The 144,179-nt window shown below is 42.3% G+C and overlaps 2 protein-coding genes across 6 annotated transcripts; one reads left to right on the forward strand and one right to left on the reverse strand.

Moving 5' to 3' along the window:
• The first annotated feature begins 2,738 nt into the window (after positions 1-2,738).
• On the forward strand, positions 2,739-24,621 carry robo4 (roundabout, axon guidance receptor, homolog 4 (Drosophila)). Of its 2 annotated transcripts, none has more exons than XM_035179208.2 (19): positions 2,739-3,182; positions 8,675-9,001; positions 10,295-10,452; positions 12,642-12,762; positions 12,925-13,063; positions 13,404-13,531; positions 13,877-13,992; positions 14,078-14,309; positions 14,443-14,564; positions 14,733-14,904; positions 15,019-15,210; positions 15,311-15,353; positions 15,805-15,917; positions 16,606-16,932; positions 17,144-17,248; positions 17,416-17,563; positions 19,397-19,624; positions 19,753-20,102; positions 22,796-24,621. In XM_035179208.2, the coding sequence occupies exons 1-19, from the start codon at positions 2,984-2,986 to the stop codon at positions 22,981-22,983; spliced, it is 3,408 nt and encodes a 1,135-aa protein (XP_035035099.2). In that variant the 5' UTR covers positions 2,739-2,983; the 3' UTR covers positions 22,984-24,621. The 2 variants fall into 2 exon arrangements, with proteins under 2 accessions (XP_035035099.2, XP_035035101.2); XM_035179210.2 differs by lacking the exon at positions 2,739-3,182 and adding an exon at positions 6,533-6,764.
• An 11,004-nt stretch (positions 24,622-35,625) lies between these two features.
• robo3 (roundabout, axon guidance receptor, homolog 3 (Drosophila)) lies at positions 35,626-120,938 on the reverse strand. Of its 4 annotated transcripts, none has more exons than XM_035179251.2 (28): positions 120,326-120,938; positions 105,420-105,746; positions 81,086-81,243; positions 78,906-79,026; positions 77,202-77,340; positions 76,064-76,191; positions 74,490-74,501; positions 65,431-65,555; positions 63,380-63,551; positions 59,630-59,835; positions 51,825-51,906; positions 50,706-50,874; positions 48,091-48,257; positions 47,858-47,979; positions 47,496-47,712; positions 46,877-47,001; positions 46,174-46,357; positions 44,956-45,204; positions 44,688-44,727; positions 44,368-44,507; positions 43,851-44,132; positions 42,666-42,813; positions 41,928-42,146; positions 40,891-41,090; positions 40,587-40,688; positions 39,612-39,779; positions 39,209-39,351; positions 35,626-36,522 (listed from the first exon to the last, which is right to left on the reverse strand). In XM_035179251.2, the coding sequence occupies exons 1-28, from the start codon at positions 120,381-120,383 to the stop codon at positions 36,511-36,513; spliced, it is 4,215 nt and encodes a 1,404-aa protein (XP_035035142.1). In that variant the 5' UTR covers positions 120,384-120,938; the 3' UTR covers positions 35,626-36,510. The 4 variants fall into 4 exon arrangements, with proteins under 4 accessions (XP_035035142.1, XP_035035143.1, XP_035035144.1 ...); XM_035179252.2 differs by having other exon boundaries at positions 40,891-41,087; positions 120,326-120,937; XM_035179253.2 differs by lacking the exon at positions 74,490-74,501.
• Positions 120,939-144,179: the final 23,241 nt, after the last annotated feature.

Raw genomic sequence — 144,179 nt, forward strand, 5'->3', positions numbered from 1 at the left:
GCCGCTTGGACATGACGCCCCATCGCGGGCCGAAGCTCGGCCCTATGGGGGTTCCATTTTGACAGTGGTGAGGACATGATTGAGTATTGGGCAGGCTTAGAAAGGCAATGGCTACACCGATCAAAGGCCTCGGTCACAATAGTTGAACTTGGGTGGCCACAGCACTGCTCTGGTCAGACTCACTTGCATTGGCTTTGACTGTGTACATAATAATACTGCTATATTTGTCATTCACTGTTTATGTTGACCGATTAAGGAATAGGCTACAGTTTCACACAGGAAGAGCAGCAGTAACAAAAGTGTAATTATCATAACTGAAAGAGGAAATATTGTAGTGAAAACACTTGAGAAAGCTAAATTAATATAAAATGGTGGAAGGGCTTGATCAAAGAAGGTTATGAATTCAGCAGTGCAGTTGCTCCTGGTTGCTCTTGTTTTGCAAAGAACGAGGACAATGGATTTTGTCTGCATTATTTACAATGTGGTAGCTTGGATAAGGGCTCTCATTGTGGTCCATGTATACTCAAAAACACTTTGAGTGTAGATATATACATATATAGTACAAAACGTTTGAACATTTAACGTTTTAGTTTACTGTCTTTGCAGCCCCAAATATTTAGTGAAATTAACTCTTAACTTATAACATCCCAGAGGGTCATGACACAGTTATTTACATAAGACATTTGGCATACACCTTTCTGACAGGAGACATTTGGATTCACTAAGAACAGATGTGATTAATAATATGCATGAATTCATTTTATTGGTGTTATTAACACCAATGTTATTTCAGTCCAAATGTCTGCAGCAATTAAGGCTTCAACTAGGTTGTGTCACTCCCTCATCCACCCATTCACGTTTCTCTATGCATTAGACAGTTAACTCAATAAAAAGCAATAATTTCAGATTTCTTACACTGTTGTGTAAGCATGAAGTAGTGAGCATACAAGGATGACTATACTCTTTTTGTTCCATTGTGAGGGTTGATGAGAGCACCAAATTTCACATTTTAAAATATAGACATTCCAATTAAACAGTAAATAAAGTGAACTACAGTATATAGTAGAACGCCGACAGCTGGCCTGGCTTCCTACTCCTACATGGAACAGTGCCAACATTATTGATTTTTAGTTACACCGGCAATCATAGGTCAAATAGCCTGCTGTGTGAAAGGTCTGCTGCAGATAGACTGCGGTGATAAGCTGTCCCTCACAACATCCAATTGAACTGAAGCCATAACCTTGTACTAATGTCTTAATAATTTTTTGGGGAAATTGTTCAACCGCGAAACGCTTTGTGTTTGTAATTTAGTTTCATCTAAACAGTCAGCTGGGTCAACACGGCAGCGTATTGGTCACGGTAGCATTCGGTGGTAGAGTTCGTAAAGATGCTGCTACGTTACACGGATACAGCTCTGCTAAAGATAAACAGCATTGCTACAGTCTATAGGCTCTGGTAATATGGGGTGGTTGTGGCTCAGGAGGTAGAGAAGGTTGTCCACTAACCAGAAGTCTCCCCCTTTCCACATACTGTACCAAAGTGTCCTTGGGCAAGATACTGAACCCCCATATTGCCCCTTTCGGCTGTGTCGGCAGTGTGTGATTGATGTGATAGAGAAAGTTCTGCACTTAGATGCACTGTATGAATATGTGTGTGAATGGTTGAATTACCAAAACTGGACTGTGAAGTGCTTTGAGTGGTTATTAAGACTAGAAAAGTGCTTTATAAATACAGACCATTTAACGAACTTGGCTGCAGGGATCAGAACTCTTCAGAACATATATATATGGTGCCGTTGTTTATTTTCAGCATCAAAATAGTATAAATATTCTTAATTTAGTTCATCAGTTGTGAAATAGAAAGTTGTTTTTGGCCACTCGATCTTGTTGTGAACGAATGATTAGAGAAACAGCTTTGACACAGGTAGAGGGATGGCTGCAAGATAAAAAAAATGGCTCAAGCCTCAAACTATCTACAGTAATTTGTGTGTTTTGTTTACAGCAGCTACAGCACATCAGCAGTGTAATCTGTGCACACTCCGGGAGTCCACTCAAACCAGGCAAAACGACTGTGTCAGAAATTAAAGCAGAACATTTTGACAAGGTTGACTTGGTACTTTTGTTTTCCTCTTTAGTGGCGAGCCAAGATGATGTATGAGACTCATACTGTGCAGACAGACAGCTACAAATTTGCTTGGCTAGTTGACTGGTGGGAGGTTGGGTCATGGTTGAGTGAGGGGGGGTTAGCTTGAGTTGTCACATTAAAGGAACCAAGTGAAAGAAAGAGAAGCTTTTGTCTTGTTTGAAACGTTTTTATAAAAGACATTTTTTTCTGCTCTGATCATTTACATCTGAAATTGAGCATAACACAAAATGAAAATTAAAATATGAGCTTGTGCAGCAGAAATAAATGCTCTTCTGACATTTCACACATGGTGCGTTTTGTTCAGAAATAATAGATGATAATATAATTTGTTACAAAAATGAAAACAGACAGTTCATTATTCAGTTTATGCATAAAAACGGTTCTGGTGCATTTGTTTAGTCACATTTGATTAATGAAACTGATGTGACTTGTGGAAACAAGCCTCGCTGTGTTTCCGCCCCCACCCCCTTGTCCCATGCTGAATGAATAGCGCAGACAAGACAGTACCCCTTGGTCCCCTTCCCCTCACTATTCGCTCAGCATGTGGTCTGAAACTTGTTTTCTGATCATTGCCCCCCCAACTTCTCCCTCCTCTGGAGAAAAAAAGGACCCTAAGAGGAGGGAGATGAGGAGACCAAATTAAAGAGGGAGGGAAGAGGAGCTCACAGCCATGTTTGAGGAATATGAGGAAAACATATTGTTGAACTATCACAAAATAACAGGTGGTGCTTAGGAAAGGTCAGGAGCTGAGGGTTTCTCTGAGGGTATGGATGGTATAGCGGAGCTGCGGTGAGGGCTCTGGTCTTGCATCCGGGAAGTGCTGACTTGTGGATTGAAGATGCGGGTCAGTGCCTGGCTTGTCTGTGTGTCCTGGCTCTTCACCTGGGCAGCGTATTCGGCAAGGTGCAAGTGCCAAGACATGTGTCCATCAGAGCAGGGACTGGAGAAGAGGTCAAAGACCCGGGTCAAGGAGCACGTTCGTCACAGCGTTGGACATCAGCACACGCTCCACAGGAAGAGGCCACTCCGCAGAAAAGGTCCGTTCTTATCCCACACAACTTTCCGACTGCATGCTCAGATTACTGTATGCTCGGACTCACTAAGATCTGCTGTTAAACTGAGTCATTTGTCCAAATAGGACATTATTTTGAATGACATAATTGAATCTGATTGAGTGTTAACATTGGCATTACTTCCTTATTGCTTTGTATCCCACACACCTCACAGCTTATTGTGTAAAAATTATAATAGTAATTGGAAAATTAACATTTGGAACTAACTAATCAACTCTTTTTATACTTTAGAATACTTTGTTTCCTCTGATTTTATTAAATTCAGAGTTGTTATAAAGTTAAATATTGTAATTGCACCAAAACAGATACTGGACATGTTAGTCTTGATTTACATGTTTGATTAGCTATGTATGAATTTTTCCACCATAAACCTATATTAACAGACAAAGAAATTTACAGTATCTTATTTTGTTATTTGGGCAGCAAGATGACGAAGAGATTTAACGGGAAGAGGTGCTGTCAGCATTTGAGGTCTCACAGACACCTAGAAAATGCCAAACACTACATTTGGGAGAAATTGTCACTGAGTAAAGACGTTTTTTCAAGACAACTGACAAATGTATTGTGTTGGGATTTCACAGTTGTTAAAATGTTCAATTGTCCTTTCACTGCTGTGGAGAAACAATCTGCCTAAAGCTACTGTGAGAATCATTATCATGCTCCAACTTAAATTAAATTAAAGACTAAAATGAGTTTTAACACAACATGACACGGACCAGCTCCCTTCTAAAAGGTTTATTGGTAAAAGAGACAATGTAATGTAGAAGCTCTGTAAAACCGATGCAGTTTTGTGTCTATTCTTTAGAGACAGATTATATAACAAGTGGATGAGAATTGTAACAATGTAAATGTGATGGAATGTGATGATTGAAAAAGATTGTTGCAGATTCACAGAAAAGGTTTTGCTGTGATTATTTGAATTAAGTCAAGTCACTAACTAATAAGCCACTAAAATGGAGGTGCATTACATTAGAACACACAATGCCTTTTTGTCTAAACTAGCTTTAAAGCAGTCTTTCATGTTCACATGATTGTTTATCCATTTACCAAACACAGTTGAATTACACTTAGAATTTACTCTGAAGTCACTTTTTATCACATTCTTCACTACCACTGACACATTCTGTCTTTTTCTCACTCCATCCCGCCCTCTTTGCGCGCTCCGACACTTCCCCTGACCTTTGGTCCAGCGCCTCAAAGAGGTTCCTTCCCTCGCCACATCGCAGCCCAGCGCCATTCCCATGACTTGTGTTTAGCCGAGACTCATCCTTCATCCTCTCTAAAGCTTTTGTTGCCGTCTGAAAGCTGGCCGATGCCGGGGCCATCAAGCCCGAGTTGTTGGATCAATATAAACATCCATCACTTAGCCCCGGGTCTTTCTGAGCCTCACAATGAACAGTTCACTAAACAATGCTTTATTTATGTGAGCCATTGGAGGGAATGAACTACTGGTAGTCCACTTATTTCCTGGCTGCTTTTCCTTTGCTGTGATGGGACTTGGAAGTAGCTCTGCCTACTTCTTTTGCTTCATACCATCACATCTTAGAAAATACACAGAAGACCTGTGCTGCTCTTTAAATTGTTTTTGCAGTTAGCAAACAAAAGATCAACATTAACATTTTATAGAGGTATACAAGGTGAGGTATCAGTGCAAGTTCTTCATTAGAAAAGCCCCTAATTAAACGTCAGTGGAGGATAATACACATTTTTCTAGTGAGAGATGTAAAAACACCACATTTAACATTCTCATTGGCTTTTGATATGGCTATTTCCAGTGTGAACACAGTACATACTTACCTGCTTTGAATGTTGTGTGGTAAGTTGTTTGCTATGTTGTGCGGAACCAAGTTGACATTTCTATTTACAATGTTAAAGTAATATTATATGCATTATTTCAGATGAATATAATAAACCAACTCATAAAGTGCCTTATGCATCTTTCACTTAAAATATACTAAACCATTAGACAGACGGAACCTAAATAGCAGCTTACTAACAGTTGAGCTACTTTGTGAAGTGATTGTATGTGTGAGAGACATATCATTTCCTTCCATTGTTTAGAAACACGGGAGATTCTGAACTTCCTGCCACATGAAAGCATTGAAAGCTCTGCTGCCAGAAATCGTCAAAAACAATCTCCAAGTTGGGCCAGCATATTTAGAAGGCAACAAAATTATACACCCACCTCAACTATTTATATTTAATTTGATTAGACAAAAACTGGGAATTCTTCTCATTCACCGGGAGCAGAGTTTAATGGTATGTGACAATGTTGAAAAAAATGCTTATATATTTAAAGGTTCAGTGTGTAGGATTTAGTGACATCTAGTGGTGAAGTTGCATATTTCAGCTGAATAACCCTCACCTCACCCTCCCCTTCCAAACATGAAAGAGAATATTTGGAAGCATTCAATTTTCCTAAAAACTCAAAAGGTGTTTAGTTTGTCCAGTTTGGACGAGTGTAAAAACAAATGGCGGCCTCCGTAGACAGAGGACACGCTCCTGATGTAAATATAAAGAATTTAAATATAAGTGTAAAAACAACAATTCGTACAATTTAGATGATTACACAGTAGTAAAATCTTGACTAGGATTATTTTGATGTATAGATGTTCAATTATAGATGTTCAATGTCTGCCAATATATCCCTTTCACCTAAATCTTACACACTGGACCTTTAAACTCTTATGGTCTTTTCTAGTGTTTTTATCAAAACAATGGATACAGATTAAAGTGAGCAGAGAGCTCAGCAGCTGGAACGTTAAATGTTACTTCTCTCTAGCTTAAAAAAAAGCAGAAAACATATTGCAATAGTGTTGTATTGATAAATCATCCTGTTCATCCCATTGGAATCATTAATTATTTATTAATTAATTTCAGTCTACACTTTCCTTATTAACTTTCCCAGTGTAATCTAATACACTGTGATAGTATATGTGTTTTGTATGTACAGTGTATGTGTATATGTGTATAAGAGTCTTTATGAACTTTAAAGTTGTTCCACACTGACTTGTGACATCAACCCCAGACAGGTTCAGGTTGTCAAGCTTTTGTCAGACAGCTGGAAAAATACAGGAAGCTTGTGGTACTGCCTTCAAATTAAAAGTCTAAAATTATTTTTTTGTAAATAAAAGAGTTAAATAAAAAAATGAAACAGTGCAAAAAACATACAAATACTGGTTCAAAAAATATTATTGAGTTTATAGTGTTATATGTGTAAAGTGCAGTAAAGTGGATTTATTTTTGCTCAGGATGTGTCTTATTTTGAAAAAGGTGTCCGTCTGTCACTACGCCAGCTGTGTTCACGGGACAGAACAGAAACACCGAGTCACATTATGGGACAGAAATACGTGTTGTCCGTAAATTTAGAGAAACATGTTGTTGGATCTTAAAAACAGTTTGACGGAGGAAGAAAAATAAACTACGTAATTTACATCTAGCTTCATAGTTAGTCTGGTAGAAGTTATTCATCACGTTAGCTTGGAAAGTTTGTGTTCATGTTAACGATGAGAATATGGTGGTCGGTGTTGGGGGTCTTTCTGTCCGGTGAGTACATTTGAGTATTCATGTGTTGACTCATTTTAAAATATAATATTATAAATAGAGTAAATATACACTGTAAGTGTAATATTAAGTATCATGTTTGTTTAATCAAGCTGGAAGGACATTTCCCTGCTCTTCCTCTTTACTTCAGGTATAACAAACAGTGCATATTGTATATTGTTTATATACAGTGTTTGACCACAAAGGTTACTCATCAGACTTCAGATTCAAAAGACATTTTTCGTCATGCAAAGAACCAGACAATTTCACATTTGAACGATATTTCGCTGCATCTGACCCACAATACAGGAGACAGATAAATAATCAAAAATTACTTAAACAATAGAATAATATTAAAGGCAGCATTAAGTGTAAATTGCTCACAAAACCCAGTAAATCTAAGAGTATTGCTCATGACATAATTGTGAGTATATTGTACACGTTCATATTACAACACGGTAGATTGCACACAAGAAAAAATATGAAGTGTAAAACTATACATATCAGTATATTGCTCAGTAAAACAACTGAGTGTGTTGCAGTTTGTCTCCTGAATGTCCACTTACAATATTGTGATCATTCATTTTTCTCTTTCGGTTAAATCTGACTTCACTTTCCCTGCATCGATTTTCCAGAATCTCCGACTTGTGAATTCAAAGTTCTTTTATTTAATATCTATTGCCAATTCATTTTCTGTTGATCTAAATCAACTACAGCAATCCTTTCAAGAGGTGTGGCCCTTTCCAATAAGTGGGGCAGGAGATGTTGAGGTGTGTGGTTTGGATGCGGCCCACCTCGCATTCTCGTACTTCTTTTTGTTTTAAATACATTGTGTACCTAAATCCTTTGGAACCCATTGATTAATTGTTTTTCCATGAGGTCTGGAGAGTGAGAAGCATCCTTATCCTCCCTCCTGAGAACATATGTTGACCATGACGCACCGATGTTTTGCCTGCATCCTCTTTTTTCTTCCTCAGAATGTGAAGAGACAAAGTGACAATGAGGTTAAACAGGCTATTGTCAGCTCTAATTTGAAGGCATTTCCAGCTATAGTGAATCAATGACCAGCCAAGCCTCTTTCTCTGTCCCTGCCAATTCAAGGCAGCCAAAACTATTTGGCCAGATTACAATGATATTCAATTCAAATGTGAAATAACACAGCATTTTGTTTCACACGATTCTTAATGTTTGTAGCCCATGGACATCTCCAGACTATTGATATTCTGGCACTCTTTTGGCTGTGTCTTTTCTCTCCTTTTGGCACTGTTTTATTTTGAATGAACCAGGCAGCATGCAACACTTGTAAAGAAAGTGTGAATGAGAAAGGAAGCAGCAATTAAAAGTTAATCTTGTTAAACTTAACTGCTTTTTGACACAATATTTTCGGAACGTAATCAGTTTTGGAAATATTTTACTTTGTAAACATTTCGGAGTAAACTTCTTCTTGAAGGGGGTCTTTTGTTCTATGCGGATATACTGTACATGGGGAAGTTCCAGTTCGCCTTTGTTGTGGTTGATGTCCCTGAGACCTTGGAGCCTCCTCCCCTCTCAGGAAGCTGATCACATTCTCCCTGTTTCCTTCAGCCTGGGCATCCAACTCCATGGGAAGTTTAAACAATGGCATTCCACTGCTGCTGGCTGCAAATAGACATTGTTTGTTGGTGGCAGGGTTTAAACGTGTTTGTAGTGGGTGTTCTGTTGCCAGTTAAATAAACTCTGGGGTGGTTTTATGAGATACATGCATTCATAATACGTGTTTTGATCTGGAAATAATCATACTCTTATGGCAAAGTGTAAGGATCAAATACATTTCCAGACAGCTTACTGAGCAGCTGTAGCTCTTTCTGCTTTTCTACATCTGATTAAATAGAACCACAACATACAGTAGCTCACTCCATCTCAATCCTCCTCAGGTTCCAGAGTTCATATGGAAGAGACCCCGCCCCGTATCGTCCTCAACCCCTCTGACGTGGTAGTGAAAGTTGGGAATCCCGCTTCCCTCTCCTGCCGCGCCGATGGCAGCCCCAAGCCAACCATCGAGTGGCTGTACAACGGTCAACCCCTGGAGACAGTGAATGGAGATGGGTACTGGCAGTCCATGGTTCTGTCAGAGGGCAGCCTCTTCTTCCTGAGTGTCGGAGGGGGCAGGCGAGGTCAGGCACAGGAAGGTGTCTACACCTGCGTGGCCAGGAACAGTGCAGGGAAGGCCACCAGTCGAAATGCGTCACTGTATATCGCAGGTAAGATCAGGCACTGCTGAAGTGTCTTTGAACATATATATATATTTGAACAATCAACTATCAAACTACACATTTACAGATTTTTTACACGTTTACAAATCCGATTTCACTAATGCATAATTTAAATACACATTTGTAAATTCCTGTACGTATTCGCAAATCTGAGCACACATTTACAGATTCTTTTAGATAGACACAACTGATTATGCACACCCACACAGATTGACATGGAGTTACACAACTCTCCACTCTCAGACACACACACACACACACACACACACACACACACACACACACACACACACACACACACACACACCCCAGAGGGCTGATGAAGATGTATGTTGTGACAGTGACAGAGGTCTACAATGTCACTGTTTGCTGGACAGGGAGTCGCAATGTGCTGCTAATTGACCTCGGGCCCTCTCTGTGGACTTATCTGTATGACAGGCAGCTTCTGCGGCTGCTTGTCTTTGACTCTTACAGGACACAGATGAAAGCTGCAGTGGAAAAGGACAGTTTACATAAACTATTTGAGCTTTGGCACAGAAAGAGACCAAAACAGCAGAAATTCAGTTTCTGTCACTGATGATGACTTGAAACATTTTATATCATATGAATGTTTTGTGAGGATGATTTTAAGTTGAAGTGAAACAATTGATTGATCTATTGTTGATGGACGGAATGGACGTGATGTTATCTTCGGCTCTGGAAACATAATGACACACTAACAATTTATAGACAAAACAGTTGATTACTATAAAAAAAGGATAGGATACTAAAAATAATCATTAGTTGCAGCTCTAAGTTAAAACATGATTTGCTGTGAGCTTTAGTAGGAAAAAGCTTTGTCACATTAATGATAAAAAGAGATGACTTTAATGGTTAATAGTTTTTAAAGGCTGGTTTATTGCCTGACTTTGTAGCTGGTAATGAGGTGAGCCCACAAAATCACAGTGATGTTTGGTTGGGAATGATACAGTTGGTGCTGCTGGTTGCATGATTGCGAGTGTGTTGTTAGAATTGTGCACACCACTGTGCAAAGTGGGATTTCTACTGTTGTGTTGAGGAAAAAAGAGTTATTGATTTGACTTGGGGCAGCACAGTGACAGTAAACCGTTGTTATTGTTTTATCTGTGTTGGATAAACATTGAAACTCATCTATTTCATTTCACTTCATCTAGCTGATCATGATACAGACAACTAATCAGAAATGTTTTCAGAGTATTCATGGCTCTGGATGTGACGGAGGCCTGTAATTCTGACCCAGCTGAGACAACTGTGTTGTTCCAGTGTTGCAGGAGGAGTTCAGCGTGGAGCCTAGTGATGTGGAGGTGGCAGAGGGGGATGTGGCTGTCTTAAACTGTGGCCCCCCAGCGGGACACCCTCAACCTAACGTCGTCTGGAAGAAGGATGGCTCGCCGATAAACAGCAGTGACCACCACTACACTGTAAGGCGTCTCTCTCTCTCTCTCTCTCTCTTCTCTCTCTTTCACTCATGAAACTTAGCAAACACCTTTTAGACATGCACCAAGTTTGCAAGCATTTTTGTTAAGGTGATGATGGTGAATTTAAAAAGGGACAACAGCCCTGATTAAAACCAATGTCCCAGAATGCATTTTAACAGAAAACAATCTGTAATAGACATGGACATCAAGCAGGACAAAGCCAAAAGAAAATGTCTCCACATTTGAAAGGAAGGCCAAGATACTCTTTGAGGTGTATTAGAGTCAGAAGTTGTATTTCAGATTTTTAACTCATTCATGTGTGAAATTTGTTTAGATTCAATGTGACTTTCTGATCCTGAGTATATCATTAGGATGACCATCGCAAATAAACATCCTTTAATCTACATACAAATATTCGAGGAAAGACGCACAACTGAAAATCATTACAGTTAAATTTTTAAAAGGTCCCTTGTTTTTTTTGGTTATTTTTTTTAACATTCTTTTCATTGGTATTTAACAACTACAACAGAAAAATTCCCATCCAACACACAACCAACCCTCCCAACATCCTAACATGGTTACAAAGAAAAAAGAGAAAGAAAAAAACAATCAATAAGTAGATAAATACAAAATGAAAGACAATTAAATAAGAAATAAATCATAAGTGCACCTTATGACACCATAATTACACTCACAGTAACAATCCTAATGTAGACAGAGAAGACTGGACTGATCCACAGGTGTAATCTATTCTCTCATGTCCTTCAAGTTGTAAAAATATTGTCACCATTACATTACATATCATTTAACTGGCGCTTTTATCCAAAGTTTCTTACTTCCCTGCAAGGTGTATTTTATTTTAACTTACTTAAATGAAACAGTATCTATCAGCCATCTGACGTGAAATGGAGGTCTTGATCATTTCAACTTTAACAGAATGAGGTGGCGTGCCAAATATGTTGTGAACACAATCACATTATGTATGTTAGATGACCATTATGCATTGACACCAAACAGGGCAGTAACGGGCTGTGCATCAATGGTGACACTGTATGCTTTACTTAGAGATCCAAACACTGCCTCGCAGAGAGAGCGACGGCTGAGACAGACCCAGAAAATGTCAAACTGAGTTGCTGAAGCACCCTTGTGGAACAAAGTGAGATGTCTGTTTCCACTTATAGATCAGGTCTATATAATATAATATAATATAGTTTACCTTTTTTGCAGTTGTGTTGTAGCAGTATTATTCTGGATGTGTGTGTGTGTGTGTGTGTGTGTGTGTGTGTGTGTGTGTGTGTGTGTGTGTGTGTGTGTGTGTGTTGTGTGTGTGTGTGTGTGTGTGCGTGGACTGCTAACTTGCTTACTCACAATAATGCATGAAGTCCACCACCTGGACACAGAGCTTTGAAAAAAGCTTCTTGACATCTTTGTGTCCGTGGCTGCTGCCCGAGCAAGACAAACATATTTTGTACATGCAGTCTTCCACTCTTGCTGGCCCAGCTGCCCAGTCCCCCACCTCCCTGATGATCTCTAATTCTGTGGTCACGTGCGCACTCCCCTGGCTGGCTTTGACACACACAGGTACTGTGTACTGCAGTGGGCTGACCACTCAGGCATTGGACCTGGAAGTTGCAGCTCCACGGACAGTGAAACCTGCTTTATGATCCAGGGGTTTGCACTGAAACCAGACCCAAAGCTCCGGTGTTTAGCTCCACACCAAATCCACCATTTAAGTCTGAATTTGATTCTCTGTTTGCCATATTTTAGTGATGAATGACCATCATCTATTGCACCTTTCTAACCTGATGGCTTCAAATATGCTGTCTTCAGTGTACAAAACAGGCTTATACATTAGTTGTTGCATGTTGAAAAAGAAAAAAAGTAACTCATCCTGCGGAGAAAAAAAAAAAGAGATTTACTTTAAAAGACAAAGATGTTGCTCATGATTTAAATGACAGAGGAGCAGCCAAAATGGCGGAGTGATGGAGCTTAATAAATATTTCCACTCATTAAACAGTGTTCCTGGTTAAGTGACATCTACTGATAAAGACATAATAAATAGACTCTTTAAAATCCATCAACTGTATAGTAATATTTAATTGTAAATCTTATCTTACACTGACCAAACACATGACATGTGAAGCTGACGCATTGTGACAGTGACCTGTGTGTTTTCTGCTCCTGTGCTGTAGGAGCTGAGTGGAAAGCTCATCATCGCTCCTGCAGAGAAGAAACACTCTGGTGCTTATGTGTGTGTGGCCAGTAACACTGTGGGAGTGAGAGAGAGCAGAGCGGCTCGGCTCTCTGTGATGGGTGAGACACTTTATTACCACTTCACCATTACCAGTTCTCTACCAGTGTATTTTCAATGCTTTTCTTTTTATTGTGATAAGAAAAGATCTCCGTCTACAAACAAATCACTCAGGCACCGTACGGTAAAGGCAAGTACTGACTTCCTCTTCTCTTCTACTGCAGCCAAGCCTGTTCTGATGCTGAAGCCAGAAAATGTGTCGGTGAAGATGGGGGAGTCTGCCCAGTTCTACTGCCAAGCCAAAGGTGACCCTCCACCCACTGTGCTCTGGAGCAGAGAGCAGGGGCCACTTCCTAACGGCAGGTACATGTGACAAAACAAACAAATACAGTCTCTTAATACCTGATCATTGCTTATTTGTGACACAAGACATATTGATTTAAGAATGTTGCCTCAATCTTTTTCTCAAATAAATGACATTTTATCTTTTGGTATGACCAATTTTAACTGCTTGAACACACACTTCAATAAGTCCTTGAAAATCACCATGTCATGTTGCCATATGTATATTATTTTAGCTTGCCACTGAGCTGACAGAGAGTTTCCTCACGGCTTATTTCTTTCCTGACATCTAAATTTCAGTTTTTTTCACAGATGTCAGGGGCACTAAATTTGATACTAACTGTCCTATATGCAAATACAGGTACCTTGTAAACCCAGACCAGACTCTCCAGATCCATTATGTGACAGCCCAGGATGCTGGGAAGTACATCTGCACTGCTGTAAATGTTGTAGGTGTGGTCACTGCCAGCGCACAGCTACAAGTTGAAGGTAAGAAGAAGTCTGAAGCTTTAAAATAAAATATAAGCACAAAAAAAATGCAGTTTTTCATTGTAAATACTTTGTGAATACTAGCCAGACATTTCACTAACGCTCAGATTGAACTGATGAGGGCTGCAATGACAGACTGGTTAATGTTTTTAGTTTATTTTTAATGGGAACTGAAGCTCAAGGGATGCTCAAGATAAGAAAGTGTAGATCAGTACATTGTTGTTGGTAGCGTTAGAAGGAGTGATGACGCAGAACAGACCGACTCAAGGTGATTAGAGCAAAAATAGTGTTTAAATTTGAAATAGATTCTAAAAGATGAATTGAAATAAAACTCTTTTTTTCCAGAGGTTGCCAGCACTATACAGAAAGACCTTCACAAAGAGCTGTCCACCCTGCGAGTGGCTCTGGAAAATGTCACCATCATGGCCCCTGGGTCCAACATATCCCAAGTACAATGGAAGGTATGGAAAAGCTTTTGCACAGGGTTTCAGAGAAAGCATGAATATTTCAGCTGTGCGAGCCACACTGTTCCCTCTCCCTGACCAGCTCCAGTTCCTCCCGGCACAGCCACATTACCTTGATGGCTTCGAGGTTCTCTATCGCTGCCTGCTGCCTGCCAGCTCGGACTGGGCAGCAAAGAAGGTGACACTGCCCAGCTTCCAGACTCAGGTGGGCCCTTTAAAGAGAGGCTACAAGTACGAGTTCAAAGTTCGTCCCTATGGAAGTAGCTTGTATGGAAGGGAGAGCAACACCCGGCACTTCAGAGTTCCAGAGACGGGTGAGAAATGGTTTGATTTGAGAATATTCATGTCCTGTCTTTTTTTTTTCTAAAACATACACGAGTACGAGTGCATACGAGTGCATATTACAGCCATGGTGAGATAATAGTAAAGTCTGACTTAATTACACAGTTCCCAGTGCCTCTCCGCTGGCTGTGTCCATCACAGTGAACCATGAGCTGAATAACACCATCCACCTGAGCTGGGAGCCTCCTCCTCATGAAACCCACAACGGTGTCATCCAGGGATACCAGGTAATAACCTGAGACACTCAGAAGTTTCAGCTCCTGAATTCCTAATAACTTCCTCAATATCTGTGTGATTTGTATTTCAAACCATGAATACAGACAGTTTAAATATTAGATTAAAAACATGAATGATTGGAGGATCATGTTAAGGATACAAACTGTCTCTGTGCTCAGGTGTGGTGTGTGGAGTCTGAGGAGCAGCAGTATCAGAACTGGACAGTGGACAGTGGAGAACACAGCCTCGATATCTCTACTATCAAAGCAGGGAAACGATACTGGCTCACCATGGCAGCTGTCAATGGAGCCGGAGTTGGAACACCGTGTGACCCCCATGGATTTGTCATCAGTGAGCAAAAGAGAACTGTTAATCTCCATATCCGGATAGTGCGCTGATAAAGTGGAGTCTGTGTCCTCAGTGTGACGCCAAACTGATTTCATCTGTTTCCTGTTTGCTTCTCAGACACACAGATAGGGGGCCCCCCTGAGTCAGACATCCAAAGACGACATCTGTCTCAGATCCTGTTTCAGGACCCAGTGTTCATCGGCATTATTGGCGCCCTCCTGTGGTGTGTTCTGATGGTTGCAGTTGTCTACCTCTTCAGACGCCACAGCAGGACAGGCCACCTCATACCAGGACATGGCAAAGTGAAAGGTGCATATTTTATCATTTCAAAACATGCTCATTCTAAAAAATAACAAAAAAAAGTGGTTGGACATGCTTTAATTGGCTGTTGTATTTTTTTTCTCCTTAGGTTTACGCAGACTGGCCAGTGACGATCTCATTATTAAACACAGGTACAGTGTAGACAAAAGCGTGGTGTTAATACATGAGGTGTAATGTAAAAAGCCAAGATATTTAAGTTGTAATATTGTGTCTTCTTAGGTACTGTATTGTATTCTGTTGTTTGTCATACACCAGTAAAAGATACATTGTCAGTCATACCTGCATTATTGGACAAGTAAAAAGTTTTGATTCTTATCTGAATCTGAATCACGGTAGTTTTTTTATAATATGTTAAAACTAACCCTGAGATCAGATATATTTTGAAATGTTATTTTTGTCTTGTGTTAACCTAAGATTCTCTTAAACCAAGGTGATGAAGAACCCACCGTCTTTGTAGTTTGAATTCAGATTGAATAATTCATAGATTATAAAATCCACACTTCACTTCAGTGAGTATTACACTGTACAAAGAAGAGTGCCTTATGGTTCATTTTGGTTCAATGTGTGCATCCTCTCTTAAAGCATGGCGGCTCCAGACTCCCCATGGATCTCTGGAGGCTGGAGACCTGCCTTCAGCCAGAAGTATCAGGACTTATGGGCCCAAGGCCAAAAACATCCAGGAATCAGGAGCACTAGTAAGTTACAATGACAGATGTTTGACTAAGCTGGTGTTGTAATGCTTGACATACGTGCTAAACTTTAATTCTAATCTATGTAACTGATTGTGAGTCATTAGTAAGAGGCTCTTTGGGGGTTTTCACACTTAACCTGTTCAGCTGTTTCATTCAGTGTGTTCAGGCTGGTGTGAAAGCTGTCAATCAAACTTATTTTCAGGTGGTCTTGGTCTGCTGCCATGGCGATGTGGTTGGTTTGTGGTGTGAAAGCAAACAGACGAACCAAACTCCCTCTCACCTGATGTGGATAATATGAAATACTGTGGTCTATATTTACGCAACGTTTTTGGTAACCATGGTAACATATTTTCCTAGTCTAATAAGAATTGAGTTAAATCTGGGACCACAGAACAAAAATCTCTGTAATATTACACTACAAAAATCTTTAAGATTTTTGATTTTGGAGTCGCTCATGCAGGATGACATCTCCAAAACTGTCCAATCACCTGTCAATCAAATAACTTTACTCACAGCTCTCGGTTTATTTGGAATAAGTCAATGTGAACGTGAAGAGAACTGAAAGGGAAAAGCCACTGTTGCTTGTTCTGAACATCATAGTGTATTTACAACTTGAATATGAGAACAGAATGACCATAAATATGTGCTGGGACTGCACAGTGTCTGTACTAACTCCTCTGTGTTCCATTAGGTCTCCCAGTCTCATCCAAGAAGGACCCCGGCCGTCTGGACTCAGTTGTCCCCATTGCGACCGACAGCTGCGGAGTTTATGGCACTTTTTACGTGGACCTGATGGGAAACGGCCTCAAGACCTTCAACAGTCCTGGGCCTCGCACTAAAATGCCTCACGGCCTGCAACATCAGCAGGGAGCTGAGACCATCCGGATATTCCCTCAGCCTGTCGCAAAGACCTTGTCCCTTGGCAGCCGTGACGTGCTGCCATGGAAACAAGCCATACGTCCCCAGCCCAAGATGGGTGTGCTGAGAGAGTCATGGGAAAAAAACAACAGCAAGCAAGGTGAATGGTGTTGAGTATGTAATGTCAGTACCACTGTTAGAGTTTGTTAACAATATTTTAATCTTCCTCATTTTTTGCTTGATTCTGCCCGACCATGTTACTTCAACTTGTAAAACATTATTTCAGCTTATAGAGGCTGCAGACTGCTTTTGTTCATTATAAATTCCACATGGAATATTTGACAAATGTGTTCATTTCCTTCCCCCCTCAGAGCTGCATGCAGTAAACAGTGTCCCCATAGTGCCAACCAGAAAGCAGGCTTGTCCCTCCAGTGTCTACAAGCAGAGACTCAGTCACATACCACCAGGTCGACATGGTACGACTGAATCTACACACTGACTTTATGTCCACACACCGACTCCTATCTCACCAGTGGTGTTTTAAACATGTAGTTGAGCTCGAACATGTACAGCGACACAAGTATGAATAAAATAGTAATAATCTATCCTTAGTAAGTGGGATTTTTTTCATTTGTCTCTCCAGGTGGATGTCCAGAGTGTAGTGACGTTGCTGGCTGTCCTCGCCTGCTGCATTACTCTGCGTCAGTCCACCTAGTGGACATGCTGCCCCCACCACCACTGATGCCCATAGACAGCAGCATGGACACACACAGCCTGACCTCTGATGAAGGGTGAGACAAACACACAGACCAGACTGGGGAGAGCAGAAAAGAGACGTCCCGCCTGCACTACTAATTTCTCTGCGACCTCCTTTGGGTCAGATAAAGAAGTAGTATAATGAGAGTGTAGCTCACAGGAACCAGGACAGATAAGATTTAGCAGTGCTGAATTGATTTGGCTCTTTCCTATTCACTTTAGTGGAGAGGGACAATTTGGACTTTCAGATCTGTTTTTAGCTCCTTGCAGACTCTTACTAAGGAGATGAGCGCCTCCTATAGGCCTGCAAGGTGCTTTACATCTCCTACTTGAATGTATGTGGTTAGATCCCAGTCTTCCATCTGCATACCTAAGTGTCCTTGGGCAAGATACTGAACCCTGAATGGCCCTCATAGAAAAGGGCTGCTCACAGATAACAAAGTACTGTAAAGCGCTTTGAGTGGTCGTCAAGACTACTAAAGCTCTATATAAATACAGACTATTTACCATTTATGTACTCCATCTTGTATGTTGTGTTATGTTGCTCTGCAGCTGACTGAATCTTTAATCCAAGGCAGGCCTGCGTAGCATGATTTCCTTTGTTTTGAAAAATATTGAAAGGCATATTTCAAAAATACGATTTGTTAAACCAGGCTGTCCTGCGGTACATCCTCTCATGCAGTCTTCCTCATGTGAGGATGTTTTTGTCCTGTTGAAAGACCCAGGTGGAAACACACAAGACGGAAAAAACATATATGTGAGTGTGGCAATGTCCGATGCCACCGGGGTCTCCCACACACAGCCAGAGACAAAACAGTTGCTTTTCAGAGTACTTTATTACCTCAAACATAAATACAAAAACTCTTAACTTGATTTGCCAGCACTTTCTGCTGGCGTCCAGCTTTTCAGCTCAGTCTTTCGTGTGCGTCTCCTCTATGCAACATGTTCACATTCTGATCCATGAATGCTCAGTAGTCATTACTGCGTCACTGTTAGGGCCACACCCACTGACCAACTCAGCCTTCATTTGGATCTCATCTGATCTTCATTGAGATGTTGATGAAGCTGAAGGGCTTTGGTTGAAACTAATGATCCTCATGAATTACACCAACAGCTTCCATGAGATCCTTGCTAACATTTTTACAAACACAATGTGTAACTCATGATCTCTGTTGAAACCTGCAGAGCAAACATGTACACATCTGAGCTATAGCTATAGAACTCAATACTGCCTGCTATGTGTTGGTACTTCACAACTGTTCACACTTGTGTTATTCATGTCCTAATTAAGCTTTAGTAAATTAAGATTTCATTCCACATAGAACTGCAACAAATTACACAAATGTATTTGAATTCTCTTTGCTAAGAGAGAAGACACATGCAGTGTTGTTGTATGAATCTTCTAATGAAGAAACAAGACACATCACACCTAAAGTGAAACTAACATGGTCATTGCTTAAGGCCAGAAAAAACAAACAAAGTAACAAAAGTTACAATAAGACAGATTAGTTACAAAGTGGCAGGAGCACTTTGACCGTTATGCAGAACAGACTTAATTCCACAAAGCTGACGTTTTGTCTTTGGTCGTCCATCAACAAAGCCTAAGGTAAACTCACTGTGTCCAGCCAAGAGGAAGTCTGCCATCATGTGACTGGAGGGTGTTTCCTTTGTACAGAGCCAGGCTACCTGTGTTTCTCATTTCCAGTCTGTATGCTATGATAAGCTAAACTGCTGCTGGCTTGAGCTTTACATTAAAATCTACCTCTGGATAATATTGACCTGTTTGATATCACCAGTCGTTACTGATTGTCATTGTTTAGAAGAAAGTTGGCCAAAAGGACGACATGTGTCTCTTGCATCTTCCTCAGCTCCAGTCGTTCCACAAAGCTTACAGTGGACATGGGCTCTCTCCAGTCAGTGTGTGAGGAATCAGGCCAGCATGGGCACCCAGGACTCACCGCCAACAGCTGCCCCTCCCACAGCCACCTGTCTACTGCATCCTACACTATGTCACTGGATGATGACCATGGAGGCACACTGACAGCTCAGGAAGCCACCCAGTACCTAGAGCTCAGTCCTAAACCAGAGAGATGCAGGTGACACAACTTTGTAGAAATGGTCTTGTGTTTTAGAAGAAGTAGTCAATGTTGACAGCTACACGTTTGTATAGTTCAGTTTAGAACACATCCAATAAGCTGACCATGTCATCACTCTCTGTAAACAGTGCTCTGCCTGAACAGCGTTCCCTCCTGTCCCACACCTTCTCCCCGAACCTGAGCTACATGTGTGGGCCAGTACGCGACACTCAGCTGGAGGATAACTTTTCCACTGATGAGCTTGAAGCGCCACCAATCGGCCTGCGACGTGCCCGCCTCCAGAGCACGCCTTCCTCCTGCTACAGCGAGTGGGACAGCTCCCTGTGGAACACCTGGAGCTCAGTCATGGACAGCGACATGGCCAGCACCCGCACCAGCCTCATCAGCTCCGTGGATAGCTGTTACACCTCTGACAGTGCACACTTTGCCCACCTGCTGGCTGTGGCAGCAGACTCTATGAGTGGAGCCTCTTTGTCAGGTGAGCACAGGAGGAATATCTGTTGGAATATCAAATCAGAGGAATGGGAGTGATAAGTGTCACATCTTTATAAATTAGGAAATGGAATCAAAAACTTGAAAAATGCTGTTTGGATCCGATTTGCTGTTTTTGAATGATGAGAATTTTATTTTTGTAATCCGTCTTAGAGCTGACATCTACTTAGATGATCTCATTAAGAAAAGTGATGAAAAATTGCCGCCTAGCTTGCCAACCCCAGCACATGGTAAAAAATAAACATTGTGGTCACCAGTGGACACAAATTTGCAGATCTGCCACAGCAGAAGTGGAGATTTTCCTAACGCTAACTTAAACCTAATTCTAACCCTAACCCTAAAACCAAGTGTTAACCCTCAAACAGCCCTTTGTGAGAACTAGCCAAAATGTCCTCACAACGTCAAAATGTCCTCGCAATGATGGTATTGAGCCAGAATTTGCCCTCATAACTATAGATAGACATTCTCACACACACACAATTATTATTATTAACATACAATATTGGCCCCGTACTAAAGTCTTGCCCTAAATCTCATCTGAAATCTCAGGATGACTGATCGTAAAGTATCTTTCAAAATCACAAATTCAAATTTGCATTCTCTCTCCTGATCTAAACTAGGAAATTTACAAACAACTCCCACAAAGAAACTGGATAATTATTATAAAAATAAAGTACAAACATATAATATTAATTAGAGATTGTTTAATAAGAGAGAGACAGAAGAGAGGAGTGGAGGAGAGTATTATTTTTGGTATTTGAGATGGTCTACTGATTAAAATTACAAATTGGTGGTCCTAGAGATAGTGTGGCTAATTGGACATGACACACACACACACACACACACACGCGCACACACACACACACACACACACACACACACACACACACACACACACACACACACACACACACACACACACATTATTAGTAGGATACATTCATTGTTGGTCTAAACGTGGGATATTTTAACAAGAAAGAAGAAAACTAAACTTCTCATTTAAGGCAGTAAAGTAAAGGAGCTCTTGTCACCAGTTATGACTCATTCAATTAATGATTTTAAAATTTTTTTTCTCATTTCATCAAAACCTTTTCGGAGGTAAGATGTTTAAATCACAGGATAAAAACAAAGAATAGAGGAACATCTAAAAAAACAAACATTAATGTTTATTTGTTTTGTGCTGCTTCTCTTCTGTTCATGAATTTGTTTGATTTAGTGTCAAATGACCGGTACATATTTTAGAGTGAGGCTACGCAGATAAGAGGATCCTGTCCTGTTGTGTTTAAAGCTTTCTTCCACCAGATGGAGCTCTCTGTCAAAGAAGACTGGTAACACTCAGCCTTGAAGACAGACCGACAACAGTAAACCTGTCAAACACAACCATAAAATTCAAAACACAGGTTCCTGATATGTGTTCTTGTCACGTTCAAGATTATAAAGAAAATAGAACTAGTTTGGAGGCTGCATATTTCTTTCCAGCTTGTGTGTTTGTGTGTGTGTGTGTTCACCTAAGAGTGTGTGTATGTCAGTGGTTGTTCATTTGTCTGTTGCTTCAAGAAACACAGGCATTCAATCTAATATCTTAGGTGGAACCAGGCAATTACTTTGGGCCTTTCAGTAAATTGAACCTCCAGATGAGTCATCCTTCCCCCTGTGTCACTTCATCAGTCACTCTGTTCTCCCTGAGGGCACCATTCAGCTTTTTCCATTTGCCAAACTTTCACTTTTGTCTGTTGTCTGCCTCTGCAATTTTTCACCCATACAGCAAAGCACCGTTACAAAAAAAATCCCCTGTGTGTTTCCTTTATAGCTTCTAATTCAGTCTAAAGGTCTTTACAGGGTGGGGACATTTTTCTTGTGATTAGTTCACAGGTCATAATAGTCGCAAGTGCCAGTATGAATAGTTTTGGTGTGAAATGGGTATAAAGTCGTCCACAAGGCCTGACAGTAGAGTTTGAGTCCCAAACCTTGGATCACTACACTGACCTCCTTATCTGGTAAATGACATCTTGCTGATCCGGAGCTGTGACGAGTTTTCATCTCTAAAATTGGGAGAATCACATGTATTTCAAAAGGAATTAGGTCACTTGGTCATAAGAGTACATGTTAAATGTGACTTGTGAATTTTTTTTTCTTGATCGACTATACAAAATACTGTCTGCCTATATTCTTATTGAGCTAGGCTAAGAAAATATTCAGCTCTATAATTCACCAAATGTTCATGAACTCTCCACATTAAGGTGAAGAGTTCACCTTAAAGCTGATTTGAAGGACAAAAACAGCAGACTAGCTTGTTTCAGACTGGGCCTCAGTGTAGTTCTCTGCCAGGGCCACTGTAGAGAACAGACTATTCTTATGTTAGTGCACAGCTACGTTCTCTGAGGTCTTTGAAATGTGCCAGTACCTTCATAATCCAGAGAGGGGCTGATGTGAGATGGCACTGTTAGTTCTGCTGCCTCGAGGATATTAGAATAGTTTTATTTTCAGAGACAGACAGCTGCTTCAAAGCTGCTTCTAAATTAGCTTTTCCTCAGAGAATCAGCGTGAAAGGTGCTCCTCAGAGCTCTGGAAGTGTTTACTCATTCTGCTTCTCCAAAGGCAAAAAGGTTCTTGTTTTAATATAATTATGCTCCTCGATATTGGAATGCAGGCCAACATGTCATCCTCTTCTGTGTTTAGACTTTTCTCCGCCGGCTTCCCCCCTCAGCGCCTTGTACCCGTCGTTTCATGCAGAGGGCGACTCGTTCGGAGAGCCGGAGCCGGAGCCTGTTCCTGCGTGGGACTGGAGCATGGCCTGGGTGGAGGAAATGGAGGCGAGGTACAGAGCCCGCTATCCCAGCAGAAGCATCAAACCCTTTAACGCTTAGGGACCCTGCGTCGTGGAAACGTCACCAGTGAGTCCTGAGAACTTCAGAAACACCCCACAGCAACGGCAGAAGTGCAGGACGAGGACAGGGCTCAGACATGATGCTGCAACATTCATTGATTTACGTTAATGGAAATGAAGTAGGAATGGAAGTGCAGGAAACATCATTGAAGTCTGAGTCAGTCAGGCGTGTAGTGGTTTCTCACACACAAAGAAAGAATTGAAGTATAATTGCAGCTCACTCCTTGATGTTTGGAACACCTGTGCCAGGAGATGCACATCTGCTGTTGTTTGCCTGTAAAACCCTTCCCAGTTTACCTCAGGACAGTCCGCCTACTATTTTGCATCCTTTAAATGACTTTCACTGAGTTGCTTGTGTTTTCCTCTCATTAGAGGAGCGGATAATGAGACACTTCCCTCAGGACGCTCTCAGCCAGTGTATTTTGAAAAGGCCAGACAGACACAAAGACAGGATGCAAGACAGGGAGACAGCAGTCATTAGGCAAAAAAAAAAAATACAGCACTACACACTTTTTTTTATTCTGTTCCAAACACATTGCAGCTCAGTGATTCTGTACAGATTTGATTTACTGACCAAATGTAAATATGCAGCTTATTCAACAGATGTTATTTAAAGAATTATAAACACTTTCCAAATCATATACTGTCGTTCTGTTTCACATTCTGAGAATTCTTTTTATATTTTTTGTCTTTATGCACCCTGTCCACTGTTTCATGTTTGCAATGTAACGTACTGTAGTTCAGAGTCACTTTGTTCACATTTATTTGAACTGACATAGGTCTAACCTTTAACCAAGTTGAATTTTAGATATATATATTAAATACAAGTTTAGCTTAGTCTTTGCATGCTTGCTGGTTTTTATATTTCTAAAAATATAAATTCACTAATGGTTGTAGCGTCAAAGTTTTACATTTTGTAAGAATTTGTATTTGTTTTTGTACACATTACATTACAGATGTGTTTTATAGTTTTGAATAAAATCGTTGTATCGCTTGAAATCAATTTGCAGGAGCCTTAACGATATGTGGATGTGTCCGAGTTGAGCTGTAAAATAAAAGCTCCTGCTGACACAGTTAGAAACCAAATTCAACTGAAGGCAACATTATTCTATTTTTCCCTCGTGTCATTTAAAGTTTAAAAGAAAAATACCTCTCCACACGGTGACTGCGTTGTAAAAAAAACCTTCAGACTCCCTTCAGATGATTTAAGGAGCTTTGACACGTCCACCTTTCAGGATGTATTCGCAGTTTCTCGCGGGGGGATTTTCCACTTTGCTGCTGGAGGAAGTGAAGTATCTTTAAATTCCACACTGTCCCTCTGCGTCCTGTGGGCTGGGTTTTAATTGACCCTGCTGTTCTAAATGGCTATGTAGAGCATGAAGGTGATGTTTAGACCTCATCTGTTTGGCTTGACTAGCCAAGGCAAACAATGCTGCAGTGCCTGATAATGGATTCTAATTACAAACCCATTGGAGAGAATAATTAAACCTTAATCAATGGTTTGTTATTACAAAAGCGGGATGAGTGTAATTTTAAACTTGCAGTGTAACTAATATTTCTCTAAAGTAAAAACTACGATTTCCTCTGGTTTCTCCCTGATTAAAGCAGATTATTTGTCTACACTTGTTCTGGTGTTATAATCAAACATGGCCTGACTTGTATGAGTATTAAGGGGAAAAGCTACAGCAGCAGCAGCAGCAGCAGATGCTCTTACAGTAAACCTAATGTGATTTCCTCAATGACTTTGTGTCCAGGATGAGTGTTTGTCATGTGCAAAGCACAACATGCTCCTTTTCCAAAGTAATCCATGTCTTGTATCTGGGTTACTCGGGTCAAATGGAGAGTGGGAGTGTCGAGCTAAGAAGTGCTTTGCTGTCTGTTTCATTTATAAGCTGCACGGGAGCAGCCAAGCCAGAATCAGAATTTATGTGTGGAGAAATAAAAACCCCAAAATGGTCCATAATTACTGGAGCTGAAAAAATACATGCAGGAATGTGAGGTGCAGGGGTCATTTATTTTTCCTTTTCAAGAGAAGAGCAGGATTTACTTCAGTTCATGAAAGATGTTGGAGAAGTTTTTCATGTCCATTCCCTTTTTTACACAACATTTTGATGATATACAAATAAAGTTATTATTATTATTATTATTATTATTATTATTAATCAGCCTGTGCGATTTGCAGTTATTGTCAGATAACGTCTAGCAGACCTGTAATTAGGAGTAAACACATGAGGACATCACACAGAACTGACTTTGTAGCACAAGCTTTGAACTGCTGAGCTATCACACTGTGTTTTATTTACAATCTATATGCAGCAGTGCAAATACTGGATTATGTGTGTGTGTGTGTGTGTGTGTGTAGGTGTGTGTGTGTGTGTGTGTGTGTGTGTGTGTGTGTGTGTGTGTGTGTGTGTGTGTGTGTGTGTGTTAAACTGGACTGCCAAAGGGATTATCCTTCATCTGTCTCTTTTCACTAAAGGCCATATGTTTCCACATGAAGAAGCCCCTGGCTCCACTGGAGAGCACACACACACACACACACACACACACACACACACACACACACACACACACACACACACACACACACACACACACACACACACACACTGACCAACCAGACCACACACTATAGAGGCTCACACTAATGAATCAAGCACTACTGTATTTCTGCTTGTCTTATTAGTTAATATACACACACACACACACACACACACGTACACACATATACACACACGCTTGCCCTTGGGATTTGTGCATCACTGATTTTGGTCTTTGCCAAAATAGCTTCTTTATATAGCATGTCAGCAAAACAATGACCCATATTAGACATGGACTGTAACCTCACACACACACACACACACACACACACACAGAAACAGATTTACTGCATGTCTTTTCTAGTCTGTGATTTTACTAAATAGATAATTACTATTCTCAGACCAGACATAAAACTATGGGCAGCATCGTGTGTGTGTGTGTGTGTGATCTAAGCTTCCAGCCTCATTATACCCCAGCCTGTCCAAAATCACAGGCTACGACCCTGCTCATGAAACTTGACCCTCTTTAGCACTTTCTCCGACAGTCAGTGTTTGCAGCGTGTCTATGTGAAACCGTTTAGCAGTTTGTTGGCTGACATTTGAATCCTCCGGTTGTCATGGTTAAAAGACGCAGTCGTTCATTTCAGTCGACTGACTTTACTGGCACCAATATGTGTATATACGATGGCACTTTATTGATCTTTGGGGAAATGAGGTTGGTTTCACAGCCACTAACGTAACAGGATTCTACATGGGATCAAAGCAAATAGAATAGAAGAACACAAATGGATTATAACGTGAGGAGGAAATAGATACTGAGACAATATTGGTTTAACATGTGCACGGTGCATTCACAGCAAATTGATTTGATACCTTGTTAGAAATAGTATATGCTAATAGAAAGCAGTGGCACTCCAGTTAGTGTGATTACAGCAGCTATCTCTCCCTCCGTCACACAGGCAGCAGCTCCCACAGTGACTGACAGCACCGCTAGCTGTGGTGTTGCATGCTAAAGTGGTAATCATTCAATTAACTGGGAATCAATGGCGCCCGTATGGGTGATCTGTTTCATTATTGCCCTGTCACTCACTCAGGACCAGTTGACCGCCTCAACACACACACACACACACACACACACACACACACACACACACACACACACACACACACACACACACACGCGCACACACCGCACGCACACACACACACACACGACTCACACACACACACACAGACATACACACGGACGCACACACACAGACTCACACACACGCACACATACACAGGTGTGCTGCACATTAGCACATTTATTGGAAGACTGGACTCAGGACACCACATTCATCCATGTGTCTGTGTTGGTTTGCATTTCTTTTTAATCCCATTGTTGCCGCCTTGAGAGAAGCACGTCCCTCCAAACAAACTGTCTATCAGCTTTGTGACAGCTGATCCTTCAGATGATGTGATGGGTTTTAAATGTTTCCTTCTCTCTGACTTATTGTTTTATTTTTGTAATCTTGAAAAACACAGGAGACGTTTCTCAACCCCTGAAGAGACAGTCTGTCTGTAAATTCCCAAATCACCAAACCTGGATTGTTTTTCACTTGACAGCAACGATGTGTTGACTGATGGCAGAGTAACAGTGATACTCAAAGTGACAAAGCAACCAGCAGTTTAAATCAGCAAAGCGTCAACTAGCTGGGACTACTTTTCTTTCCACAGGAAGTGGAAGGGATGTGTCACTTCTCAAGTTGAGTTTATGTGATAACTAGAATCGGCAGGTTCAATTGAATTAATCAGTAATGATCAATATGGTGATAGAACAGTGTGTGTGAATATGGTGGCAGAGACGTCTCACACAAACACAACGGAAGTTAATGACAAATGATATTGACAGGGCCGTGGGAAGAAGGGGTGCTGCTTGCTCCCCCTGTTGGAAAAGGCAGACATCACAGAAGATGTATAAAAACAGATGTATACAAAATAACAGTACTTACAGAATAATTTCCCTGATCTTATTTACATAACAAATTATTGCCTAGGGAAGTTTTGTGAAATAATTAAATACTGAATAATTATTAAAGGAATGCAATGCATCATGGTGAACGAAAGTCACATACAGTACCTGGCCAGCAATGCTGCATCAGTTAAAGTAGCTCGCAAACACATTTCGGATTGAGGGACTTTATCTCCGCAACCACTGAGCGCCAAGCCACATTTGGAGTAATATAACTGAAGCACCCAGCTCAAGTGTTTGGTTTATTATCACCGAGCAGTTTAACATTATCATTAACCCGTAATTTCACCCTGATACTTTGTCTGTACAAATGTATTTGGCTGTGTTGCTGTGTGGCGTTTAAATGGGGCGGTTGGAGCAGTTAAAGTATTGTGGGTATTTGGATATGTTCTCGTCCGCTGAGCGCATTGAGCCCATTGACCTGTTCAATATGCTTTATAGTAGCCTGTTGTTTTAGAACGTGACATGAATGGAATTTTCACTAAAAGAGTTTTCACAGAAACTCGTTAAATAAAAATGATGTGTATGGAAATATGAAGATGCTGATAGCCTATTCTTAACCCCAGGCTGAACAAAGCAAAGAATTTCCCCTCCCACTAAAGCACCCCCAATTTAAAGCCTCTTCCCACGGCCCTGGATGTTGACAATAAAAACAGTTGGCAGTGGTTTCTTTCTGGGGTCAAGTCACGGATGTTCGGGTCAAGTGAGCCGTCATTTATATAAACCTGGACTCGCCGGTTGCTGCTTAAAATGTGATGCCAGTCTATTTGAGGTGTTACGGTACAGGAATCACAGAAAGAAAAAGTTCAGAAGTCTGCTCCTTTCGCTAACATCAGTTATCGCTCACTGTTGTGATTGTGTTGACGTTGTGTGGCTCTAGTAGTTGTGCTGTAGCTTTTGCATTCGCATTGTGGCTTTCGCAGTTGTGTTGTGGCTATTACAGTTGCGTAGTCACTTTTGCATTTGTGTTTTCCATTAAAGCGCCTGTGTGAGACATCATCATGTTGAAGTTCAAAACATGGATGTATATACTGAATATAGTGTATAATATACTGTCAGGTGGATTTTTAAAAGTAGGTGTTGATAAAAACAAAAGGGTGAAATACTTGTATAACAATTACAAAACATCACTTAAATGTTGAATGTCTTGTACACACCACTAAATCATGTTCCTTCTACATCCGCCGACCCTGCTGCCGACATAATGGCTTCATTTGAACTTCTTTGTGTATGCATCGCATCCACCAAAAAGTCACACCCATCTATCTCTGCTGTCACGTGGCAAATTAACATGGAAATTGGTGTGTTGCATTTTGAAACGAGGGAACGGGACTTTAAATGATGCCGTCCCCTCCCTCTCACCCTTCCTCTATGTCTCTGCCTCTTCCCTCATGCTCCCAGGCCGCCGGCCCTCTTCCTTCAGCCCCCGGTGGGCGTCTCAGCCCTGACACCGGCTTAATGACTGAGTGCCGTGATTTATAGCTCGTTGAGAGAGAAAGGGAGGGAGGGATGGGGGGAAGCTGAGGGGGGCACGGAAAGGGTAAGAGGTGTCGGGTCACGATGTAGAAGGTCAGTAACGTAAATCTTCTCACTGTCTTATCCGTTGTCCTTTGCTCTTGTTTGTTCTCTTTTAATTGTTGGAATTTGATTATATTCATTTTTTATTCCAAAGACCCATTGGCAGAACTAATGAAATTTAACAACCTGCTTACATTGTATGGATTATAATTTCTTATCTGACTTCCTGTCATAGCAGCGGCTACTTAATCAGGTAACAAAAAAAAGGAGTTTTAAAAATTCTCCAGTGGCGTTGTTTTAACATAAACAGTATGGCGACAACTTTTAAAGATGTCCAGGACAAAATGTTGCTTTCCCCCAGTATTGGGCCCATTGTTGCAGTGGCCCCACACACCCTATTCAGAGGACTTCTGATGAAGCACTCTTTAGTTCTTTGAGAAAATGACATTTCAAATCTGTAATCGTTTTAATAAATATGGTCACATCTCATCTATCAGATAGGATAAGACAAAAGAATTTGGATGGTAACTTTATGGGGAATTCTACTGGGAATTAATTAACATACATTAGGATCCATTATTCTGGATTCTGGGATTTTGTCCTATGTTGTTTGTCTAAATGCTCATGTTGAAAGGCGTTAAACTAAAATGATACACCATATGGTGCTACAGCTTAATACTGATTCATTCACATCCATTCTTTTTTTATGCATTTTCTATACCCACGTATCCTGAGCACGTTGGTGGCGCCTGGAGCCGATCCCAGATCTCATTGTGCAACAGGCCGGGTGCTTTATGTTTGGAGAAACATGGTGAGAAAATCTTAAAATTGACAATCCACTGAGAATGTTATTTCACTTTAATAAACTTATAGCCAGAGGATGTGTAACGTGCTTTGTCTTCAGAGGTGAGAGATAGAAATCCAGTCGTATTGGATCAAATGTTTCTCCATCTGCTGTGATTCTCTGATGCTGCTATGTGAAATCACGCCTGAGCTGCTGATCAGTGAGTCACCTGAAAAAGAAAAGCTGTGCTGTCCTCTCTGTACCTTTTTGACGAGAAACCAGTTGAATCAGATTGTAAATAAATGAAGTAAATGAATAGAATTACTCTCTTCTCCTGTGGTGAAGTGTACAGTAAATGTCACTGATGTATTGGCTACTGTGTTATCTGATGAGAATGGCTGATCTTCTTAGTGTCACTCACAGTGGTGAATACAAGGGTCACATTAAAGAGCCTCGGCTATTTTAACACAGATCTGTGGACAGAGAAGATTCTTGCTTCAGCTCACCAGCCACACAAGTACAGACAGATCTCAGTGTTGAATCCTATGGGAGGGAGCAGATAACAAGTTTATCACTGTCATTATTTTCATTATAGCAACCAGTCTGTTAGAGCTTAAATATGATGCTACCACGACTTTTCCTGCTCTCTCTCTCTTCTCTCTCCAAATCTCCTCTTCACCTCTCCTCTCTTCCCCATTCATCTCGTCACAAGCGGTCGAGGCAGATGGCCGCCCACACAGAGTCTGTTTGCTCGTAGTGGGAACTGTTGGGTTTCTCTATAATATTGTAGGTTCTTGACCTTACTATGTAAAGAGCCTTGAGATAATGTGTAATGTGATTTGACGCTGTACAAATACAAATGAATTGAATTGAAATGCAGGACACTATAAATCATGTCAGGATTGTTATTACCTTCTGGTCGCTGATCGCTGTCTTAAGGCACTTCTTATTCCAATACCATACCGTCATACATGATATTAAAGATATTAAAGATGTATTAGGTAACAAATTCCCTGTTAATATCAGACCTTGGAAACATTAATACATTCAACAGGCTTCCCTCAACATCCTACATGTTTTCTAACATCTTTAAAAGATTTTATGTTTTAAAGGTTCAGTGTGTAAGATTTAGGACTACTAGAAATTGAATAGAAAATAATCCCAGTGATGTTTTCACTAGTATAATCATCTAAATTGTACAAATTGTTGTTTTCTTTACCCTAGAATATGCCCTTTATATTTAAATACTTTATATTTCCATCAGAAGGGTCCTCTCCATGGAGGCTGCCATGTTTTTTTTACAGTTCAGTCAGACAACTCACGTTCAAACATATTACAGCATTAGAACAGTTTTGGTGTTTGGCATCTAGGCTCCAACTTAATCACTCCCCCATATGATTACACAGGAATGATGGGAGTGATGAGCAAATACTTGTAACCCCCCGTCGGAGCCTACAGGTGGATGCTGGGGTGGTGGAGGGGCTGAAGCCACTGGTAGCCATACTGCAGCAGCAGTAGGAGCAAAGGGGATGATGGGAAATTTCTCTCTGCTTAAATAGACCACCTGATAAGGTGGGTGTGTATTATAGATGGTTGTGGAGAGTGAGTTATGTCACATGATGTATGTCACATGATTGGACCAGCGCAGCTCGAGTTGGCTGCCTGAACTAGCTCGCAGGTGTCGCTCCATTTGTCCAAACTAGACAAACTGAAGGCTGCCACAGGTTCTCTTTCACGTTTGGAGGGGGAGGGCGAGTTGAGGGGTATTCAGCTGCAGCATGAAAATTGACCACTAGATGTCACTACATTCTACACACTGAACCTTTAAAGTTTCCCTCTGCAGCCGCCTCCTGCGTCTCTATCCGTGTCCTGCAACAGAGCTGCGATGAAAAACCATGTCCCTTTGGGCTGATCACAGAGAGAGAGCAACAACACCCTAGGCCCTTCATGTATGTGTGTAGCCGGGTGTGCGTCTGAGCCTGCGAGTTAGAGAGCTTGTGTATGCCAAGGCACGGCGAGCATCTGTGGAGCACTGCAGGGTAATGCATGCCTTGTCTCAGGTGGACAGCGGGAGGGAGTGTGCGAGGCACTCTCAGAGTACGGAGCTTGGCAATTTCATGCTCCTCGGTGCGTACAGCACTCACCCAGGCGCAATGCGCTGTGAAGTTGGTGGAGGAATGAAGCATTAGGAGAATGAGAAGCAAACAGAGCTGCAGCAATATTTTTTCTTCTTATTTAGGTCTGACTGGAATTGAAGGCTTTGAGGAGACTGTGAAAGTATTAGGTTTGCTTCAGGAGTTTTTAGAAGTTGGCACTAACCCACAAGTGTACACAGTTTTCAGCCTCCACTTTATGACTCATGTCAACAAGAATCTCAGACATGCACTGCAGAGTGTCCCATTAGAACATATGAGGAGAACATAAAGGGATGGATGAAAGACTAAAAACATTGCAGGCGAATTGGTTTAGTCTGTAACTTCGCTCTTTGCTGAGGTTCACTAGCCAGGGCTAACTCATCTTCAAGCACACTTGGAATTCATCTTTTAACTTGTGAAACAGTATTTGCAGTGTTATACATCACTTGGTGGATCATGGATCGTGATGGTGGATCATGGATTGAGGATGATGGTTGTGGATTATGATTACTAACCAGAATAGATTGCTTAGATACAATATGCCTACAACTTTATTATAGACAAAACCTCTATCATTACAACTGTCATTGCTGCTCTCTTCCTCTCTGTCGGACTTATGTATAAATACTTTAAACATTAATACACCTCTCCATCTTTGTTAGGCATAATCTTTTCTTATGATCGTTGTAAATATTGTTATTTTGTTGATGCTAAATTACATTACATCTCATTTAGCTGACGCTTTTATCTAAAGTGACTTCGAATAAGTGCATTCAACCATGAGGGTACAAACCCAGAACAGCAAGAATCATGTCAATAGATTAGCTTCAAAAAAGCCAAACTACAAAGTGCTTCATGTAAGTGCAACTTGACTTAGACCATCAAGGTGTAGTCAGAAGAGATGTGTCTTTAGTCTGCAGCGGAGGATGTGTAGACTTTCTGCTGTCCTGATGTCAATGGGGAGCTCGTTCCACCATTTAGGAGCCAGGACAGCAAACAGTCGTGATTTTGTTGACTGTCTCTCTCAGTGAGCCGATTGGCCGATGCAGAGCAGAGTGGACGGGCTGTAAGGTTTGACCATGTCCTGGATGTAGACTGGACTCGATCCATTCACAGCACAGTATGCAAGTACTAGTGTTTTGAAACGGATGCGGGCAGCCACTGGTAACCAGTGAATGGAGCGGAGGAGTGGAGTAGTGTTATAGAACTTAGGTAGGTTGAAGACAAGTTGAGCTGCTGCATTCTGGATGAGCTGCAGAGGTCGGATGGCACTAGCAGGTAGACCAGCCAGGAGGGAGTTACAATAGTCTAGGCGTGAGATGACCAGAGCCTGGACCAGAACCTGTGCCGCCTTCTGAGTGAGAAGGGGACGTATTCCCCTGATGTTGTGCAGCATGTATCTACAGGAGCAGGTTGTTGCAGTAATGTCGGCAGTAAGGGAGAGTTGACTGTGGAGTGTCACACCCAGGTTACTTACAGTCTGGGTGGGGGCTACCACGGAGTTGTCGATGGTGACAGTAAGGTCATGGGTGGGAGAGCCTTTCCATGGAAGGAAAAGTAGTTCGGTCTTGTCAAGATTGATTTTCAGGTGGTGTGCGGACATCCACTGAGAGATGTCAGTCAGACAGGCAGAGATTTTTGCTGCTACCTGTGTTTCAGACTGGGGAGAAAAGAGGATTAGTTGGGTGTCATCAGTGTAGCTGTGGTAGGAAAAGCCATGGGAGTGAATAACCGAGAGAGTTGGTGTACAGAGAAAAGAGGAGGGGACCCAGGACATAACCTTAAGGAGCCCCAGTAGTGAGTGGACATGCTCTGTTGCACGCAGCATCTATTTGACTTCTGCTCGTCCTGGTGAGATCCTCCACATGCTCCTTCTGAGGTTTCTACTTTTTTTCTGTGTAGAAACCTCAGTTCCTTTTGGGTATTTTTTATGGGCAGATGATAAAAATTGTAAATTGTGAATATGGGCTATACAAATAAATGTTGATTGATTGATATTTGATTTTCTAAAGCCCATGTATAAATACAATGATTTAGCATTTCAATCAGCTGATTACAAAGAGAATTGTGAATGATTGAGACATATTTTACCTGACTGTACTACGCTAAGCTATGGTTATGTTTTCGATGTGCCTCACATGTGCCATATCATCAGCTTGCGTTTGTTTTAAAGGACAGATTCAAAACGACACTCACATGCCCAAACAGTATGTTAGATGAATTGTTTTTGGGTCACTGTAATTCTCAATACTTTGTAGAATCCTTTATAGTGTGATTCTAATGTACGTGGTGGGGCACAAACCCACTGTTCTCCTTCTGTGCTTTGCATCCTAAAGTTCAGCTGAAGGTAACATGAGGCTTCAGCAGTCTGCCAAATCAAATGGGATACAGCCCTTTTTAGCACAACGAGCCCTCTTTGTGCTACTATCCTGTTTCCAGGGAGACAACTACAAACACAGAGCTTCGTCTGAACAAGACTTTGTGTGAATAATGTCCTCGTCTCTACTTCCTCTCTCCCCCCCCCTTCCTCCCTCCCTCTGCGTGTTTGTTTCCTCCCTCCTGTCTGTGTGAGCGTTATGTGCAATCTGTCCCCTTTCCCTGTCTCTGTGGTGGAGAGGAGGCTGTGTGGCTCAGGTCTGTTTGGCAGCGCCTCAACGTTGCTTGACATCACCCAGATCCATACTCCTCCTCCATGTGTAGGCTCTATTTACGGCACAATATTATAATCCTGATTTTCCATATGGTCATTTTGTTGCTTTCTGTACACATTCTTCTTATTAGACTGGCTGTGGCTCCTTCCACGCTTTAAATACATTTTTATTTCAATTTCACTCATAATCTTTATCATTACCCTTAAAGCTGGTGTAGCCGGAAGCCAGGAAGTTTCTGCCCCTGTCTCTGTGTGTGTGTGTGTGTCTACAAAATAACTGTTTACATAATTTAGTGGGATTATTACCTCGGATGGTATCTCCAGATTATTTGCTTTGATTGGTCAAAAAAACATATTTAAGATGTCTCCACAAATAATAGAGACATAATCTGAGGTTTATATTGATCAGGAAACTATTCTCCATTATACATGGTCAGATGACAACTGACACAATGAAGCACTTCCATCTCATGCTGTATCTGACCACATCACTGTCACACCGCCAAATATATCTTATTGCAAGAATTGAAAAATAAATCATTTTGAATTAAGTGGTCCTGACTGAAGTGCAGTTTGCGAGGCCTTCTGCATCTTACATAGACTACAGACCTGCAGCTTATACAGATCAAACAATGAGTAATCATGTGGTAGGAATGACATCATCATGACATCACTATTTAGTCAGAAAGTGACATCATACATTAAAGTAATGCATTAACTTTTGCTGCCAGTAAGAATAGAGACACAATCTACAATTTGACATCATATGGGATAAATAATCTTCTGATGACATCATTATAAAATGGCATAATAACGATATGCTTTTCATCATTACTATAACACTAGAGTGAATATGACACTTTATAGAAATCTCAGATTAGACTCCAGGTCAGTTTGTTGTTAAAGTCAGACTCATAAAACATGGAGTAAACTGACCATAGTACAGTTCCTGAAAGCTGCTCCACAGAAATGCATAAAGGCTCAGATCAGCAAATGTATTTTATTGTACATTTACAAAACGACAAGAGTACAAAAAAAGTCAGCCCACATACATTTTTTTTGTTTGTTTTGGAAGGAGTATTTGCAAATTTCTTCTCACAGCTGCAGCGAACGTTCCCTCAGTTGAACAAGTTCAGGGAGGGGGAGCAGAGAGGAGCGGGAGGGGTTACAATCAAACTTTCATAAAGCCTGTCTGTCTGCTGGCACACCGGAACGGTTTGCTGCTGCTGCTGCTGCAGAGAAACCCAAGGAGACATAGAAAAGTATGACATTCTTAGCGGACTATAGGTGCAGGGATCCCGGCGGGGGAAGCGCTCAGACAGACGCGTCCTTCCAGGAGCGAGAACCCGCTCGTTTAGGCTTTTCCAGCCGCCCCTCTCGACCAGCCGACACACTTTGTGCTTCATATTTTCTGTTGTTTTGCCATCACAACCAGAGAGTGCAACAGTAGTTAATGCTTTTCCAAAAAAAGGATACATCTTGACAAAAAAAGTTGGCACATTCAAGAAGACATGAGCTTTTTTTTTCTTTTATAATAACAGATTTTTTTTGTTTGTTTTACATTTGTTTTTTTTATCCTCATAAATACAATATATACGTCTCTTTCCCTGTATCCCACAAAAGAACAGTACAGACACAGGTATTTACAAATCAACGGAGAAGAAAGAAGTGGTTAGCTTATAAATAATCATGGTAATACCAAACAAACAAGATGTCAAGTCCGTTGGTCTTTCTTTCACAGCAATGACAGAGTCCGGTATCCTGACGGCCTAAACGTTTCCTCTAGTTCAGCTTATTGGGGCCACAGTGGAAAGATGGCGGATGATGGAGGCATCGATGGTACACTGATAAAACTCATCTGTGTCCTTATCTCATTTCCTGGCAAGAGAGAAAAAAAATAAATGACATCATTAAAATTGCAAACAATGACATAAATCAAGGCAGAGGTTGTTTCCACATCACTCTGCTCTGCACAGTGATTGGACAGCTGATTGCCTCGCTCAGCCGCTCACGGACAGTGGTTGCTGAAGGACAGGGAGCATTATCGCTTTCTCTTCTGAGACTTTTACAGCCTCCTCTGATCATAAAGCTACTCCTCCAGCCGTCAGTCCAGCTGATCGGGATTTTGTAGTTGTACTGAGGCAAAATGAAAATGGAGGCGTGGTATCACAATCTGTCCCGTCTCCTAATAATGACTGATATTTTACATTTTTAGACACATTTCCAGAAAGCAGCCGTTCAGAGCTCTTATTCACATCTTGACATCAGCTCTCCATGAGGCTGCCAAGCACTTTCTTCAACGGTGTCACCGTTTTTTCACCAGGAGATTTTTTTCATTTAGAAGCCTCATCAACCTCCCCACTCGCTTGTGGTCTCCCCTGCTGTGTTCACACATCTCCTGGATTCTCCTAGATTCCTACGTACATTACAGTAGGAGGCCAGGCGGAGAAAGTCAGCAGAGACTGCGTCTTACTCAGACATTTGCTTTCACACATTGCCCCTCCTCCAGAGAAAATTCGCAGGAACTGCAGAGATCAGTGCACACGTCTGAAAGCAGCTCAACAGTAACATGTTCTCCTGAATCTAAACTGGATGTCTTTATTTTTTTTACCTGAAAATGATGTAATTTGTCGTCAAGCACAAGTTGTTCAGAGGTGTACATTTGCATGAGCAAGGAGAGGTCAATAGGACAAGTGTGTCATGCATGGCCTATACAAGTAACTGCATATTCTATGTCCCTTATCGGTACAGATGTGCATTGTGAGCCCATCCTCAGGGAGGACACAATGCACATCTGTCCACGACTGACCAGCTGGGTCAAAGGGCAAAGATAACAGGCAGCGACACCACAGGAAAGGGGGTAACCTAATCCAGGCTTCCTGTGGAAACACCACCAGCTTTATCACGAAGGAGCTTGTGCTTTCATGTCCTCGACAAGGCGTGAAAAGGCCAGCGAGGGTCAGTCGAGGGCAGCGAGGGGGGTGAGGAGTTCCTTACTGCCCCACGGGGGGGGGCGACCTGAGAGGCACGAGATACAAGGGACCTCTGTGAACGAGGAAGTGAAGAGAGCAGTTGTGGGTCTGTATGTGCCAATTTTACAAGTTGCTCCCGTGTCAGATGTGTGTTGAGGTCGTGTGGGCTGACCTGTGACAGGGCCGTCCTTTCTCCTTCTCTGGACACAGGCAGCTTTATGAGGCCTCAGGTTACAGCGGTTAACTTAACAACTGCAGCGTGAGAACAGAGCGTCCGAGCTGCTGCACGGCACACGTCTCATGTCTCATAAATCCACGTCTGTGTCGTGTACGCACGTACGCTGACTGACCTTCTACATTGTAATTTCCTCTCAGAGTCAGTTCTGCTGGTTTACTCGTAACCCCGGCCACTTCATGCCTGCGTCACAGGAAATTTAGATCTGAACCTTCAGAGGATCACTTTGCTAAAAAGGACTTAAAGCAGTGGTGGAGAGGAACTAAGTACGTTAACTCAAATACTTCACTACTTATACTTTTCACTTAATTTTAAGAATTTCCATTTTTACTACTTTACTACATAAACTAGAAGTTTTGTAGTCCTTCAACATTTCGTTACCATCTGTAACTATAAGTTACTTTTCAAAAACCTACATTGAAATTGTAATACATTCCATGTGTGGGAATTTGTAATTGAAATATATGACAACTCTTGTGAAATACAAGTTGGAAATGCAAATTGGGAAAAATCCAATAAAAAATGAAAAAGCTTAAATGGGAACGTTTAAATCAAGGTTAGGGTCATTTTCCAGTTTACTTTAGTTTTTTTCACATTTGGTAAAGGCCTGGTTATTCTTTGGAGCACAGGGAAATAATCATGAAATTACATGTTTGGTTTAATTTTCCATTGATCCTTTGCATTTTATATCTGGTTAAACTCTGTAATAAACCATTTTGTTAAACAAACGTTCACAGCGAGTCAGTTATTCACGTTCCATGACACAGTTTAAAGTTTTAAAGTGGTTACAATTCTGACTTTAAGCCACTTTCTGTGTTCCTAACTGTGTGTACCTGTGGTAATGTTGTGTGAGATGTCAAATACTGTAAGTGTTGCCTCTCTAGCATAAAAAAACACAGCTTTCCATTCAGCTGGCACAGCTTGTTCCTCCATAAAAGACAGTGGCTGGTCGAGGGAGTCTGCAGGGGGTGCATTTAAAGAAGCGCTCCCACAGTGAAGTGAGGCCTCAGAAGTGCACTCCAGAGAGAGCAGTGGGCGTGCACGCTTAACACTGTTTCTCCCTGTAAGGTCTACCCTGAGTGGATGGTAATGGTAGATCTGTATGAGAGCATGTTGGTGTGTGTGTGGGTAACAAGCTAATGTATTGCTCTTTTCATGAACCCACACGTACTGTGTAAGATGATGTGTGATTTCTGGAGCGTAGGTAATGGTATGTAGATAAACGTAAACCATGGAAATTAAAGACTTGGTTCCCCAGGCTCAAGAATATCGGAGAGCAGCAATTTGTGAAACCACCTGAAGGGAACAAGAAACACGTTTTCCTGCAGAAAATCACTTAAATAATAAAATCCTCTACCTCGTTGTGTTTGCGGGCAGAGTTGAGCCCCCGGGAGCCTGTGGAGCCTCTGGACGAGGAGCTTCCTGTGGTCGAGCAGTTACTGGATATTTGACTCCTGGAGAGGTAACAGGCCTTCCCGCCATACAGCATCATCTCGTCATCTGAGGAGGGAAGGATGAAGGACAGAGGATGGGGTTAAAGGAAAGGCCTCGAGTCTGTTGTCTAACGGGCAGCACAGTTATTATTGGCCAACACTCTTGTTTTGACTTTATGCAGCCTGCAGCTTTATAGCTGGTTCCACTTCTGGTCACATGGAAATATTTCAGCAGGACCCCAGTCTCTGCCCTAACCTCAAACTGTACACTGGGTCATAAACTGAATTGGGCATGAAATACAACAGAACTGCAGAGCGTTGTCTTACTGTCCGCGTGTCTTTGTGCCGAGCCTTTCCGTTGGTGGCTACCGCTGCTGCATTCACTCCTCTCCAGGGACGACGCCGCGCCGTTCCCCACACTGTTGGCCTCCAAGCATCCCTGGAGACCCTTCAACCTGTCATCTGCTGGGGGTGGCTCCGGAGGGGGGGGCAGATCTAAACGCACAGAGATGGAGGGAAAATTATACACAAAGAATGTCTGAGTTCAGAATAATAATAATAAGAACATGCTTTTTTTCATTTAGGTTTTTTAAATTTCAGTTAGAGAATTTAATAGCCTTATATTTTATTGTATAATTGAGGAAATTGAAGAGACTTGTTTGAGTGCGTTTTATGCTTTTACAAAAAAGAACTGCAGTTTCTGATTGTTCAAATTAGAGTTATGAACATGCGGGTCACATTCAGCCACGCGCTGTTTAATTTGGTTCAAGGTTAATGCATCAACAAAGCAGTGCGACTTTAGATTATCATCTTATCCATCACAGAGCGGTAGTTATCTGCTCAACATATGGTGGGTGGAGAAAATCAGAGTGTGTAAAGTAAGATTACAAATCAGATTTATGTCGATAATCAGGGAGATGAGCGACACATCTTTGAATCAGAATCGTAAATATTCAGTCACAGATGGTGTGGCTGTGTGTGTGTGTGTGTGTGTATGATTAGTAAGCTGCATTTTTCTTCAATCTCTGACATAGAACAATAAATATTAAAAGAAAAATACTGTAGACCGGATTTTCTCTTTTGCAGTAGAGCTGCGTACTCAGCTACTGAGAACATTTGATATACGACTGTCCTCCAGCAGTGTCACTGTCATGGTCATGCAAAATAATATTGTAATTATGGGCTGTTCCCTGTGGGTTTGATAACACACTCTGAATTTGAGAAAATGTCAATACTGAAAAACAGGAATGTCCCCCTGTCCCTGAAGTGAACTTCTTTGAATCCAAACTCAAACCCACTCACCTCCTTGTATGTCTCTTCTGAATGCTGAACTCTTCGACACCTTTTTTTTCACTCGTGATTTCTGACTGGGAGGAGTGTCTGCTGGGGACGAGCGGCTGTGCACTGTGTGACAAAGAGGGAAAGCATCAGGCAGTGTTTGAACAGACGGCAGGTCTTTGATGTGTTTGATGCATGTGGCTTATTGAAATGACAAACTGAATGCATATCTGTATGTTCATACATGACCTTGCTCGCTGTGTCTGTGTGTCGCGTGCAGGCTTGTGTCTGCGTGTGTGTGAGGACAAGGCGCCGCCAGTCACTTTACCGGGTGTAGTGGCGCTGCCGGTGTCTTCATTCAGAGCCGGCCCCTGGCTGTGGAGGCAGCGATGGGCAGGACTTTGGCACTGCAGCGTGCCAACCTCCGATGAGCCGTGATGCTGTTGGCCAGAGAGGTTGGGGTTGGACTGGGTGAATGACGGGCTTGGCGCCTGGGGAACTGGCACTGGACCGCAGGGTAACCTTCTGCTATGGGAAATAAGGGCAACGTGTTACTGGGGAGAGCAAATCAGAAGTGAAATCTTTGCTTCAGAGTGAGGTCGATGTCACAGGAGAAAGTGCAGCATGTTTGTTTGCTGGTGGAAGAGATTTCCTGCCTTCCCCTAAAACGAGTTTCAATGTTTTCTGCTCCATTCTTATTTAAATGGTTATTTAACATCTAGCCCATCTGGCCCTGGAATAGCCATTTTCAGAAAAATGGTACATGTGGATCCATGGATATTATTTATGTAAAAAAGACATAAAATAAACCAATTGGATGCAATGATGTTGTTTTTCCTCAAGAAATGGTTGTGATGGTTGTGAAAATGTGCAGCTACAGTGTTAGACTATGTAAGCCTGTAGCAACAAAACCCCTGAGTGTATTCAAGCGGAGCTAGAGTGCGCTGAACTGTGAATGCCACCGTTCACTTGAGAGTGATTGTGTTACTTTTGTCTCTCAAAAGTTACCCAGTCTCACTTTAGAGTCAAAGGTGAAGCCTCATAGTAACAGAAGCTGTTCTTCATTTTATGAGACGATGCTATGATAAAGATCAGGAGTAGCCGTAGACTGATTATAAACTGTCACAGGAATTTCTCTGTATTAAAAAAATTGATTTGAAATTAATAATAATAACTTCGCTACACACGTCATAATGACCTTCACACTGTCCCTCTATTAACTGACAGTAAACAGTGGATAATACAACTGAATGGGCACAACTGACATTCGTATATTTGCTGAAATTTACCAAAATCTTCATACAATGGATTCATATGCAAGCACAGCCATTAGGTGCCCATCCACGGCCCTGACCATTTACATACCGTGACAGCTGCTGGCCGTCAAGTTGGTTGAGGCGGGGGAGGTCATGGGGGGCCCGGGTCTCCTCATGGGGCGACGGGGTGAGAGTGGCGGTCGACTGGTGACTGTAGGAGGTGGCCGGAGAGCAGGCGTTGTTTCTCTGCGGGGGCGAGGGTCCCTCCTCGCAGCCCTCCACCAGGTAGGTCCTCTCAGGGAGGGGGGGACACCACTCCTCGTCTGATCTACAACCGACAGAGAAGAGGGATACAGCCTGATGATGCAACGGCTTCCTCTCCTCATGGGTTCTTAAGAGATACTGCTGAGGGTAACCTGTTTGCTCACTGTTACATTCAAATGCAGATAGCTATGAGGCTACTGAAAGATTAATGCTGTTCTTTCAGACTCGACTTGAGGTTAGAGGGCCTTGCCGTTGGCAGAACTACAGGAGGCTAAACTTGCACTGGGGTGGGATCACTGCTATGAGTGTGCTACTCAGTAATCGTTTTGCCCTGAGGTTGCAGTTAGCGACCGGTAAAGAGGAACACAGCTAAACGTGTTTTAAGAGACAGAAAAACAGCTCAATCGCTAAAGCAGTTGACCAAGATCGAGATAATTGAGTTGTCAAAGCCAGCGGCAAAAAAACCTAAAGAAGTACGATAGGTCTGATACTTAATGTGCCAGTCAGAAGTGACAGTAAGTCTGAATGATGACATCCTCATTTATAAAGATGTTTCTGTTTGAGACCGAGGAGTCGGACTCACCCTAAGTCCATGTCCTCGTGTTCTGGGAGCTGTTCGTCCTGCTCACTCTGCTCCAGCTCCCCGATGGGGGGCGGTGGGGGCAATGACTCCATCCAGGTCAGAGACGGGGTTTTGACCGCCTTCCCCATCGCCTTCTGTCTGGGCTTACCTACAACACAGACAGAGAGAGGAACACGATGACCCACTTGAAGACGACAATTTGTCACACGAGCGGATTCATCATGGACTTGACTTGACGCGTATCCCAGCATGCCTGTGGCTGAGAGATATTAATATGGCTCCGAGATCAGGCAAACATAATGAGAAGATATAAACAAGCTGTTTTCATTTGACCTTTTAATAAACCTCCTTTATCCTGTGTGCAGCACTGATGCTAAGACAATTCAATCAATTTATTTTCATACCTGAACAATCAGTGATTACTTTCTCAGCTAATCGATTCATTATTTGCTGCTCGCCTCCTGACAGGAAAGAAAAAGAGGGACCATATAACACCTGTGTTGCACTCCCTCCACTGGCTTCCTGTTCGCCAAAGGATCGATTTTAAAATTTGATTGTTAACTTTTAACTCTCTTAATGGATCTCTTCTCTTTGGCCTTCTTTTCAAGTTGAGAACGTTTTTATCCCAGCAGATTTTATTTTGTTCTGTTTTGTTTTATCATATTTTATTTTTTACAATTGGTATTTTGATTCTTTGATGTGTTGCTGTTTTGTTGTTGTACCTTTTACTTTACGAAGCACTTTGGTCAACCAAGTTGTTTTAAATGTGCTATATAAATAACATTGACATTAAAATTGACATTAAAAGTGTCTGGTAAAGAAAATATCCCAATTCACGGTTCATTTGTTTACTCCTATCATCAGTTCAAAACCCTCAAATATTAAGATTCCTATCACAAACTAAAAAGAAAAGCTGGAGGTCCTCACTACTGAGAAACTGGAACATCTCTACTTTTTACTTATATAATGATTTGTTAATCAAAATAGTTGCCTTGTCTATTGATCAACTATTTGACCAATGAGCAGGAATTCCAAAAGATAAAAGCTGAAGAAGAGAGATGGATCTTTTTAAAATAATCTTCATAGTCTTGAGGCAATGCTGGAAAATGCGAAACTACTGGAGTTCACTTAGAAGCTGGTACTAGGGGCAGGGATTGGTCAGTTGAGTCTGCGGTGCCTCCTCACCGTTGCAGCGGTCCGGCTGGGCGTACTGAGCTCCAGAGGTCCCCGGCTGGATTATCCAGTGTCCCTCATCCGGCTGCTCAGTACCCAGGACCGGCGCCTGCGTCTGGTTGGTGAAGGGCATGATGGAGGTGGAGGCGTACGGGGTGGTGGAGGTGTGCTGGGCGTAGGTGAAGTTTTGCAGGTCCTCGTTGGTTGCGTCTATGGTGCTGTAGATGGGACCTTCGGTGGAGCCTCCCATGCTGTACTTCTCTGTCTGATTCAAGTAGTTGGATATTCCAGCTTCTGCACAGGGGTGAAAGTTATATTTAACACATTGTTTTCTTGCTTTCTCAGTGTTTCACCTTATTTTGTCACACTGAATAATTATATTTATCACTATGCCCGATGATGCTTTAATCTCATGAGAAAAGTCGTCATGTGATCACTGCCATAGCAGTGATCACATGACGACAGCAACACAAAAACAGACAATCATGTACTGTATCTACCAGGCAAGTCTCTCTAAGCAGCATCCTACCGTTGTAGTATCTCTCAGCCGTGTCGTGGTTGGTGGTGCAGCAGTTGACGGCCTCTTTACCAGTGTGGACAAGGTTGGTGGTCGGCCAAGAGTCTGCCAACCACGGGTAGTTGCCCATGTTGCCTCCCAGCACGCCGGGTCTACGGAGACATTCAGGCATTAATTTAGGACATGGCGGGAAACAGTGCAACACTAGTGACTGTCCAGATGGAAACAGAAGGAGCAGCAAAGGGAAAGCTGCATGTGGAGACAGTTATCAGGATGCTCTATCGACGATTTTAAAGAGAGAAGGATTTAAATGTGGGATATTTTTTCATTACCTTCCGTTGAGTCCTGAACCATCTCCATGAGGGAAACCAACTGCAAAGAGAAGAAGAGAGTGATGAAGAGAAGTAAAGTCACTCATGCGGTAAAAGAAAAAATTACAGGCTTTAAAAAAGTATGTAAATATAAAATGCCTTTGGCAGCTATTTGAATTCCACTTTGGGTCATTTTCATGACTGGAAAGTGTGAAATATCACTTCAGACAGCGGACAGCCTCAGGTCAGTGACAACAAATCATTCCACATCATGATCATCCTGCCTGACCTGCTGGTGTGTAGGCGAAGGAGGCGGCGTAGTGGCTCAGCTCCTTCCTCTTCTTGCGCCTGCAGTAGATCCAGACACTGAAGCCCATGAGGATGACCCAGCAGGCTCCGCCAATGCCCGCGATGAACGCCGGCTGCTTGACCACGTCGGTAATCTGCTCGGCCAGACTTACGCTGCTCTCCTCGCCGCTGTCGCTGGTGCCACCGCTGCTTCCGCCGCCTGGCATGGAGGGCTGTTCAGCTGGCAGCTCTGGGGGGAAGGAGACAGGAGGGGAGGTGGGGGCGAAACAAGATGAAAAGGAAGAACTGACGAAGAACACAGCAATGCTTTGAGCTTAAGTCACCACTTTATATAAACAAAACTGATGGACAAATTAAAAGTTTGACCTGAGGAAGGATCTGCCTGAAATCTTGGACCAAAAGGCAATGAGAAACTGGACTAATTACAAGTGACTCTTTCATCACTACTAGCCTGAAAGTGTCCGTTCAAAAGTGTCTGAAAGTGTCCTTTCAGGCTAGTAGCCACATTTAGAAAGCTTCTTGTCAGTGGTCAGGAGATCAGTTTAAAAACTAAAACGGCCTGTCTAAAAGTAGCCATCCACAGTTAGTGCTGAAAATGTGCACAAAAGGATGAGTAGTGTGAGAAATACTCCTCTGCAGTGCTGCGTGCATCATTTTCAGTGGAACAGATGGACATCGTGAAGAGTCAAAAGGTCACTACAACACCGAAGACGCTCTTTTTGAATTAGTCCTCAGAGTAATGCCACAAAAATGGAGAAATCTGCAGTTTTCATAACTGAAATTGGACTGAAATCTAACCTTCCTGGACCTTTGACACTGGAAAGTTGTGTACCTCTACAACTTTTATTTGTATTTGATTACATTTGATCTGATGTCATTAAGAGTTATCCTCTGAGAAACAAAATTTGTATCAGATGTCACAGAAATCCATCCAATAGTTGGCAGCCAAGATATTTTACTCAAAACCTAACATGTTAACCTCATGGTTGCACAAAAGGAAAAGTGAGAGGAACACCAAAGCCGATAAGGTTCATCCTCTGGTCACCATGAACATTGTATGTTCATCAATGAAATAGATGATAAGGTGTTTCAGTCTGGACCAAAGTGATGGATCAACAGGCATCGCATAGAGACACGTTGGTCTCTAGTACATCTGCATCTTGATCCACTCTTATTGTCTAACTTATCGTGGACTCACTGATGAGGACAGACACGGGTTGACTGCGAGTGCCGACGCCGGCGCTGGTCACCGCTGCCACCTCCACCTGGTAGAGCACCCCGGGCATCAGGCCGCTCAGCGCGGTGGACAATGTGTGTCCGTCCACCGTCCTGTTGATGTAGTAGCGTGTCTGGTTGTCACCTCCGCTGCCCACACACCAAACCTGTTGGAATACACACAGTTGAAGCTGCTTCCGGTCTCAAATTGTTTTTTGGAACACTTTTGTATATCTATCTATACTCCTCAGCTCAGGGTGTATTTCCATTTTGATTCCCTGATGAAACAGTTTAATATAGACTGCAATAATCTGATCTGTTCAAAAGGACATCAAAGCAGAGTCAGATATTCCCACTGTTAAATATACAATAGTCCTTCAACCTGACCACTAACCAGTGTGATCTGCTCTACGTTTGAAGTTTTAAAAACTTGTACACATTTCTCTTTTTAGGTTTTATTTGTGAATGTACCACAATTGAACGAAACATTCCAGAGGTTGAATCACGTCCACTATCGTCCAACAACGCCCTACTTCCTTGATTCTACATCACTTTTTGTGATTTGTAAGCATGTAATTCATTTCAATATTTTGCACTTTAAGTACAGTGCATATTTTGCTTGAAATGCAGTGTTTTCTATGTGTTACGTGTCTTTGTGAGACTTGACTCAGCCAAGGTGATTTTACCTTGTACTCCTGAATGATGCCGTTCTGCATCTCGCTGGGCGGAGGCTCCCAGGAGACGCTGATGCTGGAGCTGTTGCTTAGCTTCACCGTTGCCACTGTGACAGCTCTGGGCGGGGCACTGGGGACTGTAAGAGGTGTCATGTCATCAGCATACTGGGACATGGTAACAATGAATGGCAAATTTTGGACATATTAACCATGTAAACTGCAAAAATGATAATACTCCAGACAATAAAAGTGACGACATGTAAAATGCAAGTCAGGAAACATGTTTCGTGAGCTGTATCAGTGTTGAATAAAGTTTTAGTGAGTGTGTTAAATAATGATTTTCTTTGGTAGAATAAGCTATTCAGGCAATAAAAAGACATCTGCTCTCTTGTTTTAATCTACATCAACCAATATAAATCCTCTGAGGGCCTCAGGCTGGGTCAGGATGGAGATGAGGATAGAAAATTAACCCTAAAATCAGATAACATTACTGAGACTTATGCGGTGCCATACAGGCTAATGAGCAGCCATTTTTCAAGGCCCCACAATGTCAAAGAAAACCTGGCCGAGCTTATTAAATCAATTTTTGTCAGACCCAGACACATGTTTCAGATTTGATCAGATTTCCTACCTTCTTCCGGGGTTCGGACCAGTAGCGTTCGGCTGTCCTTGCCCTGGAATTCGTCGAAATAGGGACGGATCTTTATCTCGTACTCGGTTCCTTTGAGCAGGCTGGCGAGGACGGTGCTGCGCTCGGAGGGGGAGTTGATGTCCTGGAGGAGCCAGGATCCACCGCTGGGTCTGTAGAAGAGACGGTAGCCTTGGACGTACTGAGACTGACGGTCCACCTTGATGATGGATGGAGTGTGGCAGCCGCCGGGGGAAAATGACAAAGACAGAATGAGATACATGGTTCATTTATCCTTTACCTAACGCTAACTGTGCCCTCTTATGCCCCATCTCCATATACAACAGAGGTTGTGAATAACTCACAGTCCAGGACACTCTGATGGAGGCAGTTGTTAGCGTGACAGGCTCTTGAAGCTGAACAGCCACCTCTCCCAGCTCCCTCTGCACCTGCCTGTGGTCCACTCCCTGACCTGTAGGACTCACATCTGAGAGGAAACACACACATATTCACTGTGCTGCTGAGCAGGTGGGCACACACTGTGGTGATCTTCACAGGTGTGTGTTTTTTGTTTGCTTTGGGAGGCACGCAGACCGACCTTGTGTTCTGACGGGCTCAGAGATGGGGCTCGGGTCACTCAGGCCGTAAGCGTTGACGGCTCGGACAATGAACAGGTAGATGGTGTTGGGGAGAAGACCCGTGATTGTGTGCGTTTCCATCTTGACCATGTCGGCTACGGTCTGCCACGTGCTGCCTGCTGATTGGCTGTGAAAAGGTAGAAAGAAAGAAAAAACTAGTGTTGGTCGATGCACCATGTACAGTACAGAATATCGAAAATGTACCTTTGAGTATTCCACAGAGTTCTAATTGTGTTTACTGAATTTGTTGGATCGTATATAACACAGCATCACATTTTAGAAGCTCCTCATATGTTTTACAGTAACCGATAGCTGCATGTGACAAATCATTGTTAAATGGCTCCCTGTGAAATGCTGTGTAGTGGAAAGAGCCAGGAAAAAAAGAAAATACTCAAGTGAAGTACCTCGTTCTGTGTTCTCAGTTAAAGCTGAGAGAATGGAAATGCATCCCTGCCGCTTGTTGAACAGCAAATACTGGACACATATGCAGTTCATTTACAACTCATTTAAACAACTAAAACTCAACCGCATCTTCTGTGTCTGAGCTGACTTTTCCTTTGCTGTTGTGCTCTGCCTTCATGTATTCCATGTCTTTTATTGTGGTTTAATCAGACTAATTCATATATACATATATATTCTGAAAAATAGTCTCTTGGTTAAGTCACACACTATTGCAGCAATGCTTATTAAAGTGCACTGTCGTTAAAATAAATTAACAATTCAAAAAAGTACAGTGCTCGAGTACTTGGTTAGGCTGTGTGGCTCTGCACCACTTTCATACTGCATTGAGGAGTTGCTTTGCGATGCTCATTTGATGTGCAGCTACACAATTATTAACCAGTGCATGGGGAGATCTCAAGGCGATCTATTTTTGGCTTCCTCTAATATTTCTAATCTGGTAAACAATGGCAGATGTGAGCAAAGCTGCTCGGCCCATAGAAGTTTGTGGTCGCTGGAAGATTTCCTTCAAATGATACAAGATGCTGTCCTGATGAATAACACTGTGATGCTATGAGGGCTCAGCTTTTGGCTTTGTGGCACTCCCCCTGACGCACTGTCCCACCACCCCTCAAACCTGTTCCCCCTTTTTCCTCCCGTCTCCCTTTTTCTCTCCGAATTTATTGTCACCACGAAACAGAGCAGCAGTGACAAAACCCTCCCCAACCATTTGTTCAACACTTTAGATTTTACCCAAGGGTACTGTGGGGGATTGTGGTGCACCAGCTTCAGCAGTGAACCGCACAATTAGACCAAAGATGAGAACGACTCATGAATACTCATTGTGCATGGGTGTCTGTGTGTGTGTGTGTGTACTTGTACAGATATCTTTGTGAGGACCATTCTGCCAGTCTGCAAACTACAAAGTGAGGACATTTAGGCGAGTCCTCCCTTTCTAGCCCACTTTTAATGGGCTGTTTCAGGGTTAGGACTTGGTTGTAGGGTAAGAATTGGGTTTAGGTTAAGGTTAGGGTGGGGGGCTAGGGAAAGCATTATGCCAATAAATGTCCTCACTAAGATAGATGAACAACCGTGTGTGTGTGCAGTCTGCCCTGCACCAGCTCTGCTTTCAAGGTAACTTTGAGGGAGGAGATGCTCAGAGGGAGTTCACACATCCACTCACAAGGCTGTGGCCCCCGAAAGAGAGAAAGTGAAGGCTGTCTTTGTATGTTAAATAAACTAATATACACACTGCTTTTGTAAACACACACACATGCACACAGGCCAACCCTCTCTCTTCCTTGTGTTCCCACAAACAAACCTTCACACCTCAGGCAAGGAAATGTTATTGCAAACATCCCAGTGGTCCCCTCCAGCTGCTTTATAAAGAATCAGTTTGCGTTACTTGGAAACGCTCAGCTGCAGCCACGGGCCACAGTGTGCGTCTGGATCTGATTAGGCTCCGCCGGTGTTCCCCTCTTTATCAAATTGGAAGGACACATTTCCCCATAATGCTGCCTATCTTCATCTGGAGGCCCACTCCCACCCATACAGCCAACTATCCCGCTCTGCTAAATCTGTTTCCCCCCTCCTTGTTCCAAGGTGAACTTCCTCTCAACTGACGGCACATGAAGGTTTCCGCTGAGGTGCATTAAGGTTCAGTGTCTAGAACGGCCATGGAGGACAGGAAAGACAGAGTCCTTCCACATGTATATCACTGGACCAAACTGTTGTGTGCAACAATAACATTCTTTGCACAATTTACTCAATATTTATTCTGTGAATTGCATCTTCTCTCTCTCTCTCTAATAATATTTATTGTGGTAGCTCGGCCAACTTCAAGAGCTGCAAACTGTGAGCGCATTTCATTTTCCTGGACTTTCAGATGCTTTTCTCTCCTGACAAACCCAATACTGTTGAGTAAAATTTCAAGTTTGGACTGAATGTAAGAAGAATACAGCCTTGGCTGTTCAATGAAGAACAGGAATTTGTGGCAAAATCAATCGAAGAAAAACAAGCACACTTGTAGAGAGCACTGAAGGGTCCCTGACTACAAAGTCTCATTTGTCCTTGACAACCATTAACATGTACAGAGATATCATCTGCTTTGGATGTAGCTCAGATCTGCAAAAGTCACCTGAAGGCCTCTATGATGTAGGAGGTGACGGCAGCTCCTCCCTCGTGGGCGTTGGGCTGCCAGGTCAGGGAGACGCTGTTCTTGGACACGTCCGTGACGATGGGTTTGTGTGGAGGACCCGGCAGCTGGAAGGGCTCTGTGGTCTGAGCCGTTGACGAATCTGCGCTCTCTGGGTGGTGGTGGAGAGGACGAGAGAGGAGGAGGGTGCAAATTTGATTACACTGCAACATTCGCCTTTAGCAGTAACACTTCATAATGCACTCTCTCTAATCCCACTAATGTTGACTGAACATTTGCATCACCCTCGCTGCAGGCTGAGCTCCTCACTGCAGCCTTCACAATTTTGCTTTTCACGACAACTATTAGATCTTAACTAACCATTACGAAGCTAATAGTCAAATAACAAACTTAGGTGTCAGAGAGCAGCTTGTTAAGTCATAACTCCTTCATTTAAAGCCACTAATGAAATCTCGTGAAATATGTTATGTGCAAATGGCTGATGTGGAGAGGATAAAAAGGGCAAAGCCTCACAGTGCGCTGTCAGTAGATTGAGGGTGTGCTTGAAGCCGCAGCACTATGTCTTATAGCTACACAGCACATTTTGACCTTTATTTATCTGGAGGAAAGTGTTTGCTTTTTTTCTTTCAACAACATCGTGCTTCACACTCAACCACCCGACAGACACTGGTATTTACAGTCTGCCCGGTAACGGCCTCGGGACCAGCAGGAGTTTAAGTGCTTTCATTAGACTTCCCTATACTTGTTTAATTGGCCATCAATTAAACGGTCACAAAGAGCACTATCTCCTCACTCTGACATTTTTTCGAGTAAAAATCGCACATTAAGAAATCTTCTTATCTGCCGTCACATTTTAATGTGTCACTGATAAGTTCACTGCAGTTAATTAAAACAGTAAAAGTGTTACACAGTGGCTTTACCCAAATTAATTACAGAGCAGAAATAGACAGGGTGATAATAATCGTTACAGCTTTTATACACTTCTGCTTTACAGCTGCCTGAATTTGTTTGTATTAAATTATATATCTCCATGTTGTTATGCATTGCCACTCCATAGAGCTGTCATTTGCATGTATTTAAAATCACACAGAGACAATTTACCTTTGACTGTGAGCACTCCACTCCAACTTGTCTCTCCACTGGAGCTGGAAGCCAGGCAGGTGTAAACCCCAGAGTCCGTTTCCTGGCAACAGTGAAATGCGAATCATTAGTTTAGTGTGTGTGTGTGTGTGTGTGCATGTGTGTGATACTATGTTAATGCATCCATTACCAGTGACTGAGACTAAATGTCATATCTCTGAAAGCAGAATGTTTGTACTCAGAATACTGAGCAGAGGAAAGTAGGTGTGGATGGAAAAGCTGGCAGAACAGAGCTGCAAATTAAACCAAACAGATTGGTTTTCATATCAAATGAGATTTGGCTTTTTAGTATCAGTTTATACCAGGCTGTGGCTCCCATTGGGGCCAATATGTTCAAAAGTGCATCCAAAATGCTTTCAAGAGTCACGATCTTTTATCTTTCTGTCTTCTTAGAGCAGGGTGGGCAACATCTGGCCTCTGGCCCACAAGACAATCTGATCGGACCCACAGGGCAACTCAGAAATACAAAAAAGCAACTCTTTAGTAACTAACTAGCTTTCTTCACCGCTGCACAAGATTCATTCAGACTCTCCTGACTCGTCTCTCTACCTCTCTTTTGCTCGCTCGTGCCAACACACTTAACTAACACAAATGATGTACGTGTTAATTTGCATGTTGAGCGGGGGGTGAGATCCGATCACAAGTGGTCACAGGAGAAACATTCAAGGACCCTTTTAAAGGTGTGAACACTTAACGCTGGCCTCTTGTGATGGGATCTCTCAGGACGAATGTTAATGCCAAGTGTGAACGGGGCCTTTGGTGACTGTTTAGATAAAAAAGAAGTGACTTAGGTTTGAAGTGGAATGCTGTGCTTTCCAAGAGAAATGGACAAAAATGTAATAAAATGATCCCAGGGATGACAAAGTTAAATCTCATCATCATTGCAGCTGGAATAATGCAGCGGATGCGTTACAAGGACAAATGTCCTTGAATTAAGTTAAAACTCTTCAGTGCAGTTTGATGTCCACCAAGCAGCTTTCACATGACATATTCTGACACAGACAATGTTACAGAGAAGCTTTATGATAAGTGAGCTAACAGCTAAGAAGCTGAAACCTCATAGAGAAGTAGAATTAGTGATGGAGCCTTGTTGCTGCTGTTAAACCAGACAAAGTCAAATGTTTCCAAAGTGTCACTTTTTCTTGAAGCACCACTGCAAAGAAGATTACTGATATAGTGTGAAATATACAAAAAAACACTGAAGGACACATCACTACATTTCCAGTTTTGATGCAATTTAAGACCAGAACACCGGCCAACAAGTCTTTTTTGTTTTAGTGTGATAGAACAAAGGAATTACTGACTTTACATGTGCATGACTCTCGCAAATGTGTAAGGAAAAAGGTTTTGCACCCCTGCCTTAGAGCGTCACAGTGGGTTCATGGGAAAAACCTCCCCTCAGTGGGCATGAAACTTATATACCTCCTTATATAAGTATGATTCTAAGATGAAACCTAGGCACGTATTACTTACAATAGGGGCAGAATCACTGATGCATGGACAGATATAATAACATAAAGATGACATTTTTTAGTCCTTAGGCAGGTGCACTAAAGGGATGTGTGGCCTCGTGCCAATACAGATGGAATTGCATTTGCACGGTTTGAATGTGAAGTCATGCATTTTAATTATTTTGATAAATCTCCCTCTTCTACATCAGTAACTTGGAAATAATATTTAATTCTATATCAGTCTCAGGCACAATTGTTAAATAAATTGCAAAACAATGGGTGTATTCAACTAAATCTGTTTGCCATTATTCTTCCTTAATAATATTAAAAACTGCCTCATTTAGGAATCAATTACTTTTTAATTTCATGTCAATAATTGCATTCTCACTGCGTGAGCCTCGACGTACCATCTGATTTAATTAACCGCTCCTACTCTGGACGTTTTGTCAACTGCAGTCGTCTCACTTTTTTCATAAATGATAAATTCTCAGTGGAGTTATTTGAAGTCAAAGCTGAAGTCAAGCTGGTGGCTTTTACGCCGCTCGTCTGATTCCTACACAGCAGAGGAGGAGAGTTAAAGGGAGGATCAAAGGACTGAATATTAATGACCAGCTAGAGGTCTAGAAATGTCTGAGGCACCAGTCTTTATACTCAACAGCTACTTAGCATTCTGGACAGGCTATGAGCAGATGTAATTAAGAGGTGTGTGATAAATGTGCCTGTGCATGTGTGTGTGTGTACATGTGAATGCTGGCAATTAAATTTTTGGGGAGACAAGCCAAAAGTTAGACGGGCTGTGAAATTGCTTACAACAGAAGGAGGTGCTGGGGGTCTCTACACTGGGGGAATCTTTCAATGTGAAATCGAGAAAGTCAGAACTCGCAGCACATGCTTCATCGCTCCTCTTTTTTAATTTTATTTTCTATTTAAATTGATCGATTTATCCTCAATTTTAGGTGCAGAACAGCTCTTTCTGGAACTACGACCCTTTTCAGACCTGCCATTTACATGTGTGGACCCAGCTTACGGCCACAGTGTTTTAGCAGTTTATACCCATATGTCCCCTGGGCCACACCGAATAACCTGCTCCTTAGCTGATGTCCTCTACATATGTACAAACTCATGCAAACCTTTACTTTATATATTTTTCTTCTTCTTTAGATTTCAGGCTGATTAGGAGCAAGTGCATTGCTGCCTTCCGCCAGTTAAAAACAACACTGCACTTGGGAAACAGAAATGACGTTTGTATTTGCATTGAGAGCAGGGAAGGGAGATAAGATCATCTGGAGAAAAATGTGGAGACGCATTCTAATGCCAGGGGTGAACTGACGAACTTGTGGTCACATCACCTGAGACACGTGTTAAGCAGGGCCTATTAATGGACATTGTTGAGTGATTGGCAGTGTGGGCATGCAACTGAAGGAAGCCTGTCGAAAAACGTGGTGTAACCAGGGTGGTCTTGTCCACTGTTGTGTGTATTTGAAGACTAGTGGCACTATGAGACAATGTTTTAATAAGCAGGTGCCTGTTTTGTTTGTAGCTAGTCCACCATATTACATGCATGAGGACGTGTGGGCAACATGATACACAAACACACTGGTGACTCCAGGAGCCAGATGTGTGACAATGTGTTTGTAACCAACAAAACGCAAAGAAGAAAACTAACAACTGATGTGATGGGTTTATGAAACAACCACTAACCTATAAATGCCCATGTTTATTAGATAATAAGAGACTCTGCAGGGTCGTCCTAAAAGCCTTCGGATTTACAGATCTATCAGCCTAACTGAACTTTCTGGATCATATTTTATTATCTCACTGTTGCGTGAAATGGCTGGGGGCTGTGTTTGGTCTGATAAACTTAGCAATACACAAGCAAAATATCAACATATCCCTAAAGCATGGCTCTGTAAATGTTTTATGAAGTGGGGCTCCACAGGGTACCTTTTACCGTATTCAGGGTTTACTTGAAAGCCTTAAATGTACTATAATGAAATTCAGACCACCAGTGGAGTTGTAGAGCAATGTTTAAATAGATGGGTTCCTTATCATTTATTTCAGTTATTCAAGCAACACATGCATGAGCACGCATGAGCTCATACTAACAAATTTCAGCCGAGTTCAAAGGTCATATAATTGATGGCCTTAATGCACCAGGAGAAATATCAGTGATGTTATAAAACAAGCAGCAAAGAAGAAAAAGACCACAGGAGATTGGAACAGTGCAAGTTTACAAACACTCACAAATAAAGACTTCATAATGTGTTTTAGTGAGAAATTAGTTTAAACAGAACCATTTGTTTTTATAGTATAAACTAAACATCGCAGGTTTAAAAGTAGATACATTATAACGAGAGTCACTCAGTAATACAAACACTAACTGTTTAAATTCTGATGATAACTGCACTAAATATAGTTCTGTTGCATACTGTGCAAGTGTGTGTGTGTGTGTGTGTGTGTGTGTGTGTGTGTGTGTGTGTGTGTGTGTGTGTGTGTGTGTGTGTGTGTGTGTGTGTGTGTGTGTGTGTGTGTGTGTGTGTGTGTGTGTGTGGGTGGGTGTTTTTGGGGAATTTTAATTAGTTTTTATGTTTCCCTGCGAGATGTTTCAGTCTGCTGTAGTTCATCAATTTACATGCAGAACCAGTTCGCCACAAACACAATCAGCCTCCTCTTATTCACTTATTCTGCGAGCACATCCCATATTACTCCCATTGAAAACCTTATACATTATGCAGAGGATATGCACGGCAGAGCCTATCATGACTAATGCCTCGCCGAGCGGCGTTGACGCACTCGGCCATTCTGCTCGCCTGCATCTGTGGGCCGGCTCATCAGTAACACTGACAGAGGAATTACTCAAGCCTAAGTGGCTTGTCAGAGTGTCCTGCAGGACTCGGGACAGGTGACTCTCCAGCCTATACAACGCCCTGCGCGGCTCCTCCTCTCTTTCTATAGGCCCTGACCTTGAGTTGACCTGTGGGCCGGCTGATGATGGGTCTGTCTGAGGGGTCCCCAGATGGTACGGTTTGATCGGCGCATGGGGAATCGGCACGGAGGGCGGGTGGGGTAAACAGCCGCGACACCTGACTATTAATCAAGGCCAGCAGCTCTGGGCGCTGTGCGAAACAGATTGCTGAAAAATGGATGAGGCGAACGGAGAAGAGGAGGAGAGGAGGAGAGGCGGGAGAGAGGAGCTCCAAATCTAAAGAGGGAATGTGTGAATATTTATTTATGTATCATAGCTTGATTAAATCTTTGACATTTGTGATATGTCTGCACTGCACTTCCCAGAAATCATCTGCCAATCAAGCAGAGTGACGTGAACTTTGGTTTCTTTTTGCTTTCCTCTGTCTACCAACTTTCTGCACAGGGGCACAGAATGGTGATAATGATGTCAGATGCTTTTTTTGGGTGTGTGCAGGAGGGGGAATGTGATTACCCACCATAGCACGTGTACACTGGGATTTAAAGTCAACACATAAACTCGATTTCCTACCTTAAACTGATTAGTCCAGTAATCTGTTTTCTTTTGTGTGCACGAAGTCTTTCTCACCCTCCTCAGGCTTTGTTTGGGTTCCTCTTGTTTTTTTTTCTACCTTGCCATTACCACACACAGCCCCTGCTTACTACACCCACATCGCCGTTTAGCAGAATGGCAGCCGAGCCTCTCTTTAACCCTCCCACCAACACCACACACACACACACACACACACATACACTTCCCGTCTGTCCAGGACGTCTTGGCATCGGTGAGGGACAGCGGTACTGTGTGTCTGGCAGAGATCCCAGGGTAATGGCATCTCCTCATTGCCAGGGTATGAGGAACAAACAGACCATCTGCCTCCCTCCAGGGGCCCAGATGAGATTGACTTATTTATACTGATTATTTCGGGGTTAAATGTGATTTATGAACGCTGATTTCATTTTTTCCCCTGTCATGCCAAAGGAAAATTGATTGAATGTGTTTCACGCTTTCTTCCGATTTTAATTCAAGAGTTGATTCATAGAATATTAAGAAATGTTTAGAGCTTTTATTAATCTATCCCGTGTGTCACTGACTATTTAGTGTTATTGGTAAGAAAGCAAGCAAAGTGTTTTGTTAAAGACTGACTGATATCACGATAATAAAACCAGTATTATTTGATAAAGGGAGGTAATATTACAGCATGTTGTCCACCTGTAACTGGTTATAATGCTGTGGCTGATCAATGCATATCAAGTCTCGTATTTTAAAGAAGAACTCTGCGTAAAATATACGTTTGTAGACACATATTCACTAAGACTGTAGTCTCCTGTTACACGATTGGTCAATTGGTTGGTTGATATGCTCTCGTCCAACTGAATTCTCATTGCTGTTAGGTTCAGAAACGCCTGTCCTGGTCAAAACCAGCTTAGACGTCTCGTCTGGAGTTGAAAAGTGACCTGAGCTGAAATCTGTGGCCCCTCTTCAGCTGTTACATCAAGACCCTGAGTTGTGGTTCATGGACCTGCACTTTCAAGGCCAGACGCAGCCGCTGGACCAAGTCAAAGGTTATCTTTCAGCTAATTATCATCAGGGGGTCATGTGATGAAAGTGCCCTGTGAATCACTGCTGTCCTCACTAACAGCGGATGATGACATAGTGGTGGTCAAAGTATCAATCTTGCAGCATTTCGTGCCCTCGCCCTCATCTGAGCTTTGTAGCTTTGCCACCTAATTAAATGATAAATTATTTTATATTCTGTTGCTTAATCAGTAAAAAGGTGGGACAGAAATCAAGTGAAGTTTTAAAGTAAACTACCAAAAGTAATATCAGATTATCTTAACCACTTTATCTAAAGGAACTGTAAAAAACTAAATCCAACCAACATTACAGTTTCTTCAGATCCTGTGTGATTGTCTGAGAGCTCTTGTTTTCATCCTGTTCCGGATCCCTCTCAGCCATGTTTCCTGATTTCACTAATTATCTTATCCAAAACTAAGAAAAACTAAGCCATCTTGTTCCCTTCAGTCATTACAGCTAATGGACATGAACAGAGAGAAATGCTCTGCCTGAAATGAAATGCAGTATTTCCCAGTATCTCAATGTAATTGGGAGCCCTGATACTAGCTTTTTGACAGACTGATACCAAAACTACTGGTGCCTCATTTGTGACATCACTGACACGACATGTTCAGAACATATCAAATAAAAACATCTATTTCGAGAAGTACGTTTGTGATCTCAGCTGTAAAAGCCAGAGCAATAAACATTCTGTATTTTGCTCTTTGCTGTAAAACACTGAATTAGTACACACACCCATCAGAAGGGTATGTCAGTTCCCTGTGTGGAATCCACTCACACTGAACCAAAGTCTACAGAGAACTTCCAACATGGTGTTTGACAGCTTCAAATGGGTTCCAAAGCATGAGCACTTCCAAGTTGGTGCTTTCAGCTGTCAACTCATTCCCTTTTTATTCCCACATGACATGAATGCAGCATAAAATGTACTTTAGGCTTCTGACAGCCAACGGTTTCAGCTTCTATCCTCCCCTCTCACTCACCTTCTGCTCCTCCACCTCTCTCTCTCTCTCTCTCTGTCTCTGTCTCTCTCTGTCTCTGTCTCTGTCTCTCTCTCTCTCTCTCTCTCTCTCCCATTCAACCAGTCCACACTGATGTATTGAGGATTTAATTACAAGTCTCAGCGATCGTTAATCATTGAGAACCCACAATCAGTTAATGTGTGAGCCACCTCGAGCCTCTCTGAGGCTGCGGTGACCTCAGGTGCTGCTTTGTAACCAGCAGGGAATTGTGGGCAGAGTGGATTTCATTAGCATTGAGTAAGACTGTGCTAACGACTGCTAATGGCCTCGCACGCTCATTATGATGGGGATCACGTCTCACCAATGCCATTTTGCTACATTCCCCACCTCTCCTCTTCTCATAAAAACTCATTATTTGAGTCAACCGTAAAACTGTCCTCTGTTTAAGTGCCTCGTACTCATCAGTTCGTTAAAACAGCGCTGCTTTATCATGAGGAATATGTTTATCTTGTGTGAACTGCGTCACGTTTGATGTGCAAATAGTGACACATGCATATCGCGAATACATTTTAATGAGTTCGCTGGGAGGAGCGGTGTGGAGTGATGGAATGAAAAGTAGGAATTAAAATGCGCTAAATTAAACTAAGCTGAAGGTCATTGCAGAGAAGATCTGAATTTAAAAGGCAAAGTAACACAGCTGTGAGAAAGTTTTGCATTTCCTGTTCCATTACTGTGGAAAACTCAACAAACGAATAAACAGTTTTGTCCTCGGCGACGAGTTTCCGTTAATTTAACCATCTTTCATTTAAATACCTGGAGGTTGGTGATTTGGAAGGTGCCATTTTCCATCAAGCTGATCCGACCGTCGTTTCCCAGGATCCTCTGGCCGTCTTTCTCCCACTGGATACTGGGGATGGGGTTGCCCATGATGTGACAGTGTAACTGAGCGGTGGATCCTGGGGCTAAAGTGTGATTGGCTGGTCCCTGACGGATGATGGGAGGCATGCGGTCCGACGGTGCTGTATGAAGAACAAAGTCAGGTCACATTGAGCTTTTGAGATAAAATTCATTAAAGACACTCTGATAATTTTGTTTAACATAGAACTTATGATTCTTATATTCTGATAAATTTCTGTCTGTAAAGTTTCCGTGAAGGAGGACATTTAAAAGCACCAAGTAGTACAGTGATACTCACACTGGAATGACACATGCATCCAGTATCTAATTACCTATAGTTGGAAATTGAATGACTATTTAGTGCTAAAGCAAGTACCAAGTATTTTGGAAAAACCCCCCACTAAAAACGTATTTACAAAATAGCTACAAATATCTTCAACACACGCACTGTTGATGAAATCCTTTCAGCGCCTTATTCGTTTTGATTTTGTTGAAAACTATAATGCTGTTCTGACATTGTGGCTTACACAAAATCCACCACATCCTGTCCAGTAGTTTCCAATCTTATTATCCATCACAACAACAAAACACTGCAGGGCTTAAAACAGCTCGCAACACACTTCAGAAATCGGACCATTTATCCAAACAACAATAGGACGAGTGGAAAATGTTACATCTCATTCTGGCTTTAATCCATTACATGTTGCATCGGCACCATTGTCCTGGAGGGCAGACTTAACAGGGAGAGAGACCCCACTGTAAGCAGCCGTTTACAAATCTACATGTTTGCCTGTGAAACCGCAGCGTGTCCTGCCAAGTAAAATGTAAAATGTCACCAGTAGAGAACATCCACTCCCAGAGGCCCCCAGGTCGACGCCTCTCGGCTCCTGCTTTAGTTCAACATGCAAATTGATGACATATATTTTTTCTCAGGCAGCAATATGTTGATGCAGTTACCTGCTGTCAGCAATAGACCACTTGGCAGGATATTTAGTCTTCATTAATACCAAGTATTTTTTATTACACTTAAAAATGTCTTTTCCACAAATAACCATGAATAATGTGCTATGTAGTCCTGGATAACTAATTATTAATATATATTGTTTTTCACAACTCAACCTTCAGGCACTTGAGATCTAGGTTCTTCACTCAACACCATATGGAAGGAACCCGATCAGTTATAGATCAACTCTGCAGCAAATCAAGGGTCATAAATCATGAAGAACTTTCTTCAGAGACCAGAAGAACAAGGAGTCAGAGCGCTAATCAACATCATGAATTCAGTGTAGGATCACATGAAGACACAGTGGTGTGTACCCGGAGCTGGTTTTAAAGATGGGGGTTAAATACTGACTGGAACCAGAAGGGCACTTAACAGTCCCCTCATGAAACCACATTTAAATTCACTAGATCCAGATTTTTATTTGGAGCTCCACCAAATTGCACACACTCATACATATCAGTTTTCATCAAGATCCATGCATTATTCTCAGCGAGGTAAACGGAAATTTGCTAAACGCAATGTTAAAAAATGTGGGGGGAAAAAATCCAGGTTCTTTCCAAACCCACACTGAATCCTTCAATCAAATTTTGTGGCAATCCATCCAACAGTTTTTGTGTAATCCTGCTAACAGACAAACAAGCAAACACAGATGAAAACATCTCCTCTTTGGTCGAGCTAATTAGCTTCTTTGTGTTTACTTCACAACGGGTGTGAAAAAGAAAATTATATAAATTACTCTGGCATTATGTCTGTAAGCATTCTCGTGTATGTGTGGGGACTTAAACCCGTACACTCTATGGAATCACGACCAGACACTGTAATCAGGATATCAATGAGCAGCTAAAGACTTCAATACCCTGTTTATGTGTGTAGGCCAGAATACGAGATCACATACATTTTGTTATCTGATAAATACATTTAGACAAATCCCTGCAACAACACTGGCTGAATCTTGGCTTCACACTGTGCACAAGTAATGACAGTGTTTTAAAATCTTTCATCAGCTCGTGAAAAGGAAAAAAAAGATGAATACATGTTGGGTGCTTTGTTTACATCTGCTGCACCACTGGGCTTCACATCAGAGCGGCGAGGAGACGAGTGAACACTATATACACAGATGCACGTTAGAGGCAGCAGCTGCAGCCTGCAAACGTAGACATGCTCAATAAATAAACGTCCTAAAGAGTTAGCATGCTGTCACTTGACCATCGCCATCACCAAGAAACACATGCACTTATATGGCCGTGCTCTGCAAGTTCAGTCTTCAACGTAAACACCATGGGATGCATGCTGCCAGCTCGCAGAGCTATGCTCAGTTTGGACGAGTCAAATAAATCCCTGCATATTCAGAGAAGGTTGTGGAAAGAGCTGAAGACTGCTCGGAACTTCACCGCCTCACTTCACTGCTTAGTAGTAACCACAGCTTTAAAAGCCCGACACGCCATCTCGGAGCAAAACGGGAGCATTTCACTCACCCCCGCAGTGAGACATTTGCCTCACTTGTATTCTGTGCTGTCGAAAGCAGCGATATCATCACGATAACTAAAGCTAATGGAAAATGTGAAAAGTCAACACGGGAGTGAGTGTCGACAGAGCTGAACAGAATCCGTGTTTACTCCCTGGGCGGGAGGGGTGCAGGGAGGGGAGCATATGCTGCGGCTGGGTTATTTGCATAGAACGATCACCAGTTGTCCCTTTTTATTACATCAGATAAGGACCCCTGCTGTTTGCTCATTTGAAGGGAGGATATTTTAATTTGAGACAGATTTGGAGGGATTTTGAATTTATATGGGCGCACACATTGTGGGGTGGGGAGGGGGATAAATCAGCAGATTGTGGGGAATAATTAATCAAATATGAAGCGGAGGATGTTTTGTCGAAAGACTGGCAAGGAAATCTATGGATTTCAATAAAAGGTGTTGCATTTAATGGGGAATTATATGGGATTTTTACTGTAAACAAATATGTGGCAGAGATTTCATGACTCTTTCTCTCATCAAGTGTTTCTTTTTCGCTTTATTAGCATTTATGATTAAACTCGTGGGTAAAACTAGTTGCATTCTGAGGATACACACTGGTTTCAGTGACAAATGCTAATGATGTACAATCATCTCATAGTTTTCTTCATCATTCATACGTTTTGTTTTACTGATTTAGGTTTCAACACAGAAACATTTTTCACACACATGCCAACAATGCTTCATTTAGTTTATCAGCATCTCTTGAAAATATTCTAACAAGTACAGGTGCATGACACAATACAATTCTTAGACAGACATGGTGCAATCCTTTGAGGATGCTAAAATGGGATTTTGTCCACACTTTTGTCCACACATGACCATTCTGATCATGCACATGCTGTAGCATTGTAAAATGCAGAGTTTAATTGCACAACAGCTGCCAGCAAAGATGATAAGCAACGCTTGAGATTGATTATTTAGGTTGCATTCAACACTGGTAGTTGATGTCATTTGCATGACAAACCAGGGAAGGATACTATGTGACTGGTACGATCCAGTCTAAAAGTAAACGTGATTTAAGTAAAACGATTTCTACTCTCCATGTTGCTGAACAATAAACTTTCAGTCACTCTTTATTTTGTGTCATCAGTTAACTGTAATCATATAATCCCTGTTTGTGTGTGTGTGTGTGTTTACACTCACCACTCTCCACCTCCAGCAGGGCTTTGGTCAGGATGCTGCCGGCCACGTTGATGGCCTGGCAGATGTAGTAGCCAGAGTCTTTGACTTGGACATCGACGATGGTCAGCTCACCGCTCAGCGACACAGAGAAACGACCGGACTCTGACGGCTCCTGGGTCGGGAACAGCAAGATCTGGAAGAGAAAGAAAACATCATGAAGATCTGTCTTTTCATTTAGTGTCTTTATTATTATTGTCATTATTAATCCACGTTGTACATGAACATACATTCATTCATTCATTTGTTCTGTAATCAATATCAGTTTGATGTACACTCGACTATCATGATGCATTAATGTTAACTTGGGGAAATAGTTGTATAATTAGCTTTAGAAATGTGTTCGCGTTTGTGCCTTTACTAAGTGGGGCAGCAATTGAAAGAATGAAGAGTCTAAAAACCTCAAGTTAAACACAAAGGAAGATAAAACCCTGGCTTGAATTATAAGCACCTCTGAATTTCTAGAACATAATAATAATTCAGACTACCTTCAGATATAAAATACAAATGAACCAATTTAACCATATTTAAATTGAATGTCTAAAGTTACCAAACAAAATTAAACTTGCATAACTTTGACATTATTCAATTACAAAATGTATCCTGGACACAATTACTGACAACCTTGTGTCTGTTATTTCATCAAACAAACTGGTGCACTGCATTTCCAAAGAGCTCTACCTTGGTTTCATCCGTCCATAGAAAATGATCACAGAAAGACTGTGGTTCATCTCTGAAAGATTTTGGCTTTTATTGCTTCTCTTTCATATTGATGTCCTCCTTGGACTCAACACATAAAACTATACTGGTTTAGTGAGTGGTGTGTGGTACAGGATGGAACCAGGTCCAGGCCAGGCCAATTTCTATGCAGTGAAACCTTCACTCATCGGTTAATTCAGGTCATCTGAACACTGAAGGTCAAGCACAGGGGAGTCTTCTTTATTTTTATTTTGTTTGAGGAACTAATTCTGATTAATCAGAAAGGGTAACACTCAATCTGTCTGGGTTACATTTTGTGTTTGGTTTTTGATGTTACTGCAAACCAAAAACCTTCAGGCAGCCTGGTCCAACTACCTGTTGAGTTCACTGGAACTAAAAAAGCAGTTTTACCTAAGTGGTTTCTAGCCTGTAAAGACACATTTGTTCATCTACAGCCTGAAAGCAACTCACACTCAAAAAAATATTTTTAATTCTTGATCTCCTCTCTTCTTTGCTTCTTCATTTGTCTGTATATATATATAACAGTACATTTCAAAACAGTACATTCTGAAAGGCAGCCGCTAGTCTTAAAATACTACCCACATATGTCCTCTACTCCTCCATGCTTTCTCCTCTTTATCTCTCTCCTCCACTCTTGTTCTCCCTCTCCCACACATTCTCCAGGCCTCCTCCAATCTCTCTCTTCCCCCTCTAATCTGTACCTGGGAGCCATGCTACAGGCACCCACGCACTCTCGTCAGGCCTTTCAGTGCATTCCAACAGGCTGCAATGCTTATCTTACACTTGCCTTTCTCACACACACACACACACACACACACACACACACACACACACACACACACACACACACACACACACACACACACACACACACACACACACACACACACACACACACACACACACACACACACACACACACACACACACACACACACACTTTTGGAGAATAATATCCTGTGAGGTTGATGGGAAAATATGAGGTGTGTGTGTCTGAGTCACCCTGGCATTAAACTACAGGATGACGATGAAGACCATAACAGTGAGAAGAGATGCAGGCTCTCTTTACTGCACATGGGTGAAAACAAGCTTACACCAGAGTACTGTGTTATAACAAATTGACTTAGATCAATATAATAATTTATCAGTGTTTTTTAATCTATGTTGCATTGCGGATCCTTGAGGTTACCTAACAAACAAATGCAACCATGATTTTTTTCACGTATATTTGTCAAGTATTGCAAGAGGGTGCTCATTACAGAGCTGATTCTAATACATGGCACACGTTTTCTTACCTGGCTGCCTTCTTTTTGCCAGAAGACGGCAGGAGGAGGGTTTCCCTTGGTGCTACAGAGGAAGGTTACAGTGCGACTTGGTGCTGTGATCTGGTCCCGCGGCCGAACCACAATCTGAGGGGACACTGCAAGACAAGAGAGCAAAGAGAGATTGTGAGCATGTCACAGCAGAAATAAATGTTATCCTTAATGTGTGTGTGTGTGTGTGTGTGAGTGTGTCTGCATGTGACACTGAGGGCATAAAGGCATTAAGCCATGACAGGCCAACAGTGATGACAGCGACTCATAAGTGATAACTCTCTCACTCAAGTTGTCTCCGTCTCTTTATCTCTCATGCGCGCACACGCACACGCACACGCACACAGACACACACAGACACAAGGACATAAATGTACTCACACAGAGGAGCACTATCACATGTACACATCACATCACTGCTGCTGTTTCTCACTCAGGCCATGAGGCATCAGTGTTCATCTCACTGCTGTGACCCTTGAAACACATTGAACAAGTTTAAAAAGAAGTATGAATATAAAGATTCTTTTAAATTTCGAGGCAATCGAGCCCGGAGAGGTTCATCTTCCTTCCTCAGTGAATCAACATTTCTCACTTAATGCAGCTAGTGAACACTGAGGAGTTCAATGAGGAGAATGGATGTCAGCAGCCTTGTGGAGGCTGAGAACTTGTTCTGTTAGCAGCTGTCATAGAATGTGCTCTCAACCCTCGGTTACAAGTATTAAGTCAAGGTCGCGAATCAATTAATCTTGATTAAATGATAAGGGGATGTTTTGTCAAAATTGCAACAGGTGACGCAGTGTCAAGGCAAAATAAGAAAAAAATTATGATGAAGACATTCTACTTATCAAGGTGCCTGTCCCTTTTTATTTTTTATTTATATACAAAAGGCGTTAATCAAGTCATTATTATAGGTTACTCAGAGAGAAAAAATGAGTGACAAAATATCATGACTATTATTTGTAAGTTAAACACTTTCAACTTCCCCTTCAGAGTAAAATCCGCATACCTCACCAAATACTGACAAGTGATATTATGTTTAGTAGCATACATTGTTAGATGTAGTTCTATTTAGACCGCTAGTAATCCTCGTAAACGTTAAAGTCTGTATCTGGACGAAGGTGAACCACTCCAATGTAAAACCAGCAGATAGCCAAATGCAGTTCACTCTGATCCAGATTTCACTCTTTGAACAGCTGGACCCAGGGGTTAAATGTATTTCCTCCTTTAGCTGTAGCTTGTGTATCGCTTCATTCACAAAACAAGGAAGTACTGGGCATGAGTAGCACCAATACTGGGACGTGGGCGGAAAGTTAAAAACAATGTTGTCTGCTTCCCTACAAGTTTAAAACAAAGGAGAGAGAAAGTACGAGTTTTGCAGTCTGGCTGAGAAAACGGGGGCGAGGGAGCAGCGATAAGTGAAGCAAGAGAAACAAAGCGGAATTGTCTCACTTGTTTCAGACTCAACAAGTCATCTATTGTGAAGAAAATAGTGTTTTTTCATTCTTCTTTTCCACCTCTTCACATCTCCGCTGTTTCAATTAATGAATCATGTAAATACAACAACGACACTATGGATTTTATTGTTCCCTGTGTGCAGCAATTGTGATTCTATCCCCACAGTCACATTTGAATCCATCAACAGACTCATTTTATCAATGTTAATGTTTACTCAGAAGCAAACTGTGCACAAAGAGCAGCTCTGGCTTCGAGTTTAATTCCAGTAGCTCCTTATTACCTGGAAGCATTTGATTGAATAGAGCACAGGGCTACAAAGTAGATCCGCTGTGTCCTTGGTTTCTTAGGCTGCGACTGATTAAGCCAGTTATAGATGCTTATTGGATAAGCCATGGCCCATGACAATCAATATACTATATTTGGGATGGAGCCAATCAAAAAGGTCAGAGACCAGAACCAAGAGGAGCCTAAATCCAGAATTGCGGGGCACTTTTCTGATCCCAGGTACCAGGCTAATCAGATCGAGACAGTGAACATCAGATGGAGGGCATTAGGGGAAAGGAGCTGAAAATAACTGGAAGGCTATCTCACTTTTTGTCTGCTGTAACATGCCACTCCTTAGCACTGTGTGCGAGTGTGGCAGACACACACACTTCTTTGATTTCTATTGATTCTGTTGTGAGTAACAGGCCTCCCTCCACAGAGAGGGGGTGTGAATGCATAATGATGCCCTCCACCAGTCCTAATTGATTTCTCATCTTCCCACCTGATCTCCTGCCTCCCTTTCATTCTCAGTCTCAATTAGCATTAGCAGGGACTGAGAGAAAGAGGAGAAGCGTCCTTCAGAGAAGAGGGACAAAGAGAAAAACTGAATAAATAGGCACATCTCCAAGCATTTTTTTTCTTTTGAGAAATTTGAATGTGCACAGAGAAAACCCTAACTGAAGGACCCAACATCTCTAAAGTATTACATTATATTGTACCTTGAGATGCAAAAGCGCCAGTGCTTTGTTTAAAGTACTGTTTAATGTAAAAGTGTAAAATGTAAGTTGATGTTATTCAGAAATGCCAGAGATGGTCTTTTCTTTTACAGATTTGCAATGGAAAGATACCTTGTGAGCGAATAAGAAATGTAATAAATAAGCAGCACAACCCCAGTCACAACATGGTGTATTACTCTGACCCACAAATTACTCTGTTGCAGAGGTCAAATACATCACAGTTGTTGTTTCAATTTGTCAGCCGCAAACAATTACGCTTTGGGAAGTGCTTGCTGACATTAGTTACCTCAGAGGAGGCCAGTCTCTTGTACGTTTTAAGAGACTTACAATTCAACTGAGGAGAAAACAGCTCGGAAACCGAGATAAATAAGTTGGAGGGTCAGGTCAGCAAAACATTAAGCAGATGAATGTGAAGTACTGACATTTTCTCTGATATGAAATGTTGGTGCAGGGTCTGGGACTGAGGAGTCTGACTGCCCAAACTCCAGCACTGACTCGCCTGCTTCTTGTAATCGCTCACCTCTGATGTGTGTGCACGCTGAATTTCATGAATTTAAACACCCCCCCCTTTGGGAATTACTCGACCATTTCTTATCCTAAAGACTGCTTTCACCACGAGCCCCTTCAAATCTTCACACAGCAGGAGTGGATCCATGTGTCAGCTGTGGGTTGAGTCCCAGCTAATGGGGGCCTTGTCTGAGATGGGCAGGGTCATTTCCTGGAATCAATGCGGCAGTCCTCCAATAACCCCAAAGGTCAAAGTCGGTTGTCTGGCAAACTGTGAGAATAATGGCACAGTTCAGGAAACATTTTGGTTTCCATGGATATTTTCAGTTTTCAGCCCTTTTCAACAATATTTTCCAACTATTTTGACTGCATCCTGCATTTCAAGAAGGCCAAAACAAAAAAAGTTGATCTAATAAACACCCATTTTTTCCAGGTATCAACACTTTCTCCTTTCTCAGATACCAAATATTTCTGTAAACTGATTCCAGCAGCATTGATGAGTATCTTTAGTTTACATCTGTCAAGCGGAAGCTTACATCCACAATCAATCGCTATTGTAATTAATGTAAAATAGGTGATGCTTCCCTTGTCCACATGTTATGGAGATGCTCTCGCCTGGGAGGATAGTAGATGGGAGTTTTCCAAACCGTATCCAGAATGATAAACTCTGGACTGCAATCAAGTCATCGTGCTGTGTCATTAAGATGGAGGGATGATGCCCTGCCTGCTCCGTGGCTGGAGGACATTGTGTCCTGTGAAAGCCTCAAAAAAGATTCACTCTGAAAGGTTTGGGACTTTTCCAAAAATACATCCAGAAACTTCAATCAAACTCAAGATGTACTTTCTCCCTCACCTTTTAGTCTTCTCAGTCAGTAGAAGTCTTCTAAACCTCTCTTATCTTGTCTCTTTATTTATTTACTTGGTCATTTCTCTTCTCTTTCATCTCTAAAAACAAAACCTTCCAGCACCTCTCAGTAGTACTTCACGAATGAAGTACACCGTTATTTATGGGATTCCAGCTTGGAACAAGGATTGCACATGGTGGGGTTATGCATCAGTGTATATTACGTAAATAAAACTAGTCAAAACATCCACTCTGCATTCCGCATATTTATGTGCACTTTGACCACTTATATAAACATTAAAACAAATTGAATTAAAAAACATAACTGAGCAACATAAAGAGCCCAAGCGTGCACCGATGTTTGGATGTGAACTGTAGAGTAGGATATGGGCCACAGGCACTGAACACCGGCGATCAATCCCTAGCTACCTCAAGGACAGGGTTCCTGTCAAGGCTGATGCAAGGCCTGAAATGTTAAAGAAATGCAGTGTAATACTCTCTTCTTATGTAATACATCTCCAGGCCAGTGCACATACACCTGTAATGAACACACATGAGAAAAGATGCTGTATCACAACATCCTGTGAAACAAGCCATATGACAAAAAATTGTCAGCACTTGAGCGTTTCCCCCTCGCGCCTGATGCAACGTCATAACTTTGACCCAAATACAGTGACAGCTAGAAAGATTCAGGCTATTAAAATGCCACGTCGGGGTGCTGCACAGCCCTGTCGAGAGAATAACAGTGTTCGATTTGAGGAGGCAAGCCGACATGTTGCCCGAGGCTGTAATAAATAATTAGCAATAATAGGTGCACTCGGCGCAACACTGAGCTCTAGATTTAGGGCAGTGAGAAACATTAGCATCTTCACATGGGATGAAAGCAGGGAGATGGATTGTAACAAAACCGCTGAAATATACATGAAAAATCTGCAAACAACGCCTGCTTGAAGCGGCACTATCTGCACAGCATGTCACTTGTACAATCATTCAGTTTTCTGGGATTCTGGTGTTTAGGTCTGAAAACTTTTATTGTTTAAACTGACAATAAAAAAATAAAATGATCTGCCTATCAAGCACAATGGGACATACATTTTCCAGGGTTATGAAATGTGCATCCAGGTCTGTAAAAATGATGGCAGATAAACTGCAGACTTCAGGAGGCAGTGACAGGGAGGTAAATTGGGGAACGTCTAAATAGAGAATGAAACACTTGAGATCGGAATTCAGAAGGAGCCCAGAGACTTCTTTTATGTGCTGGATGTTGCCAGAGCTGGAGAACGCATAGCACGGCCAACATGCCAAGAGGGAGGCAAAAATAGACAAGCACTGTAAGTAAAATTTCCACTGCTTTTATGATAAGAACTGTCAGACTGAAGGGGGAAAGTCTGGTTCGAGTGTGAAGTGCTTGGTCTCTTTAAATATTTGTGTGTGCCTCTGTGATGAGAAACATACACAAATGTGAAGACATTTCAAAGGCCAACAGCTAAATCCTGAGTTTGGTGCGACATTTCTAATAAAGTTTGAGGTGATCAGGGTTAAATTGAGTTCAACATTAAGCTGCAGTCAGGCTGTGACGTTGACATGATGGCTTCCCTTTCTTCTCCTTAGTGATAGGTCCATCTCAGTCATGTTGAGCACTAGCTACACTTCGTGCCCCAAGTTAAAAAGTTTTGGAGGGGCACAACCCACGGAAACGATGCTGCATGCCAGTGGAAATGACATTGTTTCTGGTGGCCCACTATGCATAAGGATATGAATGGCAAGCATAAACCAGGCTTTAGACTACACACGGAATTCTGTGCATAGGTGTTCAGGGAGGAATGGCTAGAGGGAGACACCCAATGGCATCACAGACCACTCTCATTTAAAATCAGATGTTTTTCTCCCAGAACTGGTCCTCCAATAACACAGAACTTTTTGGCACGGATTATCAAATCAGATGCCCCAAGTTTGTTGACAGTGGGTCAGTTTTAATGACCTTATCATGTAGCCTGATCCCTGCCCAGTATCTTAGGATTTGTTTTTATATCTGGTGTTTCTGCACAGAACGATAACGCAGGAAGTAGGGAGCCCTTCAGCGAGGCCAAATATAAGATGTGGAGGTCAGGGTGGAGGATGGATTTGCGGAGAGTTCATGCAGACCATAACCGTTGGCATTGCATTGTAATTACAACATAATCCAGGGTCAGGAAGGGCTGAATACTCCTGACTGGTCACTGTCTGCTGACGCTGCTCTGGTCGGGTTCAGGAAGGAGCATCGTCTTCATAAGCAAATTAAAACAGACAAACATGTCAACCGACTGCAGGCAAACTCACACTGCGCTCCCACTCACACAGATCAGAGTCTGCTGCCGTACGGAACCAGCGTGCTGCTCAATCGCACAGCAGAGGCAGACAAAGTGCTTACAACAAAACAACCGTATCTACCCCCCACCCCCACCCGCACACTTGACATGTGATTTGCACCAACATACTGAAGCTATCACAGACAGGGGAACACAAATACACACACACAGTCCCAGCAGGAGTTCCTCGGGGGCCTGGATGTGACAGGCAGCTGTCACAGTCCCACGCTGATGCAGACAGAGTTTTTCACACACTTGCGCTTGAGTAAACAGACTCTCACTCTGCTGCTGCTGCTGCTCCTCTCATATAAAACCCCCCTCTCTCCTCAACGGTTTCAATTGTAAATGATGATTGAGGAGGTTTTTTTATTTCCTAAGCATGTATTACAGCTGGATCATCATTTATTTATGCTGTTATTTAAGATGGACATTTGGGCTCAGGAATTCAGTCTAATATATTAATTAAAGCTCTGGCACAGCTTTAAATACACTGCAAATAAGTTATAGACTCTATACTGTATACAATGGCAAGCACCTTCAGGTAAGAAAGGCTAACGTTTCCACAGAATAAATGAAAAATAAAATTTAATTCCAGGGTGTCTACCTTTCCTGCTATCTGTACATACAGTATGAAAACAAATACTTGTATTTGTCTTTCTTCTGTGTACTGAATACACATCAAGTCAATTAAGGTTCAGTCAATGTTTAACCATGGTGGTACTTTAAACTTAGTCACTCCAAATTTGTTTATGGATTAATTACTGTCTGATTAGTTTTGCTTTCTTGCTCACCAACTCCAAGAAACAACCAAACAATCTTTTAAAAAGCATGTGCACTTCTATGTCCTAAATCCCTCTGAGCCGACTGCTGTGTCATCAGGGTGTACAGGACATTTGAAAAATGGGACAAGACTTTAAAAGAAAAATATAATAAAGGAGCAATTGGCTTCATTTACAGGAAGTGCAACCTAGATGAGCCGAGTTTTTGGGATCGTCACGTTAGCCCCCCACCCCCCCTGTATTAGAGATTAGTGTGCCCCAGTTTAATTGTCCTCCTTGGGTTCGGCCCTTGTCGACCCCAATTTGTTTGTCTGAACAATGTCAAATGTAAATCACGACTAGTTATAACTGTACGTTCCACAAAAAAGCTGTGTCTGATGAAAAGGAAAGTGTAACGTTTATCATGTTGGTCCTCCTGTATGTACAATGCATTTCTGCCTTTTTTGGGGTCAAAAATATTTTTTTCAACCCACGTTTCGCCCATTAATTACAGTAATTGGCCATTGCACACTTTCAGCTCACACTTATTTGAGATTGTCCAAACCAGGTAAAAATATCCCATTGCTCGTGTCACAGTGACTACACAGTGAAAAACAGTGGTTTGATTTTCCATACTTCTGATTTTATGTTGTGTGAACAAGTGAGAGAATTCTCTAAAACACAGAATTGTTCCTCCAGGAGACACCTGTTGATGTCCTCTATCAGTGTGTGTCATAGCTAAAAGGGGGGTTTTCATTCCTCTTTATTTGTCCTGCCTACTCACACGATAAGTGACTGAGAGGTGAAAAACATGTATTGTTAAATGATGCCAACCTTAGAAGCATCAAGCCAGTTTCAGAGAAATGTTCAATGAAGCCATAAAAACAAAGGCTGTGCTTTCTCAGTTGTTGCGACATCAGAAACAGAAAATGTCTGACCACCCGTTTTTCAGACACCTGTGAAAACTCTTTTTCGCAATGACATATTTGTCTTAGAGGAATGCCAATGAAATGGTCATACGCTTTTCTACAACACATAGCAGAGAAGAAACAATACTTTCATGGTAAGAGGTCTGATTTAGTGGCTTTCTTCTATTTCTCAACAGTCAAAATGAGGATCCTGTGCTGCCTTTTCATCATCATTTAATCACCAGAAGTTGACCAGTACATGAGGAAACCATATCAAGCCCAAGCAGCTTGGCGCTACAACTCAAACAACGTCGCTCTGTTAGCCAAGGGGGGCTCTGCTGGAGAAGAAACACTATAAAACTGTGGCTATTTCTCACAGTAGAGAAGTGGAGAGAAAATTTAATTGTCAGAGCATGTGTGATTAATCAGTGTATGACTGCAGCACTGTTATGTTTTTTTCATTTGTTTTACAGTGTGGGTAATATTTAGAGATTTATTCACTGTATTTCCTTTCCACTAGGTTTTTGTTTTATGTATTCAACTGTGTTTGCCAACTAAATTAAAAGTTCCTTGGTATTAATGGAAGCTTTCTTTTTGTAGTAATGGAAGCTCCACCTAGATGAGTTAAAACATAAATGGAAGGCTGTTATGGAAAATCAAAAGCCTGCTCCCAGCGTTTCCAGAGGCACTTACAAATACTAAATGACAATCCTCTGTTTAAAACAGGCAGTAAAGCAAGTGTGGGAGGGGCGGTTATGCCTCCTACATGGCTAGCATAAAGGTGCTATATGTACGATTTCTCTGTTGCCAAACATGGTTTCTTGGAGGTGATGGTCAGTCGCCAAGAGATTCAGCCATTGTTGCATTTAGAGTGGAGAGGTTATAATATGTCCTTGAAGCAGGACTACTTCTTCCTGATGCTAAAGTGCCTCCCTATCGGAAAGTGACAGGAAGAGCAGACGTTTGGTGGTTAGCATGCTAACTTGAGTCGAGCGAAAGAAATAGAACAAAAACAAGCTTTAACACTGGTGTTGCTGGGTAAAGATATTAAGCTTTATACTGAACTTACAACATCTCTAATAATAGCATAACGTACGTCTAGCACCTTTAAAATCGGTGTCTGTATCTGCATTTTTCTGTCATGTGGATTAAGTCTTTCTCTCTGACACACACACGCTCACACACACGCATGCAAAGATGGGATGAAAAGGAATACTTACTGGATGGGCCGACTGCGACAGAGTGATGCAGAAAAAGGGGTGGAAAAGAAGAAAAGGAACAGAAAGATGAATGAGAATGAGATGAGGAGCTTATGGTGAATGGTGGATATTAGATGAACTATTTGAACAAGACAAGAGAAACACTTCAGCACCACAGCCACCCAGTTCTATATTGAATGAACGATAATTGACCATGAATTGGTTGAATGTGGACAGACCGAAGTGAAATTGGCTGCAACTGACACTGAAGTGGTCTGTAAAGAAAGGAGCAGGGGATGGGAGGGAGGCGTAATGATGAACTGAACATGGATTACAGGTGATAAGAGGTGGTATTTTGATTGATCTGTGGTTTTCCACGATACATGGTCACTTCCTCTGTGTGTGCATTTGCCTCTGTGTGTGTGTGTGTTATTCCTATTAACCCTAATACTGCACCTGCATGCACTAACCCCACAATCAATTTCCATTTGCCTAGCAGCTGCTGCTGGGAATTACTTCTTCAATCTGCTACAAAATTCTATTAGTAAAGTGTCTTACATGTGCAAGTGTGTGCATATGTGTGTGTTTACTCTTGCACCAACAAACACCCTGAGTCTGTTTATCAGTGCCTGCACGCAGATATAGGCTGCGAGCATACATGTACTGTCAGATGTCAGAAAATCTGTACAGGCTGGAGGGCCCGCTCACATAATCAACTGATGCAGAGTAAAACTCTAAATATTCTCTTTTATCATCACAAATGACAGATTTCTCATTTCTCAGTGCCTCTCTTCAAGGGACGGACTTATTCTAATGCAATTTGAATGCTTTTTGATCTCGGCTCTCTCTCTAGAGGGATGACAAGGCAAAGCTTGAAAGGAACTTTAAGTCTATTTTTCACTTTTCTCTCTTATAGTTTGAGCTAACAGCATGTTGCCAGTCTGTCAGTCTTCTAATGGACAACATCTACAAGTCTAAACATTTTGGACATTTCAAGATAACAGGTTCTTAAGGTTCTTGAAGGCCTGTATTTTCAAAGCCTGAGGAAACAGAGGGCATATTCGCTCGATGGAAGATTGTCCACGAAAGCAACCAATTGTAATTCATCACAAAAAAGACAATTAAATGACACTGCATGCTGGCAGGTGAGCTGTGGGCCCTGTGTGATGAATCACAGCAAAACTGTCCATCTGGGCAAATTCACTCAATACAATCTGTGTATAAATCTATTTAATAATCACAAGCAAAAGATACTGCCAGTGCAGCACTCGAATACAGGTCATAGTTCACTTGTTTGATTGTATTTCTAAAAATAAAGCAGGATAAAACTTTTTCTATTTACTTAGTTGCACATTTTTCTATTATAAGACACTTAACATTGAATCACGACTTGTTTTTGTGGTTGACACACTGCCAATCATTCCCTTCTTGTTCATTCTCACATTTTAACATAATGACATAAAGACTTCAGCTGCCATCTCAACAGCCATCACAACCACAGACTGAACTAAACTCAAGCTGGGATTTCAGATGAAATTTGACGATGCATGTATTTGTGTGTATGGAGAGCGAGGTGGAGCGGCCCCGTGTCTCACCGTGCACTTGCAGGGAGCCCGATGCCTCGGCCTTGCCCACACTGTTCTCTGACACACACGTGTAAGTTCCCTCGTCCTCAGCTCGCACCAGCGTCAGACGCAGACTGTTGTCACTGCGGATCTCAAATCTGGAAAGACATTGAAACACAAGATTTAAGACAAGATGCAATATATTGCCGTAGAGCTGTGGGTGAGTTTCACGCATTAAGGACATCTACAAGGTTATCTGTATCATTAAAGCACTGAAGATGCCACTAAGTTAACACAAATTGCAAGATTCTTACAATCTGGAAGGATATTCAATGCCGCTATCATGTGGCTTGGTAAATCTGATCACTGTCATACTGATATCAACAGAACACAGTGAAATATTTCATGCATGTGGAGACAGAGTGCGTTATCCTGTATGGCTTGGGGCCTCCGCCAAAAACTCAGAGTGTCTGTGCAGACCTGAATCATGCAGACACCAAGGGAACATTTTCCCCTGTTTCCCCCGAGGGATCATTAATGTTTCATCCAATCAAATCCAGCGAGCAAGTGAGACTCTCACAGCATCACAGTCGCAGTGTTACTCTGAATGTTGAGTGAGTATCATGGGAGAACTTCTCTCTTGGGCAGCACAGAAACTGTCTTAAAGGCACATGGCAAGTTTGACAGCTGTTAAACAAATATTTTGTTTAACATATGACTGTCTGCACTTCTTCCTGCATGATTCTAGCAATCATTTTGTATCTGTAGTATTTGGAATCTCAGGAATGATACTGCACATATGTATATTAATGGACTTACAGTATTAAAAGCACATTTTTAAAAGAATCATTATACCTCCATGGGAGCAGTGATTTGTTTTAATAAATCCTGAGTGATTAAATCTTATGTAAATCGTAATTATATGAGTTACAGAACAAATCAAGAATTGGATGACTTTATTTCTTGCTTATCAGGGAACTAAGACTAGTTGCGAAGTGAAGACAGTTACTCACTATATGAAGGCTGTTCTACTTGTTACCAAAATGTAATATATTGCTCAATAACATCCCGGCACCAAGCATTTTATTGTTACTGTGATGATACCAAGTTTGGACTGATGCATCATGCAGTACCAACAGGGAGTACATGACTGTTGTTTCCATCATACCTGCCGCGGGGCAACTCTCCCTCCTCTCTCCGCCAGCGTACGTTCGGAGTCGGGTCTCCATGCACCTCGCAGAAGAAGTCCACTGTGTCATCTGCCAACACCACCTGGTTCACCGGCTGTTTGGTGAACATGGGCCTCTCTGGAGTAAGACAGAGACGAAGAGGATCAAAACTTGCTTGTGGTGCTACTTCCTAATTGCTGTTTGATTTCCTGTACTTGTCAGCAATTTAATTAACAATGTCCTTGTGTGGACAAATTTGGAGACACTTGGCTGAATTCAGACACAGCTATTGATGTATTAGATCCCGGACATCTCAAATGAGAGAAAATATAACTGATAGGGGATAAAAGAGAGCTGGTGTGTCTGGGTCCGTTGGAGGTGGGGTTTCTATGCCAATGTGTGTTTACTTTAAACAACGACAACCTAATATGAGTGAATCATGTTGAGGTTGGAGCTGATAAATGTAGAACAGCTTCTTTCACTGAAATGAATGCAACACAGAGAAGAGAGAAGAAGTTGGAGGAGATGATGCATGAGACAATTGAACTGATTGTGAAAGAAGAGGGGTGAGTTCCCTGTGCTTGTCCGACCACTGAGAGACTTGTAGTTCTATTTGTAGGGAGCTACACGCATTAGGTCAAGGTGTAGGCTATAGCATTCATTAATTCAACGCAAAAAAGCATATGCTGGCTTTTAGGCACGGTGTGGAAAACTGCATTGCACCAGAGCCCATTTGAGTCGAAATCTGTGTTCCAAGCCTCATCTAACCCCTTTCTAGGACAACCAAAACACACACAGGAACTGATGATGAACCTCTACTGACTTATTATTATTAGCAGTATTTATCGTAAGAGTGATTAATCAGGTAATTGGATTGTTGAAGCAGCACAGTTACATGGGTGGTAGAATCAATACACCGGTGTCATACAGGCTGTCCAGAGAAACAAATAGGAAATGTAAGCTCTCATCATGACCATAATAAATTGTGATAGCCTAGAAATATTAGTGCAGATGTGCGATGGCTATTATCTTGCAAATTTCACAGATGGCAGTAATATTACATATAAGGGGAAGTGTCAGGGAGTGCATTTTCAACCATAAATTGATTAATTGAGTGTTACACACTGGCTTTAGGTTTACTGTTGCACTGCAGTGTGCAGATGGAACAGCATCTGGGCGGTGGTGGTGAGGGTGAGGGGGTTGGTGGGACTGCTAAGAAAATATCAATTTTCTATCTGTTTCCTGGGATCAATACAAACTTTGAGAGGGCTTATGCTGCTGCTCTGCTGAGAGCAAAGCAGAGATTCAGAGACGAGGAAAGAAGACGAGAGGTCAAGAGAGCAAAGCAAAGGGCAACTGGGAAGGGAACATTCATCTTCTGTTCCAACAGCTGAGAGAAGAAAGAGCAGCCAAGAAGAAATGAATTCAGAAAAGGCGGAAAACAGGATATGTGTGTTTTGAGAAGCTTCTACAAGAGGAATCGTAAATGTCTTTACTATAGATGACAAGAGATTAGTATGATTTATATTATTTCCTATGTACATTTCCTACGTACAGCTACCTGTACATTAACTGGCCATTGTTATCTGAACATATGGAATTTTGCATCTGAAACATGTTTTTGTGTAATCAAAGAGTCAAATAATATATACAATATATGCATGTTGTCCATCATTTAATAAGATACATTAACAACGACTCACCGAAAACCACTAGTTCTGCAGGATCACTGTCTTTCTCTCCAACCATGTTGGTACCAACACACACATACATGCCAGCATCACTTTTCCTGGTGTTGGAAATCATCAGCTTGCCACCGCGGATCTGAAAATGCAGGGCACAGTGATGGAATGAAAAGGGAGGAGGGAAAGGCAGAGGAAGAGAGATAAACAGGTATGAGGAGGAGGAGGATGGGGAGGAGAAGGGAAATTGGTGTTGGTGGAGGGGGAAAGAAAAAAGACAAATGGTGAGAGGTTGGGAAAAGGATATTGAAGCACGTTAGTCAGGAGAGAAGCCACTCCATCATTTTCAGTGTGTGTCATGACAGATGGCTCCGCTTGTTTTTACACTGTTTGACAATGGGTCTAGCTCCAGGCCAATCGCCATAGAAACACCTTCTTCTGCTGTGTGTATACTACAGTAAGTAGCGCCAATGATTCATTGTTTGATGATGACATACACTGTGTGCAGACATCTTTGATTCCAAACTGCAGGTTTACATATTGGTTTTTTTCTAGAAGGTGGGTTAGTTAACCTTAAAGGACTAAATTACAGCAATCAGTGCAGTAGCAAATTATTCAGCAATTTGTTTTTCAAATCATGTGTGATGGAGCTATTTTAATCATAGTCTTCTCATCAATAATCAAAACTCAGTCCCTTCCATTAACGGTAATAGAAATCCTTAGTCAGAGGGCATCCAAAATTTAATTTGGACATTTAACTGAAAAGGGGAAGTGAGCATGACCCAAAAACTGTGATGACAAACACAATACAGTGGCAAGAAAAAGTGGATGAACCATTTGGATTCACCTGCATTTATGCATTAATATATCTTCAAACAAAATCAGATCTTTATCTACATTACAATCAGGAGCAACCTTTATAACCAATAACACAAAGATTGTGGTGTTGTTCCATACTGAATACATAATTAAATATGTGCAGTGTAGTTTGGAAAAAGCATGAGAATCCCTCAGTTAATAACAGAGTAAAAAGCTAACTAGATTCTGGAGACTGCAAGTGTCAATGAAACCTGACTGGTTCAGAGCTACTCCAATTAATTCAATTTAAGTTTGCAATTCACAAGAAGCATCTGCAGATGTGAATCATTTTTAACAAAATAAGATCTCAGAAGAATTACGATCAAGAAGCTATCCTACCTAGAAGTGGGCATTCAGCTAAGATAACTCCAAATTCACAACCCCAAATTATCAGTGAGGAAACAAAACAACCTCAGAGTCATAGCTACACGCTTAGAGGAATAATAATTGGAGCAGGCGGCACCTCTGTTTATGAGTCAACAATCTGTAAATTATGGTGCATGGAGCCTGGTGTCCATGGCAGAATGCCACAGGGGAAGATGCTGCTCTCTAAAACAAACATCACAGTGTGCCTAAAGTTTAGCAGAGAGCACCTTACCTTTCCAAATGTCAATTTAGGGAAAATATTCTGTGGGCTGATGATCTAAGGTTGAATTGTTTGTGAAGAAACACTGCACTACATGTGGCATAAAAGGGCACTGAACGCCACCATGAAAACATAGTTCCAACAGTGAAGGAGGGAGCATCATGATTTGGGGCTTTGCTGCCTCTGGGTCTAGTCATCTTGAAGGGAAAAGTGAATTTATCAGTGTATCTTACAGGATAATGTCAGGGTGTTAGTCTACTGGCTGAAGATCAGTACAAGCTGGGTTATGCAGCAGCACAATGACCCTTAACATTAAAGGTAAATCTACAAGAAAAGGAATTCAAACAAAGAAAATCCTCCTGTTGCAGTCAGAGCTGCACCGATAGAGATGCTGAGGAATGAGCTCAGAAAGTCGTTCACACCAGATGTCCTAAGAATACATGTGAGGTGAAGCTGTTATGTAGAAAAAAATTCTTAAAATTCCTCCTGATCTTGGTACAGCTTGAACTGATTGAGTTCAAGGGTTCACATATTGTGTCTACCAGCAATGTGAATATTTATGTTATGCATGTGTTCAATTAAGACCCAAAAGATAAGAATTGTTATTGGATTTTTAGTTGAAGCACAATTTGTCTGTCTTTACTTGTGACTTGGATGAAGATTAGATAACATTTCATGAACAATTAACAATGAAAACTGTTGCTACAAATGGTTTCTAACTTTCTGCAGTGAATTGCTGAACCACCAGCCAACTTACGGTGATCCTCTCATCTCGATCATTGACCCGGATGTTGTTTCTCTTCCATGAGATGGTGGGCTCAGGGTGGCCTCTGGGTGGGATACACTCCATGACAGCTGGCTCACCAGCTGCCACCACCACATCACTGGGTGTCTGACGGAAGTCATCTCTCAGAACTGGAGAAAAGAGCAAAGATGCAGGGAGATGGTAAGAATAAGTGAAAACCTCTTTGCTGATGGTACCATCTTCTATCTAGCTTTGGATATATGTAGTTCTGCTGACATCCAGCTCACATTTTGCCTACAGATGATCCTTTACTTTACATGACTATGCATACGAGTCATATTAACTCTTTACTGACATTGGGTCCTAAAAAGAAACAACATGAATGGTGCAAACCAAATATCACGATCATCTCTTACTGTGTGAACGGAATAACACAAAGAGTGAAGGGACGTTGACATTATAAGACTGAATTTAACATGATGTGCATGTGTCCCTAAGGATCTTCAGTGACTTAGTGTAATGTGTGCGGCATCACAGCACATCAATAATGGAGGCTCTTGTAGCTGTCACACACAAAGCAGATGAATAATTCAATCTGATCCACAAACAGACACACACCCTTGGCAAATGCACATGCATTAAGGCACTTGGATATGCGATCAAGAAAAAGAAGTGACCATTTAAACAAAGTACATCATAGAAATCTATATAAACTGCCAGACGCCCCTTGGAATACCAATTCCAGGAAATCTCTCTCTCTGTGTTGCTTTCTTGGAGTCTATTCATAAAACATTAGAGATCTTTGAGTCCCCCTCCTCTTTTGCTTCCATATTAATACCTCTGTGCCTGTTACCTGAAGGCATTGGGATTTTTCTATCTCAAGTCTCCAGAGCTCTGTGACCTCTCAGATTACAGGTGTGGTGGATGGTTCTGCAGACTAGAATGATGTACTGACAACAGCAGTCTACCAGGAAGAAGCCAAATGAATGAAGGCCTGCAGGCGAGAAGTCTGGTCTGAGCCACTCTTGGGATTTTTGGAAGGGATAAAACCAATGAGAGGGTTCATGTGGCATTCCTATCTGGCCTGAGCGTCCCCACAAAACCCTCCCTTACTGATCTGAAAAGCATATCCTCACAACATTCCCTTTCTCTTCACAACTTCCAAATAGCACTTGGGGTATCCAATTTCTACCCTGAAATATTCCACAAAGCAAGCTTTGAAGCTATGGGCAGATGTGGGATTTGGACATCAAGGAATTGGTGGATGATTAATTGATGCTTGAGGATAGCATGGCTGACTTGCATGCATTATGGTGATCCAGCTGATGTCAGTCAGTCGTATCAATATTAGGACATTCAACTCATGCCCTGCCTCAATTCTCTCCTGATAATACAGCTATCTGCAGGGCTGTTGAGACTGTCATGAAGGTGAGTGGAGAGAAATCTGTTAGCTCAACAAAGTCATGTCAGTTAAAGCTTATCAAAGAAAGCGGAACATCGCCCAGACAACTCAACTGGCGGTTTAAAAAATGACAATTTAATAACGACTCATCTTGTAATTTAACCAAATGCCTTTGTCATCATTTCTCACCTTTCAGGGTGACAAAAAATGTATTAACAGGAGCAGCATTTACATTCAATACCAAGCTGGTAAATTAATTTATTATGTAAGTACTCAGATTTTTGCAATTCAGCAGCTTTCAGAGTCGGTGTTCTTCTTTTACATAGAGTACTTCTCAAAAGAGGACTCTATCAAATCACTTAAATAATAAGTGTAATTTGGCAAATATGACAAAGTAGCCAGCAGTTACGAGATTGGGTTCCATTCATAAGGTGATTCCTTTAACATTTATTAAGGGTGCCCTCATATTGTAAAGGTGACATTTTGGCACTTTATAAGACACACTTTGAAAATAAATATTCACAACACTAAATAAGAGAACACAACATGCCTGCAGTTCCATGTAAAAGCTGATTTATTAGTCATGCATTTTATTCAATGTGTTTTCCATTGAAACGAAGTCTTGAGTTGTGTAAACTTGTGTTCTGGTTATATCTGCCCTGAGATTTCATTGAATCCAGGAAGGTTTTCAAAGCTCTGTCAGAAAAACTCCCAAGTCTACTCACTGGATATGTTAAGCGTTGAGAGCTAAATAAGCCCACGGAGGAGAATATGTTGTATGTTATTACACTTGAATATGAAAGTATAAAACTTTTGCTGAAAGACATCTCCCAGTAAATCCAGTGGGAAAAAAAATATTTACCCATCCACATGGTTTTATGTCCATGTAAAGTGAGTTGCACATGATACTGTTTGTCGATAATTATCACCTCCAGGCCTGTTGTCATCATCTATCAATACTGATAGATTGTGGAACATGTACAGAACATATGTGTGTGTCTGTGTGTTATGTAGGCATGCGTGTCTTTATACATGATGGGATGCACGAGGGTGTGTGGCCGTGTCAGTGAAGACACAGCACCAATGTCACTATAATGTCACAGGCCAGCAGGGGAGGGTCACTGCCTCATCTGATTAATAGCACACCTCCCCTAATGACAGCACTGGCAGACCAACAATGCCCCAGGATATTAACATTATTATCACCATCTATATATCTATCTGTCCATCCATCCATATGAACTCACTTACACCCAAGACTTCTAAGGACATTTCTTTATCTCAAATACCTGGCCTTGTGTGGAAAATGCATTGTATCTCAGTGTCAGGCTGTACGCCCCAAAGGCTCATTTCTCTTCTTGTCAAGATAGCGTTGCGTCCTTCCTGAATGAGAGTAAGGGGGTGTGTGTGTGTGAGGAGATAAATCTGCCCGTTTTGTTGGTAATCAAGGTCATGGGAGACGGGCACATCCGTGTTTAAGGAGCGAAAAGGATATTTTTCATTTCCTCATTAGCTAACGGAGCCAGTTCTTGCCTCTGCCCTGATAAAATGCAGGTGTACATGATTCATTGTCGGCTCCTGAATCATTATGTTGCTGTCTTTTTTATCTGTGTCTCTTAGAGGGATGAAATTACCGCTTATGGCTACAGTCAGACTCATATCCTGGTGGCCAATTACTTAGCCACCGAGCATTTGGGGCATTCCAAATCCCATTGGCCCATCCACTCCTGAAAGGATATGCTTAACCACACCCCTGACCTTATCGGTACCTGCTGCCGACATTTTCCTCAATCACTATTCGCAGCAGATTCTAAAACCCTGACCAAATTGTTCAGGAACCTGTCCCGTCGTGCAGAGAAGATGGAAATAGGACAGTTTGCTGCACCCCAGGTCTGAATTACCATGCAGCGGGGTTAAAGGGCCGCCGTGATGACCTGTCACACACCATTCTGAGATCACGGCTCCAGGGGCCTGCGATCTTTCCCTTTCTACCCGTCAAACTCATCAGATCTGAACGAAAAGTGGGTCTCTAGAAGTTTATTAGGCACTGGCAATTATCCATGAGGCCCTTGGGGGCCCATATTAAGTGGGTGCACTCTGACCTTTCCTTTAAACCCCTTCAACAAAGCCAGAGTAATCCCCACTACTGGGCCTGAACGGCAAGCTTTAATAAGAGGACAGACACACATCTACACACACAACTGAATAGATTTCTAATATAGATTGGAACTGAAAGCCTGCAAACTGTAATACAAATGTTTCACCTGCTCTGATGTATACAAATAGTAAGCTGATGACAATATGTACCAATCTACAATAAGATATGTCCACTAGGAGACATTTTTTGTATCATCTTGCAATAATCATTCAAATGTATATTCAAGTTGAAATATAGGTTATTTCCTATTTCTATAATTAAATTCAAACGGTTACAAGGTTAGGTTTTCGAACATTAGCTGAAACACAGCCGCAGCAGTGGTGAGGAGGTGTTGGCAGCGTCATACCTCCAATAACAGAAGGTAGGGCATCTGCATGCCGAAGTGTCCTTGGGCAAGATACTGAATTCTGAATTGGCCCTCGTAGAAAAAGTGCTGCCCATAGATGCACTGTATGTGTCTGAATGGTTTAATGGCAATAAACTGTACTGTAAAGCGCTTTGAGTGGTTATCAAGACTAGAAAAAGCTCTATATAAATACAGACCATTTACCATTTTACTAACACAGTGACTGCACAGTACTGACAGTGAAACATTTCGGCGGCATTGTGCTGAAATGAGGCTGCATGAGATGAGATTTGTTTGTATACTGTAGAGCTTCATAAGCTCTTTGATGAAATGTAAAATTAAGAGTTAGCTAATACATAAAATGATATCATGATCATGATATCTGCTTTATATTTGAAAAAGGATGCAGTTTCATTAAATTGATGTAAATTCCATATTGCCTCAACAGTCCACAACTATATAATATTTTCTCAGCATCACAATATAAATGTACACACCACTCAGCTTAAACAAACTCGCGTGAGGCTTTCAGTTCTACTGTCTGTGTCAGATGTTTTTTTAACCTTATGACAACAATCTGCATGTAGCAATCATCAGCTTGGGATGTACACTTATAGCTGTGCCAATTGCAGATTGTACAGAATTGTCACAAAAAAGAGAAGGTTACTTATTGTACCTCAAAGTGTGTTAATGTATGGTGCTGAGGAATTTTTGACCATCCTCACACATTACTGTATATGCCACTATATATTATGTATATTGTATATTACACATTATATTTGTACAGGAGAATAGTGCCTGTCTAATTCCACAGATACTCCCTTCTCTCTCTAAGCAGTACCAAGGTCAGGTTATAGATAAAGGGCCAACCAACAGTACATTGTAGCGTCTACGCTTAGCGACTTTCATATCTAATTCAGATGCGCCAGCATAGAGAGCCACCAACTTCAACTCTCACCAACTTCAGCTCTTTTGCGTATTTTACCAGTGGCAAAACTTAAGGACACAATGTGATTTAGTTATGCATACTTTAGGATTAACTATCCAATAGGATGTGAACACCTACATGTAACATAGAGAGTGACAGTAATTCTAGCCATTTATGGATGTGCTGTTAGAATGGGTGAAGCAAGTAGAGGGAGATAATGGGGATGCTGTGGGAGACATCTTCAGCTTGGGGGTGACAATTGCTCACGTTACTCTGTTAGTGTTTGTATATTGTTTCACCTTCTGGTCTCAATGATGCATCAAGTCTACATTAAAATCTTCTGCTTAAGACATCAGCTGCTGCCTGAGTTCTCCTTTCACCAGCTTCCAGAAAACATCCATAACAAATGGGAGTGTAAACTCTGTGATTTACCACATGTGGAAAGTATATGGGCTCTGCTGTATATCAGGGCATCATTTGAGCATTTAATTGCACATAAAAAAACACCTTTGGGGCGAGCTCAAGCTCACTTTTAATTAAATGGCTTTATCGCTGTTGTTAATGTTCGAAGTGTGTGTGCTTTTATTTGAACCTCTTTGGGACCTTTTTTGGTATAAATAATGGAGGCAAAGTCATTTGAGGTCTTGGTTAAGATTAGGGGCATGGTGTTGAACTGAGGTTAGATTAAAACATGAACTGGTTATGCTTAAGATAAATGCTGGGGTTGGAGTTAGGCTGTCAGCAATGAATGAAAGTCAATGCAATGTCCATACAAGGCTAGCATTGGAAAACTGTGTATGTTTGTGTGTATGTGTGTGAGTGTGTGTGTTTGTGTGTGCCTGTGTCTCATTTCCCTCAAGAATAAATATTCACGGCAGAGAGAGAGTGACAGATAGTCCCTTGAAGAGAGGGAGGGGAATCAAGAGAGGCGTCACAGAGTTCAAGCTCTGTTGTGGGGGATTGAGATGGTCATCTGTCAATCCGTCAGCTTACAACTTGTCCCGACATGAAGCAATCTGCTCTGCTGTGAACACACTCACAAATTTTTTGCTCTTTCTCCTTATCCCTTTATCAAGCGCAATAAGACACAGACATATACATGACTTCTCTATATAAGTGTAGCCAGTTCCCCAAGGCAATATCTGTCTAGGCCCTTCGGCTCAACAGGGGCCCCCATCAGAAGCCATCTTCCAACAGCCACTCTCATTATCCAGAGTGGACCCCCTCCGATCCCTATCAACCATTACACCATGATGAAACGGCCCACACAGGATATTGGTGTGTGTGTGTGTGTGTGTGTGTGTGTGTGTGTGTGTGTGTGTGTGTGTGTGTGTGTGTGTGTGTGTGTGTGTGTGTGTGTGTGTGTGTGTGTGTCTGGAGGGGAGGTGGGTGTCTCACGGTTGGAGACAGATGTCCGTGCTGCCACTAAGCAGCCATTGCCTCCCAACCCCATCCAGTACAAACACAGGCATTCGCACATATACGCTGCACGGCAGCTGCAACAGCAAATACAGAACAACACTGCCTGCATCCAATATGACCAGCTTAGTCCAATATACAGACTGACTGAAGACTGCAACCCCCTGCAGTGCATCAGCACACACCCACACACACCCACACACACCCACCCACACACACACAGTCTTTATTAATCTTTTTTTGACAGGTGATCTGAAATGTCCGCTTTCCTCTTAAAACTGACTTGGTTTGTTGCAGTTCTATTTTTTTCTTATTTCTGTAATTTGGCTCTTTGGCCTGAAAGTCTTTGTGCCCTTCAGTAAATGGTACATGGACAACTGAGCTGGCTCTATAGCTAAATGAATGGGAATTACAGCGACAGGGCATTTCAATTACTGCTTCCATGAGTCCAGAGGGGTCACCTTCTTGGTCTAAGGGACCAACCTTCAGGAACACAATCACACACACACACGCAAGCACACACACACCCACACACACACAAACCTGTTAATCAATGTCTGATGCATTTTTCCTCACAAATTTACTCCCTCTAGTTTCTTTTGTCCCTTAGCGTGTCAGCTGGCGTAGCCACTTAGGCCACCATTGCTGCTGTTTAGCACCATCAGCTGACTCCATTTAGCAGCCACAACAGCTGCCCACACCCCACCCAATCCCCACACAGCCCTCACACTGGTGCTACCACCAAACCTAGCCATGATGACAAGAGCATCAAAAATTGTGCATAGCTGCAAAATAAAACCCCTACAGATTGAGGTGGAGGCTGATAGAAATAGATAGAAATATTTCTCTATCTGTGTGATTCGTGTGGAGATCAGGCATTAGAATGACATGTCTGACAGATCACTGGAGTGTTTGCAAGATTGATCTTGGCCAGAAGTTGACAGAAAATCTCTGCAGCTCAAATTAAAATGATGTGAAAGCATTGGTATTTCTCACAGCAAACCACAGGAAAACCAATTATTAGCCACTGGGCTCAGATAAGACTGAAATGAAACCCACAAGTCACTGTGATGCATTGCAAGCTGATTATAAGCCTGTTATTAGCATAGATAAACCTCTTATAACATAATCATCTGGCAAACCCAAGACAATTACATTCGATTCATTATTCAAGTCCTGCTTTGATACTGTTTACGATGCTTTAAAATGTGTTATCAGCCCCGCTACATGTAAAATCCTGCCCAAATTGAATTAAGTGATAAAATATAAAAAAGCCCCCATCAAACCCGGCCCCGCCTCCCAAGTGATGCAGAGAAAATAAACGAGGTTATCTGTCAAGGTGCAATGTTTCACGGCTTAAGCGCTCATAAATGCCTGGGCCCTCCACAGTGTCTTGTCACACCCAGACATGTTGGAAGGGGGGGGGGATGGGGTAGATGGGGTGGATGAGGAGCAGGTGGGTGGGTGAGGGGGTGTAATACTTGGCAGCGGTGCTGTCTGAAGCCAATATGACCGTGGGCCCCACATGCAGCGGTGGGACGGCACAGGAGGCACTCATTATCAGCCACACAGACACCAGAGGGAAAAGGGTGGTGATCACAGGGAGGGATTGTTCTGTGTGTGTGTGTGTGTGTGTGTGTGTGTGTGTGTGTGTGTGTGAGATTGGGGGGTTTACAGTGATGCACATGGCCAATAAACACACTGAGGGGGCAGGGGTTAAGGATAATCGGGCCAACTTGCGGGCACCTTCTTAGCATGGAGCTGCAATCATGTGACAACAAGATTATGTTTTGAAGCCAGTTCAGGCTTTACATGCCACACCATGCATGTGGTACAAATTATGTAACTATTACAATAATGAGGTTTTGCAACAATGATATGCTACAAATAGTGATTGCATCCAACCAGGGAGAGACGGGGTATAGTTATACGAGACATTCAGTTGCCGTATGTGCGCTTATAGATGCAAAAAGGTTTCTTATTATAAAGAAAGTACCTCCTCTAAAAGTAACTATGTATATCCTATTTACTGATAGGATTCATGGGTAGGATTCACTTCCACTAAACATCAAATTGAATTGTAAATCTGCTCCTGCAGTATCCTACCCATGAAACCATGTCTAAATTTGAATGTTAAACATCAACACTGATATCTTGCATGTCTCATTTCAACCCTGACCTGCTAACGCTAAAGCCAGATTCATTGCTTTGCTTTAAGGGGTTACAGCATATCGACACAGAGCCATTGCAACACAAATGTCTACTCTGTAGCTATCGTGCACATCTTCTTCATACCACATGCCAACTGCAATAACCCTGATAGGTCGTCTTGTGCTAGTTGTCCAAAGCCGGTGGAAATTGTTGAGACTAAATACCACCAGCAAGCAATAATAAAAAAATATTGATTCCCTCTCATTTTTCAATAACAAGTCTAGCAAAGTCATCAGTGCAAACCTTCTGCTCGACACGATCGCCACTACCACAATGAATCAAAGAACGTAAGCTACAAAGAGTAATTCGCTATTTAGAGATGAAGCCTTTCCACTATTGCTAGTATCATAAGGGAATGGAAGAATGTTAATGTAGGGATATGCAGTAATTTAATGCAACATGTGGCTGGATTATGTACAAAACATCCATCTAGTTTTGCAGGGGTGCCTGTGAAATCCAACACTGAACCGCAAATCAAATCATCCACCACAGGTATATGATGGGAGTCCTGTTAACCCCTTGCACCACGCATAAATCCCGCCAGCTTTAAGGCACATTACTGCCTGCATAGGCTGCATGTAATCTGTAATGCATTTCAGGCCCTGAAGAATTGTCCAATAAAAATGGAATTCCAATGGATGCTGCGCTGCACTCTAGATGTTCTCATGCTGGAAGTATTTCACTTCTGGTTGTACAAAAACAATGAGAGCAAGAAAATTCCGTAAAGCTTTCTACTGCACTCAAACGTATAGTCATTGTATTTCACTTATCGTAAGGGATTGTAGTTTTATCAGGTTCAACATGGTAGTCCAATTACAAGAAAGATAAAGAAATGGATTCAAAATTCAGTTCAAAATGGAGCATTAACAGTAATAGATTAATGATCAATGATATGTACAGGATTTTTTTGAGAAATGAGCCTCCAACTGTGCTTTGTGCATATCTCCTTTGTTTGTTGACCCTAAAACTCCTCTGTAGTGCACAGGTCTATTAAAGGCCTTGTCTAACCATCCATCCCTCCCGCTAGATCCCCCACCCTATTTGCCACCCCATCGTTTTGCCATCACACATGCACACACAGTCGCACAATCACACACATTCAAACACTCACTCAAACAGAGCAGAACAGGCCTGAGGCATGCCAAGGCCATTTCAGTGAAATCACCATATTTCAAGTCAAGGGGCGATGGAGGTATTAATTCTCATGTCAGAGCCAACTACCCCTCTCATTAACCTGGCACTACAGAAAATGCTCTAAGTTTGTGCAGAGACACACACATGAAGCCAGTCTGCTGTAAACACAAACATGCTGGTACATCAATACACACACTCTCTGACCAACTTCTCCTTATTTCAGTGCAAATCCTTCCAATCTCCTGGTAGGAGGAGTGCTCACCTACGTGTGGCTCAGCAGCAGGTTCCCATCCCAATTGTGAGCTTGTGCTGCTGCTCCGGCTGTGCTCACCCACCCAGCAACCTTGAGGTTAATCCACCGCAAACCTTCGCTGGCATGCCGCGTTGGCCCCGTGTGTGTGAGTGCGGGTACATGTGTTTTTCTGCCAATTTCTCATCTATGCCTTTAATCTCTGCAAACCCTGATGGGACACACACACATGACTCCCCAGACAACCTGCAGACCAAACTCAGCAGAGTATGGACCCTGTAATTCCCTAGGATTTAAAGTTACAATGTTGGCTTCTAGAAATTCCGTCCCAGAAAGGGTAAGAATCCCACATGGCAGACATCCCTCATTCAGACAACCCAGAAGCATCTACTCTGCCGAAGTGTCCTTGGGCAAGACAGTGATTTGTTTCCTACTCCAGGGTGCTGTCATATGGCTCACCCTGACTTCTGACCTCCTGCAGTGAGGAGCAAGAAAACACAATTGCTGGCATGGATCAATAACAGCAGATTATCAAAAAGCCATATTTAAGAATGATTCCTCTTTGAGTGCGAACGGATGATGAAGAGTGCAGGTTCATGACCTCTGAGGAGGAAAGACATGTTGGATGGAGGACAGTGAAGGTGAATGGCTTAATGAAGCTCCATCTTTATTGGCTCATCTTGGAGGATTTCAATTAAAAAATGTTGGAGTGCTGAGATGCACATGTTATGAACTTGCCTTGTAATGAAACGTCTCTTTAATTGGAAGTGGCATATGTGCTTTAGAGAGCGTGCAGAGATGCACCCTGAGGCAACGCGTATATTTGTCCCAAAAGCAAATGCATGCGTCCATCATGGACACTATGATGTAAATGACAAAGATAGACACATGCCATGTCTCTTCAAATTACCCAGGCTATTCATGAAATATTCAAACTGTTTGACAATACTTACTTCAGCTTGAGTGGCTGCCCACCGCTCCTCTTAAAGCTGAATAAATTATCTGATTGACAGGCTTGCAAAAATAGCTAATGTCCTTGTTTTTTACAAAAGATAAATCTGTTTGGAGTGGATTTTAAAGGAAATGTTTCTTCCTTCAGCTGGAAATGTGCCATGCCTTTAGAAACTGAGGAAACGAGGAGATGAAACAACATTTTGATGGGAGTTGTTTGGCAAAAACAAGCCAGTGGAGAGTTTCAGAGAAAAGAAAATCTGGACCGCATACTACAGAGGGGGGATGAGGAAAAGAGATGGGAGCGAGTGGTGGTGGTAGGGGGGGTGGTGCAAACATGCACAAATCGTAAAAACACATAATCCAATTTTAATTCAAGCAATATGTGCACAAAAATGTGATATGGAATATGAGGTGTGTGTGCATATGCAACTGGGTGTGTTGCACCATAAAAAGGAAGAACCCTCTTCTATAGCGCACAGACTAACACGTCCTGTGTGTGAGGGGTTAAACTAGAAGTAATATATGCATGGCATCGCTAAGGAGAGCCGCCGAAAACAACAACACTCCACCCCTCCCTGCCCACACTTCACGAACAACACCCACCCTACGACCCTGAGGGGCCCCCCACAACAATACCATTACAGAGGTGGTCGAAGCTCATGTGTGTGGTCAGCTAATAAAGCAATTGTCTGGCCCTGAAAAGAGGATTACTTTAATCTAGTAATGGCTGATGTTGTGCGGCCTATAGAAGCGGGGTAAGAGGGTCATAGGGAATTGCTGAGAAGCCCATTGTAAGGCAACTGAAACCCCCACCCCCCCAACCCCACAATGCCCTTAGCTGACCCACCAGCCCAATCAAGACTACTGTAGTTCATCCATCTGGAAAACCACAAACACTCTTTAACTCGACCTCAAGGGGAATGGGGTGGACGGAGCTGCCTATAGACAATGGGTGCCCCCACCCAAAACGTCACAGTCACACACAACCCATTAATTATTGACCACTGCAGTGGAACGGTGGCAACGGGCACTTTTTCAAGAATTCCGCTCGGACAATAAGTAATTCAAGTTAAGTTTTACTACGGTGGTTTGGCCTGTGGTCAGACCAACAATAGCGCTGGGTCACAGAGTGTGGCCTGCTCAGTTCAGTGAGAACACTGCACTGGGATAATAAAATGCAGGGTTGTTGAACCAGGTTTGTAATATGACACAAAGTCAAGTATTTACCAGTTAATTTTAGTATCACAATACTTCATAACATTATGTTTCGCAGTGATCAAGATGGAAGAGAAATGACTGTCACCAAAACAGATTTTAGATGTGGGGATGAATCACTTGAGATCGTTGCACAACACGTCTGCAAGGGTTTTATAAATTTGTGATTCTATTAATAAACGTTAAATTTACAACCTTTTCTGAAATCTTAGGGGGAGAATGTTTTGAAGTCAATGTGAAAACATCATGAGGTGGTATTTAATTTGAACATGCAACATTTATGGACGAAAAATGTGTGACGAGGCTAGACTTCATGGATCATATTTAATCAATCCCCATGCATACCTGTCCAGTAGCAACACACCTACACAACACAGGCTCTGACAGTGCTATTTAGGGGCCGGAATCACAAAGTATGAAGTAGAATGTGCAGTCAGTGTTCATAAAAGCTTGCTCTGGTATTTGTGAATAATATCTACCTGACATGTTTGCTGGGAGATGTGTGGCTACGAGCCAAAATATGCAGCAGGAGCAGAAGAACCCTGACAGTGGCTTTCTTTCTACGCCGTCTCACCATCTTGTAAGTCCTGTCAGTTTTCTCAGCAGCGTGTCTTGTTGTGTGAACACAAGCACTACACACATATCCCTGTCACTCTTTGCATGTGTCTGGCTTCACTGATGGCTTGCTGATTCTGAAACTGTCCACTTTCCCTGGCTCACAGCGGTGCCTGGGAGGTGAAGGAGGTGAGTCGTCTGTCTGACATCAGCGTTTTCATGTTGGACGCTGGCCAGTGAGACCGTGTCAGCGGACCTGCTGTCAGCTGTCTCTGTCCATGAACACAACTTATGGCTGAGACCCCACCTGTGCAACAGAAGCTAATGTGCTCACTTAGCTGGAGAAGATGCCACTTTGCTGCCCTGTTAGTGTGCCACGCCTGTTCGTACCCCATGCACTCGAAAGGGGCTGGGGGAAGAGGTGGTGTGACTGGGGGAGGGAAGAGCAACAGTTCCAATTTTCCACCCTGTCAACAAACTCCAAAAACAGATGGATCTTGAAGCAGAAATCCATTTAGCTCCACTCGAATGACTTAAGCCCCCATTCGCTGACCTTTTTCTTACGCCTCTCAAGAAGAAATGAATCTTGTGCAAATACACACGAGTAGAAATCAATAAGCATTTTTCCACTGCTGGTCGCCCTCGTATTTACCATTTGCAGACAGGTCAAATATGCCTAAATCCCCCTGAAATGCCTTTTTACCACGCACAGCTGGCAGCGGGGATTACTTCAGCCATACTAAATACTGAAAGGGGAATGCTTGTGTTAATAAACAGGGTTAATTTTAAAATAAAAACTACCTAGGAAACAGTCTCTGTGCTTTGACCAGTGAGGGAATTAGAGAGGCGAGACTGTGACAGAAGTGAACAAACAAAACAGACCATGCAAAAGAGTTAAGATTAAAGATCAAGCAATCTCTGCAGTTAATCATGTTCTCAGGAAGATGTCGATATGACAGCAGCAACAGACAAGGGCACAAAATAAACCCAATATTTACAGCATGTGCAGAGAGGGAATTGTCTCAGTAAATAAAATGCTCATTGGGATTTGAAGTAGACTCATATTTTTATCCACTCCAATATTAATTTTCCACCAAATGCTTGCAGCATCAGAGTTGACATTTTTGCCTAAATTCTCTCTTGACAGACACCTCATTCTGCATCAAATTGAACCGCACAACTAAGATTTAGCTTGAGGGCTGCAGCAGAGAGAAGAATCCAATTACTGCACGGATTTTTCCAGTTCCTAGAATTAGTTGTCCTGCGAGATTGACTCATCTAATAACTCCAATAAATGAGCTGGCAAATTCTAGAATGGGCTACACACTATTTTAAAATAAGTTTCCCACCAATTGGAATTTGTTGTCTAAATCTTAACAAAGTTTTCCAATTACCACAATAAGCTGGCACATAATAATTACACTGGATTGTCCAGCAACTAAATAAAGTTGTCCAGTGATGAATGGAATTTATGACTTGTCCAGTTGCCACAGTCCAATGTCTTGCAGCCAATAAACAGGATGAGCTCATAAAAGACCACAATGAGACTGATCTCCTCAAAATCTATTATCTAGTAATTATATCATGCCGGCCAAAAAATAACCACAAACTGTGTGCACATCATTTTGATGTAAGCCTCCATCTGGTGGTTTGACTCCACTTTACTTCAAATTGTTCACTTGTTCACTGATTTTCCTGCTTAGTAACAAGACTGGCAACTAGACACTTCTCCCTCTATTGCTTTAATGTCCTCCCATTTGATCCACTCTGTAATCACACTCTGATTGTGTTCGATTGCTCCGTTTGAACCGTGTATTGATCATGTTGTCCTCTTGTGTTTAACGTCGGTCATAAATGCTGCCTGAAACTCTCTAGATGCATTCCACTTCTTGTGTTATTTGAAATTGCTGGATTTGTTTGATTTGTTTCAAGCTACCCATTCTGCGTGTTTGTGCTGCCTGTGCCCGGCTCTCTACCACTGGCACCACTGCTGTATCTGTTATCTGTGCTATGCTCTTTCTATTTCCCTGTTGCATCTCATTATAGTTGTCTTTTGTTCCACTTTCTCTTCTGAGTCAGTACCCACTGTGTGTTATCATGATTCTACCCACATGCCCCCTGCGGGCACATTCACACCAACATTAGCAGTACATCACAAACACTGGCTTCTCATTCATTTCCATGAGGCTGATGCATTGGTGCAGCAGGGGTGCTCTTGCAGAGGACTCTGGCACAGTCATGCATAGCAGTCTAGGAAAAGGTTTATCCTGGTTTAACATTTGTCCTCGTCGGGTGCAACAATAAAGTAAATACAGTGATGCAAATTAACGGTGGAGAACCTCATAGCAATTTCACTGTTTACCTGTCAAACAAAGACAGAGGAGCATATTATCACTGATGATGTAATAACTTTGCAGTTTAAACTCTGCCTTGAAGCAGGAAAACTGCTGTGCAGTGTTACTGTGGCCGATAAGGCTTCCAGCTGGACTTCCTTGCTCACATTTTTCCCCTTAATCTCTGCCCTGGAGCAACACACCCACACCACACGACCCATGTGTAGGTTTACCAGGGGGCTATTGTTGGCCTCAATGAGCCCTAAGAGGGGGTCATTTGCATCCTGTAGGACCTTGACTAATAGATCTCAATTAATTGCATTCTTAATCAAGACAGTTGAAAGAAATCCATGTAATACATTCAGGTTTACAGAAGACTTTTTTTTAAGTCTAACTATCCGTGAAACACAAAAAAGTCAACAATACATTTGGTTGGTTTGGTACTAAAATGAAATGAGCAAAAATGTAATTCACTGTGGTTATGGCTTAGGAGGAAGAGCAGATTGTCCACTATCCAGAATGTCTGCGGTTCGATCACAGTCTCCCCGATTCCACAAGCCGAAGTGTCCTTGGGCAAGATACTGAAAATTGAGTGATGTATGATAAAGTGCAGCACATAGATGCAGTGTATGAATGTGTGAATGGCAAAAACTATACTGTAAAGTGGTCACCAAGACTTGAAAAGAGTTAAATACTGACCATTTACTTACAATGTTATTAAATTTGACCAATTGTGGTGAGTGTAAGCTTTTGTGTGAGTGCAGTGATGAATTCTGAATCTCTTTGTGTGGAAAGGAGGCACCTGAAAATTAACATGATTCCAAAACGGACCACAGGAACTCTTTGTTCCCACCTCGGATATGACTCATACAGTAGAAGCATACTCGCGGCAGGCATACTGGATGTACAAATGTATATAAACAGAAACATATATTTACAATATAGTACATGGGAAACATAAAAGGAAGCAGCAAACTATGAAGGTCATTTAGCAGAGCGTCTGGTTCGTGACGCAGCGCCTGTGATGAGCGGCTCATGGAGATAATGGGGTGTGATTAGACACAACAGTTTGAGCAAGGGACCTTTATTGTTCTCCGTAGCCCCCCTGGCCACTGTGTCGGGGGGGGTTAAAGCTCATCCTCACACCACCTGTTGTCAGCCTCTGCAACCCCCCTCCAACCTCATCCCATCCTTCTGCTTTTGTTCCACAAACCCTTTATGACACACAGCAACACACAGGCACACACACACACGCTGATCACCAGTCATACTTTAGTATGGCCTAATTAATTCATAGCTATCCTCTGGAGGGGGGTTTGGCTGGTGGGGTCTGGCTCAATGACCGGCAGACGGTCGGATCATACAGAGGGGGCTTAGCAGCAGACTCGTGGCCTCACTCCGGCCAGGCGGCCATCTGATCCCCTCTCTTTTAAGATCAGAATGGCCACCGGCTCTGTCCTCCACGAGGCCGGGACCTGCAATCCCATTAGTGAAGCATGAATTTACCTCGGAGCTCGCTCAGATAGATGGACGTGTACAACACAAACACAGAGAGGAGGGCTCGTTATCATCAAGCCCCTGAAAATGTCACTGCTGAAGGGTTCAGTACGGAGCTGCTGGTGAAGCTGTATCACTCTCTGTTGGATCAGTGTGCTGAATGCAGAGACACTGATTCAAGGTCAGCATGCGGATATGACCAGGGTTTCCCCAACCTTATTAAGACGAGGACCGAGAACAGATATTTTCTTCTTGAAACTAGTACCAATGTAGCGTTTTTTGCACACTGTTGCATTATGGGTTATTTGTAGCCTTTTGGCATTGCTAGGCTAGTGAGTGTTTTTTCCATCTACAGTGAGTCTTTTCGAGTGTATCAGCATTAAAAGTCCAAATTTGTCCAGTTGGACCTGCAGGAGTTTCTGAAGGCTGTTCTGCTGCCACAGAGATTTTAAAAAATGGGTCTGCTCTGTCTATGTTCATGTCTGCAAGGGAGTTTAATTGAGGCCTCAGACTACGAGAAGAATTGACTCGCTACAGTAACTCAGTCAGCTGACTCAGAAAGTGAGCTGTCTATAGACGTCCATTGGAACAAAGATTATTAAAAGCAGCCACATGCTGTTACACTGTCAGATGTTCATGGGAGAGTCAAGAATTTACAGTTCAAATCTACTAAATATCAGTCTTATTTCACCAGTGTTATTTTGTGTGTTGCAAAGTGCGATCATTCACTAATGTAAAGGACTTCAGGTCATATTGCTCACTTCAGGATTCTAAGGAAACTGGGGAAAACCCCTGAGTATATGATGAAAGATTATAATGAACATATCATAACTGGTTAAAAAAAAAAGCAGATTTGGACAGAGATGAGTGGGAGATAATTGGAAAATAAGATTTGACAGCAGTTGTCTGGATAAATAGAGCTGAATGGAAAAAGTGCTGCCGACAGCTGGTGAGAAAGCTTGTCATGCTCCTGTGGATGTGTAGGAAGATGCAGAGCAGGCCGAATGTGAAGACGACATGTACTCATACATCACTCACAGATTCATATCTACAATAAAAAGGATAATCAGCCTGTCAGCAATGTCATTCCTGATTTTAAAGACTATACTGGACAAATGGAGGAAACGTTACACAAAGACACTTTTTAGTGAAGGATTATCCAGCTCTCCTTGGGTCGGCAAATAGAAATAACGATGTGGAGACTGCTCATTGATGCCGTCTATAATCGACTGACAATAGAGCAATTAGAAAGAGGAACCCTGACAATTTAATATCCACCAGAAAGGGTCAACTGCCTCTCTTTATTCCAACGAATGACTGACAAGCTCTTAAAAACATCTTATCCTTAATAGGCCAAAAGACAAACCAGATAGAATCAGCTGTCTCATTACATCTTAACAGATTATATCAGCTTATTCAAAGTAGGCTTAAAAATGTTCAGAATCAGTTAGCAGATAACACCCGCTGTTAACAGCTCATTCAGAACAGGTTCAACACGGGAGCAGTTTCTGTTTACAATGCACAGAATGTCATTTTAGCCTGGAGAGCACAAGGCTGCCTTCAGATTCATTTCAACATTAAACCATTAAGTGACATTTTCCCTCCGTTTTAAAACCTTAGTATGGCGTGAAGACAACTCTGACAAAATGAAAAGTGTGGATAGAGCAACACTGACATATTCTGCAGAGAGATATGATGTTAAGAGGTGTAAACAGAGACTGATGGCAGATCAAGGGCGCTCCGCTCCATACCCTGCAGATACTTATCTATGCTGCATGGATGTACGGTGAATGCACTCCGCTGTGTCTGACAGCATGCACCGCAGAGCTCCAATCACAACCCATATGGCTGCAGACCACTGGGGTTAATAACAGGGGACAGAGGGCAGCTTGTGGAGAGAACGGACGGCAGCAGGAGAGTGGCAGAGAGGAGCGAGTAGGATTGATAAATGGGGGTCACTTTATGTCCTTTATCAGAGCTACCCAACCCGCACTCCTCTACTTCTCTCCGATCATAACTCTTTCCTAACTCCACAAAATCCCTTCCACATGTCCAATTCCATAAACCCTGAAATCCATTTTTACTGCACAGGGGTCTCATTGATAAAAAAAAAAAAAAGCACAGCATGACAGGTGTGTGTGTGTGTGTGTGTGTGTGTGTGTGTGTGTGTGTGTGTGTGTGTGTGTGTGTGTGTGTGTGAAAGAGAAAGGAGGATCCAACTAGTGACAGTGCTTTTCAGCTGTTTCTCCCACACTGTGTCTGGGACTACCCCTGGTGAGAAAGTTGGTCCAGACTCCAATTACAAAAATAACCAACACACACTCACTCGAGCTAATTTACACAAAGGCAGAGGAAGACAGGGTTTTGGTCACATCTTCACCTGTTCATTCCCCAGATTCCACGAGGCAGCTGCTATCTGGAACCTTGAAGGCTTGACCTCTAAACAACCTTAAAAGAGGGTGCGGGGGTTGGTTTTGGAAGGGGACATAAAACCCTGAGAGGTTACCCCCAGTCAGTTTTATTTGCAATCCGACTCCGCCCCCAGCACCTTAGAAAAAGCACCTCTATCCCCTCCCCTGTTAGCATGAATATTCATGGGCCATAAAGCCAGGCGGAGGAAACATAGTAGGCATAATAAAAACGTCAGAGGTATAAAACACTCAAAGAAAAAGCTGCCAGGAGCTTGGGCAAGTCCCTCTGAATTCCAAATCCCCACCCAGGGGTGTCTGGCCCGTTAGGTCTATTGTGCTTGACTGACCTTTATGCATCTGACATGAATCAGACTCTGCTCGCAGCAAAAAAACTTTGTAGGCCACATTTTTAGGATCAAAGGTTTTTTTTAATGCGTGAAATCAGATAGGATTGGGCCGAAAAATACGAATTTTCTGTGGAAATGTTCAGTACAGTGATGGATCTGTAAAGTAGAGGCAGGTACGGACTGACAAAGCAGAGAGAAAGGAATGTTTTATGCCTTATTGCTGGACAGCAGCTACATTTACATCTCATTTATTTAAATAACTCATGAAAGTAAATTTATTATCTTTTCAAATTTTCACTGATCCTAAGATTAGGATATGATTTTTAACAGCTCACCAACTTAATGCAATAAGATGCTCCACCTTTTTCACTTTCATATTTATTACAATGCAAAGTATTCTGTGTAATGTTTATTTGAAAATAAAAAAAATCCATTTAACCTGTCAGCTATGATATCTGAGGTGCAACACCTACCGAAGCCTGAAACTCAGTTCATGAATCAAAAATCCATTCATCAAACATGACGTTAATAAGTGAAAACTGTTGCTGAGGTAACTAAGCAGAACGTTTCCTAATGAGTTATTGAGTGGCTGACTGAAAATGGACACACACAAATGAGTAAGAATTATTGTACTAACGCAGACAGTCAATACAACGAGTGAATATTTGAATATCTTAACAAGCCTATAGATGTTATTTAAATCAATCTTGGAATAGGATAGGAAACCTGGATTCCGGGATCAGAATTGGCTTAAGGGGTAAATATTTAGAATAATAAATATCATGCGTAGGTCACTTTAGGACCGGGGGCTATGTCTCTGTGCTTCTCCCTTAATAGGTGGATGCAATGTACACACATTATGTGTCATGTTGTTTTTAATACATGTGACCGATTAAATGCATTGTAATTTGCTGAAATTCATGTTGGGAAGTCGAAATTCACTAAGGGATGTGTCACTAAGATTTTATTACTATTATTATCATTATTACGGTCTTCATCCCCCCCAAAAAAGGTTTCAAAGTCTCAGTTCAGACAATGGCAGCAGACTTGGCTGAGGGGAGCGACAGAAGCAGAGTACTTGAAGTTACTCGAACGAAACTTCAATGACAACGATTTAATAGATTCAGAGACAGACTTCAATGTGCCTGCTGGGCAAAGGCTTAGGGGGAGAGATATGGTTGGGCTGGAGGGAGGAGGGAGGAGGATTTCTGAGAGTAGAGCCAGTGTCACAGCAAACCAGAGGTAAATACTGACCTGATGAAACATGTTAAAAAAACTTTATCACCATGAAATAAAAAACACCTGAGAGCTAAAATCGTTGGCATTTAATGTAAACAATACAAATATTGAACTGAACTGAAAATGTTGGGAAAAGTGCCATTTTCTGATAATGTGGAGTTCCCAAAGAAAAAGCAATGATTATAATATAAGCCAAAGTGTTATGCCCTAAAACCATTTAGTTCGTGTTTCCATTTGCTTTAGTGATTGAGAAATAAAGGTTTTAGTATTTTGTCAGAAAACCCTCAGGTTTGACGAGGTTGTTTTCAAACAATGCTCAGGACTCGGGTTGAAAAAACAGTTTGGGATATCTCTTATGTGCCTTAAATTGACACATCTTTTTGTCAGGACTTATTCTCCGATGTACTAGTGGCAGAGGTCCAGGGATAGTGATTCTGATTGGTCCAGCATGTTATTCTGGAGTGAAATCTCAACAGTTTACCATGAATTTCTGTGAAAACCTACATGATCCCCATGATCCTAATCCAACTTTGTCTTGAATCTTTATCTAGCATCATCAACAGGTCAAACATTCCCCATTGACAAACACCTAATTTCAGCACAAGGAACAGATTCTATTGTTGGGAGCAATGCCAAAGGGAATCGAAGAATATTAAGCAGGAGTTGTGTGAAATACCTTTTTTCAAAAACAGTGGAATATACCACAACGGACTGATTTCAAACCTACTCGCATAGATGTTCTCTGTCAGTGAGGAATCCACAAACATTTCACAGCTGGGTTTTAAGCCTGCACGGAGTGTTTTATGTTCAAAAGATGCATTTTGGGTGGAGAACCACTTTCAAGATTAAATTCTTAACCGTGTACACATTCAAACTACAGCTACGAAGTGTCTATTGTTCAGTTTATTTGACCGACTCATTGATCAAATGCTGCTTCAGAAAATGTCAAGACAAGCCATCTGTAGTGAGACAGTATCTCTTCTTTACAAATATCGGTGCTGTTTGTCTTGGACCACTCCTGGACCACCTCTCGGGTCAGGTATGTTTGTCAGTGCGCCACAAATCTGCCCTTTAGCTTCATACTCAGTGGACTTCACCATGCCTCTCAGCCTCCCCCAGATGGACTGTGAGGGGTTAAACCTCCTGGACCTTCCACCCGTCCCACTGTGCTGGCTCCCACCGTGATGCCAAATATACACACCAACACACAATGCAGCTCCCTCTCAATTTGCCCCCAGTGCCTCCAAGTCACAGGCTGGGGAGCAAAATGACACCGTGCCACAAAAAGCCATCTTGCGCTTTCTCTGGTTCCACGCTGAGCCCCCTGGCAGCACCAGGCGGGTTTGTGTTGCCTATGGCCTAACCTCCGGTCCCGTTGGTGCCGTGCAGAGGAGTCTTGCAGGGGCTGGCACTGGATCGGGTTTGGCACAGGCCACTGTTTGTTCTCTATAACCTCTCTCTCTCCCATACTCTCTCCCCGAAAGGCAATACTCCAAATGTGTGTTTGCCGGTTTGTGTGGAGGCAGACGGACAAACGAGACACACACTTATAGTTTCCCCTCCACCACTGTGGATTAGGGATTCTTATCTGTGAGAGCAAGCGCTGCACATCAAGTTGTGTCCCTGTGCCCTGTGTCTTTCTGCAGACAGTTGCAGAGAATGTCACCTCCCGAAGGGCGAGAGAAAGCAAGAGAAAGCCGGACAAACACAAACCTTGATGGACTGATGACCTGGCAGACTGACAGACAAGAGAGACACAGGAAAACACACCAAGGCTTTTTGACTGCAAACACGACCCCGTGCAACCTCACAGAGCCGTGCTTGAGATTCTGTCAATGTTGGCCTACAAGAGGGATCAGACTGTCTAGTCATCTTCAGCACACTGCCAGAAATACCACATCGGTGCTAATTACACAAGTGCAGGTGAAGCACGATTCTCATGTCATGAATCAAGACAAGCGAACGCAGCTTCTTTGAAACTCACAGGGGGAGCTCAAGAGAAGCACACTGCAAAGAAACACCACACAAAAACATCAATGGGAGGGTGAGAAAATGCTGGCTCTATTCGTGAGCACTTTTTCTTGAGCATCTCTGTGACAAGTGATTCTCAACACCTGCACCTATTCTTCCTGCCGGGTTGCCATATACAGCTTCTATCACAAACACCCTGCAGCTTCTGATGCTGATAACTAAACAGAGCGAGAGCCAGGTGAAAGGCAATTCTTCATGCTGCAAGAAAAAAGCTTTTAGGGAAGGTGATGGACACACTGCACACGCAGATCCCAGCTGTTAACAGAGGATAGCGAATGGTTCGTGGGGTGTTTTTTTTCTCTGTGGAGACAGTCAAAGGAAATTCTGTCTGATTATTAAGTTAGAGGCTGGAGCCTTTCAGGAAAATATGATGCCCGGCCGTGAAGTGTTTGACAGGAGTCTAGAGTTTCACCGATTTCTAGTGGAGTGGAGGTGGTTTTAGTGCATTCAGCTGGTTCGTGTTAATGCAATGAAAAAAGTGCTGGAATGGCTTTACCTTTAAAAGGTGGGCGATATTAGCAGAGTTCAGAGTGAAGGGAAAAAAAGAAAAAATGTTTAATCTTCACCGGTGTTTCTGTAAAAGCTTCTGGCAGCATGATGCCAAGACTCATTTATGTCTTCATTAGTAGACAAGCAAACTTCATTATCTGTTTAGCATTTAAGTTAACTGACATGGCTGCCAATATCAATATAATACATCATCAATACATATACTTCCAGTGCTTTCGTCCATTATATAAATAACTCTTACGTGAACTGGAGCACTGAGTCACACTATTTTCTCACAATGTGACATAACAAAAATTTAAAAACTACATTTGTATTCATGAAAACGCTTCTATAAAAAATCTGCTGCTGCTACTGCTGTCAAAACAAGCTTGCAATTTCTTGTGATCCTCTAAAACTAAAGGTAATGGCCTGAACTAAAAGCAAAGATTTAATTGACCATGTCCGCATTTCATTAGTGCCACCAATCACAAGCAGCTCTGCTACAAAGAAAGAAAGAAAAACTCGGGTGACGGCTGGAAACACATGAGTTTGTTGTATTTTAAGGAACTAACATCCTCTAGCGAGAGGGTGCAAACCAACAGCGGCCCTTCCTCCCATCCCTGCTAAAAAGTTTCTCAGCTGTCTTGTCCAGTGGCGACAGCCGCTATCTCTTTTCCGCTGGCGCTAGCCGTCATCTATCTACATTAACAACCATGGTCGCCGAGAACAGATCACAACCCGACAGAGGCCGGGCTCTCTAGAGCAGGAGAAGATAGGATGTGATGTTGGAGGCTGGGAAGCATGATGGGGGGGTGGGAGGGTTGGAGGGGGGGTGGGCCTCAGGGTGCAAGCTGCCAGGAGATCTGACACCAAGGTCAGGGGTGGTGTCTTATGTTAACTCAGCCGAGTGATGGGGATGATAAGAGACCAGAGAGTCCTTTGAAGCTGCCTCTGCACTCTGCTTTTATAGTGTGGCTAACATCATTACGTGTGAGCTCTATCGGAGATTTAATCCACTTCTTATTATTGGAACCACATAAAACATAACATGATGTTTGACACCTGATATACGGACAAGCACTGGCCTTTCCCCACTATCTTTTCTTACCCAGAATTATTGTACAGCAGCACACACCATGTTGTTTTCTCTGTGTGTGATATGCATTATCTGGAACTGGTACCAAGTGTGAAATCCACTCCAATGTTATTTTCAATATATGTTCATCTTATCATGAAAAGAGTAATCATTGGTACTTTCGTCTTCAGAATCATTGTACTGTCACATCATCTGTCCCTCACGCTCATTCATTTCATATTTAGCTGCCCCATATTAGTACAGGACACAATTCCATTTAGTTCGGTAATATCGATACACACACACACACGCATAAACACACACACACACACACACACACTAAGACACTTACTTGCCACCTCCAGCGATGCATTGCGACTGACTGCCTCGCCCAGGTAATTGCGCGCCACGCACACATAGACTCCTTCGTCAGGCTTGCTTCGCCTCCCGTGCACAATTCGCAGGAAAAAGAGAGAACCACTGGGTAGGAGCATCCGGTGGGATCGAGGGTCCTCTCTGTCCGTTTCAACGCGTTCACCGTCTTTGTACCATTCCACCACAGGAGCTGGCCGACCTTCGGCCTTACAGTTGAGGGTGGCCGGCTCGCCCTTCGACACAATGAGATCAGACGGGTGTTCTACAATCCGAGGAGGAGCATCCTCCAACCGGGGTCTGGATCCTGAAGAAAAGACCACAGCATAGAAAGGTAAAGGGTTAGGATTTTGTTAATCAAAGGGCAGGATGTCAGGATTTTTGGTTCAATATAATGGTAATAACATGAGTTCTGAATCTGAGTGTTAGGGCAACAAAAGGGCTGAAATTTGGGTTATAATTACAGCAAACTACACCATTTGGTGTTTTAAAGTTTAGACAATAGACTGCAAATGGAAGAGAAAAGCACAGAATTAACGATCTGTGTAACTGCAGAGTTGTTAAAGGTATTTTAAAAAAGTACAATACCTGCTCAATCGTTAATTCTAAATAGTGAAAACTAATTAATGTTAGGCATTTTTTTATTAAAAACTGGATTTTCAACTGTGACATCAAGATAAATTTAGACTGCTCAAAGGCTCAGAATGTAAAGAGTGTGGTAGCACTACTGTGGGAAGGACTATAATAAACACTGAACATTCAAATCCTCAGTCTTTTTTTACATTCTGGCCTCTGCACACAAGAGGCAAGTAGGCGGCACAACTTATAAAAACACCCCCAGTTGCCCTCTCTCCAAACCTCCTGAGCTGTGCTTATAAACGGCTGCAGAAAAACACACAGCTTTATCACTGACAACACGGCTGCGTGAAATGAGCATGTAATGTAATTGCTCAACAGTTACATCCAAAGTATAAATCAAGAGGACGTGTGAAATTACATGCTCTAAATTCTGCATTTATCAAACCAAAACCAAATTCTCCGGCATTGGAGGCGAAGCATGAGAGAAGGAAATGTGGTAGAACTGTGCTAATCAGAATTCAAGGGGAAAGTAGGTTGACTGAACAAGTGAAATATTCAGATATCAAACATGTGCAAACAACTCAAATACATCCTGTTTCTATATGGGTGACACGATTGTAGATTGTAAAAACATATGGAAATGTGCTTTCTATTGGATAGAACAGTTTGCATAGCTCTGCAAGGTGCAAAGTACTTATACATAAATGCGTTGGGTTTCTGGTAAGTGTTTATGTCTTTTGCAGACATTAGACATCACAATTAAACGTAGAGAAAGAAGTAGCAAGAGATAGAGGGTCGGTAAATCCCACAGGTTGTTTTTCCCTTTTTTCCAAGCTTTGAAATTGCTTTCTTCCCCTTCTATCGTTACTCCACCCCCATCAATTTGAATGACAGCATGTTGGGAGCACAATTATGTATGAAAAGCAATAACACAAACTCAAGCACCACAAGGCACAAGTGAAAATCCCCCCTGGAGAGCAAATGAAAGAATGACGACAGGAGGTGCGTTTCAACAGCGATTGTTAGTTTTGTTCTAGTAACGATTGTTGCACCTTTAATGATTCGGCAGCAGTGTATTTCTGATTTGTCTTGCCTTCCCACTCAACCAGTAAGCTTTGCTGTTTTTAAACTAAAACCACGTTTCACTGTCACAGTATACCCACCTCACACAGGGCTGTATTATGCAACTTTGTGTTTTCAGAACAGTCACAGCAGGAGCGTGGTTGGAGCGCTTGTGCTCTAAACAGGACACAAACCACGAATTGTTTTGTTCAGCGTTAAGGAGATTCAGTAGCTTCAGCTTTACATTTCACCCATATGCTGCTGCTCTTGTTAAGTGACTCATTGTTCCGATAAAGGCTAAAAAGGTTTTGTTTGGACAGACATTTCTGCCGAGTGTATAGATATATACATATATATATATATATACTGTTACCATACGGTGCCACGTTGGCCATACTTTTAGGAGAAAGAGTCGTAATGGTTCATGAATGACTTTGTTGATAATACCTGATAAAGACAGCTGTCAAAATGTCCTCTCTTCAAAGTGACAAAGCCTCTGCAAGTTTTTGGAAGATTACGAAGGGATTTCTTTTCTGATGGGAATGAAGAGTAGTCTGATGGTCCTGCTCTCAATGCAATAACAAAAAAATAGAGTAGGAGGAAATGGCATTGAGGCTTTGAAGTTACGTCTAGTTAGAGTCAAATAGCGACTGCATGGGCTGCTGTCGGACATCTACTTTCAAACACTGATAGCACCTCAGAATGTAACCAGATCTACCCTGTAAGGTTATGTTTCACCTCCTTTAAAGCCAAAAACACATTACTGCAATTTCCTTTTTCTCTTTCTTCCTTAAACTTGACATGTGCAATATAATGACCTGGGTTTAGGTTGCAGTATCAAAAATTCTAATCTTCATATATATTTTTTAAAAAGTATGAACTTCGGTGTGTGTTGCGATGTGCTTTTGATAAAAAAAATTGCATTACGTAAAAACACAAAATGTACTGAGCTACACTCACTGAGCTTCACTGTGTGATGCATTGTCTATGCCTGTCCTTACTTGTGACTTCATAGTCATAAAAAAATGATCAAATGGGGAAAAAGAGCTGCAATATCAAGTTTTTGGGCAAACTTTCAAGATGTGAAAACAAAGAGTTGTGCTCTGTTCCATAGTTGTGGTTAAAAGGATGAATGAGGTATAATGGACATACATTAACTGCTTGCCAGGAGACAGCTGGCACTCTCCAAGAGTAACACCATTGGTCCTTGGACATCTAATCCTATCCATGCAAACTCTAATCTCTGTGGTTTGCCACTGAATTCTACAATGTGGTACTAACCTTTTAAAATACTTTAGATGTTTCAACATTAATTCATTAAAAAACTGTATTTCCACATAATTGGTCTCGTCTGGAACAAAAACTGTCTTGTAAAGTGCCTCTCTTCCCTCAAGGCCTCTGAGTTGCAGATAGAGACCATTCATCTATTAGCTTCAAGGCTGCATATGTATCGTGGCTGTGCTGAGTGTGTCTGGCTTGAGGTTTTTGAGGGTGGGTGGGGGGTGTCTGTGGTGAGAGCTCAGCAGGACAGAGCCTTTAAGAGCTGACTCATAAATTTTACAGTCGGAGCTGGTTGGGACAAGCCATGTGGAAATGTAAAGCGAAGGCTTTTAAGTGAGGAAAGAGGCCACCGTGTCAGACTGAGCTAAACATCATGAAGAGAACGTCAAAGTGGAAACCACTGAACACCGGCTCTTAAAGATGATACCCCCACCATCCAATTTAGACTTGGTGAAATGATCTCTAGGCGACTGTACACAGGAGTGCTCTGTCACCTTGACCTGTGATGTCACACAAAGGTACAGCTCAGGTGAACCTCTGTGGGACATTTTCTGAATCTGTATGATCACCACTGCAATGACAGTGACCATTACACAGGCTACTTTTGTGTATTTTCAATTACATTAGTATGACAGAACAATGGCAAAAATATATTGATGAGAGTCTGACTGCGCTGCCATACAACTGGAGGATATTTGAATTGGCTACAGAGTTAACCCAGAGTTTGTCTTTCACACATGCACAACACAACGTGAGGTTTTCTGCACAGACGCATTCACAACAGCAACAAATCGTCAGCATTATTCAGGTGAGAGGTGGAGCAGCCGGGTGCAGCAGGCAGAGGCAGGAAAGGATGTAACAACTCCACTGCGGAGATCACATGATTTTCTTGACAAAACAAAGACGCTTGTGTCGGCTCTTATCACCACAAACTCTCTAGACATCTCTGCTGTGTCTGCGTCATAAACCCCCCCACTCGCTCGCGGGGGATCCCCCACTGTGTTCACACATCAGATTCTCCTGGATTTCTACAGACTTTATACTAGGGGGCCAGGCGGAGATATTGAGCTGAAACTGTGGAGTGTCTCATTCGGATATTTGCGTTCACACATGCACCTCCTCCGGAGAAAATATGGAGGAACTGCGGTGTTCAGTACATGTCTAAAAGCAGCTTATGATTAGAAGACACGGCTCAAAGTAAGCCTAGATGTTGGCGAAAGATAAGGGGCTAGGGTGGAAAAAGACAAACTCAAATTGGGTTATCAGCTTGGAGACAGCAGAGCACCACTGGTTGTCTTGAGAAAGGTGTCTAATAGGAAAGCCTGGACCCTCTAAGGACCTATTAGTTCCTGCCCATGGTGTACTACAGCAGGATGGCAGGAACTCTCAAAGCTACATGTGAGCTAATGAAACCATAGGGAGGCTGTGGGAGTCCTGGTGTGAGAGCCGGAATCTGTTTGACAAGAATGTTATGTGCAGAAGAGACAAATTAATCTCTAATTTGGCATGCCACAAGAGAGCCATGGCACACTTGAGGGATTTTTGTCAGTGATTTACCTTGTAGATCTGACGGCTGTCAGTCATCAAAAGTAGTACTAAAATAATTTGCTTTTTTGCCTTTAAGAACCCAGTCGTCAATTTTTCTCAATGGTAATTTACACAAGAGGTGAGGGATCCATGAACAAATTTAATTTGAAAATTCACGAGTATCAAGCTACAGCTTTTCCAGCTACTTTTCATTCCATATTAACACCAATGGGAGAAACTGTACAGACTGCTACTACCACGCACATAATTAATTACTTTATTACACTTACACTTACACTGGATGGTCACAATGAAATTAAATTCCAGGCTTCATGCTTTACTAGGTTTATGGTAACTTCAGATTAACTAAAGATCCCATAGGCTACATCCACACTAATATGTCCATACTAACACCTGAAAACTGCAAATCACTCGACCATTCACACATACTGGTCAGGCGCATGCCGGAGTAAACAGGAAGGGGATTGTCTCCAGGTGGTTGCTTAGTTGCAGAAAATGCAATGAATGAGGAACAGCAAAGGTGAAAATAAAAAGGCAGGGATTTCTTTTCTTGGACCCATGAAAAGATGGAACTGTTAATGACAGTGTTGGCAATGCTTTCAACACGCTTAGGGTAGTCTAGGGATTAGAACCAATCAGGAAAGGAGTGTGGCCATCATCATTTACAAACGTCTCAGTTTCTGTCCGTTAAGATTAAAAAACAACTGTCAAACTGTCAAACAGAAGTAGGGCCAGTAGAATTTTGGGGCGCAAAAACTCAACCCAGGTGTAAACATTAAGAAAGTGACGCCTTTGATATGCAAAACACATCAGTGTAGATGCCCTGCCATAACCCTGTGCTAATTACATTCTGCCAAACCAGCAAACAATGGGTCCTTGCTTTACATTGAAAGTTGTACAATACATCCCTTCATAGAAAATTGTAATGGAATTACAAGAGTGATTATTCCAGCAGAGAAAACTGTTTATTTTAATCAATTCAACTCTGCATGAACCTTCCCAGCTTACCTGGTGAGTTCAAACTGACAAACTCAAAATCAAAGACCTGCATGGGGCTCTCTATTTAGTTTATATTTAACACCAAGACATATGCATACACACTGTGAATTACTGTCAGAAAACTTCAAAGTGGTCTCAACTAGGAAAATGGGAGGAGGAGAGAATAAAGCCCGAGAGTGTGACAGAGAAATAGTGCGTGAGGTAAAAGTGCACAAAGACGAATGTGAAAAATTGGAACAAAGCAGCCACAGGGAGCGCAAACTCCTGCTGCAATGTCCTTTCTGTAATGGAGGGTGGCAAAGTGCTGAGGCAGAACTTTTTCTCATCCACTACAAGAACAAGTGGCTCAGTGTGCCCTGCTAATATAAAACAAGTACAGAGGACCACTGCCAAAGATCTACAGTGGATTCCAAGCTGTCGCCGCCAACCCCCCAGCCTTATTTCAACACCGACACAAGTGGGCTTTCATCCCTAAGCAGATTTACATCCTCTCTGAAAAGGCAAAACCATCAGAACAACAGCCAGCAACTCACACACGTCACATCGCTCCAGCTCTCTTGACGTGCACTGAGATGCTACAATAATGGGGTCTATGATTTATGTGCATGTGGGGGTCCGACTGTTGACACCAGTTAAGACACAAAGCAAAGTGACATCTGTAGTTGTGGAAGACAACTTGCATTCAACATTTAAGTAACTGAAAGCCATGAAATAGAGATTTTTAAAGATGTATCTTGCCTTTTCCTATTCCGAGCACACAAAAAGTTACTTTGACTGACGATGTGATGATTTTGCAAATCGTACTGACATGAAAATCGTTCCTCTCCAGTTTCCAGAAATAATCCCCAAGACAAAGTCATGGGTCAAATAAGTGACTGTCAACTGGTTTTTTGAGCGTGTGATTCGAGATGTCCTTGTGATGCTGCTGCTGCAGACACACTTGACAGTTAATCATTAAAAAAAAACTGAACAACTGAACAAAAAAGAAGCATTAAATGAAAAGGTTGGAAGGTGAGGAAAGAGAATGATATTGTGTGCATGTTTTGATCCTGATTATCTGATAGAGAGCACGGAAAAGTTCATTTCAACAGAATTTTACTTGACAAGCTGTTTGCTTTGGACGACAGGCTGTCAAACCTTTTTCTCCATCTCTACAGCTCTGAATGCAAATATGTACTTGAACCTACACCTTTGCCAGAATGCATTTCACAGACACAAATGTGCACAATGCTCAGATTACTCCACTAAGAGTTTGAAAGTCATTTTGTCTGATATTTGTAATACGAGTCTCAGTCTCGAGGTCGAACACAAATCCTCACGCCTTTGAACCTGAACTGAAGGTCCAGCATGCTACCCATCCCTGTGCCAACAGTACCAGGTCTCAGAGGGTTTATGTGTCATCACACATAGGATCAGAATATTCACTGCATGGCCCTGCAGGGAAAAGCACATAAAATACGGTTGGCACCTCAGCCCCATCAACTCTTCCACGCAGACAGAGTGAGAAATGTCTTTCATTTCAGCATGGAGGACTTGAAAATAAATCAGAATGCTGCAATTTATCAAAAGCCTGTACTCCTTATCGCTCTGTGGTGAGTTGTAGTGAAAAGATTAAACCATCCTCGGCTAAGCTGAGCTAACCCTCATACTGTGCCCAAGATAAACGCTCTCTCCCCGCCCAGCTCTACTTAAAAAGGCATAGCCGTTAATGGCTCAGAAAAACCTCTTTTAAGCCAAAGTTCCAGCGCAGACACAATAAAAGTACCTGCCACTGTTGAACCGAGGGAGATTTATAATCTTTAAAGAAGAGACAGAGGAGCGAGAGAGGGGGAGGGGGGACGGAAGATGACGATCAAAGGAAATTCAACAACTTTCCTATTCCTATTCCTCCCTCATCTGCAATTCCTTTTCGTGGGCTGGCTCCCCTCTTATAGAACTTGTTGTTTTACAGCTTTGCTGCCTCCTCCTCCTCCTCCCTCTCTCGATTTTCACCAAAGCCACAGGAATTGATTTGCAAATGTGCATTCAAAGTTAAATTGGCAGCGGTGAGGGAGGCAGGCTCGAATGCTTTCTCTGGAGCCTCCTACTCTTTGACCCTGTGGGGACAACAACATGACGCACTTGCATGAGAATTCAAAGTGGCAGCCATAAAGAGACAACCTCCTTAATTGAGCTGATGTTGCTGCTCAGCATCTAAATGGGCAGGGTGAACTTTGAAAAAGGAAATTGGGTGTTTTTATCATGTCTACCTCGTGTCAGTGAACAGCTTCATGAGCAGCGGCTGCAGCTGCTTCTTTCTGCTCTCTCCTTTGAGAAGTGGGGATCATGGAAATTGGGAGCAAAAAGATCCAAACTCCCGAGGCAGCACCAAAAGAAAAATGCCCTTCCAACTAACAACTCTGTTTCACGCTCCCTCTGAGCACGGCCTCTTGCACCGGCGAAACAGCCAAAACTAATTTTGGCTGGATGTTTGGGCACGTTGACAAGGCAGAAGCAGCTTACTGTAGATAGAAAGCAAACAGTGGTGCCTTTTCTGGTCCAACAGGAACAAACAGTTGAGCCTTAAATACCATTTTTAAACAAAAATGTTCCTCATGGTAAAACATGGCTGAGAGACATGAGAGTTGATTAGGCTTTGATTTAGTTCCAAGCAGAGAAACAAGTCTTAGGGGGCAACAAAACATCCCTTTACATGGAGATTTCTACTTTAACTTTGCCTTTGATATGTACTTTTCCTCAAGTTTCTGAGGATCAGCTTCGACTAAACTATTCTCATATTTAAAGATTCAGAGAACGTTGAATGCAGCTTAGAGAGGCCCAATATACAACTGACCTAACATTCTCAGAGTTGTCACAAATCCTGCCAAGAGTTGTCTGTTTGAGTTCCAGTAACCCGCCAGTAACAATCATCGATTTTCTCCACCGACTCCACCAAGGGGGGGGATTTGGATAGGCTTTGAGCAACAAGAGAGCAGCAACTGTGATATGTGGCGACTAGACTCACTTTTCATTCGATTTTGCTGCAAGTGATGAGAGCAAGAGGAGACAAGAAGAAATAGAGGAGAAAATGCTCGAGGGAGGGAAGTAAGAGTAGATTTTTCCTCAAAAGAGCAAACACAAGAAAAACAAAAAGGACTATTTTAATCATGATTTGTCACAAATGTTGATGGCCGTATCATTTCTTATCACTAATCATCAGTGCATGAGGGTTCACAGCTGAAGGCACAGCAGTCTACTGGCTCTCCCACTCATGTCAGGGAGGATACCCACGAGGGGCTCCAGGACGGGCTCACCACCGGCTGTGGAAGGCCTCCTATCACAGCTGAGCGGAAATGCCACTGGTTTCCTGTCCTAGAGCACCATATTTCAAGATTAGCTCCTATTAGATCTGTGTGCGCTTACACACACATACAAACAGGCCAGGACGGCTATCTGCTCCTATCTGTCTGACCACATAGATCACATGTCACACCGAGGGAGGAAAGGCTCGAGACAGGGACTTCCTGAGCTACTGAATACATAACTTTGTGGGAAGAGGGGAAGAGGGGTATGGGTGAGTTTACAAAAAAAATAGTGGTATGAAACCTAGTCTGATTTGAAGTTTAAGATAAATAATCGACGAGGCGACCCTATTTTCAGTGATGAACACTGTGATGACGGGTCTGAATGATTCAGCAGTGTTCTCGTGCTAAATAATATAAAGTTTCACTGATCCTTTTGCATCACGACCCACTGCTGGCAAAGCATGAAGACTAGATTGTGATCCCATGATACAAATGTGCCGTGATTAGATATGACACACTCAGAAGTGTACTTGCATTGGAGAAAGAACTGTGTCAAAACAGCACAGTGAAAAGTAGATGAACATCAGAGTAGAAGGAACACTGACGGACTAAATGCACACAGATGTAAACATAGAATAACAGAGAACTGAATTTAATGTATCAAGCTTATTGTCATCCAGCTATGCCAGTCCGTATCAGATCAATATCTGGTATCAGTATTGTATCCGATCATCCAGCGGTCTATCACTCCTCTAAATGAAAGGAACACTTTTTTCTTGCGAGCTGCACTCGTCAGTGTTGCTGTGGCACTCTGCCTTGTCACCCGGGTCACATTTGTTTAATAAGCATTTTCCTTTAGGGCATTGTGCCGAGCTGTCAGTCATCAAACTGAGCCGCTACAGACAGCTAATAGGCCGAAGAGACGCTCAAACTGCCTCCTATCCCCAAGTCACTTTTTGTGTATCAACACTCGCGTCACAGAATAGCAGGTACCCAGCGACTGTCACTTTTCAAAACGTCCCTGTCAGCTCTGATGCCAGCCATTAAATCGTCCACAGAGGCTGTCAGCAGCATCCCCCAACCACTCCCACCCCCACGCTGCAGCGTCACCTTGATACACCAGTGACGAAAAATGATCCATTTTCTGTTGGCTCTTTCTCACACCGTGCTTTCAAGCGCCAGGCTCTCACAAATAAATATAAATATATATACAACCCGCAGACAAAGGAATGGCGACCATGGGACTGTGCAGCAGAGTATTGTTGTTGCCTCAAACTGCAACCGCAGGAAAAGTCTGTGGATCATAAAAACTGAGTAAACATGAAGATGCGAGCGACTGTCTCCCCAGTGGAAGTTGAAGAGAACCATATGCACCGAGGAGACACCACGTTGGGGTTGTGTGAAAACAATGCAGAAACCCTGCTAGTAAATCATCAGGATGTTTGTGTACAGTCAGTTGCAGCTGTGCACTCTGCGAATGACTAGATGACTCTTATTAAAGAGAAAAGTGCATGTTGATCCTACTGTACCTGAAGGAGCCGTGCAACCCAGTTCGAATGTTTTGTACGAGCATGATGACTTATAGATTGTGTTTACACTGTACAACAACACCTGTGTAGAAAGCCATCTGGTTAAACATCTGGAGAGTTTTACTATTTAATGACTGCTATGAATCACTGACTCTGCTGATGTATTTTAGTCCAGTTGAGCTGAAACATTTAGCCATTATGAATTATAAAGCTTAAAATCATCTGCCTGAAATCACACATACATCAACATATACACTGAATATATAATGTAATACCATGTGAATGGTGTGTGTGGGTTTGCTCTCTTCCTGGATATTATCTATGTCATCACACACACACACACACACACACACACACGACACATATAAACCACATCCCTCTCTTACCCACTCATACTGTGAATAGACAAAGTGCCCCTTTGAAGGATGTGTCCCATTTTTGTGGGCATACAGGATGCAGGGATGGAAGATGCCTCTGTGGTGATGAAGTTGGCAGATGATTGCAGACAGTGTTTGATGGGTCATTGTGAAACAGAGTGTAAATGTAATCCTGCCTTAATCAGACAACTTAATCAGTTCCTCCATTTGGAGAGAGAAGCAAAGCATCACCTTCACAACCTGCACTGTCCAGTCAGAAACTGTAGCATCACAAATTACCATGCAGTACAAATATTGTCTCCACAGGGCAACGCGGCCCTGTGCTCGGACTGAGATTTCATTATAATCAGGTGGCAGCGGCCTGTGATTCGCCTCATCCAATGCCTATTTCAATATTAAGACCAGCAGTGGAGAGGTCAGCCCTCCTAATACCCACTGGAACGAATGTTGGGGGCCATCCATCTGTCTGCAGCCTGAGGTGGGGAGCTCGGGCAGTATTGTGTCGGGGCCCCTCGGGCGGTCGCACTTGAGACCTTTAAGGACAGGGGATAGCTGACTTGTCCTGTCAGCGCTCGCTGCTAAGTAGAGATCCTGCTCAGTTTAGTCCCTCTGCTTTGATGCCCGATAGAGGCCTCTGGTGCCCCAGCGTGTGTTTATTTTGGCCCTCAGCGGTCGGAATGTGCAGGCATATTAAGTATTGCCATTAAGGGAGGAAGTGGTTTGCAGATGGAGCTGTACACTGTGAAAACACCCAGTGGTTACATTTGGAAAGGGCATGAAATATGGGGCATGTTTTTGTTTGTTTGTTTTTCTTTCCTCCATTACCACACTCACATGCTCATATAGCCTGTTAATCATGAATATGTGGGGCTGTGAAATTCTGTTATCTTGGGTATTCATGAGTGGCAGTTCAGTGACAAGCATACAGAATTTCAAATCAACTCCCACACTTTTTGATAACATACTTCTAAATTTAGTAGACCAGCAGCTGTGTGGAGGAGGAAAAAGAAACACCGGAAATAGACAACTTCAAACGGCAATTTGAGCTCATGATTATCACTGACGATTCCGTGATGACAGGAAGAGGATGTTTAGATCTTTGCCCTGCCTGCCACAGTGTTATTGTTCAATCTGCTTAATTTGGGGTATCATAATGATTTTCAGGAGCTATAGCTCATTTCCATGTATCATAACGAGGCTTGCTGAGCTATTGACAGTCTAATTGATCTGTTAAGAACAGATGGGCAGGCAGGTGGGGGAGGACGAGGGTGTGTGCGTGTGTCTGTTTCAAAAATGGCGACAAAGCTTTCTCTGTCTTCTGTTTCTCTCTGCAGGAAAAAGGAGGCATGTTGTCAATAAGCCAATAGCAAAACCCTCCTCAGCTACTGTATGTTGCCTTGTTATGAGTCATCCACAGTTACACTGATACAAGCCGGTCACATCAACAATGTGGTCATGACTAAGACTGAGATGAACAGCAAACTAGATCTGGATGATCCAGTTTAAAATATGCATAACTAGTTTTTCCAAAATGGATGTAAATCATAAAAAAAAAAATCAAATGGCCAATCCACCCAAATTACAAACAAATATACTGGTTTCATATGTCTAATTTCTGACAAATGTGTCTGCCGATTATTGTCACCACCTACATTAAAATCTGAAATCAATCAGCAGATATTTAACTTCAGAGATATCTCAGTTTGAGCCTCTACAACATGAGGGTTTATACACAGACAACTGTCTTTAGATTATTTGACTGGATTAGTTTTATAAAACAAGACATCTGAAGACGTCTCGGCTCTGGGAAAATTGTAGTCAAGATTCTTTCACTTCGCTTTATAGAGAATGAGGAGTCGCTATAATCATGGAAAATAACAGACGGATGAATCTAATGTGAAAATAAACATGAGTTGCAGCCCAATTTCACACAACTTCCTGTTGACTGTTGTTACAGGACTTGCCTAAGACAGTCGCCATTAAAGCTGCCAACAGGCCTGTTGAATATCCAGAGTAACAGGTACACTGTGTTCCTGGAAAGAAAGGCTGCTCCATTGTGTTGGGTCACATTGATTTAGTTTGGTGTCTTTATTTTTGGTTGGTTTTTTGGAGGCATGAGGGTGTGAACTGACCCTTTAACTGGCGGATTCTTCATTTTCTAGGGTAAAAAAGTAAAATTTGTCGCGACTATATATATTTACTGAAATGTCTCTGATTCAATCGAAGCAGCAGCTATAACTCCTGTCAAACTGTCCTTGACCAATCCATTTAAAGCCTCCCAGCCTCCACTGCGGATTACAGCGCGTCTTAAACGCCTCATGTGAAAACGCACAACCGCCAGTGACCAAAAGAAAGGGATTTGAACAATGACACGTCTGTGCCATTTCAGCCATGTCACCCCCACCCCTGAAGGAAGTGGAGTTGTATGCTCACAGCGATGACAGTGTGGGTATCACGGTTTGCTGCAGGCTATTTGATCTGGTAACTGGTCTGTCTGGGGACATTCATGACACACCAAGGTGGCTGCTTTCATAGCCCTGCCTTCCAGTCACTTTAAAAAAAAAGAAAAAGAGCAAGGCAAACACATGGCCCCGCCGACAGTTGCTGCTGCGGACCGCTGTGTTGACTGATGGTGACAGAGATGACTGACAAGAACACTGGAGCCAAACAGGACGCGGAAACACGACCCTGTCTCCACACGAAGGGGCCCTTCACATGTGAGAGTGAAGCGAGAGGTGTGCAGCCAGGATCCTTCTTCAGTTCATCTCACCGTACAAGGCTTATTTTACCATGTGTGTTCCAACTCTGGATCTGTCAGAGGGTGACGCAAATACTCTCCACAAATGTAAATTCAAACTCGTAAAAAGTCTGGTGGGTATAAACAGTGTCGTTTTTTTTGTCCGACGTCACCGTGTGTTTTGCTAAAGTGAAAAATAAGTAGCTTTAATGCAGCCTTTGTCGTCCCAGAGGAGCGTCTGGAGTCACTGAAGGAGCCCTTGCACAGATGCTGAGTTCATATGCTTTGGGTTCATAGCCAATGTTTACAGCCTTGTAAAAGGGAGCCTCAGCAGCAAGGCCGGGCCCGACGACACCAGGCTGTCACTAACTATAACATCCTACTTGCACTGGGGATAAAAAAGACTTTTGTACGTCATAGTTGGGCTGTTTGTGTGTATAGAACACAAGGACATTGGCATGCTGACACAGAGCCTGTGTCCTGCTGGCAGCAGTTTAGCAGTTACATGTGTGTGATTGATGGAGGATGCGAGGATGCAGCATCCAGTCTCATTTAAACAGGTTTTCATCATCCCAGAGCTGACTCAGTCCACAAGTGAGACTCCTGCCCTACTCTGTGATGTGCCTCCCCATAGTCCAGTCTAACTAGAATTAAAAGGCACTGTATGCAAATGATTGGAATACAGAGTCATTAAAACAGCAGCGGAACAACAAAGGCCAATTTGCAGCGTTGGACGAGTGTCTGGGGATTTTGGTGGAGGCCAAACCCAAGGAAACTGAGCTTTGTGCTGCAGAATCCATCTTTATCCAGCACCTCTGCATTCATTCTCTGTCTGCTCAGTGCAGCTATGGAGCCCGGCTCTGCACAATACAACACAAGAGTGCAATCAGATGGGGATAGAAGTTTAACGTGCAGCATCTGGTCGAGGCTTTCCTCCAAAGAAAGTACAGTAAGAAGAAATCATACATTTTTTAACATTGTTGTTGAACTCCCAGCTCACTTTACTTTAGCACACTGCTTCAGTGAGTGGGGAGCTGAGTGGGTCGTGCTGTTTCTATCCCACATTTACATTGTGCCGAGGATACGTCTTCCCCTAATGGGCCCAGTAATAGAGATAAATGAGGAGGTGGAATTACCAGTTACAATTCTGTGGGGGGCAGATGCTGGTGTGAATCCTCAGTCCCTTGGGCAAGACACACAGTGACTGGTGCATATGGGCTTCTGGCTTAAGTGGCCATTTAAATGACCTCATCCAGGAGGATTACACTGCTCATAAATGCAACCCTTACCACATCGTTTCCTCCAAAACATCCATTAAAATATATAAAAATTATGGCATGGCGTAATCACGTTATGTGAGGAACCTAGTGAGTGGAAACCAGTTTACAGCCTGTGGGACCTGGTTCAGGAGCCACTGGGGGTGAACCGTGGAGGCTCCATCTGTGCAAACATAACCCACAACGACCAGGCGCGCGCCAGCTTCAACTTACCATGTGCCAAACTTGTGAGCGCAAATAAGAGCAGCAGCGCCGGGCGGTACTCCATCATACACCGAGGTGCCTGCTACGACCCGAGGTCAGCGTTCAGAACCCAAAGCTCAGTCAGTGAGACGGGCTGTCCAGCAGATATCCCACCGCACAGATCCGCAGTCTATGGGATGGACGCTCCACAAACAGCATCAAACTCCACAGGCAGCATCTCAGCCGACACCAGAAGTTCACGCATCCCACTTCCCTCCTCCTTCTCCCGCAGCCTCACGTCCAGGTCCCGCGGCTGCTCCGTGAAGCGCGAGCCGCGGGGGATGAGGGGAGAGGCGGCCGTGAGTGGCAGGCGGTGGCCGGTCAGTGCGTCCCGTTCTCTCCCGCTCCCCGCATCAGTTTGACAAGAGGAGAGAAAGTGCTCTCAGCGGGGTCTCCTCTCGCGGTGAGTTAGTCCAGGAGTACAAGAAGTCATGTCAGGGAGGAGAAGTTCACTCAAGGTCCACAACAGAGCGGCTCCGGGCTCCAGGCTGCGCTCCTCTGCTCCGCTGCTCCGCTGCTCCTCTGCTCCTCTGCCCACCAACACATCACCACAGCCCCGGCACTAAACAACACGGCCCCGGAGCCTCCACACGCTGAGGTCAAGACAACGCTGTAGCATGAGCATCATCCGGGGACGGTTTCAAAATAAAAGTGTATGGACCCAACGTGCTGCTGCGTTTTGCATTGATTTTGTGCCCACGCAAATGAATGAAGTGAACAACACAGACAAGTGTGTCTTTTCTGAGTCACTCTCACAGCACATTTACTTTTTACTCACACAAGTAGCAGAAGTATTAACCAGAACAATGGTTATCAATTGATTATTGTAAGACAGAAGACATACATTTGTATTTTTCGTATGAAACCCTGTTTTCTTTTACTGTTAAATCCTTATGGGTCCCTTCCCTTCATTCAATTATTTAAAGTCCCCTGATGCCAGAGGATATTCTGTAAATAATGTTTAATTTAGTCATTATTTGATATCACTTAAAAAATAATTAAACCAATAACAATGTCGATTGTTTGTTGCACTCAATCCACTTTTTGTTATTTTCTAATCCTGCATTAAGGGTCTATTTATTGTTGTTATTTCAGCTGTAATATAAAGTCTGCCTCTCTTAAACATTTGTATAGATTTTATCATTGAAGTGACTGTGAAGCAGTTTGGTTCAGTTTTTTTTGGTAGATGTAGCCGACGCTATAATGCATGGCTTGGCCACTGTATTAGTAATGTGAAGATGCTCTCAACAGGCTTCCGGTTTGCGCAGTGTTAAAACCGCCTGACTTCACCATCCCAGCAGCGCAGTCTTAAAGGGCCAGTGCAGCCAGTGTTGCATTAAACATGATCCAGTACTTCACAGGAGCGTAAAAACGATTCAACAGCACTGTGGTGATTTAATCGTCCACTTACTTTCAAGTCAGATTTAAGATACTGATTCATACTGAGTCATGTTGTATATTTTGAAATCAATATAGTCAGGATGGAGTAGACATGCAGAGATTTATACACAAAAAATGGCCAACATGAGGATTTCTTTAAGCTTTTCAACACTAATTGTTTATCCGCATCACTGTATTAACAATGTAAAGGCTGTAACTTCTAACAGGATAAATAATCAAAATCATCGCCTCATCAGAAGCTATAACAGATAAGCATCTGGTGTTCATGAACCATTTAGAATGTGAATATTTTCATACTTTCACAACATAACATGTTCTCCTTCTTTGCACCATAGCAAGGTTTCTAGGAGGTGTGGGTGATATGTAAAGGCTTCCAGAGCCCTTTATAATCCTATGGATTCTACTTGGATTAAATCTATTAGACATAACCTTTTTCACTGAAGTCACACTATGCGATATGTGGCAAATGTCAACATGTATCTCAGAGCTGTTATCTAACCACAGAGGCATAAATTATGTTGGCAGGAGTATGAATCCAAATGCAAATTTGTCTTACATGTGAAAGACCTTTGATCGTGCCGACGGTGGTGCTATGTATACAAATCAGGCAATGGAAGTGACTCAGGCGCTAAGAGACACAAACAAACCTCACACACCACTGCAAAATGTCACTATTTATCTGAGCACCGGCCCTGCCTGCACTTGATGGAAAGCGAAAAGCAATATTACATGTGCCGGGAGATATGGCAAACTGCAGCCAATGAGACTTGACACACCAAGAGCCACAGTTCTGCAATGAAGCAATAAGGAATGATTGGGTAGAGCGCTGTTGAGCTGAATAAATATTAAGGGTCAGACAGACCTCGAAAACACACAGCTCTTGACATTTATAGAAATGCATTGGATGGTGGTATTGCATCAAGCAGCGCATACTAAGGTGGAATCTAACACATTCTGTCACACTCTGTTGTCAGTAAAGGAGGAAAAAGAAATAATTCCACATCACTAAAGTCAGAGCCCGCTGCAGAGGCCTGAAAAATAAAACCCATCTCTTTGGGTGACAGGAGCACTGAGAACCACGCAGCACTTAAACACCCCTGATATTTCTTTCATGTTTTATGCATGTACATGTTTAATTTAATTGCAGAAACTGATTAATTGAGCATCGCTCTGTGATTGAATAAAACATGATGAGGCCCTCCACTAAATGCATTTCCGCTCGTCTGTGACTGATGCCGCTACTTTGGTGCCTTCGTCAAACATTTGGCATAACTGTCAGAGGAATCAAGCACTCCATGAATTTAGACTAATTATCCACATTAGGTGCTGAATTACAAGCACGGCTCGTGAGTGGGGTTTGCTGCTGTGCAGCACACTTGCAGCTGAGCCATAGATCATAGAATTACGCCCTCTCCACACACAAAGGCCTGTTTTTATGGGGTGATTTTTGCAGTTCATTTGAATGTATTATAAAGACCTTCAGAGTCAGCCTTCCTGGCAGTGTTATGTAAAGGCAACCTTGATGATCGATAGACTTTAATTAATCGGAAAGGTTTGGCTGGTCACTGAGTTTTTATTTCCTCAGCCCAGGAATCATCTGATTGTTTGAAGTAAAATGCTGGAATTTACAAATGCGAGGTCAAACTTGGCTTTTGTAAGACGTCAGATGATCAATCCTTTTTCATGGAAACAAGAACAGGAGGAAAACATGTTTTTACTAAGAAACCCGCTGAATGTTTTAACCATGTATTCTGGTAACACTGTTGTAAAATGAACAAAGAAAAATACATATGCATCATCGTTTTGAGTACACAGTTGTGTTCTTTGCATAATGCAGTAGGAAACTGGGTTTCAGATCATAAATAAATGAATGACTTAAAGTGAATTGCCACTACGATGTATACCTGACCTCTGAACTGCTTATTTCTTTTGGCTGAGGCTGTGCTGCCACTATAAGCAGTTTCATTCGTCCACACTGCTTAGAATTAAGTACATTGCTTCATAAAAACGAAAGAGGAAAGCCAAGTTTTCACTGTCGGCTCGGACATCAAAGTTCACTTGTTATGGAGACAAAGTGAGCAGCCCAGAAGGACATTTGGACTCATTACATACATCTCACTTTGCATGTCAGCTCCAAAAATAATAAAAGAAACTGAGTGACATCAATATTATTACTTAAGATGAGCCAATTAGATATTGCTGCATAGTCAATTTGTCAGCAGCCGTACTGCGGCTGGACTCATCGTTTCACAGAAAATGAAAATCTTGCTTTGACTGGTGACTCACCTCTTTAGTCTGAGGATGGAATAGTACATGACCTTGGAGGTCCTCATTAAGAGAAAGAAATAAGTACATAGTTTATTTTATTACGTTATTTCTTTGTGGTTTAAAAATGACTAATTTGTAATAGATGAAGAATGGTGATTCTCTGCCGAAGGACGAAACACTGATCATTCAGCACATGGACCAAAAACTAGAAACTCAAACTTATTGCTATTATTTGTTTTGACCACATTTTCAGCTTTTTATTTTGTATGCTATGTACCCAGGTGGTGTCACTGCATATGTTTACATATAACCCAAGGCCCACATACTGAAAACTCTTGAATATTATAAAGTGATCCTGTGTTAAAAAGAAAAAGCAGCAGCAGTGTTTTCTTAATTGAATTTCGTGAAACAAGCAATGTTGTGTTTAGCTAAAGGAAGGCACAATGCTGAGGGACCTTTAACAGAAATCAGCAAAGCACCCATACTTGTAAATGTATGGTGTAAAGAGGGAATGTGGATCGCTACATGGCAGTGAAATAGATCCAAAAAAACAAAGGTTGTCTTGTTCACTGGAGAAAGAAGAACACGATTCCTTTGTCCTTCCACCACCATAAGAAATGATATAGAGTTCTGCCCATAAAGAAATGGTCAACATCCTTTAACAGAAACATTTCCTTCCTGGGTATTAATCATCATTATTCCTGGTGAAACAACATCGATGGCCGCTCTGATATTGTTGGGAGTATTCAAGAGGTAATTTTGCGTGCTTGCAATTACAGCTGATAAAGTTGGACACAAGTCGCAGCTGTTGATGTCGAAGATAAGCTCTCTGTGAATTTACTTGTAAAGTGCACAGAATAAAATGTGCAAATGCAATGAAATATTTCTTTATATAAACACCCGCCTTGATCTCTGTTCGCCCCTGAGACACTTGCCTGATGAGCAATGAATGATTATAGGCACTGTAATAGAGGGCATTCAGAGCCCTTCACTTTTTATGTAAATGATTGTGTTGTAGATTTACTTCTAAATGGAGGAAATTGTCATTTTATCATCTCATCACTGCACCCAATGACTCATAAGATGTTTTCAGACATGACCAACAGGTAAAATCCGGAGAATTGGCTGCAGAGTTTACCGGTAGTCTGTCTTTCACACATGCGTAACACAGTGGGAGGTTTTCTGCACAGACGCGCTCACAACAGCAACAAATCCATTATTCCGGCGAGAGGTGGAGCAGCTGGTTGCAGCAGACAGACACAGGAAGTGACGTATTTAACTGCCAAGATCATGTGATCATGTTTACAGCGCCCTGACACCTCTTATCACCACAAACTCTCTTGACATCTTCGTCGGTCTCTTCTACTTGTATGACGCCGCTTTTTACTGAGAGATTTTTTTTCTTCTTTTAGTTTTTAAAATGTTTGCGTCTGTTGTGTATTAGAAGCGCCATTAACCCCCCCCCCACTCGCATTGAATCCCCTGCTGTGTTCACACTCCGACTTCTCCTGGATTACTGCTGACTTTATACTAGGGGGCCAGGTGGAGAAAGTCCGTACAAACTACGGGGAGCATCTTACTATGACATTAGCGTTCACACATGCACCTCCTCCGGAGAAAATACAGAGGAACTGCGGAGTACAGTGCATGTCTGAAAGCAGCTATAATGACAAAGTGAAAAGATGTTTTTTTAGAAAATCTATTAAAAATCAATATATCTGATTGTATCAGTTAAAAAAGAGTTTTGACCCTTGAGGACTTTGTAGACGCTCTTTTCGCAGCAGTTATAGCAGGTCTTCCTGGTTAAATATCTGTGATCTCAATACACATGGATTTGAGCAGTTGATCTCATTTGTCCTGGTAGATCCTCTCAACCTTTGTCAGACTGGATGTGAAGCGTCAGTGAAGCTGAGAGATGAACAGCTTCAGTCTCAGGTAACTTTGACTCTGGAGCAGGTTGTATTTCTCTACGTCCTTCGTCAATTCTGACCTGATCTACAGCTGTGTCCCAGGGGCTGCATCCTTCGGAGGATGCGGTCCACCCAGCCCATGAACACTGTCGCACAGACTATGAAGGTTAAAAAAAAAGGTTGGTCTGGTCTACAGATTATATCCATGAACGTGTTACCAGCTCGTCCCACCCTTATTGCTGAGGCCGTGCAACAGAGTTGAAGTTGAAGTTGAAACGACAAGAAAGTTTTAGATAGATAGATATATAGATACTTTATTGATCCCGAGGGGAACTTAGGGAATTTAGGCTGTTAAATTGGTAAATAGTTTTTTTCAACATGTGTACTGTAGCTGTTTGGTTGCGTTGAACCGTGATAGTCAAGCATTAGACGTGTCGTCGCTTGCTGGCACCATTACTTCTTTAAGAAATGCTTCGTCACTGAAGCCCAATGAATCCTGGGATAGGTTGGGCCCGGGAATGATCCACCCTTTGGAGCCTTCGATTCTCTGGGATGGAAGAAGGCATATGTCTAAAGGAGCCTTGGAAAGGGGACAGCCTATCAGGCTGCTGTGACACAACTGGTTTTCAAATGCAGCCTCTGAAGGATGCAGCCCCGGAATTGAGACACATGTGTGTCTTGCCTTAGCTCAGGACTTCTCATGAGAACATTTCTGGTTTTATCCATTTACAATTCAACCTACAACACAATAAAGTCTGCAAAAAGCGAAGAGGTCTGAATCTGTCTAAAGCATCTGTAGCATCATACTGCACAGTAAGGACCCTGAATGGTCTAAGAGCCACATGCAGCCTAATGCATGTCCTTATCTGATGATGCAGCAGAGCATGGGTAATAACTCATTAGGAAGAGTACTGTTTCCTTGAAATGCCATTAAATGCATATCACCTGTATCTATATACTCAGGCATTTGAGCCTATTCCACTATTCCCCTTCTTTACTAGTAGTGAAACCCCTATGTGTCTGCTCCTTTTCTGACCCACTGCTGGTAACAGGAGGACGGGCCCTTTAAGAAGCTCCAGTGAATGGATTCTATTATAGATTAATTGATTAAGATGGTGGCGCTCTGAGGTGACAATATATCTCTTTATTGATCTGCCTTTCAATGAGATTGGCTGTTACCCAACCTCCCTGAGGGATGGCGAGGGAAAAAGAGGGGGACAAAAATAAATAGCAAGGAGAAGGTAAAGCATGGCTGCTATTAGGGGCTACTAATTTCCTGTTTCTCTTGCATGCCTCCCTCAGCTGGATTCAGTCCCACAGAACGGGTGAAGGGGAAATAGCAACGATGCTTTCACATTTATCATCTCATTTCTCCTGGTCTCCTTCACACTCTCTCTTCTCATCTCATTATATCAGAATCCGCCTCTCTAGCTCCCCCGTCTTCACTGAGACCTCTTTGTCTTTCTTGTTTCTCCATAATGAGGGGCCCCCCTATTAATTTTGAGGCTGCCAAGCGAAACGTGCCCTACGCTCCCCCTTCTCCCCCAACACACACACACACACACACTCACACACACGTATACAAATTGATATGGGTGTATGAAGACAGAGTGAGCCGGGGCGTCCCCGTCTGTTTGCCACCACACATCATGATGAGGGGGGCAGATTGGGGTGTCAAAGGCGACATTAACCTCTTGTCTATCTATTGGGGTTTACACATTCAACTGGTTTCATATACTGATTGTATTTTGTAATGAGTGGGGATTAGGTTTGGCATGCACGCCATAAGCTCTGGGGTTGTCTCTCCGAAGACAGCGGCTGAGTTTGTTGCCAATAATGGAACAACGGCAATAAAAGAAGACTGCAATGGGTGATAAAAAGAAGGTTATTTTGGATGTCTAGCCATAATTTAGCTTTTTATGACTTGGCTGTCTGTTGAGTTTGTGAGCTGATGTCCTGAATGCGTTTCTATTGGTACTGAGCCGTCAGAGCACTTTTCTTTTAAATCGTCACCGTATATATGGAAGAAGAATGCACACAGTCATTTACTGTATTTATTTCCTTTATGATGGAAGCTGCCCTCACTACAAAAACAACAGATTTGTCTGTCACACATAAAACAACATATGTTCATGTTTAACGTGTGTCAACAGACTGGCTCCATTCAAATGAATGAGAGGGCTTCACACAGGGCTACTGTCGGCCTGGATGAGGCCTGACGGTCATCTGAAGCAAAGGAAAGAGGAGGAGTCTCCACTGAAGACCTAATAAGCACATGATGCCAGGGTTTGTGTAATTACTCTCACTGCCAAAAGTCCCAATATTTCCAATTGATTCTGACTACTACAACATACAAACAGAAGACTGCAGTGCCAGTGTGTGCAATAATAGTAATCCAATCCCAATACTACAGCCCCACAACAAATAACACCTTTGTACCTATGCCACAGGTTGTATTTGTTGTTATCTTGTTGCTTTTAATAGTTTGACATCTTGGCAACACGTATGAAGCTGAAACTAAATTCGGCCAAAAGTGTCTTTGTCTCATCACTGGACAATTTAATCTTCACAAAGGGTCTATTTACTGCTATTGCATGGCCCTTGTATTGGATTGCGAGATGTTGTACAGGATGTCATGACATGGTGTCCACCCCCTGTAGTGTCTGGCAGAAGATGGGCATTTTCCCTCGAAATAGCCTTCTTCTCGGGCTTCAAGTGGTGTCAGGACAGAGGGTCAGAAGACACAACCGACTGCCACACGGCGCTGCTCTGTAATTTAGCCTCCCCTGCTTCCCCACTCCCACAGAGCTCCCATCCGTTCACTTCCTTCGAGATGAAATGACTCTTCCAATTCTCCCAGTCTGCACCAGGGCTCCGGGGAGGAGGAGTGGCAGCAGCAATTATGGCCATCCCTCCGACACACACACACACACACACACACACACACACACACACACACACACACACACACACACACACACACACACACACACACACACACACACACACACACACACACACACTGACAATGTTGCAGAGGAGCCTGAACAAAATTGTCTCTGCTCAACAGACAAGCTCCTCCAGCTCCATTCCTGCTTTCACCTGGAGTTAACTGGCAGCCTTGGCCTTTCATACAAGCTATTATGGTGTGTGACAGGAGCCATTCAGGCTTTGCAGTTAGCTGTCTTGCCCAACATGCTTTATCTTCTTTGGGTACACATGGAAAACCACTGGCAACAGGGGGAGGGGGGCTCTGGATATCATGCATAGGTCTTCCAATTGGTGAAGGCAATGTAAATAATACATTTGCATATTCAACATGCAGAAAATGTATTTGTCTAAAGCTTTGTCATCAAGGAGCAATTCAAAACCAGGTAGTGTTTTTTTCAGTTCAGCAACAAGCTAGTGCTGTTGATACAAATCACACTTACACTGGAGGTACTGCCACCAGGAAACAGTCTTATGTCTGCACTGAAACAAGCTGTCACCCTCAAGCAGGAATCAGCAGATTCATAATTTCCAAATATTGCACAATGAAATGTTTACTCCCCAGCAGTATTACTTCTAAGTTCTGAGCACTAAGTATGTTCATAATAGGTACAATACAAATTGATGAGTAAGAGTTATGTGACTAAATGGAGTGTGGACTTTGCCAATAGTTTGCCTTTCACATATGAAGAACGCAGCAGGAGATTCTCTGGTCAGACACATTCACAATCTCTGGAGTGTTCAGGTGCAGCATGCAGGAAACTAATGTACAAATCCCTCAACAGAGATCATATGTTTTTGTTGACTGCAAATCAACACTGGCTTTGGTCCGTGTCACCGAAAGCTTCTGAATCTCGTTGTTTTTCCAAGTTAACATCTTCATCTGTGTCATCTACGTGTGACTCCTCTTTATAATCCTCACATGTAGTTGTATTTGGTGTTGGTGTTTTGTGCCTGTTGCATGCACAAAACATCATCAACCTCCACAGAATCTCCTGCTGTATTCTCACATGGGCTCATGCGGACATTATCCAGAGTTTTTACCAGGGGAATGGCCGGAGAAACTCCAGAGATTGTTCGGACCACCTGTCTCGGATATTTGCACACATAAAACTCTTCTTCAGTGCATGTCTGAAAACATCTTACGAAAGAATTATAATGCTGTTGTGGTAAGTGAGGAACACTAATAATAGAATCACATTAAATAGTAACAATAATATGGAAATATACTGTATATTGATAAATGAGAATTGATCGGGTGATCAGAGCAGTACAGTTTGATTACAAATAAGTGGCTGCACTGCCTGTGTGTAAAAACTGTTCTTGTGCTGCTTCTCCTCCAACTATCTTTTATATGTTTCCATACTAACTGACAGACACATACACGTGAGCATTACAACCTTGAATACTGTTACAAACCCACTTGCAGACAAGTGTGACCGACTGAATCCTGTTTTCCCCTCAGGTCTTTGTAGTTGTCGCTGAGACCATTCACTGCTATAAACCTGTAGTACAGGCTGCAGCTGATCCCAGCTTTCATACTTGCGCTTGTTGCCTGTGGATATTAACCCTGGTCCCTGCTGCCTGTGGACACAGGAGACAGTTGCAGCTGTGTTTTCGTGCCTGTTAGTGTTAATAGTGGTTTTACATTTTGATTTAGATTATTGATAATACCTAACAATATATGAGCTGGCAGGGTCTTGTTTATTTACTTTAACGCATATATTCATCAGTACAATTAACATGGCAGTTTGGTAAGTTGTTGTCTGAAACACTCTTATTTGTTTAAATTCTCTTCACGTCCAAATAGCCACCAATAAAGAAACAATTGAAAATGGCCCTTGCAGGACTGAAATAAACATAATCTGTTTGGCTGGTGTATCTGTCTGTCACTAACCAACCTGCCTGCCTGTAGGGCCCATGCCAATGCTCTTCACCCGGTGAGACATACCCCGCTGAAGCAGAGACGACGGTCAAAAGTTAGCAGGTAAGAGGAAAATTGGCTTCTTGCAGTTTTCAGGTCAGGTACATGCATGTGTTTTAGGGCCATAGCTTTGACGAGAGAGCTGATGGGAGGGGATGGTATTTATAGGTTGCATTTTTTTGTGTAGGTGTAGCCTGCGCTTGTTTTTCCAGGATTACCAACCCTAGCTTTAAGTGAAAACACATAAATGTACTTCATTCAATGAGCTGTATGTAGCCTGCAGCTTAAGAAAGCATGATGTTGCATACGGTTTTACTATATAGTCTTTTGTATCATGTTATGTGACGTGCACTCATGTGGCCAGGGATCCATCCCTGCTGTAAACTGAGAGGAGATAGCACAGGAACATCGCTGCACAATAACAGGCTTACTGACTTCCCCAGGATGTGAAGAGATTTCATATGTGAGACTGAAATCAGAGAAGAGATTACAGCCTGATACAACTCGCAATTTCAAACCATTGCTTCATCATACAGACATCCAGGCAGCAATTATCACACACGTACACAGATGAGACGATGCTGCGTTCCACCCACTGAGTGCAAACACAGAATTCCAGCTGTCTCTCTCCTGCAGTGAACTTGACCCCATGTTGTCGGCCTCCTGCTGAGAGGTAAGCTAATATTCTGTTATTACTTTAGCTGTGTTTGATGCAAAATGGCCCATTATATTTTCCAGGAAAGAGCTGTTGTGTCTGGCAAATTGGAAAGTGAAAGTAATTATGCTGTGAATATACACGGCCAGCTCATTTGTAAATATTGAAAATGGATCTAATACAGCAAAATAACGCTCACGGCAGATATCCTCTCATTTTAATAGGAGATGGCAATAAATAGAGAGATACTGACTAAGTGTCCTATATCGTATCGACTGTTGAAAGCTCAGACCTTTACATTACACAACAACCAGGCTCAGCAGGAAACTATAATGAGGCTTTTATCCTTACCCTAAATGTGACAAGGGTCATTGTGGAATGAAGGGGAGTGAAATGAAAGCGTATCTGTAATCAGGAGAAAATGTCAGTGCACTTCACTGGTCTCAGATTGCAGTGCCCACAGCTGCTTTTGTGGTCCAGGCTGCAATTGCTTTGACTTACATTTCTTCCAGCCAGAGACTTTTATTGCAATGTTATGCTGTGTTATGTTGAGGTATGTTTAATGTAAATTATTGTCAACAAGATGTTTGTTTAATTGGTTGGTTCCTTTATTCTAATTGACATTCCTCCATCTGTAATAAGCTGATTAAAGGTTCTGTGTAAGGTGAGTGATATTTGAGCTTGATCACTTTTTCCATTTGTCATTCTTTCTAACGCTGTGGCCACAGAAACTTTCCCCAGGAACTCGGAACCTTTGGAGAAACTTGATATGTCTCCATCAAATCACATTACTGGGAATTTTTTTAGCCACCAAAAAGTCCCCACTGGGGGGGGCGGGGCGGGGGGGGGAGATTTCTGAAAGCACAGGAACCTCTGGGGTGGGGCTTGCAGCACTGAACATTTCTTATTGGTCCAGTACTCAAGCATTTTATTCTCCACAAAGCCGTAATTTTATTTTATTTTATTCTCCTCTATGTTAACTGTCTCAAAAATGATGCCTGTCTGTCACTTTATATGGCGTCGTCATTGTTGTATAATCTCCTGCATTGCCACCACCTGCTGGGCTGGGGTGGAGCTTGTCTTAAGTGTTGTAGGTGCTAATCGCTTTATCTTCCTGAATAATGCAGAGGATCTCTGGAGTTCGGTGCATGTCTTAAAGCAGCTTAACATTTGTTACTGAGCATTTTTGAGAAGTACAGCTATGATCTGTGTTCTGTTGCTGATGTACATGCACCCGCATGTGCACATTGTCGTTAGACTGTACTACATCCCCTGACACGCTGATTGAATTAAGATATTATGTGTCAGATAGAGAGCGTTTGAAACGTAGCAGCGCAGACTTACAGGTTTCACAGAGAAGCAGGAGGAAGAGTATTATCTCACTGCTGTTCCAATGTGCCAGTCCTGTATTCACAAAGAAGCTTCTCACACTATCTGCGGAAGCCAGGAGAAGAAAAGCAGCATGCAAAAAGACTGTATAGTGGCAAGACGTGTACAGCAGCTGTTTCAAACTGAAACGCACACAGCTAGGTGTTGATGTAGAATATATCCTGGCAATTGAAGGAGAACAGGTAGTGGTTGAGTTGTGTAGTATCTTTATTTCTCTCTGTCCTGCTGCTTGGTTTTGAACTATGCATTTGTCACATTAGAGTTTCTCCTTAACGTGACATAAAAGTTCAAAGCCATTAGAAATAATGGCTTTTACATTTTACTTTGACAGTCACCTTAAGTGTAGTTTTGACTCCACAGAAATCACAGCATTTACTTAAATGTCAAAATCAAGCCAAAGGGACTGAGTAGTAGGAAGAAATATGTGGTGTTAAGATTTATGTAAGGTTTTTTTGTATTTGTAAGCCAAAAAGGAACAAAAAACTACCCCGATATAATATAATATAATAAAGTATTATATAATATTATTGGACATGTTTAGCATACTGAACACACAATACGTTTCTGATGATGTGGTACAGAGGTCTGTGGAACAACCCTGAACCATGTACAATCAATTATCAGTAGATTAGTGTGTTCTGCTTTAATTTGTAGATTTTCTCAGCTTCAGCTGTATGCAGTCGGCTCCATGGAACACTTTAATGAATAGAGACAATTTAGTTCCCCAATTAGCTGAAATCAAACCTGCGAAACTTTGTGCTTCATGCTCCCTCACAGAGCAAATCCATAAACATGAACAAACACCCGTGCTGGAAAAAAACAACCCAACAGCACCAACAACAGTGTTCCTCTACGCGAAGCTCCAGTTTAAATAAGCCCTAGAGGTCCCTCAAGGAGCTGTCTCTTTTTATTCCACACCTCTCGGCACTCTCCTTCATGACTCCCCTCCTCTGTCTCGTCTGCCGAGCAAATGCAAAGAGTTCCGGTGGAAAGTAGCGCCGGCTTGCCTCCTCGACCTTCTTCATGGGCTGTCGGGGTTAAGCCTCACTACCTCAAGGGGAAAATGTGAGATAATGGGCGAGAGCCAAGTCCAAACACTTGCAGGGGTCGAGGTGAGGGGCACGAAACATTCCACAAGGCTTAGTTACTTCTGAATGAGAGAGAGAGATATACCTGCGAGCCCGGAGGGACGGTGATCAATGTCAGTGAGAGTAAGGTAGCACTGAGTAAACCTACCTCGACAGTCTAGGTAAACAGTGGAGAATGGAGAAACATCCAGGCCAGAGTGACTTGGGACTGTATCAGGGGAGATTCATGTGAAACTTTTAGTGCCTATTGATTCTGTACTTGTTTTAATCCCCACTTTCCATTCTCTTCTTCTTTTATTGATTTCTAATGGGAAAGCATAGTCTCCTTGTCTAGGGGTCAAATAACAATAATAATCAAGGTCAGGATCATTCAATTTGCAGTTTACTTGTACTCATACAAAAATATTATTAATTTGTGGAGATTTGTATCAGTGATGGTGGTTGGCATGGCGATAGGAGTGCAGTGAGTCACAAAGAGGCACACAGACACAAAGGTGCAAAGATTCAGTCATCACACACACACACACACACACAGACACACACACACACACACACACACACACACACACACACACACACACACACACACACACACACACACACACACACACACACACACACTGTTTTATCCCTTTCATCGCTGCCTCACTACAGCCTCCCCCCTCTCTTCAGCAGCAATTCTTTTTTTTTGCCACAATTGTCAGTCATGGCTTTATCCCTGTGAATGCAAGGACATTGCTTGGCTGTAGGCTAGGCACTAGGAAACGAGAAAAGAAAAGCCCCTTGCAGAAGATTTCGGCTTTCTCCCTCCCTGTTGGGGTAGAAATCAAAATCCCTTGTTCGCTGAAAATTATTGCTGGATTACCTTTGTCCCTCAGTGGCAGTGCTGTCAGAACTCAACATAACCCAGCCAGGATTTATGACCTGCACGCATATAGTGCAAGTGAAGAACAAAGCACAGGAGGGACTACAAATGTATTCATGTTTGCATCATATACGTCCATCGGAGAGTGTGTCCACACACTCAAACAAACAGACACACACTCTCACCCCCTCCCCACGCCTCATCATCGTCTCTTCCTTCCTTTGTCTCCCACACTCCCTAATGATGACAGGAATGGCCAGGCTCTCGGAGACCCAGGTTCCCACTTTAATGTCTCCTTGCCTTACTCCCTTGCTCTTGGCTCAGGTTTCTCCCCACCCCTGCCCTCTGATTTACAACGTCCCCAGTGGCTGACGGGGGAGAGGACACAGAGCTGGAGGCAGGGGAGAAGGGGGGGGGGGCTTCATTGTTCGCTTTCTCTCTCCACTGTCTCTCTTTATTTATGACATCTCCAGCATGACCAGGGACACGGCATGACCCCAGGGACAACGTGCAGACTGCAGTACACCGGTGACTGTGACTCCCAAGGCTGAGCGTTGTGGCTCTCTGGCTGATCACAGGACAAAAGCCCCCCTGTCCATCACTCTGAGGGAGTCAGCTGGGTAGAAGTTTTAAGTGAATGAGGGTCTCGCACGCAAGGTTGGATCATGAGGGGTGAATAATGGTTATACTTGGGAGTGGGAGGTTTAACGGATTGAGTCTAACAATGACTGCTGCCGGCGTCATCTGACATCGTCCCTCAGGGACTTGTCACATGTTTTGTATTGTTGTCTAATGTTGATGATGGAAAACAGCTACCCTGATGCTTCAATAATCCAAACCAGGGATTTAGAGCGACAGAAGAAGCATCATGCTGAGATTTTCTTTACTGTTTCATTCATATTTGTTGTTGTTCTTCCCCTCTCATCTTAACATTTGACACTTTCAGCAGACTTAAAGGCCTGTATTGTAGCTTTGGGTTTCACTTGCCCCACAGCTCCCTTTGATTCAATGGAAGACTATATCCAAGGGTGCTGTCACACCTAATCTGACTGGTTTTGTTAAAAAAAACTCTGGTGCAGCAAAAAAACAATTAAGCTTTGAAAAGCATTAGTGTTGATACCTCTAAACATGTGTAACCCAAAGAGACAAGGGAGCTTATGGATACAGTCGTGATATGAGGAAAGGTGTAGATGTGTGGGGTTTTCAAATCTTAAATCAAAAACATTTCTTTCCATTTCAAATTTCTCCTCCTCTGAATGTTGCTGCCGGATGTTTTTTAGTTGCCAACGCTCAAAATCGGCCATCAGTGCATGTGCCACTGTTTTGGATTGACAACCACAGGTTTTGAATTGTTTGTCACAGCTGTCAACGTCTCTGACAGCCCTTAACTTGTTTTGTGTTTGGAAAGGGTTCAATTCATAGAAAACAGAAATAATTTTGATATACTTTGGTATTGATAGAAGTCATTATTCAAGTATTTATCTAATTGTTTTTGTTTTGTTACATGAGCAAATGTGGTGGATGGGAGCAGCTCTAAACACTCGTCATGACCAACTGCCTTTTGATAAGTTTGCCCACCCTGCAGAGCTGCACCGAGTCAGCAACACATGTCAAGGCACGAGTCCACAAAGAGCTAACGCAGGTAATGATCTGTTTGCAGTTGTTTAACAGCCTGTGTGTAATCGGTTGTTGGAGGGGTAAGTGGTCAGCACACCTGTTTGACTGAGCTGTGGAGCAGGTGGACAGGCTAAAGAGCAATAGGCCTGAGTCTGTCAGGAAGTGGGATCGTAGAGGTGAACGAGCGGAAGTGGCTGAGAATAGCGTCCTCAATAGATGCGACAACTGATATGAATGAACCCTTCAGCTGTTCATGTTAACTGATGTTATTTACTCTTCATTACCTCTTCCTGTGTCCTGTGGCTATGGTCATGGCTGTGTAGACACACTCGGTCTGTGTTCCAGAGGACAGACGGGGTTCATCACTGCTGGATGCAGAAATCTTACTGTTTCCATAAAAATCCATGTTTATATTTCAAGCTTAAATTCATGGTTCAAACTTGAATCTACAATGAAACTTAAACAATCCTGCCTTTGAAAGGGAATGCACTGTCCACACATTTCTTATGAAGTCTTGTTATCATTTGTGAGGCAGAAAATAGGCATGGTAGACCCCATAAATATAAAATGGAGCAGATCATTTAGGGAACAAATTGAATGCAGAAAAGGATATATATATTGTGAGATGAGAATTTCGATGAGTACTTTTAATTAAATCTTGCCTTATTCCGATGCATACCCTCAAACTGCTTCATAATGAGGGAGTTTACCATGGGAGCCATTACAAGATGAGCTACAGATAGGCTTTTAAAAAAAGTTTGTCATGCTGTCGAAAACATGCATATAGTGCCATGGTATGTGGGAGTGGGAAAATGTGACTTGCACTGTAAAGATCTTTCTGTTTCAATAAGACTAGAAAAGTGCAATATAAATACAGTCCAATTTACCATTTAATCTTCACTATTAAATCCACATATAAGCTGAAAGCAGTTTTCTGTATTGTATCCACTACATAGTGCTTTGTGGGCCTGGATGACCGAAAATTCACTGAAAGAACTGAATGTACATAAGGAGGCTTGAAGAGAAGGAAACAGGAATGTACCCAGGATGTGCATTCCCTGTTGGAGATACTAGGAAGGAAAAGGAGCCCTCAGAATACATCTGTACTACCACTAAGGTCAGTGTGAGCATGAGCAGAGATAATGAAGTAATAGTAATACTAACTAAAAGAGTGAATTCAAGGGTGCATCGACTTCGGTTCCAATCCTTAACGGTTCAACTTCACACTGTCGTGGAAAGGAATAAAAATGGCGGGGCGAAGTGTGAAGATGTCCTGAGAGCATTAGTTGCACGGGGGCCAAATTGTGTGGGAGTAAAGAAGTGCAAATGAACCATCGCTGTCTATCTCTGCTGAGAAGAGATCCATCTCGAGAGCTCTCATTCCACCGTAGCGTTGAAAAGGAATGAAACAGTGGGAGTTCAAACAAGACTAGATGGAAAACGAGTATAATAGCTGCACCATGTATGGTCTAGGTGCTGAATTGTGACCTATATATTAAAGGGGATTCAATTTCCGTAGTGGTCTCAGGAATATTTGTTATTTAAGTGTACTGAAGTAGCACATTGCATGACATGTTCACGCTTGGATTAAGCCCAATGTATTGAATGGTGTTTATTTGGGGAGCTCTCCTCTGCTCTGTACTGGACTCTTACTGTACAGGTCCGTAGCATACGAGTCACTCACGGTGCAACCCTCGCAATTGCTTATGATGTGTTTACTTACACAAAAGATTATGTGTACACGTTTAAGTCTATCTGTTGGCTACAGCCTTTTATGAGGATAATCCTTTTGATGCACTAAAACATTACAATGGCTGATGGGATCGGCTGGAAACCGGTTAGTTCTAGCATTTTGGCAAGTGAGCTACTCAAAACCAAGTGTCGCTGTTGCTCTTGTGGCCTCATGGTTCTCACTGTGTAGAGAGTTGTGAGAGTTGTGCTCACAGTAGATTATATCACCACCATGGACAGCAGAGGCTCTAGAGAATGAGGAAACGATGTAAAAACTACATAACGAAAATACTAAGATTATAGGCTATGTATTTGTACATGTGCCATTGGCAATGAAAGAAAACAATATACATTTGACAATGACATGACTCCACCAGATCAGGGAAGGGTCAGTCCACTAACACTGCGACCAATGGTGCAACCTCATCACTCAGTCAGTCATGGATATTTGTGGATGTCACACTGGACTGTAGCTGGTGCAGCCAGAACTGACCTGGTGCAGGTGCATCAATAATTGATGGGGAATTATTCCATGGATGTTTCTGTGTGTATTTTTACTGTACAAACTCTACACATTTAACTGCTTTCAGACTTTTTTGAGGATACATTTCCAGTCAACCCACTGACAGTGTATTGAGTGAATTGTGATTTTCTGGTAACTTTCTGTGCAGGTCTGGTAACTTGACAAGGGAGGAGGAGGTGGTTGAATGTAACTTTAGACGAGAGCAGATTTGCAGAGTGAAAGCCTTTAACAGTCAGCTGGCTGATCTGTTTGACCTCTCGTCATTCATGCTGAAGACCCAAGTCCACTTTGTCAGTGTCTACTGCACAGTACCAGCTGCTCGCGGCCCATCACAACCCACCTCATACTTGCATTCATACAACTGCCTATTCACACCAGGAGCCCTGAAGACAATTGTGAAACATTTCCAACATTTTGCAGAGGTTGCCTTATCAGATTAGTTCACATGACCAAAAACAACTACAGTACACATACAGTATTGAGTGTTGCAGGCAGACTAACACCTCCAAACATACTCATAAAGGAAACAATCCAATGCAGCTAAACACAACAAATACAGAAGTTACAAACCAGAGGGAATGTAAAACCTCATGTTGTGTCTAACAGTAGAATGGTCTCGTTCACTGCAGGATCGCATTCATTTCTGTGAGACTCTCACAGCTGCAAAGCTGTGGGAGCCATTTCTAATTTCTTCGAAGGGGAAGATATTTTTCACAATCTTTCAACTTGTTCATCTTGTGCATGGTTGTGTAAAGCTTTAAAATTCATTAATGAAATATTAAAATCAACGCGAACAGACAGTAACACCTGTATAGAAGGTGTTGCAAAAATAATATAATAATAAAAGTTTTAATCTTTGAAATCTTAAATTGGAACAAACAGGAGTGGACAACCATCTAAATTGATCCTAAAACAAAGGCCATAATCAAATACAACCCCCAGATTTCTTGCAACTGGTTTAATGTTAGTCAATGAGAGTGACGGTATAACATATTCAGAACTATGCTGCAGACTTTGTGGGGGATTTTGAGAAACGAGTATACAGAATATCTACCGCTAATATTATGCATAGAGCAGTAAACAGTAAAGCCTCTCTGGCTAACTCCAGCTGACTTGTAATGCAGGCACAACAGCCCTGCTCCTGTCGGTCACAGCCAAAACCCACTGTGACAATGCAAAGCTCCCACTGCTAATGGCACGCATCATTAACTTTGTGGAGCATCATCAGTTGTGTCTTCTCTTACATTGGAACCGATCCATGATATTATTATGGTCAACTCATTAATTCACAGAGTCTCATGCCAGAGAAAACATCGCAGCTATGAAACCGGCCAATTATCCGCCAGTGTTTTTTTCCTGGACAGGCGAAGCAGGGCCGTCCTGCCAACAACTCATTAGGAAACGACTGGCTGTCTCCTGAGCTGGGCTCAGGCTGAGTGTGAAAACTCAAACAATAAACAAACAATAGGTTAATTCTGTGGTAATGTATAACTCATATGGTCACTGGAATTCAATGCGTGTGAATAAACAAAGCCAGGGGTTCGTAACCTGGGGGTAACGAGATAAACGTAAGGGGTCATGAAATGATTAACAAAGTAACAAACAAGAAGAAAAGTCTTAATAGATAGTTTTATCTGTAAGGTAAAATTCAAATACAGTGCCAGGAATAAAAACATATCTTGGGCTATCCAATCACAGGTGGTCAGCTCTAAGTAAATGTATGGATGCACCTAACTGATCCAGACCCAGTCATAGGTTGTCTGGGCCCACATTCTATTAGCAGGGTGAACAACATTCACACTGGAGAAGCTGAGGATCGAACCATCGACCTTCTGGTTAGTGAATGACCTCCTTTACCCACCGAAAGTACTTTTATACTTCTCTGTGTTTCCCATACATTTATTTTATTTATTATTATTATTTTACTACTTTATTTGTGGCCACTACCACAATTTCACAATATCAACATACCACATTGATTGACTTATTAATTTCAATTTTTTTTCCTACTTCAAATGAGTAAAATCTTATGTAGAGCTGAGGCCAGTGCATCACTTTACCCAGCCCCTCCTTAGCCCACTCTCACTGTCTCATTCTCTCCCTCACAAACACACACACTCACACACACACACACACACACACACACACACACACACACAAACATTAACAGCGGACCTGTCTGTGATATTCAGACCAGCTTAAAACAACATAATTTGGTCTGTTGGTAGAGAGATGATATTTTCAAATAGAGCGGGGAATTGAGATCCAATCACAAGTGTTCCCTGGAGACACGTGCAGACGCATATTAATGCTAGGTGTGAAATGATGTATTTAGAGCTGTCGACCTGTAATGGGATCACGCAAGACGCATACTAATGCCAGGTACAACCCCAGCCAATAGGCCTCAAGCTGCGTCCACACATGCATTCAACTGTCACTCACATTGTGTCAAGAGATAAGAGTATGAAGGTGAGCTTTTCTTTTGCTCTTTACAGCTGCTGCCCTCCTACCTGACCAATGTGCCATTTAAACAATTTCAATTATAAAATACTATGTACACTAAAGCTTGGATATATATACTACGGATCCTCAAATTCTCAGTGGGGGAATGAGCTACCAAAACGCCATCAGAGCGGGGGGCATTCCTTTTTATCTTCAGGAACCACTTGAAGAATCATCTCTTCTGAGAGCACCTCGTCTAATAGCTCTAACACCCTGCTCTGTCTAACAAGCACTTAACTGTGCACTTCTTTACCTGATCTCCTACATTGTATCTTAATGAACTGATTTCGCACTTAATATTTCCTATAAGGTCTGCTTTAGTGTTGTCCCTCAGTTTGTATGAAAGCCAAATGAGAAAATGTAAAGAGCAATATTTAAGCAATGCCAATATATTGCTTTCCATGATGCATTAATCCAGAGTTGTAACTAAACTTTGATTGCAGAGACATAATTTTCATTGTCTTGTTTAAAAATTATGTTTGCCTATGAGGAGTGCTATTGCCCGCATATATTGTCTGGAGTGGTCCACATAGAGGCTGCCGGGAAGTGGGTTTCATTTCAAGTTTAATTGTTTTACGTTTATTTTCTTTATTTTTGTGACCAGAAGTTACACTTAATTTTCTCAGCCAAGTTGTAATAAAACACTGACACCCACTTTGACACAAGAGGGAGGCTGTTTAGGATGAACTTATCCACTGGGACCAGGCCAGTCATGTCAATGATGGTTGAAGGTTGGTTGTGATTGACAGCATGTTCTCATGCACACCCTGAATGACAGGTAAAACTGTTAAATAGCCACTTGCCACTAGCAGCTCATATCTGTCATGTAATCAATTATCCATTTCCCAGGGAATCTTTCCAATGACAAGGAAAGCAGCTATAGTGACACCCGTTTTCATAAAGCTGTTTGCAATTATAGGCAAATCATATATTACCTGTCATCTCTAAGATTGCTGAGAAATGGATCTCTGAAATGCTCTTTCTTCATCTTAACAGCCAACTGTTATTTTATAGAAAACATCAAATCAATCATAGATAAGGTTGGTGTTGTTGAAGCTGTATTTCTTCATCTACAGAAAGCCTTTTACACTGTTAAACATAACATTCTTCTAGCTAAGCTTTCTAGGTTTAACTTTTCCCCCAATGCACTAAACTTAATGTCATAACTGCAGACAGAGCTCAATGTGTGAGAGTACACCACCAACTCTTATCAAATCTCCCACTGGCGTGCCTCAAGGGTCTATTCTAGGCCCACTCTTGTTAAGCCTCTACATAGATGACCTACCATTGATTTGCTCAGATGCTAATGTCCAGATGTATGACACAGTTGTCTATGTGCATGGCAAAAGTAAAGATGAAGTTGCATTAAAATTGTCTGCTGTAATGGTCCATCATAGTGCATGGCTAGCTCAATCTTGACTTCAGCTTAATAGCTCAAAACCCTAACCCAAGCACAAAAAGGCCGACCTCAACGCTGGATCCAGACATCACTGTCTCTGGACAAAATAATACAGATCGTGTCTCAGTTCAAATATCTTGGCATCACTGTTGCTTCGAATCTGTCTTTCACTTCTCATGTAAAAACAGTGGTAAGAAAGGTCAAACTCAATCTGGCAAATTGTAAATACATACGGAACTGCATGTCCAATGATGCAGCCAAAATGTTCATGAATGCAATGATTCTCACACACATCACACACTGTCTGAAAGGTTGGGGACACTTCAATAAAACTACACCAAAGCCAATAAAATCCCTGTACAAACAAACAATAAAAGCTCTAGACAATAAACCACAAGGATACCATGACTGCAAAATTTTAAAACGACCAAACTGGAAAAACATGAGCACATTCAGTAGATTGTGTCTTGTTTAAAAGGTATTAAACAATATGGCTCCTCCACCACTCTATACCTATATAATGTAAAAACAAGCCAAACTACTAAAGCAACAACTAGAGGTGATTGTCTTACATCTAGAAGACTAAGTCGTTTTGGCCAATCTGCTTTTTCAGTCAGAGCCTCCCAGGATTGGAACAACTTACTGCAACACATGAGAAACTGTGCCAATTACCATTCCTTCTTCTCCACATTAGGACTATGGTTTATTAGAAATCAAATCTTTGAACGCTAAAATGTTTTTTTTGTATTTGTGTTATCTGTTGTCTTGCATGTCATTCTTGTGCTCAGGTTGCCAGCTGCTGTGCTTGTCAATGTCTCTGTGCAAAGTGTTCATAACTCACCAGGCCTTATACTAACATTGTGTTGTCTTGCTATTTGTCAATTGTTGTGATATATTGTTCCTCCTGTGTATTTTAACAGCTGTTGTTCTTGCGTTTATGTAAGGCAGTCCATAGGGATATAGGCATATTTTCAGAAATGTTATTTATATGCACTGTCCCTGTCAAATAATTCAATAAAGTGAAGAAAAGTATTTGTTCATAAAATGTGCAAAGGGCTTAAAACCACAAAGGATAAGTTTGCTTGCGTATTTATCTGGTTAAAGGCAAAAATGTAGAACCAGTTAACAGAATTCTATTTCCTTCCATGTTAGCTAGGCTACAAATATTTGTGTCACTGTAGCTTTGTTTTTAAGAAAACAATCAACTCTTCGCATGTTTTAACTAGTTAAACTTAATGGTTGTTTTCCTTCAGCTGTGAGATCAGCTGTGATCTGCTTACACCCTCTGATGCTCTGGATGGATGCCATTCTGCCGTTGCCATGGTGATCTAATTTGTCAGATCACATGTGAGGGATCCCTCTCCCAGGGGGGTTGAACACATTAACAGTCACAAGAGTTTAAATATTAACTTTCTCCTGACTTGCTGAATCTGCCTATAAAGATCAGATATGTATTTAGAATTTCCCTCATGTCCATTCAAGAAGGGCTAACAATTATTTAAATAATCAGTGACTGTCAATGACTTGGAGAGTGTAGGTGATGTCTTGTTTCGTCTGACCAACA

This window comes from Hippoglossus stenolepis, chromosome 15 (assembly GCF_022539355.2).
Source record: "Hippoglossus stenolepis isolate QCI-W04-F060 chromosome 15, HSTE1.2, whole genome shotgun sequence".
Lineage (NCBI taxonomy): Eukaryota > Metazoa > Chordata > Actinopteri > Pleuronectiformes > Pleuronectidae > Hippoglossus > Hippoglossus stenolepis.

What these genes read in the sequence shown, in the direction of transcription:
- robo4 (XM_035179208.2), top strand. Translation starts at nt 2,984, where the DNA reads ATGCGGGTCAGTGCCTGGCTTGTCTGTGTGTCCTGGCTCTTCACCTGG. An exon ending in GATCTCATTATTAAACACAG is followed by an intron (nt 15,354 to 15,804) that starts GTACAGTGTAGA and finishes CCTCTCTTAAAG; the next exon opens with CATGGCGGCTCCAGACTCCC. An exon ending in CATACCACCAGGTCGACATG is followed by an intron (nt 17,249 to 17,415) that starts GTACGACTGAAT and finishes TTGTCTCTCCAG; the next exon opens with GTGGATGTCCAGAGTGTAGT.
- robo3 (XM_035179251.2), bottom strand. Translation starts at nt 120,383, where the DNA reads ATGATGGAGTACCGCCCGGCGCTGCTGCTCTTATTTGCGCTCACAAGT. An exon ending in TGAGCCCGTCAGAACACAAG is followed by an intron (nt 47,980 to 48,090) that starts GTCGGTCTGCGT and finishes GTTTCCTCTCAG; the next exon opens with ATGTGAGTCCTACAGGTCAG. An exon ending in GGTCCGAACCCCGGAAGAAG is followed by an intron (nt 47,002 to 47,495) that starts GTAGGAAATCTG and finishes CACCTCTTACAG; the next exon opens with TCCCCAGTGCCCCGCCCAGA.